This window comes from Geotrypetes seraphini, chromosome 14 (assembly GCF_902459505.1).
Source record: "Geotrypetes seraphini chromosome 14, aGeoSer1.1, whole genome shotgun sequence".
Classification (NCBI taxonomy): domain Eukaryota; kingdom Metazoa; phylum Chordata; class Amphibia; order Gymnophiona; family Dermophiidae; genus Geotrypetes; species Geotrypetes seraphini.
Genome location: NC_047097.1, coordinates 43430667 through 43571377, shown reverse-complemented (window position 1 = coordinate 43571377; position 140711 = coordinate 43430667). Strand labels below are relative to the sequence as shown.

At 43.2% G+C, this 140711-nt stretch overlaps 1 long non-coding RNA gene across 1 annotated transcript; it reads left to right on the top strand.

Moving 5' to 3' along the window:
• The first annotated feature begins 39297 nt into the window (after positions 1-39297).
• LOC117348648 lies at positions 39298-87992 on the top strand. Its single transcript, XR_004537021.1, has 3 exons — positions 39298-40790; positions 83802-83943; positions 87756-87992. It is a non-coding gene; the product is annotated as an uncharacterized LOC117348648 (long non-coding RNA).
• The last annotated feature ends 52719 nt before the right edge of the window (positions 87993-140711 follow it).

Below are 140711 nucleotides of genomic sequence, written 5' to 3'. Positions count from 1 at the left end.
TTTCAATCTGGTTTGCCCTTAAAAGAGCAGTTTAAGTAGCAAAGACATCAAGAAATAAAAATGTCTTTAACTTCACCTTAAAATTGGCAAGACTTATTTCACGTAAGTGATTTGGAATACTATTCCAAAGTGAGGGGCCACTAATGGAAAAAATTGTAGCCCCCATTGTACTTATATACTTCAATGAGGGAATAGTTAAAAGGTTATGAGCTGTGGATCTTAAAGTCTTAGATTGATTATATAGAATAAGTAAGTTGTTAATAAATCGCCGTTGGTGATTTGAATATTTTGTGTGTTGAGGTTTGGGGATGTGTATGCTGCAATATCGAGTTGATGACCTTTTTCGTGTGTGGGTTCAGGGTTGAGGATCTGGTACAATAGGGTATTGAGGTATGAATGAATATCCGCTACTTGTTTGGAGGTGTGGTCTTATAGGTGGAGGTTTAAGTCTCCAAGGATCAGATTATGTGTAGAGGAGAGAGAGTTCTGGAAGATGAATTCTTCTAGTTCTTGTTTTGTAGTGTTCCATTTTCCTGGAGTGACGTAGCATAGAAGGCAGTTCAGATTTCCTGTAAGTGTGTTGTCAGAAAGTTGGCAAGCTAGAAGGTCTAAGTGAGGAGTGGAGTGCTTGGCTAGGACTTTAATGTTGAGGTTGTTTTTTACTATGATTGCTAGCCCTCCTCCTCTTCTGTTTTCTCGGCATACTAGTTCTATTTTGTATCCGTTTGGACAGATTTCAATAATGTGAGGGTCTGAGTCAGATGTGAGCCAGGTTTTGGCTAGGAAGCGGCAACCTAAATCATCTTTAATCAGCCAGTCCTTGATTAGTTCTGACTTTGGGCTGACCGACCTTATGTTCATGTATGCGCATGCTATTGATGTGAATTATGTGAGGGAGATGGGGGTAGGAGCTATGTTTGTGAGTATTTTTGGTGATGTCTGATGAGAGAGGGGCATAGAAAGAATGCAGATACCATATGGGAGTGGGAGAGGGCAGCCAGTGGATGGAAGGGGCAGATGCTGGATTGAAGAGACAGAGGGCAGACGCTGGATGGAAGAGAGTGAAAAGACGATGAAAGCAGAAACCAGAGATGACAAAAGGTAGAAAAAAATAATTTTATTTCTATCTTGTGATTAGAATATATCAGATTTAAAATATGTATCCTGCTAGAGCTGATGTTAGACATAACTGGGGAGTGCAAAGCCCAGGCAGTGCATCTTTAGCTTCCAGCTGGCTTAGGGCTCTCTCTGACCAGGAGGCAGTTGCCCTAGTTGCATTCCCCCTAACACCATTCCTGCCATGTGTGACTGCGGTATTCTGCTTGCATGATATTTGTGTAGCATTCTGTAATAATTTGGGGTCTGAGGGTCTGAGTCAGATGTGAGCCAGGTTTCGGCTAGGAAGAGGCAACCTAAATCATCTTTAATCAGCCAGTCCTTGATTAGTTCTGACTTTGGGCTGACCGACCTTATGTTCATGTATGCACATGCTATTGATGTGAATTTTGTGAGGGAAATGGGGGTAGGAGCTATGTTTGTGAGTATTTTTGGTGATGTCTGATGTCTTTGTGAGCTTGTCTTGGCCTTTGTTGTATGTCTTTTTCCCCAGATTGTGGGTATGCTTACATGGCTGGATGATGGACAAAGGATCAAGGTTCTTGGGGTTTGGAGTTTCCTGGTTGGTTGAAATGATTTGTATGATGCTGTGAGGATTGGGATAGGGTGTGTGTGGTATCCTGCTGTTTTCCATTTATCTATGAAGAGGGAAAGCAGTAGTAGGGCAAGGATGAGTTTGGGTGTGCTTGTATCCATTTTGTGATTGTTCTGGAATTTGCTGATACTTTAGAGCAGTGATTCCCAACCCTGTCCTGGAGGAACACCAGGCCAATCGGGTTTTCAGGCTAGCCCTAATGAATATGCATGAGAGAGATTTGCATATGATGGAAGTGATAGGCATGCAAATTTGCTTCATGCATATTCATTAGGGCTAGCCTGAAAACCCAATTGGCCTGGTGTTCCTCCAGGACAGGGTTGGGAACCACTGCTTTAGAGGACCTCTGTATTTAGGTAAGCAAAGATAATATTTGTTAGTTGAGCCACCTGAGTGATTGGTTGTTTGGACTTGATATTGGAGTTCTAGAGTGATTTCCTGATAGTGTCTAGTGGCTATCCTCACTCACCTCTAAGTTAATAGGACTTAGCAAGCTTCGGTGTTCCTGCAGGCGCTGTTAGCGCTGCAAATTAAATTGCTCCCTTGCTGGTCAGGGAGAGGGGCGGAGCAGGGCTCCCACGCTGTCCTCTCCTCAGGATCGGGTCCGGGACTCTGCTAAATCCTGCTGCTGTCTGGAAGGGGGCCCGATTAAGGCTGTGCGCTGTTAGCGCTGCAAATTAAATGGCTCCCTTGCTGGTCAGGGACAGGGGCGGAGCAGGGCTCCCACGCTGTCCTCTCCTCAGGATCGGTTCCGGGACTCTGCTGAATCCTGCTGGTGTCTATTTGAGGCTTATGCGGATGGGATCAGATGATTAACGGGACTGAGCTCGCGGGGATGGGGCAGCAATGGGGTTTTTAAAAATTTTAGTCTTTTATTAGTTTGCCAGTTCACTAAATAATTATTTTATTTCCGCCGGTCCATAGGTGTAAAAAGGTTGAAGAACACTGAGGAGTGTGTGGCGCAGTGGTTGGATCTACAGCTTCAGCACCCTGGGGTTGTGGGTTCAAACCCCGCGCTGCTCCTTGTGACCCTGGGCAAGTCACTTAATCCTCCATAGCCCCAGGTACGTTAGATAGATTGTGAGCCCACCGGGACAGAGAGGGAAAATGCTTGAGTACCTGATTGTAAAAAAAACTGCTTAGATAACCTTGATAGGCGGTATATAAAATCCTAATAAACTTGCATTAGATGATAGAGAATTTTGGTGGTCAGCCCAATAAGTGAAAGTTCAGTGGAGTGGTGTTGACGAAATCCAGTCTAATTTGGATGTAATACCTTTGTTTGTTCGATAAAATCTGAGATTTGTCGAAAGACGATTTTTTCAGTGAGTTTGGCTAAAAATGGAATATTTGAGATAGGGCGATAGAGACATCGAGCGGACTGATTTTATGATCTTTGAGTATTGGATAGATGATAGATTCTTTCCACCTTTTAGGGACTATTCCTGTGGACAAACTTGTATGGATCAGATTTAGGATGTCTGGACCAAAAAAAGAGAAAAAAATGTTTTAGTATGAAAGGTGGAAGCACTTCAATGTTAGAGCCCTTTGGGTTTAGTGAACTCAGTTCTCTGAAGATCTTGAAGAGTAGATAATGTAAATCTTGAACATTTTGAGAACGGGAGACGTGACGATGAAGACAAATTTACTGAGTCTCCTGTGATAAATTGAGTTAAAGTTGCATTGATGACCTGTGCTTGTGAAAAAGAGGATCTAATACTTTGAATTTTATTGAACCAGAACGTATGCAGGTAAGGCTAGACTCAGGGCACTGATCTTTGACCTAAGGGCTGCCGCGTGAGTGGACTGCAGGGCACGATGGACCACTGGTCTGACCCAGCAGCGGTAATTCTTGGACCCGATCCTCTTCAACATATTTGTGGGAGATCTGACTCAGGGGCTTCAGGGTAAAATCACATTATTCGCCGATGACGCCAAACTATGCAACATAGTAAGTGAGAACACTTTACCAGACAGTATGATGCAGGACCTACTTCTATTGGAACACTGGTCCTCGACTTGGCAGCTAAATTTCAATGCTAGAAAATGTAAGGTCATGCACCTTGGCAGCAGGAATCCATGCAAAACTTACACACTTAATGGTGAGACCTTAGTTAGGACCAAGGCGGAACGTGATTTGGGGGTGATCATTAGTGAAGACATGAAGACTACCAATCAAGTGGAGAAGGCTTCATCAAAGGCAAGACAAATGATGGGTTGTATCCGTAGAAGTTTTATCAGCCGGAAGCCCAAAGTTATAATGCCGTTGTACAGATCCATGGTGAGGCCTCATCTGGAATATTGTGTACAATTCTGGAGGCCACATTACCAAAAAGATGTGCTGAGAGTTGAATCGGTTCAACGAATGGCCACCAGGATGGTCTCGGGACTCAAAGACCTCCCATATGAGGAAAGGCTGAATAAATTGCAGCTATACTCACTCGAGGAACGTAGAGAGAGAGGAGACATGATAGAGACGTTTAAATATATCACGGGCTGTATTGAGGTGGAGGATGATATCTTCTTTCTTAAAGGTCCCTCGGCCACAAGAGGGCATCCGCTGAAAATCAGGGGTGGGAAATTTCATGGCGACGCCAGGAAGTTCTTCTTTACCGAAAGGGTGGTCGATCGTTAGAATGAACTTCCACTTCAGGTGATTCAGGCCAGCAGCGTGCCAAATTTTAAAAGGAAATGGGATACACATGTGGGATCTCTAGGGGGGTAAAAATGGAAATGGGATACACATGTGGTATCTCTAGGGGGGTAAATTCAAGGGGGTGGGGTCGTTAGAGTGGGCAGACTTGATGGGCTATGGCCCTTTTCTGCCGTCATCTTCTATGTTTCTATGTTCTTAAATCAAAATAAAATACCAGCCTGACAATAATAGCCATACCAATCACTTTTCCTATACCAAGAATAAATCTCAAGCAACCTAATACAATTCAGATTTTCACCAACCAGCATAGGGGACAGTGTATGTACAGTAGGTATTACATTATAGAGATCCTTTTTTATTTATTTTAGGTATTTATATTGTGACAAACCCAGCACCAGCACTAGTTCGGTCCCTAATAGGATCGGGTGCAGAAGAGCTGATCAGATTGATTCTGGCGCTCAACTTGAGGCTGACCTCCCTTGCCCCTATGATCAGAGCAGTAGTGATCTGGAGCAGAGGCAGGCAGACTGGCAACAGCAGCCTCCGGGCTTTAGGGCAGTTAGAGAAGCCACAAGGAATATAGCTGCATTAGATAAGCCCAGGCAGAGAAAAGCTGCTTTAGAGCCAAAGCCCATCCCCCGCTACAGGCTGAAGGGGATTGGCTCTGAGCTGTTTAAAAGCAGGCTGAGACAAGCAGCAGGGGGAGGAGGAGGAGGAGCGAGTGACCAGGGTGAGTCACTCTCACAGCCCAAGGCAGGTGAGGAGCTGTGGAGCAGAGCAGGAGAGACAACCGTGCCAGATTGGCCCATGCAGGATTTGGAAGAAATCCTCCCCACTTCAAACTTCCAGAGTCCAGATTGTGTGGAAGGCATGGAGGTACAAGTAGCTGACCCTATGCTAGAGAGCCAGACAGAATGTATGGACACTGAATGAAGGAAGTGAGTAACTGGGAAACAATTAGTGGTTTGTGGTTTTTTTTTCTTTTGCATATGTTTTCCTTCTGTGCAAACCAAGCCTGAAGAATGTGAGATGTCTGGGCTTTATGAGTATTTTTGGGTTAAGAAATAATACTTACCTGAAGCCTAAACTGTTGGATTGATTTAAAGTCAAGTTTGGGAACAAGAAGCTCAAGATAGAACGTTTTAAGTTTGTGTTTTGAACTTTAGAAATCCTGCTGTGGCTCCCGTTCCTGAAGAGCTAATTAGCTTATCTCCCTCAGCTGTTTGTTTTGCCTGCACAGGGAGCTGAGGGAAAAGCTGATCCGTTTGCAAGAGCTATATTGCCTAAAGAGTTTTGGTTTAATTTGGATTTACAGCAAAGGTTTATTTCAAACTTTATTTGGCTGCTGAAATCTGCTGTTACATGCCTTTGATATTAATGCTGAGAGAAAGATTGAATTATGAGTGAACACCAGTGTAAAGCAATCCTGAGTCAGAGCACATGACCTCAGGAATAATCAACTACAGGAGATTGCTGTTTTGTGATATCTTTATTTTACAATTGACTTTATTTTTGAATGAAATGCAAAAGTGATTTTTGTTTTATGCTGCATCTTTTTGACCTCTGGGTCAGAATAAACATCATATTCCTATTTGAAGAACTTGGTTTCACTGGTGATATTTGGAAACTCTTTGCTTGCCTTGTCTCTCATAGGCCTAGGCGGTCGCCTAGAGCCACCTGAAAATTCCTGAAGGTACCCCTGGTTAGAGGGGACACGCCAGAATCCTTGTGTTTGTCACACGACAGCCCGACGCTGCGGAGGGTTTGTGACAATATAACCTATCAAGGTTATCTAAGCGGTTTATAATCAGGTGCTTAAGCATTTTCCCTATATGTCCTGGTGGGCTCACAATCTATCTAACATACCTGGGGCAGTAGAAGATTGAATGACTTATCCAGGGTCACAAGGAGCAGTGCAGGATTTGAACCCACAACCTCAGGTGTTGAAGCTGTAACTCTTACCACTAGAATGCACAAACAAGAGGCTAGAGAGATGTCAAACACAGCCAAACAGTTACATTTATTGAAATACAAATAAAAGCATAGGTAAAAACATGAATAAAGTTCTAGGTCTTAAAAAAGACCAGATGTAATCCAATTAAGGATCCTAGAACAGTACTCCCCCCCCCCTCTAACCACTAGGCCACTCCTTCCTCTCTGGGGTAGAACTTTGGAACCCTATCTAGGAAAGCAGGGTTACATGCCTATCATGTTTGCAGAGATTACCTGGCCTGCAAAAGGTGATGCAATACGTAGTCATATGGTAGCAAACCTTACCAACTATATAATTAAGCGCGAGCAACTTCTGGCAACTAGTGGACCATGTGAAGAAGTCTAGCAGAAAACTCAAAGGCACTGCCAAAATGCCCAGGTGTACCCTGCAAAAGCAGCTAAAATAAATGAGGCAGAATTATAAGAGTGTGGTAATTATGAGTCTGTTTAATGCATTCATCCTAAATGGCATTTAGCACATCTGGCATTTTTTTTTCTTCAGTATTTTATCTTCCTAGAACTTTTACAGATATTTGAGCAGGTAAGCATCTATCTGTAAAAGGCCAGATGGTGAAATGAAATAGAAAGCTATGAGAAAAAGCTGGCATCAATCTATTATGATTAAATGGCTGGGAATTCTTGTGAAAATCTAGGAAGCTCCTTTTTTTTTTCTCTCTCTCTCTCTCTCTCAAAAGTCTTGTGAGTGATTTGAAGAGCATACTATTAATGATTTTGATATCTGTTGGCTTGAAACAAGTATATTTTATGAAATAAATTCCTCAACAATCTGCTATTGAGATGAGGTAAGCATAAAATTGAGCTGTCCAGACGTTGAGATCGGCTTTTTATTGTAGAATTGTAGAGTGCTTATCCCTGGGCGGTCAGTAGTATGGAAAAATGCTACTTTTAGGAATCTGCCAAGTACTCATGGCTGGTTTGGCCACTGTTGGAAGCACGATACTGGACTAGACTAACCTTTGCAGTTAGGTAGATTCTCCATATTTACTCAGAAAATAGATCCATTGAGTACTTGAGATTATTTTCTGGTAACAGTGGCATATGATTCCATCCAAGCTATCACTGATTCTCAGTCTTCTGAGGTGGATCTCCCTTCCTCTGGGGCTCTTTCAGATACTCTTGTATGGAGACCTTTAACTTCAAATTATACCATGCCTTGGCAGATGTACTCTTGATTAAACTAGAATGACTATAGGAGGGGGCTGCTGGAGAGTTCTCAGCCCAACCAAGAAAATTGGGGCAGTGTCTGTCGAGGGCTATACACTTAGTAGTCCTTTTACTAAGGTGCAGTAGCTGGTTTAGCACACGGTAAATCGGCTTGCACGCCTTAGTAAAAGGACCCCTTAGTCCAATGATTTTTTTTTTTACTTTTTTTATTACATCGGAAAAATATGGGACGAAAAAAGTGGAAAATTACTGGACTAAGTGTATAGCCCTTGATGGAGCCTGGCCCACTTTTGTTGGTTGAGCTGAAAACTTTTCAGTGGCCCCTTATATAACTGAAGGAAATTTAAACAGCTTAAAATGTACAGTATATAGAAAGGGGAAGAAGATCATAGTGGCAGAATCAGTGGCAATGTGCTTGATATATTTTTTACAATGTTGGTTTCAATCCGCAGGACAGCATCTCAGTTATGCATCTTTTTTTCTGTGTTCAAGTATCTTTATTAATTTTTTTTTAAGTCAGAACAAAGCAAGAACATCTTTTTTTTAAACATTCTTCTCTACCAGAAGAAAGCCTGCCAAGAGAACAAGGGAGGTAGAAAGTAGAAAATCCTTTTTATTTATCTGACTTTAGCTCATACCTTTTTAGAAGTAACCTCAAGGCAAGTTACACTCAGATACAGTAGGCATTTCCTCTGCACCAGAGGGCTTATAGTCTCAGGCTAGACTTACTACATAAGAACATAAGAATAGCCTTACTGGGTCAGACCAATGCTCCATCAAGCCCAGTAGCCTGTTCACACGATGGCCAAGCCAGGTCCCTGGCCAAAACCTAAGGAGTAGCAATATTCCAGCATCTCAAAGAATATCAAGATTTAGAAAATCCCAAATGAGAGCAACATTCCACAGCTGAGATTGTGATGTCATAATGCCTCATTCAACAGTGCCTCAGAGCCAACTTCATCAGTGATGTTACAATGGCTTATTTGTCCTATACTTGCTTCACATAAGAATAGCCTTACTGGGTCCATCTAGCCCAGTAGCCCGTTCTCACAGTGGCCAATCCAGGTCACTAGTACCTGGCCAAAATTCAAGGTGTAGCAATATTCCATGCTACCAATACAGCGCATGTCTTTCTCAATAACAGACTATGGACTTTTCCTCCAGGAACTTGTCCAAACCTTTCTTAAAACCAACTACGCTATCCGCTCTTACCACAACCTCTGGCAATGCGTTCCAGAGTTTAACTATTCTCTGAGTAAAAAAAAATTTCCTCCTATTGGTTTTAAAAGTATTTCCCTGTAACTTCATGGAGTGTCCCCTAGTCCTTGTAATTTTCGATGGAGTGATAAATCAATCCGCTTGTACCCGTTCTACTCCACTCAGGATTTTATACACTTCAATCATATCTCTCCTCAGCTGTCTCTTTTCCAAGCTAAAGAGCCTACTTAAAGGTGCTACTGTTCACTAGGATGCACTGAAGTGTGTTATTAATAAATGGGTTACATGGCATAACCTGCACTAAATAACAGTTTAATTTGACATGGTTATGGTTTATTTTATTTACTGTACCACCATTTCTATTAATACAACAAATTGGTTTTGAATATAAAATAAAAAGAAACAGAAAGAAACTCTATTGCAGTGCTTCTCAACTTGATCCTGGAGTACCCCCTTGCCAGTCAGGTTCTCAGGATATCCACAATGAATATGCATGAAAGAAATTTGCATATAATGAAGGCAATGTATGCAAATCATGTTTATGCATATTCATTGTGGATATCCTGAAAACCTGACTGGCAAGGGGGGTACTCCTGGATCGAGTTGAGAAACACTGCTCTATTGTATCATAGAAAGGAGATGATAAAATAGGTGCATTCATTTTCTCAAGAAATATAGTCACAAAAAAGATAGTCATCACGTAAGTACAAGCAGGAATTATCCAAACTTCGGTACCATTACATCCCCCAGCCTATCACCGAATGCTATCGAGAACAGGTATGCCTTTAAGGCTCTTTTAAAAATTCAGTCAACTATTTGTTATAGGGTTTTTCTGGTGGCGGGCCCTCAGTTGTGGAACACCCTTCCAGAAAATGTTTGTCAAATCTCTTCATGTTTACTTTTCTGTAAATGTTTGAGGGCTTACTTCTTTCAGAGGGTTTTTTTTAAATCCTTTCAGAGGGTTATGATGTTATCAGAATCTGACATTCTTGTTTTATTATCTATATGTTTTGAAAAATTTGATCATTATTATTTTTTTTATTTTTTTTAATATTTTATTTCTTTATTAATTTTCAATTTAAATCAAGCTAAACACTTGTACAGAAAGCAATAGTCATAATAACAAAATAATCATGAGGTAATTTAACATCCAATAAGAAAACATTATTTAACTATTTAAGCTCAAGTCCTCCTATTTTTTTTAATAACTTGTGTGATTGTGTATTTTGAGGAAGTTTAAGAATTGCATGTTAGTATTTTAAGATCAGGGTGTGTTTGTTTACCTCGTATGTTTATGTTTTGTTTTGTATCCTACATAGGTTTTTGGTTATGAGGAATATGAATATTTTTTAAGAAAACAAATAATTAATGACCCTGGCACATTAGATAGATTGTGAACCCACCAGGACAGATAGGGTTAATGCTTGAGTGCCTGATTGCTAACCGCCTAGATAATTTTGATAGGTGGTATAAAAATACCTAAAATAAATAAATCAATCTTCCAGATGAAATGAGCAAGGCCACACATTCCAAAATGCTGGAGCAGTACAATAAAAAGCAGAATGCTGAGCTAACTGTTATTTGATATACTGCCTTTCCTCCACAAGTATCAAAGTGGTTTACAATACATTGAATAGTAAGCATTGGTACTCTAAGCATTTCACTATCTATCCCAGCAGGCTCACAATTTGACTATGATATCTGGGGATATGGAGGGTTAAGTGAACGAGGAGGAGTATTTTAAAGCGAATACAATATTCATTGGTAACTAGTGGTGATGAAGAAACAGACATGTTAAGATAGTCAAACCTAGTGGCATGTGAAAGAATGTTGAAGGCGATATTTTGCATAGATAGAATATATTTAAGGAGAAATTGAGGTAAACTGAAGTATATAAAAAAGTCATTTGTGAATTCTCATCATACGCTATGGAATTGTTTTGAGGGAAAGAAACCAGATTTAATTAATGCAGAAACCTGGGAACTAAAGGATAAGTCTTTACCAGAATAACATCTAGATATCTAAATTGGGATCTAGCTAGGTTCTTGGGACCTGGGTTGGTCACTGTTGGAAACAGGATACTGGGCTTCATGGACCTTGTGACCAAGCAGAGGTAAGCTCGACCCAAGCTTTAGCTGAAATAAAAAACCCCAGGGTTAAACTAGAAACCCGGCAGAGAAAGTCCAGGATCTGGGAAGATGAAGGTGAGGAAGATAATAGGAATCACCACCAGGGGAGCTCTAGAGGTCCCTGGTCGTCAGCTGACACTGCTAGGTCAGGACACTCCCCAAGAGTAGAAAAGCCAACAGTGGCTTTCAAACAAGGCAACAGGTTAGGGAGGAAGTTTGTGCCTTGCCTCCCTAGGGTGCTTCCCAAGCCAAACAGGGTCAATGGTCCTGGCCCTATGGAATGGAGTGAAGTTGAGCCAGCAGAGGACTTGTCCAGGCTCAGGGAAGAGCCTATGGATTTTGAAGAAACCTGTGCTGCTGTGGAAGTTGATTACCCTGAAAGAATGCAGGTGGACTTAGCTTGTTGCCACAAACTGTGAGTGGAATTTACAGTGAAATGTTTGGGTAGTGTTTTTTTTTTTTTTTGCCATATAACACACGAGTTGAGAATTACTGTGAAAAGCTTGGAGAGGCGGGGAGAGGTTTGCTTCCAGCTGGGTGGGAATTTTGTAAAGCTGTTTTTTTTGCTTTAAATTGCAAACCTAGAGCTATCTCCTTCTTCCTGGCATTTGTCTCAAACCTGCCAGAGGCTTGTTTTTTCTTTGTTTGAAGCACTGTTGTTTTGCAAAGCAGTGCACTGGACTGTGTGTTGTGCTGCTACCCAAATGACTTGAAAGTTTTGGACTGACAAAGAGAAGCTGAGTTTTCAGCCTGAGTTTGTGTTGAACTTTATTTTTCCTTGTTTTGGCCATGTTTTGGGACTGTTAGTTTGGCCATTGCCATTGATATCACTGCTGATGAACGACTTACCTGTGTATCGATCCAGAGTAAAGCTGAAAGATATTTTCAACCATTTGATTAAGTTTTTTTTTTTGTTGTTTTGTATTTGAACTCCAATCCAGCCTGCAGGGTGACTCCGGTCCGGGTCACACGCAAAAGTACTGTGTTTGTAGTCACCTGTATCTTGGCCTTGCCTGTGTTAGGCTAAAGTGGTGACCACATAATTGGTATCAGGAGTGGGATAGTTGTGCCTCCTGCAGGACATTTCTGGAACTGAGTTTTGAAAAGAAAAAAAAAAAAACAAAAACGTTTTTTTTTTGGCTTGTGCTGGGAGGAGCATGGTTGTTATCTGTTTCTTCTATGAATGATTAATGGGAGAATTGCGCAATCTTGCTAATCCAGTGGAGGAGTATATTTTTTTTGTGTGTTTGAGGGTGTGTGAGCGGGCACCTTCTTTGACTGAAGTTCCGGTTTCCTATTCGGAGGAGGAGTTCCTGACCGGCGAGCGGAAATAAAGACAAGGTCTCCAGCACATCCGGCGGAGGAGTGTAACCAGGAGACAGTTCGAGGCTGGGGGCGACGGCGGAAGGTCGGAGTTCCGGAGAGCGGTTCCAGGGGACCGGAGTGTCAGACGGGCAAGCCGTGCGGTGAGCAACTGGGGGCCAAGGAGGCCCAAAAACCCGAGGCGCAGACTCACCAGTGCTAGTGGTAAGAGTACCTAGGCTGGGGGGGTCTGAGAAAAGGGAAGGACAAGTATACCAAGCGGCCACACTTGGGTTCCTTTCTCTTTTTGTTTTCTTCCAGGGTGCGCTATGGAGCAAGCCCAGATTTTGGCAGCATTGGCCGGGGAGAGGCAAAGGCAGGCGGAGGAACTAAAAGGCCTACTGCGATCCAGTGAGGAGCGGTGGCAAGCTAGCCAGGACACTATGTTACGGCAACATGGGGAGTTGATGATGACCATGCAAGAGCAATCCAAAATGTTCGCTCAGATTCTGCAGCAGACAACGACTCCGTCAACTCGGGGCGAGTTACCAAGTACAGTACCCTCCATGCCGGTAGGATTGAATCCCTTAACTAATCTGAACTTATGCAAAATCGCACCAGGAGATGCTCCTGACGATTTCCTGTGTTCTTTTGAACGTATTGCAGTGGCTGCGGGATGGCCCCAGGAGCAATGGGTATTTAGGCTGTTGCCCTGTTTGGCTGGAGGGTCCCTAGCAGCGTTTCAGACCATAAGTCCTGAGCATGCTAATAATTACCCTACCGTAAAAGCCCATATCTTAGATTACCTGGGGTATACCCCTGAGCACTATAGGTTAAAGTTTAGGGCCACACAAATGTTCCCTGCCGAAAGGCCTAAAGCCCTGTTGCAGCGTATCACCAAGCTGGCAGAAAAGTGGTTACAACCATTTTTGAACGATGCTAGGGCCCTGTTTGCAGAGTTAATAAAAGAGCAGTTGTTGGAGGCTGTCCCTAGAAACATCAAAGCTTGGGTAAAAAGACAAAATTGCAAAACGCTGGGGCAGGTATTGGAGGTGGCAGAAGCATACCTGGATGCGCAGGAATCTACAGGGGAAGGTTCAGGCACTGTGCCAGGGCCCATACTTAAACAGACGCCCAGAGAACAAGATAAGGGATGGAACAAAAAAAGCCCTGGTAAGGATCCAGCTTTCATTACACCTAGGCCTAACGCACCGAGTAGTGAAAGAACATGTTATAGATGTGGGAAGACTGGACACACACAAAGATTCTGCAGGGAGAAGAGAGACTTTGTAATTCATCAGGATTTTAATGATGCCGATATGTCGGTATGCCAGGTCCCGGTAAGGGTGGCGGGTAAAAATGTGAGGGCATTATTGGACACAGGAGCCGCTCAATCAGTTATGTCACGACAACTGTGGAAACAGGTGGTAGCCACCCCCTTGAGGAGCGAGAGGTTAAAAGAGGTATATGTGAAATGTGTGCATGGAGATTCTAGACGTTATCCTCTTTCAGGAATAGAGCTAGAACACGATAAGACAAAATATAGTCTCCAAGTGGCAATTTTGCCTGCGTGTCCTTTTCCCTTAATCCTAGGCAGGGATTGGCCAGGGTGGGAGGTGAGTGTGAAACGTGCTGAACGAAGGGATACGGAAACCTCGGTGAAAGGTCAATCTTCACCTAAACTGGCGTTGGGAATGCAGGTAAAGGGAGGTTGGGATAAAAATAGGAAAAATTGGAGAAAGGAACGGGTTGTTGTTTCAACCGGGAGATCGGGACGGCGACCCATGCTTAGATGGGTTCCTCTCTCGGTGAATGCTAAGGCCCCCACTCAGGCTTATTCCAGGGCGGCGGGCTTTGATATCTATGCAGCTCATGGACAGAGTGTCCCCGCCAAAGGTAGAGCTCTGGTTAAGACAGATTTGCAGATTGCTCCGCCACCAGGCTCTTATGTAAGAATAGGACCGAGGTCGGGCTTAGCCGCCAAGTATTCAGTAGATGTTGCAGCAGGTATAATAGACCCCGATTACCGGGGGAATGTCTGCGTATTACTAGTGAACCATTCAGAGTCAGAGTTTCAGGTCCAGCCGGGAGACAAGATCGCGCAACTGATATGCGAGCGGATCTGGTTTCCTAAGCTGGAGCGCTGGGCGCGTTTTCAGGAAACTAGTAGGGGAAAGAAGGGATTTGGATCCTCTGACCCAGAGTGCCCGAGTGGGTGTCCGGACCTCGGACGAGGTAGCGTCCAGGGGGAGGAAACGGGTAGTCTTAGGGAAGGTTTTGACCAGTGCCCCGTGGAAATAAAGCCGAGGGGGTCTGAAGAACCCATGGCACAGATCCAACAGGAGATAAGTTCCCTTAAGGAGAGATTGGATAAAATATCGGGGTTACAGGAGACAGCGTGGAAGGAAGAAGTACAGGCCCTCCGACAGGAATGCTCAGATAGTGGGCAAAAACAGGTAGCTCGGGAGGAAGCTCTGTTTAAAGATTGCTTGCATGAGCTGGAAGCAAGGCTGGGGCAAGAAATGGGCCAACAGGGACAGAAGCAACTTGAGGCTCTTGATGAGCTATCAGGGCAAATGAAACAAAGAATGCAAGAAGTAGAAAACAAAGTAACTGATAGCCATGCTCAACAGATAAAATGGTTAGAGCAAGTTAAAAAAATGCAAATGGTGCAAGATCGTTGGGCCACGGAAGGAATAGCACCAGATAGTTTGGCTAAGCAGAGCCATAATAATAAGGCTCAGTTGGAACGGCAGGCCGCCCAGTTGGGTTCGGTGGAGGACTCAGTGAAGCGGGTGGGCGGTAGTGTGACGAATTTGCAGGATCAGATACAGGAACGAGTGGAGGAAATAGCCCAAGTCCTGACGTCCATCACAGAAAGGGTGGAAGGGTTGGAAGGTGTTACATCTAATGAACATCTGGGCACAAAGAACCTTGAACCCGCTGTGCTTCACTGGCCAGAGGACTTTGAGAATTTGTGTTCAGATTCCCGGCCTGAGGAAAAGAAATTTAAGAATAGGCGACGCAAATAATTTTTGCTGGATGAGGGAATCACCATGCTTATAGGGATAAGCAGGATTTAAGGGTGGGGGTATGTGACCAAGCAGAGGTAAGCCCGACCCAAGCTTTAGCTGAAATAAAAAACCCCAGGGTTAAACTAGAAACCCGGCAGAGAAAGTCCAGGATCTGGGAAGATGAAGGTGAGGAAGATAATAGGAATCACCACCAGGGGAGCTCTAGAGGTCCCTGGTCGTCAGCTGACACTGCTAGGTCAGGACACTCCCCAAGAGTAGAAAAGCCAACAGTGGCTTTCAAACAAGGCAACAGGTTAGGGAGGAAGTTTGTGCCTTGCCTCCCTAGGGTGCTTCCCAAGCCAAACAGGGTCAATGGTCCTGGCCCTATGGAATGGAGTGAAGTTGAGCCAGCAGAGGACTTGTCCAGGCTCAGGGAAGAGCCTATGGATTTTGAAGAAACCTGTGCTGCTGTGGAAGTTGATTACCCTGAAAGAATGCAGGTGGACTTAGCTTGTTGCCACAAACTGTGAGTGGAATTTACAGTGAAATGTTTGGGTAGTGTTTTTTTTTTTTTTTGCCATATAACACACGAGTTGAGAATTACTGTGAAAAGCTTGGAGAGGCGGGGAGAGGTTTGCTTCCAGCTGGGTGGGAATTTTGTAAAGCTGTTTTTTTTTGCTTTAAATTGCAAACCTAGAGCTATCTCCTTCTTCCTGGCATTTGTCTCAAACCTGCCAGAGGCTTGTTTTTTCTTTGTTTGAAGCACTGTTGTTTTGCAAAGCAGTGCACTGGACTGTGTGTTGTGCTGCTACCCAAATGACTTGAAAGTTTTGGACTGACAAAGAGAAGCTGAGTTTTCAGCCTGAGTTTGTGTTGAACTTTATTTTTCCTTGTTTTGGCCATGTTTTGGGACTGTTAGTTTGGCCATTGCCATTGATATCACTGCTGATGAACGACTTACCTGTGTATCGATCCAGAGTAAAGCTGAAAGATATTTTCAACCATTTGATTAAGTTTTTTTTTTTGTTGTTTTGTATTTGAACTCCAATCCAGCCTGCAGGGTGACTCCGGTCCGGGTCACACGCAAAAGTACTGTGTTTGTAGTCACCTGTATCTTGGCCTTGCCTGTGTTAGGCTAAAGTGGTGACCACAACCTTCAGCCTGTCCCAGTAAGGCAATTCTTATGTGAGCCAAGAATAGGACAATCAAGCCATTGTGACATTGCTGATGAGTTTGGCTCTGAGGCATTGAACTCTGGAATGTTGCTGCTATTTAAGTTTCTGCCAGGTACTTGGGACCTGGGTTGAACACTCCTGGAAACAGGATGCTGGGCTTGATGGACCTTCGATCTGTCCCAGTATGGCAATTCTTATGTTACAGTTACAGTTGTTCTAAGGAGTAGAGTAACCTGTGGTAATCCACATAGCTACTGTTTTGGAAGGATTTAATACTATTTTATTCTCCTTAAGTCAAGTAGAAATTTTGGGCTAGATTCACAAAGCAAACTGATCGTGTACTGATCGGTTTGCGACCCCTTTACTATCAAATTTCCATCCGACCTGATTCACTTACCTCTCCTGCAATCCGCTTCGAATTCGTGCATGCAAATGAGGTGAAATGCATGCAAAGTAGGCTGGGACACGATTCAAAACACCAAATTTCCAATCCAACTGGACTGGCCGATCACCTGAAGAAGCGACTGCTGGGGACCAGTCGAAAACATCTTTCTGAGTGGAAACCCTGCTCTCTGCCCTGCAATCTCTCCTGCCTGCTAGCCCCGAATGCTGTCCTGCTCTGTCTCGATCTTCTCCGAATCTCTCCTGCCGCATCGCCGTTCTCCTGCCCTTCCCTGAAGCTCTCCTGCTGCATCGCCGTTCTCCTGCCCTTCCCCACCCAGCAAGCCCATGGTTTTAACGCACGGGTTTAAAGCGGGTTAAAACCACAGGCTCGCAGGGCTATAGAGCGATCCGTGCAGGTAGATGGGGGCGTTCTTCCGATCGCCCCCATCTGCATATTTTACTTTCCTGAATTCATTGGACCTGCCCCAATTGGGCAGGTTAGTGAATCCTAGCCTTTGTCTATAAGACATTCTGCAGTGCGAATCAACAGAATATCATCTGCATAATAGCTTGACTACCAAGAGCCTGTATAAAAGTGGTAAGAGGGCTGATAAAGACATTAAATAAAAGTGGGGCAAAAACAGAGCCCTAGGGAACATCACAGTTACTGAGTGTTCTGATGAAAGAGATGTAAAGGTGGAAACAGTGAAAGAGGGAAAATCCGTGCAAAACAGTATCCAAGAGATCAAAAGATTGTGTGTTAACAAAAATGTATGATCATTAAATCAAAGGCAGCTGTGAGACAAATTATTTTTTCATTATCAAGTGTTTGATGAAGATTGCTTAAGTGTATTCCAATTATATAGTCTCCACATTGTGTTCTGGATGGAATCCTGATTGGCAAGGGTGAAGCATTTCGATACTATCTGTATTATCGAGCCATTGTCAAAAGATGTTTTTCAGCTACTTTAGAAATACTGTGTAATCTACAGTGGTTAAGGATTAGGGCTCATATGGAGATGAATGCCCACAATAGTGCATAGTTTTATGTAAAGTGTAGAAATTACCATATTTTTGGCTCCATAAGACACACTTTTTCCACCCCCAAAAATGGGTGGAAATAAGGGTGCGTCTTATGGAGCGAATACCCCCCCCCCCCTTTAGCAGCTCCCCCCGGTACCTTTTTTTAAAGTCCCCTTTCCATGCTCCTGCCTGTCTCCCTCGCCAGACGGCTATTCTTCAGTTTGTGCAGAGCGGCATAGAAGACAGGGGCATGCTGTTCGCGTTCCTGCCTGGTCCGGCGCTGCTCCCCCATCGGCTGCGGTTTTCCTCCTCTTCAGATGGGTGCGTCTTATAGAGTGAAAAATATGGTATATAATCTATTGTATGACCTTAGTTTATAAGAAACCTGCAGTCTTCTTGTTCCATACAGCATAACTCGTAGAAATTTACTACAAGTTTCAAGGATATGTGTTTTTGATATACCGCTTTCGAATTAACTATCTGAGAATTTTCAACCCAGTCCTTAGGACAAACCCAGCTAGGCAGGTTTTCAGGATACCCACAATGAATACGAATGAGAGAGATTTGCATGCAGTAGAGCTAATGCATTTTAATTTATCTAATTGGAAAACTAGGTTGAGAGCCCCTGATTTACTATGAAACAGCAGCTATGATAGGGAGTGGGTGTGGCAGTGTACAGGAACAAGTGTGGGACAATAGAGCTATGACTGGCAGTGCTACCACTACTACTTATTTCTATAGCACTGCAAAATATACGCTTAACATTATAGATGTATATGTTACACACTCAGGAAAGGGTCGAGCAGGCGAAAATAAAATCTGTCACAAAGATAGTAGAGTGTATAAAAAAATTTACAAATAGATGAAATATAAGATACAACCTCTGGGGAATTTGTCTTATTTTGTGCATACCCTGATGGGAAAGACAATTTCAATTTCTCAGACTTTGCTAATGTTCACTTTAGTACTTGCAATATGCCAAGGAAAGTTTCCTTCTGGATCTTGAAGGATATAATATATGCTTGCAAATTCTTTTTTTGTCAGACTAGTGCTGTCCAATATAACTGAGAATATTTCTGCATATATGAGCCCCTGGTTCTTTAACATCATCAGACCCTCCACCTGGTACTGATTTTCAGTTAGTAATGTAGCTCTTGTGTCTTTTTTTTTTTTTTTTTTTTTTTTTTTTTTTTGCATCTTGCTTTTTATCAGTTTAAACAGGAATATCCTATGTGATAACTTTCTCATTCTGCATAATTCTTTTAGAATTATTATTCTAATGGTACTCTATTGTACCTGCCTATACACAGGTTTTTTGGGTTTTTTTTGAGTTCTATAGTTTTTATTGAAATACAATAAAGGAAAACCATACATATATTAAGTCTTGAAATAGGGGAACAGATGATGAACGGGGCAGGTTTTATTTAGACCTTTAGTCTGGTGCTTGTCACCTATGAACACCTGCCCGGGGCATTTTGTGATTCGGAGGGTTGATATCCCTTTACTTGTATGGCTTAAATTTTGCTAAATTTAAACTGCATGTATCATTCCTGTCGGGATTTAAAGGGGTTCTTTACCAATTATTTCAGTTTAGTTTCCTATTGTATTGGTAATATTTTTGGTTTTTTGAAACCTTAAATGTAGGCCTTTAAAATGCTGGCCTACTTTTAAGGTGCCTATGTTTAAAAAAAAAAAAAAAAAAAAAAAGATTCTGGACACGGCACCTGCAGGTTATTGACACATAGCAGACGCCACTTCCAGAATCAGGCCCTTAATGTCAGTGGCCAGATTGGACCCAACATTGAATACCCAAGTCAGATTTAGACAACAACAATTGGTGCCTATAAATTTGCTCACCAGTGTGGGCTGATCAGGGGTACATTTCCATAAAATCTCTGGGATATATACAGTCTTGGCACACACTGATTCTTTTAGATTAGCTTATGGACTTTAAAGTTTTCTTATTCTTACATCCAATATTAAGATTTCTTATTCTTACATCCAATATTTCAAGATCTTTATCGAGACAGTCTCCATTTGCAAAACTGCATGAAAGAATAGGAATTTGCAGGCTGGTTGGTAGGCTTGTAGCTTATTCAATGCTTTTAAAGCTATTTTCAGTATTTTAAATCTCTTGTAATATTCTTTGCTGCTGATAGTCACTTTTAGTTATTCATGTTGGGTTGTTACTCCTCCCTTGACTAGATATTTAAATATAGTATGCCTTCCTGCTCAAGGTCCTATCATTACCATCATCATGAACCCTAGTGCTCAAGCTAAGAGTGGGCACCTATTTTATCCTGGATCATGTGCAGCCAGGATGGATTTTTATTTTTCCGTCCTGTTACTTTGCAATGGCAGTAGTTACCTTTTTGAAATTTGGAATAAATGTTATAACTAAATCATCATTTGTAGAGGATGTGTTGGATTAGCAATTTTATATGAGCCAAATTCCTTTGCAGTTAGCAATGATAGTTGCTTTATTTTCCGCATTATAATTTTCACATCCATCAGAGATACAAGTTAGGGAAAATAATCTTTACACAAACAGATCACTGCATTTTGCAACTTGGAAAAAGATATATCAAACTGCTGCATTTTTAGCTCTAAGAAGCAATTCAGGGACAAAATGCTTAGGTTTTATCTGTCACAGTTGTTCCCCAGTTGAGAGAACCTAGAATGTATGTCCACTTGAATAAAGTGATTGAAGACCGGTGAATGTATTACAATTCTTTTCTACCTTTGAGCCCTAACTGATATAGAACAAGATTTATGAAATTACAGAAGCGTAGCATTTTCACTGCCTGATGCATGGCAGAGAATAGGTCGGAAGTGGCACACTTTCACACTTACCAAGATAAATGAATACTTTTGGCCTGGTTCAGCAAAACCATCCTAATGTGTCTGAGTAAAATCGATGAAAAAATGACTGAACAAACCAACCATCCTTATCTGAAGAGAACTGCCTGTTTACTCGAGTGCAATGAATGAAATTAAATAATAGGTCAAAACCACGCTTAATTTGACACATTTGCTTTTGTCATGCCTCAGCATGTATAATCCACTGTGATTTTTCTTCTGATTGTTACAAAAAGAATTACAAACTCTATCACTATCGGTCTCATTAATTACAGCAGCTAAATGTGTTAATTGGCATTGTGTCCTTCCTAAGAATGACTCTGCTAATGGGGGCATAATCAAAACAGAAAAATGTCCTGAGAGACCGCCTGAGTCAATACTTGGGAAGCAATCTCATCTTTGCAAGTCTCTTTGGGGGACACATACAAACATTATTTTCCCTTTATAGTGCAGTGCTCTCTGAAACCACAATCCTGAAACTAAAGTGAGGGAATTGGAGAATAAATCCGTGGAGCATGTGACTAGATTAGAAACTTTGGAATCCCAAAGTCAAACCTGGATAAGAGACGGTGGGAATATTATCTTTCAGTTGGAGAATTTAGAAAAAGCAGTCAGACGACAGAACCTCAGATTAATCAATTTTCCTAAAGCTTATTCTGGTCCTGCTACTGAAATGTCTAAAAGGTATTTAACTGAGGTATTAAAAGTGCCTCAAAAATGCTCCCTTCAATTGCAAGCTGCCAAATGACGTTCCTACTCCCACTTTATACCGAGCCAATGGAATCAACTGCCCCCACAAATTAGATCCCTTGAAGGACTCCTCAACTTTAGGAAAGCAATAAAAACATACCTGTTCACCTAACTCCCCGCCCATGACCGATGGATTACAAAGATTCTTGATATGTGTTGCATTAGGATAAAAACTTGTGTTGAAAAATCTTGCACTGTAATTATGACTAATTTAACCTGTAAACTGTATATTATGGATATTGATATTAGATCCCCAGTATGTGTCAAGTTAGGATAAAAACTTGTACCTGAAAAGACTTGTGCTATAACTATGGCAAATTGTAGCTGGTTAACTGCATATAAGTGTATGTTGTCCTGTAACCTTCCTGAGCTCTTTGGGGAGGATGGGATAGAACAAATTAAATAAATAAATAAAATCCTTTTATCTTCTGATCTCTAAGATATATTACCTACCCCAGGAGAAAAAGAAAACAGTTCCTGTCCAACATGATTTCTCCACAGATGGTTTGGATTTAACTCCCCAGCCCTCCATGCAGAACACTGGCTACCACTTAACAAATGTTATGGCCTACAAGAGATTCCATCTCATCACCCCTGCCTACATCACATCCAGACTCCCTCAATACACTTCCATCCACCCACCCATTCCGCTCTGAAGCTGAGAAACGACTATACATCCCTGCTGGAAGATCCCTCCAAATGCTCATAAATGCTCATACGGCCACTTCATCCCCCCGTGTTTAGAACCAATTGCCTGACCAGATAAGATCACTGATGATCTTCTGGAAAACGCTGAAGACCCATCTCTTCAATTGAACAGTGCTAATGGACAACCTCCTCCTAAATCCCTTTCCTTATCTCCTTCTCTCCTCCCTCTCTCCTGTTCCCTGCTCTCCTTGATCCCCTCCCGCTCCCCCATCGCTACCTGCCTCTTCCCGCCTCCCTTCCCTTATAATTTTATTGTCCTGTAACTTTATTGTGAATGTCAATTGTAACCTGTTCTGAGCTCCCGGGAGAATGGTATAGAAATCTAAATAAATAAATAACTAATTTCCTTTAGAGATCTGATATATGGAGACTGTGGCCCTACTTCTTCAGTTGACCAAGATTGGCTGCGAAAAATATTTATTTAAGCATCAAGATGTTCTGTTTATAAATGATAAAATTCATATGTATCCGGATGTATCTAGGGTCACCCAGAAAAAGAGGCAACAATTTTTATTATTGAGACCCTGGGTCTTGCAAGTGGGTGCAGCATTTGGCTTAGATACCCTCGTAAATGTGTGATGAAGAGTTCTCTTCAAATTTGGATGCCTTGTCTACAAAGCCCTACATGGCCTATTGCCTAACTACCTAACTGCTCAATTCTTGTTCTCGTCGCCAAGCCACTCCACATGTTCCCATTCATTTTTTACCTACCCTTCAGTCAAAGGCTGTACTCAGAAAAGATTCATTAAACGACTCTTATCATACCAAGCTGGTTCCAGGGATCCTGAACTGGGCCAAATGGTTAGAATATCAACATCGTATATACATTTTAGAAAGCTATTAAAAACCCATCTGTTCTCAAAATTCTTGTAATCCTTTCAAAGCAGCATACTGATGTAAAACTATTAACTCGTTGATGCCAATATTCTATCTATTGTAGCTCACTGACAATAGTCAGCCCATCTCTTTTTTTAAACTGCATAGAACCGAAAGGCTTTTGCAGTATATAAATAAAAATTTATGTTATGTTATGTTATGTTATTACTCTGCATGGAGCTAGATACAGTTTTTCTTGAATCTTCACAGTTAACTAAATTTATTTCTGGTAAAGCAGCAGTCTCTTCAAGTACTCATCCTAGACCACTGCCACAACCTTTGCAACAGTGTTCCTCCCTATGGACTAACAGTGCATAATATAATTTCATTTCCTATTGCTTTTTAGAATTATCTATTGTAGTTGGAGAGAAATTTTTCTCCTTTTCATTTGCTCTATTTCTGTAATTATTTTTCTTATGTAAAATTAAAATTTCAATACATAATTAAGGGGTCCTTTTATTGAGGCCTGCTAAAGATTAACACATGCTAAATGCTAAGGCATCCATTATATTCTATGGGCGCCTTAGCATTTAGCGTGGTCTAATCTTTAGCATGCGCTAAATTGGTTAGCACATTTTAATATAAGGACCTCCCCACCCTCCAAAAAAAAAAAAGGGATATAAAGTTGGACATTTTGCAACCTGGACATTTTAGCTGCCAATATGTGCAAGTAGATGATTAAAAAAAATTATTTTTTTTTTTTTTGACGTCTAGCAGTTTGGGATTTGAAAATGGCCATTTTTAGGCTTCTGATTTTTGACATTTTTCAGGAAACATCAGACATCCTATTGAAAATAGCCCTCCACATGTTTTTGTTTTTTTTAAAAAATAATCATCTTTATTGCACAAGAAATAAGCAACATATACCAATAAAGAAGCAAATCCAACAAGTACTGAACACAAAAAAGTCATCAAGCAGGAAAGAACAATTTGAAAAATTTCACCCCATCCCCTCCCCCTTCAGGTTCCCACCTTCCCCCTCCACACGTTTTTAATGAGTAATGATTTGAAAAAGGGTAAAAGTAAAGATTTTTAAAGGTTCAAAGGAGTCAAATTAATAGGTACAATATTGAAGGACTGAGGGTCCATGCACAAAGCTACCGTGAGCCTTATTTGGTGCGGAATGCAAAAGGTTAACTTATGTGGGAGACAAAGCTGCCTGCTCTTCTGCTCTTCATTTCTATAGCACTACTAGATGTACACAGTGCTGTACACATTATATGCGAGTATTTTCTCTGACTCTAGTGGGCTCACAATCTAATCCCCATTTATCAAGCTACACAAGAGATTTTTAGTGTGGGCCAGTGAGATAAGTGCTCCGATGCTCATAGGAATTCTATGAGTGTTAGAGCATTTACCGTTCCAGCCTGCACTACAAACCTCTAGTGTAGCTTGATAAAAGGGGCTGTAAGTTTTTGTACTTGGGCAATGAAGGGTTAAGTGACTTGCCTGGGGTCATAAGGAGCTGCTGTAGTAATTGAACCCAGTTTCCCAGGATCACAGTCTGCTGCATTAACCATTAGGCTACTCCCTTACTCCTAACATTTTCTCAGTTCAGGGGATGTTTAGACTTGGGACATGGGAATACCTTAATATTGCACTGAATAAGGTTACCAGATGTCTGGGGAAACCCAGACAGGTCCTCTTTTTAGAGGACTGTCCAGGGTCCCAGATGGACTTTCCAAAACCCGGCAGTTTGTCTGGGGTTTTGAAAGCCCTGATGAGCTTTGGCCACATCTGGAGGGCATCTGAGCATGTGCAGATGACATCACACACATGCGCGCATGCTCCAGACCTCCAGACGCGGCCAGAGCTTGTCAAAGAAGAAGAGAGGAGGTTTGTGGGGGCAGAGCTAGAGGCTGAACTGGGTAGGGCCAGAAGCGGAATAGGGCGGGGCCATGTGTCCAGATTTTTGCAGCCCAAAAAATGGCACTGGGTCCTTTATTTGTATGCAGGTATCCTAACACAGCTGCGGGTTTTAGCATCTCTTCCCCAGCGAGACACACACTGCCTCACTATTAAAATGTTTGATAATGAGTTCATTCAAATGTCCCATGCAAGGCACTCAATAATGAGACCTTTTGATGCGCACACAATGAGAGGATTTTTCTGTCATGTCTGGGGCAGCATAGAAGGTTTAGAGGACAGGGGGTTTTGTCAATTCTTCACATTTTACTGTCAGTTTTGTCGTCTTTTTACAAGTGGAAGGCAGCTCCAGTAAGTTTTAAAGGCAAACAGCAAATAACAAACATGCAAATTTCCAAACAAAACTGAAAGTAAAAGGACACAGACACAGGAGGGGACGACCACAAAGCATTTAAGAGAGACAATACAGGAGCAAGGAAGGATACCGTGAAGGAACCAGGGGAGACTGCTAAGCTTAAGGAGTCTAAGAAGGCAACACAAAGGGAACTCAAATGTATGTATATGAATGCTAGAAGTTTGAGAAACAAAATGGGAGAATTAGAAGCAATAGCAAAGAACGAAGAACTGGAAATCATAGGCATAACAGAAACCTGGTGGAATGATGAAAACAAATGGGATACAGTACTTCAGGGATACAAACTGTACAGAAGAGATAGAGTGGGGCAGAAAGGTGGAGGTGTTGCACTATATGTTCGTGAAGAAATAGAATCTGTGAGAGAGACTATGACAGAAGAGAAAGAGAAGCTGGAATCCCTCTGGATAAAGATTCCCAGACACAACGGAGCTGGCACAAAGATTGGCCTTTACTATCGACCGCCAGGACAAATGGAAGAAACAGACGTGGAAATGATAGAGGAAATTAAACACGAATGTAAGACAGGTAATGTCATAATCTTGGGGGATTTCAATTTTCCTGGAATAGAATCGAACCTGGGAATTTCAAATTGTGGCAAGGAGGCAATGTTCCTGGAAGTGCTAGGGGACTGCTTTCTGGAACAATTGGTGGGAGAGCCGACAAGAGGAAACGTCACCTTGGACTTGGTCCTAAACGGCATTACGGTGCCAGCAAAGGAAGTAGAAGTCACGGTCCCGCTGGGGACAAGCGATCACAACATGATCAACTTCAGACTCGATGTCGGGAAGGGGAAAAGTACCAAAACCTCAACCACAACTTTAAACTTCAAAAGGGGAAGATATGATAGCATGAGAGCCATGGTGAAACAACGGATCAAGAAAAAAATGGACAAAGTCAAAACGGTAGAACAGGCATGGTCCCTTCTGAAAAATACTATCACGGAAGCACAAAGCCTCTACATTCCGAGGATATCCAAAGCAAAGAAAACCAAAGGCAAAAGAGAGCCGGCGTGGCTTACTAAAGAGGTGAAGGAAGCCATAAAAGAAAAGAAGGACTCATTCAAAGCATGAAAACGCACGAAAACAATCGAAACTTGGAACAAACACAAGGGTGATCAGAAGAAGTGTCACAGGGCAGTGAGGGATGCCAAAAAGGACTATGAGGAGAAAATAGTGCAGGAGGCCAAAAACTTCAAGCCCTTCTTCAAGTACGTGAAAGGGAGAAAACCCGCAAATGAGGCGGTGGGACCGCTGGACGACCAGGGAAGGAAAGGGTACATCAAGGAAGACAAACAAATCGCAGACAGACTAAATTCATTTTTTGCGTCTGTCTTTACAAAGGAAGACACTGCAACAATTCCAGAAGCAGTGAAAGTGTTTAAAGGAGTAACAGAGGACAGCCTTACCACAGTAGACGTGGACTTGCCAGATTGACAAACTCAAAAGTGACAAATCCCCTGGACCGGATGGAATTCATCCGAGAGTCTTGAAAGAGCTAAAAGTGGAAATCGGAGAACTATTCCAAAAACTTGCCAATCTGTCAATCAAAACAGGGCAGATACCAGACGACTGGAAGATAGCAAACGTCACGCCGATATTCAAAAAAGGATCAAGAGGAGTACCGGGCAACTATAGACCTGTGAGTCTCACGTCGGTCCCTGGGAAGATGGTTGAGGCGCTGATCAAGGATAGCATAACCCGGCACCTAGACACACACGACCTGATGAAAGCCAGCCAACATGGATTCAGAAAAGGGAAGCCATGCTTGACGAACCTACTTCAATTTTTTGAGACAGTGAACAGACAAATTGATAATGGAGAACCGGTGGATATTATATACTTGGATTTTCAGAAAGCGTTCGACAAAGTTCCACATGTAAGACTCCTCAGGAAACTGCAGGGCCATGGAATAGAAGGAGATATACTAAGATGGATAGGCAAATGGCTGGAGAACAGAAGGCAGAGAGTGGGCATAAATGGGAAGTTCTCGGACTGGGAAAATGTGACTAGCGGTGTGCCCCAGGGCTCGGTACTTGGGCCCATCTTATTTAATATCTTCATCAGTGACCTAGAGGATGGAACATCCAGTGAGATCATCAAGTTTGCAGATGACACAAAGCTATGCCGGGCCATCAAATCGCAGAAGGACAGTGAAGAACTCCAGAGTGACTTGAGCCGATTGGAGAATTGGGCAGATAAATGGCAGATGAAGTTTAATGTAGAAAAATGCAAAGTGATGCACTTAGGCAGAAAAAATAAGGAACACAAGTATAGTATGTCAGGTGCAACTCTGGGAAAATCTGAACAGGAAAAGGACCTGGGAGTATTAATCGATAGGACACTGAAGCCGTCGGTGCAATGTGCGGCGGCAGCGAAGAACGCGAATAGAATGCTAGGCATGATAAATAAGGGAATCACGAGTAGATCGGAGAAAGTCATAATGCCGCTTTATAGAGCGATGGTCAGACCATACTTGGAATACTGCGTCCAGCATTGGTCTCCATACCTAAAGAAGGATATCATACTGCTAGAGAGGGTGCAGAGACGAGCAACAAAGCTGGTGAAAGGTATGGAGATTATGAGGAAAGACTTAAGAGACTGGGGTTGTTCTCCCTTGAGAAAAGGAGACTACTATTTTGATCGAGACATTCAAAATACTGAAAGGAATCAACAAAATAGAGCAGAAAAAAACGTTATTTACAATGTCCAATGTGGCACGGACAAGAAGACATGGGCTGAAGCTAAGGGGGGACAAGTTCAAGACAAATATCAGGAAGTTCTGCTTCACACAACGAGTGGTGGACACCTGGAATGCTCTCCCAGAAGAGGTAATTGCGGAATCCACCATTCTAGGATTTAAGGGTAAGTTAGATGTACATCTCCTTATGAGTGGCATGAAGTGACATGGGTAGGGGTAGGCTAGATGCACTTCTCTTTACGAGAAGCTTGGAGCAATATGGGGACCAAAACTATGCCAGGGTACACCTGGCGGGGCCTCCGCATGTGCGGATCGCCGGACTTGATGGACCTAGGGTCTGTTCCGGAGATGGCGCTTCTTATGTTCTTATGACACATCTGTGCCTGTTCTACATCAAAATATAAGCCTTGCATAAATTAATGTGCAAGCAATTTTTCTGAGTCTCATATCTAGGTTCAGAGGAACAAGCGTCGGTGTGGACACCTCAGTTTTGTCTGGGCATGCACACAAGATCTGTACTTACTGCAAACCCTAGTGTGTGCATGTGCCAGGCATGTTTCTCCCCCATTAGCTGCAAATCTTCTGTGGATAAAATCTGGATGCACTTACCTTTGTGACTTGAACGACATTACGCTCACACAATAAGAAGCCAAGAGCTCAGATATCTGCATGCAGCTCTACCACAAGCGTTTGAACATAGGCCCCTGAACACGTCTACGTTCTCTTTCATCCAAGTAAAGCTATCTCGGAGAACAAAAAAAAAAAAAAAAGCAAATCACTCTTCTCTTACCTTGGAACTCAAGAAAGTTCAAATAGCATCATCCTTGGTGGCAGTGTTGGGGAACTGGCACACCCCTGGCTGCTCGTTAACATGGAACTGGTAACACACTAGTTGTAACTACTCTTTACTATTTGAGGCTAATTAACAAGTAGAGAATGACACGGTGACAAAATTCATCACCGTTCCCGTCCCCGTCCCCGCGGATAACTGCGGGAAATAATCCCATGTCATTTTTTAGTGTCTATTTCAGCCTCAGTCCTTCTACACCAGCATTCTTCAAAGCAAAGCTTGCGGGTCAGTGGTTGTGGCCATTCCTACTCTGATTCTTCCCTCTCTGCTTAAAGAATGACATGAAGATGGTTTACCATGGTTATCCGCGGGGACGGGAACGGTGATGAATTTTGTCACCGTGTCATTCTCTATTAACAAGCAACAGCATGTGCAAACAATGGGTTCTACAGGGCTTGCATATTAAGCTTGTGCTATTTTATGTTTTTGTCATTTCCTCTTTTTTTTTTAATTTCCCTTTTTTGCATGAGAAACCATTCATGGAAAATCAGCAAAATCGCAAATGAGCTGAAAAATCATGCAGATAAGCTTTTTTGCAAATTTGCATGAGCTAATTTACAAGTACAAATTAATTTGCATACTATTCAAATGAGCTGGCACCATAAGAAACATTTTGCAGTGCCAGCTCATTTTCTGAGTTGCCTGGCAACTTATTACATGAACCTTTTTGTGAAAGGACTGGGGATGCTGGCACAATTTTGCCCTTTGTCATCATGACATCCAGTGCCCTCAGGAAACTCTTAATGTCAGGGTAACACAGTAACAGGCATCAGATAAAGACCAGTATGGTTTCTCTAATCTAATCAGTCTAGCAAGATGGCTACTGTTTATATCTTCTTTACCTTTCTGTAGGACTGTACCTGCCTTTCCACACATGTTAACACCCCTCTGTGCCATTTGTTTTCCTTTGATCCCCTCTTGTTAGATAAGGATCCTTTGCATTTTCCATATACTTTTTTGAATTCTGTCATGGTTTTTGTTCCAACCACCTCTACCTCCTGGGCATCCACCAGCTTTTGTAATGAAAATGTATTTCCTGATGTTGCTTTTAAGTTTAATTTCATGCAGTTTCATTTCATGACCTCTAGTTCTATACTTTTCTCCTTCTTTCAGAAACAAAAATCTATAACATCTGAACAACTCTTTCTTTTTTTTTAGCTATTGCATTATGTGATGGGTCTCTATTCAGCAATCCCTGTTGGGTACAGGATGATTTAATAAAGTAAGTAGAAAGCTCTTCTTATGAAACATTATCTTCATTTCTGCTCTGGTTATCAGGTGGGATCTCCCTTCCTTTTGTATTTCCCCTATATGGCTCTCTTTCCTATTTTATAATGTACTTCTTTACCTTAATCCTATTGTTCCAGTACGTCCTGTATGTTTTAATGTATGTTACCCTATGTTACTATTTTTATTAGAAGACAAGCCAAAACAAATTGATAATTCCTTCTTTTTTATTTATTTATTTATATATTTATTAACTTTTCATTATGAATCAAGCAAGCATAACTTGTACAGAAAGGAAATTAAGCAGAGAGTAATAAAATAGAATTTACATAATAGAAGAAATCAAATATAAGCTTAAATTTCAAGTCAAGTCCTCAAAAAAGATCCAAAAGGGGTAGTAAGCGAGTATTAAAGAAAATTACATTTAGTAACGCAGGTAATAAACTAGTTGGATGAGACTAGGGAACCTTTTCCTTCAACATAGCACTCAGGTCTTATCTTTCTTCAAGCGTGACGTTTTGAGAAACGTTAACAGGTGGGATGGCTCAAAGAAAGCAAAATTGATAATGTATTACACATTTGCATGGATGACATAGGTAAAAAGTCACCCCCATTGATAATTCCTTCTTATCGTGTTATTTTCCATGAACACATCAAAGAGTTAATTTTCTCAGTATATGGTCCCAAACTTTGGAAGACTCTCAGTCCACAGTGCCTCCTGTCACAACGGCTAACATCATTACACACGTTCAACAGCGAATTGAAGATTTTTCTTTTTAAAGATGCTGATTCATAAACTCTTCCCTTACCCCTTTGGGTTTGGATTTGGATTTGGGTTATTACACACCTGTCTTTATGTTCTTCGCCCTCCTACTTTACTATCAGGAATTGTATCTCTCCCCATGCCCTCACTTTCATGTCCAAAAATTGAACGACACTTCACCACCTGATTTTAGATTGTAAGCTGCTAAGAAGGTTTTACCAAAATGCAGGAAAGAAATAAACTTGAAACTTGAATTGTTTCCACTGTTTGCATGGTCCCATGATTATGTTATGACTATCAGGCTCATTTTCAAAAAAGATAGACATCCAAAAGAAAGCATAAACTGCCACTTGGGACGTCTTACTAGTCAAAACGTCCAAGTGGGCATTCTCAAAACTGACTTTCTGGATGTCTTTTTGGTTGTTTTGTCTCCAGTACGTCTAAATCTTAAAGGGGGGGGTGTGTGTTAGAGATGTGTTTTGGGCAGGATTAGGGTGAGCTTAACACGTGGACATTCGGCAGGGATAATCAAACCTATAACAAAACATCCAGGGCCTTTTTTTTAATATGTTTGTAGCTAGACCTGTTTTAAAAGCGTCTAAATACTAAAAAGGTGCTCAAACTGACAAAATGACCACTGGAGGGTTTAAGGCTTGACCACCTTTACTCCCCAAGTGGTCATAACCCCCTCCCACCACTCAAAGATGGAAACCCCCCTCCCCAGTACTTTTCAATTGTCCTACCCTGTATTGGATCATTTGCTATGTGGGACTTGACTTTGTGGCTTTGTAAAAGGAGGGGGGGGGGGGTGGCTTAATCTTTTCTTGGCAATCAGATGATTTTAATTTGATATAACTGAAGAGAAAGCCCAGAAAGGCCTTGATGACAAGGGAAGCACAGCGCAACTGAGGAGTCATGAGGATGAGATGTCAATAATTCAGCCACGGGTGTTATGTTCAAAGTTCACTTTATTAGTAGTAGCACTGCGAAGACTCGACATTGACAGTGTTTCGGCATCTATGCCTTTGCCAAGAGTGTCGAAGGCTGATTTCTCTATCACATGAATAGAGCATTAAGTGCAGGTCAACGTTTGGAGCGAGCAGAGAAAAAAGCTCCAAACGTTGACCTGTGCTTAATGCTCTATTATCCCATGACAAGCAGGCAGCTATTCTCACATATGGGTGACGCCATCAACGGAGCCTGGATGCGGAAGCCTCGCAAGCAGACTTGCTTGTAGAAACTAGAAGTTTCGAGTCGACCGCACCGTGCATGCGCGAGTGCCTTCCCGCCCAACGTAGGGTGCGTCTCCTCAGTTATCAGTTTTCCGCGGAGCCGAGAAGTCCGTCTTTGACTCTCTGCATTTAACTTTATCTCTTTGTGTCTTCTCTCACCGCGGTTTGTGTTATTTTTCTTCACAAATCGCTGTACTTACTTTATTTCTTTTATTTCTAGTTAAAAAAAAACAACAAATTTATTTCTTCCGTTCTGCTGACCGGGGCAGGCTGCTCGGCCGCAGCCCAGGAGCTTCGACCTTGCAGCGGCTGTTTTTCCTTCTATGTCCCGGCCAGCAACAGGCTTCAAGAAGTGTAGCCAGTGTCAACATGCGATTTCTCTTACGGACCCACACACCAGATGCCTCAAGTGCCTTGGGCCACAACATCATCCAAAGTCGTGTGAACGCTGTGCTACTCTTCAACATTGAGCCCTTAAACGTCATGTACTTTCAGTGGAGAAGCTCTTCCAGATGGATTCGACCACTTCTTCGACTCCGAAGCCAACCTCGGTCTCGCCTTCGACCGAGGGCCCTCCTGCCTCCACTGCTTCAACCTCGAGCCTCATCAGACCTTCTTCGTTTGCAGCGGCTCTTTCCTTGACGACATCTGCTGTATCTCCTTCTGTTTCCTCAGGTCAGATAGCTCAGCAGACAGTTCCACCGGTGGTGCTTAAGGTGCCTAAGACTTCTAAGTCGAAGCACATTTCCACTGCCTCAGTGGAACCTCCAGCCAAGGCAGGTGGTCCAGTTACAGATGCAGATCCATCCTTGCTGGCTTCTTTCCAGACCATGTTAGAGCAGCAATTTGTTCAGTTCCTCACCAAAATGGGACCAAAGCTAGCTACTCTAATCCAGCCTGGGCATTCTGCAGACTCCTGCAAGGTCGAGCTTCTTCCTATGCCTCAGTCTGAGTCTTCACACTCTATGCAGGGAGCAGAGTCTCTGTGAGTGTCTGGTCTGGCATCTAAGCACGAGAAGCAAGGAGCAGATTCTTTGCAAGTGCCTCAGCAGGAATCCTCACACTCTATACAAAGAGTAGAGTCTTTGGGAGTGCATCAAGGTTCCTCCATCAAGCCTCTGGAGCTTCGATCCACAGCCTCCAGTCCTATCCATTCTTTGTTGGCATCGGCTGTTTCACTCTCCAGGGCGAAATCTCCTTGATCTTCGAGATCTGCTTCCAGGCATCCTTCCAGGCATAGTTCTTCTTCTAAGGAGCGTCCTTCTTCAACTAAGCCTCGATCTACACCTACCGCAGACTCCTGGTTCGAGGTCTCCACTTCCACACCTCGAAGACGCAGCGGTTTCGCTTGCCTCGTCCAAGTCTCCCTATTCTTTTGATGCCTTTTTTCCAGCCGAAGTTTCATCTTCGACCCAGGCTGCCTCAATGACCTCAAGTCCTTCTCGAGGCAAGGCATTACCGGATCAGCTATCTTTCTCTTCTTTTCTTTGTCATATGGCTGTGGACTTGGACCTTCAATTGGATGCTGGTTCCAAATACTCTAAGAAGTATCTCTAAGTCATGCATCTTTCTCAACCTCCAGCAGAGTCACTTAAGCTTCCTATTCATAAGCTTTTGTTTCAAACTTTTACCAGATGCCTGGAGACTCCTTATGCAATTCCAGCTGTTCCAGGCAAATTAGACTCCAGATATTAAACTCTCTATTGTAAAGGATTTGAGAATTCACAGTTATCTCACCAATCCCTACTTGTGGAGTTTTCCTTGAAAAGATCCCATCCTTCCAAGGTTTATGCTACCATTCCTCCTGGAAGAGAAGGGAAAACTATGGACAAATTTGGACATCGCATCTATCAAAATGCCATGATGTCCTCTAAAGTCCTTAATTATAATTTCCATTTTGTCACTTATTTTGAGTTCCTTATTGCTCTTTTGCCTAAATTTCTTACTTATTTAGACACTCAAAAGCACTTTGAATTTCAGGAAGTCATTGCTTCTCTATCACAACTCAGATTACATCTACTTCAGTCTTCTTATGATGCCTTTAAGTTGTCTGCCTGGGCGGCTGCTTGTTCTGTAGTAATGCGTTGCCTTGCCTGGCTTCGTACCATTGACATGGATCCTAATCTTCAGGATCGCATGGCTAATTTTCCTTGTGCAGGCAATGACCTCTTCAATGAATCTATCGAGGCAGCCACCAAGAAATTGTCTGAACATGAAAAATCCTTTGCTTATATTGTCAGACATAAGCCAAAGCCAGCTTCTGCCAAGCCTACACGCTCTCCTCCCATTTACCAGAGGCGTTTTGATCCGAGGACGGCTCCTTACACTCGCCCTCCTAAGAAACAGCAGTCTCAGAAGCAACAAAAATCTCAACCTTCTGCTGCACCTAAGGCTACCCAGCCTTTTTGACTGTTTAAAACAGAGCATAACCTCCACCATTCTCTCTGACTTCTCTTCCCCCTATAGGAGGTCATCTCCATCATTGTTACCACTGATGGACGACAATTACATCCGACCTCTGGGTGTTGTCCATCATCAGGGAAGGATATTCTCTTCATTTCACTCTGATTCCACCAGAGCTTCCTCCAAGAGAGTATCCTTCCAGTCCAATTTACAGCAACTATCGGTTATCAGGAAATTGCTTTTTTGGATATTAGAATCATGAAGGATCATGGGAGATTACTGACAACTATATATCAAAAAAAGACTGACAGGAATAGCCTGCTCCGTTACCATAGTTTTCATCCGATTGGTCTTAGACGAAGCCTTCCCATCAGCCAATTTCTGCGTTTGCAGAGGATTTGCCATTCTCTAGATGAATTTCGAATTCAAGCAAAAATGATGAAGATACGGTTTTATCAACGTGGGTATCCTCAAGAGGTGGTGAAAAGAGCATATATTCGGGCAAAATATGCCCACCGCGAATGGCTGTTTCAAAAGAAGAAAAAGAACTCTAATTCCAGTGAGAGGATTGCTTTCATCCAATATTATTCAACTTTAGCTCATAACATCACTCAAATTATTGCAAAACATTAGCATATAGTAAGGTTAGCCAATCCCACCCTGGAAGACCAACTAATTTTTTCTTATAAAAGAAAGAAAAACATAGGCGAATATGTTAATCATAGTATTCTCAGGGACTCCACATCTAGGGTTGAAGGCTGTCACTTGCCTTGTGGGCACTGTGGTGCCCATTCACCATGTCTAGTGAAATATGGATCCATCCTATAACAGGAACTATTTACCACTCCAGAGCGGTGACTAATTGTAATTCTAGTCAGGTAATATATCTTATTCAATGTCCATGCCCGAAATTATATATTGGACGTACCCTGAGATCAATAAAAACACATCTAACTGAACACAAATCTCGTATTCATACTCAAAACAAAGCTTCCCCGTTGGTACGTCACTGGAAGCTTTGTGGCCATACATTATGTGATCTTAAATGGAGAGTACTAGATGTAATTACAGTAGGGTGGGAGGGAGGTAATGTTGAGAGAACTTTGAATTTAAAAGAGCTACATTGGATGTTCATGCTACATTGGATGTTCATGCTGGAGGGGCTAAACGAAATGTCAGACTGGCTAGCCCAGGTTGACCTAATCAATATTTGTAAAAAATCTTTATCCCCGTATTTTATTTCTAACCCTGAGCGGAACTGCTCAGCTAACGCTGTGTTCTCTGGATATGACGTCAGGGGTGGAGGATATTTCAGTGAGGTGTAAGGACGCCGCGACCATCTTTTGGATGCCGACGGCATAGTAGATAGTGATGTAAATTCATTCAGGTATGACATTTCTTAACATTTAAGTTTAGAATATTTGTAAATTTGAATTCTAATTTGGTGTCTTCTTCTGTGTTTATCTCTAGTATCCCCAGCCTTGATAAAGAGTGGCGAAACGCGTTGGCAAAGGGGAGCATTATTCAAATGCTGGAGAAACATAATCGAAGCATGAAATAACACTATTTAAAAGCTAAGTTATTTAAAGCACTTAAATTATTTATACCCAAGTATGCAATGAAAAAATAAGATAACAGGGATGAATGAGGAATTGACAGACCCGATGAGTTAGATAACTCATAAGGTCAATCTGATATCCCATATATGTCACATTAGAACTGTCCTGTTTTTGCTACACCACTGAGACATTGTATTTATCTATTTTAATGCTAGAAGTGGCATTAGGTGACCTAAAATGCCTATAGAGGTGTGATTCACATCAAAGGTAGACACCAGAAATGTAGGCCTTGAAAACCTTGGCCTACATTTCTGGTGCCTATCTTTGCCGGAGGCATGATTCTGTACCCTTCGCCGTCGCGTGATTGACATGTGATCCGCAACCGCTTTTAAGCCAGTGGCGCTGGTTACAGAATCTGGGCTTAAGTGCATAGATGATAAAATATGCTACTTTTATGCACTTTCTTAAATAATCTTGGAGCTGTCATTTATCTCCATGCCTGCAAAGCAGGAGTGATTCAGCCTAAGAACATAAGAATAGCCTTACTGGGTCAAACCAATGGTCCATCAAGCCCAGTAGCCCATTCTCACAGTGGCCAATCCAGGTCACTAGTACCTGGCCAAAACCCAAGGAGTTCAAATAACAAAAGACGGATCACTTTCTAAGTTATCCAACCCACAAAGTATCAATCAGAGAAAAGGGGGTATAAAGGATAATTTATACAATGCCTCCTTCAATGATTTTTCTACACATCAGTGTCTAACTTCTTTGTTATAATTAATATATTGCTTCTATTAGCCCACTACTTTTTATCATTCAGATGAAACCCCATTATGACAACAAACTCACCCCCAGCGCATAAATTAAGAGGTTGAAGTATCATAATGTATGCATTGTTCTCAGTAAAGAGACCTCTTATAACCTGGATGTTATTTCAAGTCTTCATCCTGAATGCATATAGTATAATCATTTACTTCAAAACCTCCTTCCTAACCATCCCTATTAATGTTTATAAAAAAACATGAACTAACTAAGGGTTCAAAACTATCATTTATTTAATTAAAAATATTGTTTCTTTAATTTAATTATGGTATCCAAACCTAAGATTAATTCATCAGTATATATATATTGAAGAAGAACAGCAATATTTACCGTATCTTAATGGCTTCCCATCCAAAACCAACGTTGGTGGGTCATGAACTACCCGACGCTCAAACTGTTTTAGAGCGTTTCAGCTATTAATCAGCCTTCATTGGGGGACAATACTGCTGCTGTACCACTTCTGAGTTTTTCAAAAAAATATGTCTAGGGAGAGGTCAAGATGGTGGCAGTATGAGAATCTGCGAACAACACGCCGACAGTTACCTGTGCTCTTTTTGGAACTATATTTCCTGATCTGCGGCAATGTTTATTACTTTGGGTCAAAGCTGGAGTATCCAGCGTATACCTGAAAAAAGATAATGCCGCACACCAAGAGGAAAGAGGTGGTTAGAGCTGTTCCCTCGCCAACACTTACTTCCACCCCCATTCAGCTAACTGTTGATCAGTTCTTGATGGCTTTACCGACAGTTGAGCAAGGTATCGGAAGAGTGGACCAGGTGTTGGGAAAGGTAATGAAGAACCTTTTACCCTTTTGGGATATGAGACATCTTTATCCCCTCTGACTACCTTTGACCCACCGTGTCCAGCCTCTGCCGGGATTCTGAGGGAGGAGACATGCAACCCCGGATGTGGTCCTACGGGGTCTCCTAGCGAGGGAGCAGACTCAACAGCAGAAGAGCTGAGGGAGACAACTAAGGAAGCAGGAAATTTACCAGCTCCCACGGAGGCTTCCTTACAAGATATCTGGCAGCTACTTCAAAGACTGGAGACTACATGTACTAAATTAACTGAAGAGGTATCAAAAATTGTTTCTAAGCTTGATTCCTTAACAAAGTCAGTAGATTCAATGAAAATTGATTTTTCAGAACAAACTAGGCAGAATAAGGAGGATATTCAACAATTACAGCAAATCAAGCTAGCAACAATTAAGGACAATACATTGATTCATAGGAAATTGGAACAATTTGAGAACTTTAATCGTCAATTAAATCTTCGTCTCCTTAATTTTCCTGTTGCCCCAGGGGTTATGCCTATTGATTTCTTCAAGAAATATTTGATTGAGATCTTAAAAATTTCCCCCAATAATATTTCTCCTATCAATAGGATTTACTATTTACCTAAAAACTATTTGGGGACCATAAATATCCGGATGTGTCTAAAACTATTCAGGAGCGGAGAAAAGATTTTCTTTCCTTGGGTCAGGAAACTATTACATTGGGTGCATCATTCCTGCTTGCATATCCTTGTAAATGCCTGGTTAGATATCTGGAAGTCGAATATACCTTTTTTTCACAAGTTCATTTGAAGGAGTTTATAGATGTTAAAAAGATCATTAAGGAATGAAAAAGTAGATAGAAAGATTTAACTGTTTGCATACTAAGCCTTCTTTTTTAATGAGAATATTTTTTTTAATTATCTTCAATAATCTTGTTTGGCCTCCCCCTTTTATTGTGGTCTAAGAAGGGGGTGAAAATGTATTTAGGAAAGCTTTTGATTTCCTATTGCTCTTATTTGAAAAATTTATTTTGCTTTCCCCGTATTTCATGTAACAAGAGGTATTCTTGTGAATATATTTGAAAACTTATAAATAAATGTCTAGAATTTTTTTTCCCCGAAAATCATCTATCTGAACATCCAGGCTATTGTTGGTCCAGACTGCCAGGATGTCTATCTCTATGCCACATTTTCAACCAAAATTTCATCCAAGTCCCAAATGCCCAGAAGAAGACCATTTGGACATGGGAGGGGCCAATTTTGTAATGGACTGGCCACCCAGACATGGCAACAGAGCAGTGGGGCACCTTACAGGCCACTGCTGTGAACTTCACAAAAAGGGTGCCAGATAAACATCTCACCAGAACTCCCCCCAAAACCCCCTAAAACCACTATACCTACCTGTCTACAACCCTAATAGCCCTTATGGTTGCAGGTGGCATCTATATGGCAGTAGAGTAGGGTTTGGGGGGAGGATTGGTGGGCACACATGTTCCACCATAAATGTAGTGGTCAGAGTGGCTTATGGGCCTGGGTTTTCCTCTCTATGGTTCACTGGCCCACCCCTCAGGCTATTTAAGACACCTATGCAAAGCTCTACTAGGCTTTCCTATAGCAGGTGCTGATGTTCTGGAGACAGGCATGTACTTTTTTATTCTGATCTTTGTGGGGGTGTGAGGGGGTCATTGAACACTGGGGAATTGTGTGTGGGTATTTACTTTGTCTCTGCAGTGGTTATCTGGTCATTTGGATACCTTTTTGGCAGTTATACCTGTTTTTACATCCTCTAACTCACATTTAAGTTTCATTCAGGTTGCCTAGTAAAACATTTGATTATCCCTGCAGGATGACTAAGTCTGCCCACATACTAACCCTAACCACTCCAGATACACCCCTTTCACCTCTGGGCACACAGCGACATTCAGAGGCATAAAAAGTCCTGTGGCATGTCCAGAAAGTTGGCTTGATTATTGGCACTTGGACGACCTGTCTTTTAGGTTGTCCAAGTGCCAACTTGGGTGGGTTTTTAGACATGTTTAAGTTTTGATTATGAGCCCCATAGAATTTAGCTCCAAGGGGATACCTGGGTCACAAATGGATTTTAGGATTGGCTCATACCTTAGCTCAAACCAAGCTGGAATTTCACCCTATGCAACATACCTGTTGGTGCCTCTGCCTTAACTACTGTGCATTGGGAAAGAATGGATAGAGAGTAAGTTTAGTGTCCCACCTCCCTTGTGCCCTGTGTGGTTGCACCACTCACATAGCCCTCATGCCTTTTCAGTTGTAACTCAAGGTGAGTTATATTCAGGTACAGTGTGTGTTTTTCCTGTCCTTGGAGGGCTCACAGTTTAATTTTGTACTTCAGGCAATGGAAGGTTAAATGATTTACCCAAGATCATAAGAAAGAACAGTGGGATCTAAACTGGGCTTTCCTGGTTCTAAGCCTGCTGCTTTAACCAGTAGGTTACTCCTCCTCAAACAATAAGCAACCACAAATGAAAAACACCTTATTTCTCGTAGAAATGTTCTTCTTTGCTCTGGAATCTTCTGTAACTTCACCCCTTGTCCTCTTCGTTTTTTGTTTTGCAGAACGGTGGGGTTTGAGGGAAGAGATGAAGAGGAGGGAATGCAGTTGGATTAGGCAGCAGATGGCCCTGCTTTGATCAACTCTACCTTATAAACCCAAAGCACCCTGGCTTGTTGTCTCTCAACAATTACCTCAACAAAACAGCCCACTGGTTAGAAGAGAACAGGTAACATTTGTTCCAGATCCTTGATTTAGTCAGATTCAGAGCCTGGCTTCTTCCACCAAGGGAAGTCCAATCTTGTCAGTATATCCTCTTCAGATCTTCAGCTGCCCTGTTGACACTTGACTTAGTTTTGATTCATAGATCACACCAATAATGAGATCATACCTGAACAATGATGCCCTACATGTTTTTTCTACTTTCTGGTCCTTTCATGAGTGGATTATGGAAATGTTCTCCTCAGTGACATTAAGCAAAATCATTGAAGAGATTGAAAAAATTGCAACTTCCCCCGATGCAGCCAGTATTGCACAACAAAATTGGGAGATTACAAAATACATATGCTTATAATTTGAACTGCAAGAGTGAAGTTTGTTTTGAAAAGGACACTGAGGAGCATGTCAGCATTGATCTTCAGGGAATGTTTGAAGAAGTCAACCAACAGCTACCGTAAGTTTTGCTTTTGCTTTTTTTTAATTTTTGTAGTGTGCACACTAGTGGGATGTTCTCTTGTGAGATATGAAATGCATTTTATGAGTGGAGTTTTTTTATGCCTAAGATAGTATTAAAGCCCAAATATATATGGCTCTAATATAGTGTCCTTAATCTCAGCCCAAATGTTAGAGTGTCACATTAGAAATATGGACCTCAATGTCGTATTTTCTTCTAGGTTAGTGAGTAAATAAATGAGGAAGCCTCAGCCCTACCACTCCACCGCTGTTGCTTTTCTAGCCGCGGGAAGAATTATGTGGTGCCATTCATCATTGGCTGTTTCGCATTCATATTTTCTTCTATATAAATATTTTGTATTAATTTTTCCACTAGTTTTTATATATAAATACTCTTAAATATTTTATATTAGCTCATTTAAAATTTATATACACTTATCTTTGCATTCGCCAAAACCTGAGAGTCAGACCCGACATGTTTCGCGTTGATACGCTTTATCAAGGGTCTCCCGAGGTTGCACTTAGAGTTCCTATGAGCATATGCAGCAGTGCAGAGCATTCAGCATGCCAGCCTGTTTTAAACGCTTCTGTGGTTTTGTAAAAGTGGGGGTTAGAGAAGTGTGCTGCATGGTGATTTTGAGGCTTTTTCTCCACTGTTGTTGAAAATACCACATATTCCTCAGTATTCTCCCACTTTTGGCAAAGTAACTTTCAGACTAATTTTGTAATATAATATTAATCAGATTATTGTCATGAAGCTTGCATATCACCCCAAAAATGTTCAGATTTGACAATGAGGTTACACAGTGCTTTGCTGCCTTGCTCTGGAACTTACTTTCCTCTTGCCTGGGCTGAATCTTTATATTAAAAAATTAAGCAGGGTCTTAAAACTTTTTTTTTATATTAGAGCTCTTGGTGATATTAAGGACCCGCAGACATGATATACTCATCTGGTTGGGGATTTTCTTTTGCTTTTCTTTCTCTTTTGGATTTAAAATATAATTTCTTTTCTGGTTCTGGTTTTTAAGTTTTATAAAATATTTGTGTAACAATGTGAGCAGGATTTTGAATCAGGCTTGTACCCATACAACCAGAGTCAAATGCAGCAAAAAAAAAAAATTAAGCAAAAGAAAACCTTGCACCTTGTTATTTCATAGGCACAGGTATATAAGGAACAGTCTCTGTACAAGAAGCAAAAAGTTCTGAGGTGGCTTATGGCTTGTAACTGCCACACTCCAAACACAGTCTATAGAAGTCTTTCTTGAGACAGGTAACAAGGTCTAGCCCCAGCCAGACCTCAGATGAGACTCACAGGTGTTCAGCAAAAGGAAAGGTTGGCTTACCTCAGCCAAGAAGCGTGTCTAATTGTTATCAAGGTGCATATAGAAATCACCTCTTCCTTCATCTCCCCTAGTCCTCCTTAACCTAGCTCTGGCCCTGCCTCTTATACTTCCTAGTCCCTGCCTCTTCCTTCCCATGCCACTTCCCCCTAAGGAGGAGCTAGAGTCGACTCCACCTAAGTGTATGTCAGTTAAGCGCAGCCTATCACCATAGTCCCATTTTTTTTTTACATTAAAGTCAACGGACGTAAACTCAGGATAATTGCAATTCTGATAAGCACACAATCCGCTTATGTGCACTTGTGTTATAGGTCCTACCTCTATTCGTTCACGTTACATTCACTCCGGTTAAAAGCAATTATGTTCTCACTTTGATCAGCAGTCTAGGTGTTCGAACTTTTGAAACTGCACCATAGTGTCTCATGGAGAAAAATCTTTGTCTTTGGCTGAATGTGTCCAACATGCTGGTCAAAAGTCATTGTTTTTTGAGTGAACGTGTCAATGTCTTAAAGAGATGACCAATGGGAGAGTCAGGTCTCTATTGCAAAACATTACAGCGTTCAACCTAAAGCATGCCATATTGAAAGACCGGCAAAATAACAGCAATCCTACCAGGAAACGGAAAAAAATTGGGAAGGCTGGAGACGTTGAACAGGCGTTGCTGCGATGGTTTGCTGAAGCTAAAAGTCATCAACTGCCAATCAGTGGGCCTCTGCTGATGGAGAAAGCAGCACAGCTATCCGAAGAACTTGGCGTAGAAGACTTCAAAGCAACAAACAGATGGCTGGAGAGGTGGAAGGTTCATAACGGCATAAAATTTAAGAAGCAGCATGGCAAAAAATAAGATGCGGATGAGTTTGGTGCCATCGGTCATTGGTGGATATGAACCATGCAACATTTTTAATGCCGATGAGACGGGCCTGTGCTGGCGTGCCATCCCTGATGGAACATTGGCTTTCAAACGCAGTGAAACTGTTGGCTTCAAGGTGCTAAATGAATGATTGACATTGCTGCTCAGTTGCAATAGGGACTGCAGTGAAAAGCTCGAGCCACTGGGGATTGGGAAGAATCAAAATCCTCGGTGCTTCAAAAACATTAAACGCCTGCCTGTTGAATATGAAAGCAACAAAAATGCATGGATGACAGCGACACTGTGGATTGAATGGTTGCAGAAGCTTGAGAATCTGATGAGAAGGTGTAGGAGGCACATTATAATGCTGTGTGATAACTGTGCAGCACACAGCAATGACATAAGACTAACCAACATCAAACTTGTGTTTCTGCCACCAAACACAACCTCTTTGATCCAACTGATGTACTAGGGGATAATCGCCAACTTCAAACGTCATTACAGGTCACCCGTCTTAAGATATGTGATGGCTGTGATTGATGCAATCACGGAATCCAGCCCCCGAACTGCTGAGTTTGCGAGAAAAATGATGGTGCTTGACTCTCTTCACATGGTACGGGAGGCATGGAGTAGAGTCTCATCATCCACGATTTCAAATTGCTATCAACAGGCGAGCTTCGTTCACACATCTGATGAGACAACTGAAGCTTTGTCCATTGAACTCCCAGTTGGACTCTCGCCACAAGAGTTTGAGCTGTATGTCGCCATTGACAACGAAGCGCCCACATCATCTGACAGCACTAATTCCAATATCTGCAGAGTCGACACTGCAGACAACCAAGAGTCTGATGTGATGGACACGACTATGGACAGTTTTACAGCATCAGTAGTCAGATACACAACCTGAATCGTTCAATCTGCTTGCAGAAAACAATGACTGATTAGTAGAATATAGGTTTAAAAAGAGTTTACAGTATATTTTGCATTAGATGGAACAGTGCTGTTTCTAAAACTGAACCATATTAAATTATGTGTTTTTTGCTGAATAAAAGTTTTATTGTATTTGACTACAGCGTACTGTGATTTTTCATGACTAAAAAGTGGTATTCCGATTAAGAGCACACTCCGTTTAAGCGCACGTTGGGTCCGGTCCAGAGGCCTTACACTTAAGCGGAGTCGACTGTATCTAAATTAAGGTAGCTCTGACATTGTAAGGGAGTATCCAGCAGGGGGAGTGGTAGCATCCTGTAGACTTTCTCACAATTTATAAAACACTCTGAAGTAGTGCTGCCCGATTCACGATTCAAAAATCAGGTGAATCGATTCGAATCGGTTCATTTTGGTAAAAAACCGGACTCACCGATTCAGCCCCTATTCAAGTTATTTTTTATTCACCACCGGCCGCCGGACTCGTTACCATCTAATGCGAAACCGGAAGTTACATCAAAAGAAGCGAAAGGACGTGGGAGCGTCGAGGGGGGAGCGAGCAGACCTCAGGAGCTGAGAAAGGGGCTGAGAATCGGCGGCGGGGACTAAGAATCGGCGGGGGAGGGGGCTGAGAATCGGCGGGGGAGCTAAGGGCTGAGAATTGGCAGGGGGCTGAGAATCGGCAGGGGGGACTGGTGAGTCTTGGGGGCTGGGCAGGGGGGCTGGTGAATCTTGGGGGCTGGGGATGGAAGCTGGGAATCGGCAGGGGGGCTGGTGAGTCTTGTGGGCTGGGGATGGAAGCTGGGAATCGGCAGGGGGGCTGGTGAGTCTTGGGGGCTGGGGATGGAAGCTGGGAATCGGCAGGGGTGCTGGTGAGTCTTGGGGGCTGGGGATGGAAGCTGGAAATTGGCAGGAGTGCTGGTGAGTCTTGGGGGCTGGGGATGGAAGCTGGGAATCAGCAGGGGGGCTGGTGAGTCTTGGGGCTGGGGATGGAAGCTGGGAATCGGCAGGGGGCTGGTGAGTCTTGGGGGCTGGGGATGGAAGCTGGGAATCGGCAGGGGTGGCTGGTGAGTCTTGGGGGCTGGAGATGGAAGCTGAGAATTGGGCAGGGGGGCTGGGGAAGCTAAAAATCGAGCAGGGAGACTGGGAAAGCTGAAAATCGGGCAGGGGGGCTGGAGAAAATTAGAACCGGGCTGGAGAAGCTGAGAATCGGGCTGCCCAATTCACAATTCGAATCGATTTACCACGACAAAAAATCGGCCTCCCGATTCGTTGACTGACCCTCCCCCCTCGCCCCTAAAGCAGGAGTGGCAGCGCTGCCTCTTGCTGGCCTGCCGCTCCTGCTTTAGAGGGCGAGTGGGGAGGGTCAGTCGGGAAGAGGCTTCCCCATCGGTGTCTGGCTTCCTGGCATCAATTGACCTAATTTCAGCAGCCTGCCCTGCAGAAGATCGCTGGCTCTAGCGATCTTTGTAAGCTGCCATACGTCGTGCGAGTTGTCTTCTCTCTGCTGCAATCTAAAAACAGAGGAGAGGGAGAGAGATGGTGGATAATGGGATTTAGGGATGGAAGTTACAGAAAGGGAGAGATGCTGGATGAAAGGGTAGCTGAGAAAAGTGGATCTGTAGATGGAGGTGAAAAAAAGGAAAGATGCCAGACCTTCAGTGGAGGGAAGGGAAACAGAAGGGGAGGACAGAGATGGCAGGTGGATGGTTAGCATGGAGAAAGAAGGAGACCCTGGCAAGCAAGCTATCAGAAGACAACCAGAGCCTGGGACCAACAAGATTTGAACAATGACCAGACAACAAAAGGTAATTTTATTTTCTGTTTTGTGATTACAATATGTCAGATTTGAAACGTATATCCTGCAAGAGCTTTTGTTAGACCACAAACGTGAGCTAGGATTTAATAGAGAGAGGAAAAGTCGTTTTTGTTTGTTTATTTTGTTTACACCACAGCAAAGGGGGTGAAGAGGCTATAAAATAAACCCACCAGGATGTTTGAAAAAAAAAAAAAAAAAAACCCAATTGAGCAGGAAAATCGAATCGAATCGAATCGAAAAATCGAGTCAGTAGGCTGAATCGAATCGAATCAAAATTTTTTTTCCTGAATCGGGCAGCACTACTCTGAAGTATTTGAACAGCAACTATACTAAAATTTGCAAGGCTATGTCCACTGTCACTTTACCCCCTCCCATACTGTTCCCTGCAGCTACCTGAGAGGGAAAGAGCTGGAACAGGAAGCAAAGGTCTGTTTTCTGCTGTCTGAGATTGAGAATCTGCAAATGGAGTAAGATTCAGATGGAGGCATGGGAGGAAGATGGATGGGGGTCCAGGGCAGGGGGAGGGGCTTGCATTTATGAGCTTTGGCACTTTTTGGGGGGGCAATGGCAGTGATAAAAGGAGAAACCTAGGACTGGTTGGTGCAACTCTTGTAATTTGAATATGAAACAAAACAAAAATGAGCAAAATTTTGTTTCTTGTATCAACTATAAAAAGATGAAAATGAGACATTTTGTTAAAAATTTCTGGTTATATTCTGCAAACTGTTGACACAAAGCACTTTTCCCTGGATGACTTTTTATGGAATGTTGGACTTGCTATAGTGAAAGACTAGATTTAAATGTCCAACTGTTATTTGAATTACAAGGATAATGGTTATCTGTTGTGCAACACATGTGTCTGAGGCACTTGCCAGTGTTGATTACATAGTGTTGAAGGTTTTGTCATGAAGCTGCAGAATCTTTGCCATATTGACAACGGTAGCAAAAAAAGATTTGTATTCATTTATAGCAATAACTCTGATTACTAACTACATATTGTTTAGGAATTCTGGTTGATTGCAATTTCTTTAGAAGAACCCAATGAAAGCAGTTTACTTGTATATTCTTGGCACAGTAGAACTGCAAAACCTGTCTGTGCTAAAGACAGAATGAAAGTAATTTTCTAACACAGCAACCATGTATGAGCCACCTGCCAATGAGTCTCAAGACATTTCATTCAATTTTAAAATGCCTCACTAAGCATGAGTCATGAATTAAAATAAGGCATTAAAGTCAGTCAGCAGGTGAGCAGTAGCTTATCTGCTACTTGACTCACTTAAAAAATTAAACTGCTCCCCCAAAAAAGAATATTTGGCATGCACATTCTTTAAGATGATCTGTAAAGGACTTGCACAATTTGGCAATGGTTCTCAAAAATATATCTGTTCCAGAATGGGACACATGAACACATTAGTGATGGATAAAGGGAAATATTCTTGCTTATATGACTGACTCTTATTCAGCACTTATCCCCCCTTTTACAAAACCGCACTAGCATTTTTTTTTTTTTAATTGCTGGTCAAGTGTTGGAGTTGTTACTGCCATGGCCGGCACTAAAAAATGCTAGTGCGGTTTTGTAAAATGGGGGGATATTTCCTAAATTCACATTCTATATAAATATACCCTTAGTACAAATCAGAAGCTCATTCTTATAGGTAAATGACCTTTTATGATATAGCCTTTAAGATTTAATAGCAAAAATGCTGTCTCTTATATAATGCGTCAAGGTATGTATTGGATCCTCCCTGAGCTCATGCAGCATCTTCCAGATTGGCTATATCTAGAATGGAAAATTATGTCCCCTATGCGACTATCTCATGTATTAAGTATCAGACTACCTAGATATGCTAAGGACAACGTCATTTTATTGGATACATGGAAAACAATTAAATTTATTGATAAATTAACAGATGTTCCTATAATGAAATCTACTTTGCAGTCCTTATGGTTGAACTCCAAGATTCAAGTAGGCGGTGCTGGGATCGCCTGGAAGAATTGGATGCAGGCAGGTATTCGGACATTGGATGATGTTATATCTAATGGGAAATTGTTTGATTTTTCACGGCTGCAACAATCATTTGGTATTTTAAAGTCTCAACATTATAGGTGGTTGTAGTTGAAGCAGGCTATTCAGAGTGGGTTCCCTGAATGGAAGAACTTAAAAACTTATTATAGCTTACAGATCCTTTGCTACCAGACAGATTTAGTAGGACATCAGGCTGCCCAATGGTACAAATTAATTTCTGAATTTTTGAATAAGAAGCCAAAAACTAGTCTTAAGAGATATTTGGAGCATCGAAATAAAACAGTATATTTCTGTATTTCGTTGGCCACGAATTTGGACTTGGAGGTTGAAATGTACAGTGTTAGCATCTATGAGACAAACTTGGTTATTTTTATTACATAGGATATTTTGGACCCCAGTTCGTTTACAAAAACTAGACAGTTCTAAGTCTAATAGATGCTGGCATTGTCATATTAATATAAGGACTTTGGATCATCTGTTATATTTTTGTCCATTGATACTTGGTTTCTGGAAGTCAATTTGGGGACAAATTAATCTCATTCTTGAAGCAGATATTCCCTTATCTTATGAAGCTGTAATTTGTGGTACATTACTACATATTAAGCCTACTTTAGATAAGTATAAAAGTCACCTTTTCCTGATTATGACGTGAATAGCTGTTCAATTACACAGAATTGGAAAAATCATGATAGGATCAATTTCACTTTTTGGTGGGTAAATGTGTGTACCACATATAAGTATGAAAGGATGATGGCGGAACGTTTGGGGACTAGTAAATCCTTTAATGATGTATGGATCCATTGATTAATTTTATTGCATTATAATAAGGGTCATGTTTCTTTCTTTGTCATTAGATTTCCTTACACATCCAGGGAGGGTGGGGGGAGGGAAATGTATTTTGAATAGTTAAATTATTTATTTATAATTTGTAATCACATCATATGTATTATATTAAGAATGAAGATGAAGAAAGGAGACAATGATTGTTTAATGTAATAATTGTATAGTGAATAGTGTGTTTTGTGCAGTTTTTCGGATTTACCATTTGTATTGCACTATCAAAGTTTGAAAATCAATAAAGATTTAAAAAAAAAAAAATGATGTCTCTTAAAGGGATTTATCAACTTCTTCATTAGGTTGATAATTTTTTAATTTTCTGTTATAAAAAAGTTTTAGATTAAATACACTAATCTTTTCTTTTAAATCAAATCAGATCAAATAGGCGTTAGCAAATGGAGACATTTTCACCCTGACATGAATTCCTGTTTCGCTGAAACAGCTGAATCATGAGGGTTTCCTACAAAAAGCAAAAAATCTTTGTCAGAAAGATTTTCAACTGTATCTCTCAAATATCAATAACTTTACAGATACAAATTTTTATAATTAAGCTATCTTAATAAGAACATAAGAACATAAGCAGTGCCTCTGCCGGGTCAGACCACAGGTCAATCCTGCCCAGCAGTCCGCTCCCGCGTCGGCCCAAACAGGTCACGACCTGTCTGTATCACCAGAAGGGGCTCCCTTGCCACCTTGGTTTCTCATTTAAGTCCTGTCTTCCTATCGAAGTCCTAACCCTCCGGTCTTGCACATGCACGACCTGGTTTGGTTTCTATACTCATTACCTGGTTAGCTTTCTATACTTGTGTTACATCCCAGCTCCTCCCTCAGTATCCCATGATCCCTTTATCCTTCAGGAATCCGTCCAATCCCTGTTTGAATCCCTGTACCGTAATCTGCCTGATCACTTCCTCCGGTAGCGCATTCCAAGTGTCCACGACCCTTTGGGTGAAAAAAAACTTCCTTGCGTTTGTTTTGAACCTATCTCCCTTCAGTTTCTCCGAATGCCCCCTCGTACCTGTTGTCCCCTTCAGTCTGAAGAATCTGTCCCTATCCACCCTCTCTATGCCCCTCATGAAGGTCTCTATCATATCTCCCCTGAGCCTCCTCTTTTCCAGAGAGAAGAGCCCCAGCCTATCCAACCTCTCGGCGTATGGGCAGTGTTCCAGCCCTTTTACCATTTTCGTTGCTCTCCTTTGGACTCTCTCAAGTACCGCCATGTCCTTCTTGAGGTGCGGCGACCAATACTGAACGCAGTATTCCAGATGTGGACGCACCATCGCTCGATACAATGGCAAGATGACTTCCCGTGTTCTGGTTGTTATGCCCTTCTTTATGATTCCAAGCATCCTGTTGGCTTTTTTCGAGGCTGCTGCGCACTGTGCAGATGGCTTCAGTGATGCATCCACCAGCACACCCAAGTCTCTCTCAAGTCTGCTGTCTCCCAACAATACCCCCCCCAATTTGTAGTTGAACAATGGGTTCTTTTTCCCTATATGCATGACCTTGCATTTGTCCACGTTAAAGCGCATTTGCCATTTGTTTGCCCAGTCTTCTAGCTTATCCAGGTCTCTTTGTAGGTCCTCACACTCCTCCCTGGTCCTAACTCTGCCGCACAGTTTGGTATCGTCTGCAAATTTTATAACCTCGCACTTTGCCTCCTTTTCCAGGTCATTGATAAATATGTTAAAGAGTAACGGCCCCAGCACCGACCCCTGTGGTACACCGCTTGTGACTTCCCGCCAGTCAGAATATTGACCCTTAACTCCGACCCTCTGCAGTCTGCCCGACAACCAGTGCTTGATCCATCTGTGCACATCCCCACCCACCCCGTGGTTCCACAGCTTCTTAAGCAGCCTTTCATGTGGCACCTTGTCGAAAGCCTTTTGAAAATCGAGGTAAATGATGTCTATGGGTTCCCCATTGTCCACCCGACTGCTTATTCCCTCAAAGAAGTACAGAAGGTTCGTTAGGCACGACCTTCCCTTACAGAATCCGTGCTGGCTTGTTCTCAATAGGTCATTCTTCTCGATGTGCTCGCAAATGCCGTCCTTGATCATAGCTTCCACCATCTTCCCTATAATTGAAGTCAGGCTCACCGGCCTGTAGTTCCTGGGGTCACCCCTCGATCCCTTCTTGAAGATAGGTGTGACATTCGCCAATTTCCAGTCCTCTGGTACCTCACCAGTTTTCAAGGATAGGTTGCAAACATGCTGGATTGTGCCCGCTATTTCTTGTCTTAGTTCCTTCAGAACCCTTGGGTGGATCCCGTCCGGGCCCGGTGATTTGCCGCATTTTAGCCTGTCTATCTGTTTGAGGACATCCTCCTTACTTACCTCTATGTGATCCAATTTTTCAGCCTGTTCCCCACTCATGAGCTCCTCTGAGTCCGGTATATTAGATGTGTCTTCGCTCGTGAAAACCGACGAGAAGAACGTGTTCAACCTCTCAGCTACCTCTTTATCCTCCTTAATCACTCCCTTCCTATCCCCATCGTCCAACGGCCCCACCTCCTCTCTCGCTGGTCGCTTTCCCTTAACGTAACTGAAGAATGCCTTGAAGTTTTTCGCCTCTCTGGCCAGCCCCTCTTCGTATTCCCCCTTCGCTTTTCTAACCTCTCGGTGGCATTCCTTTTGGCATTTCCTGTGCGTCTGGTGATTTTCCTCCATTGGGTCCTTTTTCCATCTCCGGAAGGATACCTTTTTGTCCTTTGTCGCCCTCTTTACTTCTTTTGACATCCATACCGGGTCCTTTGATCGATTGTTCTTGCAGCCTTTCCTGAAACTGGGGACATACATTCTCTGTGCTTCCTGCAGGGTGTCCCTGAATAGGGTCCAGGCGCTTCCCACAGTCTCCATCCTAAAGATTTTTCTGAGATTCCTCCCCACCATTTCCCTCATAGCAACATAGTTCCCTTTCTTGAAATTCAGCGCAGTTGTTGCGGTCCTCCTTACTATGGGTGTCTCTCTTTCTAATGTGAATCTGATCGTGTTGTGATCACTATTGTCTAGTGGTCCTCCCACTTCTATCCCTCTAGCAGGCCCCCCTAATCCGTTTAGGATGAGGTCAAGAGTAGTACCCCCTCGCGTCGGTTCTTTGACTAGTTGCTCCATGAAGCAGTCCTTCACAGTTTCTACAAATCCTGTCTCCCTAGTGCAGTTGGAGTGACCTGTACTCCAGTCTATTCCCGGGTAGTTGAAGTCCCCCATCACTGTTACACTTCCAGTCCTGCATTCCTGTCTCAGTTCTGCTTCCAAGTCGTGTCCGACTCCTTCTGGCGCACCAGGTGGTCGATAGTACAGCCCCAGTTTTATGCCCGCACCCTTGTTTCCGGGTAATTTGATCCATAGTGATTCCAGCCCCTCTGCCTTTGTTGCCATGTCCATCCCGACCGAGTGGATAGAGTCCTTTATATATAGTGCTATGCCTCCTCCCTTCTTGTGGGTCCTGTCCCTCCTGTAAAGCTTGTACCCCGGCAGCACCACATCCTATTGATTTTCCTCTGTCCACCAGGTTTCTACAATTCCAATTATATCCAGGTCCTCCCCCTTGGCCACGACTTCTAGTTCACCCATCTTGGCCATGAGGCTTCTTGCGTTTGCGTATAAGCACCTCAGGTTCCGTCGTTTTTCTTCCACCTTTGCATTTACCTGGGCCACTTGCTCTTGGATTTCGGGCATTTTTTCCGTTCCCTGTGTTTCTGCTTTGCCCTCAGCCTTTACCCTCTTAGCTTTCAGCTTCTCCACATCCCCGCCACCCCACTTCCCCGCTTTTCCTCTGGGTTTTCTAGCCCTACCGGCCCCCTCCTGGGCTATCATCCCTTGAGCCTCTGTTTGATCCCCCTCGCCTTGTGGCACCTCTATATTGCCCTCAGCTTTTGCCCTCGTGCCACCCAGTCCCCTTGTGTCTCCATGCCCCTTAGTCTCCTCCCAGCAAGCTCCCCTTACCTGGTGTTTCCCTCGCTGTCTGATCGTAAGATCCACCGGTCTCTCTACTTCCTCCTTGCAGTCAGCCCGTTCAGCATCTGTTCTGGATACTGTTGTCCGAAGCGTCAACATCAGATCGGCTGTCGGCTTTCCCCCTCTCCTCAGTTTAAAGCCCTCTCGATCTTCTTCCTCACATTGGCTGCCAGTAGTCTAGTTCCCGCTGTGCTCAGGTGCAGTTTTCCAATAATAAGAGGTACTGACCTCTTTAGCAAAGATAGAGATGTTACTTCTATGGGTCACTCGAAAAATGGCCGCAGCGTCTTTTCAAAATTTCTTTGACTATTCACATTTGAATCAGTAACCTGACACAGAGCTTGGATTATAGTCCAGTGGTTCTCAACCCTGTCCTGGGGAACCCCCAGCCAGTTGGGTTTTCAAGATATCCCTAATGAATATGCATGAGAGAGATTTGCATAAAATGGAAGTGACAGGTATGCAAATCTCTCTCATACATATTCATTAAGGATATCTTGAAAACCTGACAGGGACAGGGTTGGGAACCACTGGTTTATACTAACATCATTCATTCTATCTCCTTGTTCAGTTCTGTTGGAATTAACTGAATTCAGAACATAAGAATTGCCGCTGCTGGGTCAGACCAGTGGTCAATCGTGCCCAGCAGTCCGCTCACCTGGCAGCCCCCAGGTCAAAGACCAGTGCTCTAAATGAGGGTGTCAGGTCAAAAGCGCGCTGGGACAAAGGCGCGCGCAGACAATTGAGTGCAGCGCGGAGGTGTGCGCCGAAGAAAATTACTGTTTATAGGTGCTCCGACGGGGGGCGTGGGGGGGACCCCCCCACTTTACTTAATACAGATCACGCCGCATTGTGGGGGTGTTTGGGGAGTTGTAACCCCCCACATTTTATTGAAAACTTCACTTTGTCCCTGTTTTTAGGGAAAAAGTTAAGTTTCCAGTAAAATGTGGGGGGTTACCCCCCACAACGCCACCGCGATCTGTATTAAGTAAAGTGGGGGGGCTCCCCAACAAAACCCCCCGTTGGAGCCCCTAAAAACAGTAATTTTCTTCAGCGCGTGCCTCCGTCTTGCGCTCAGTTGTTGGCGCGCGCCTTTGTCTTCTGTGATTATGTCTATGAACCCTAAATGAGTCTAGCCTCACCTGCGTACGTTTAGTAGGAACTTGTCCAACTTTGTCTTGAATCCCTGGAGGGTGTTTTCCCCTATAACAGACTCCAGAAGAGTGTTCCATTTTTCTACCACTCTCTGGTTGAAGAAGAGCTTCCTTACGTTTGTACGGAATCTATCCCCTTTCAACTTTAGAGAGTGCCCTCTTGTTCTCCCTACCTTGGAGAGGGTGAACAATCTGTCTTTATCTGCTAAATCTATTCCCTTTAGTATTTTGACTGTTTCGATCATGTCCCCTCTGTCTCCTCTTTTCAAGGGAGAAGAGGCCCAGTTTCTCTAATCTCTCACTGTACGGCAACTCCTCCAGCCCCTTAACCATTTTAGTCACTCGTCTCTGGACCCTTTCGAGTAGTACCGTGTCCTTCATGTACGGTGACCAGTGCTGGACGCAGTACTCCAGGTGAGGGTGCACCATGGCCCGGTACAGCAGCATGATAACCTTCTCTGATCTGTTCATGATCCCTATACTTTATCAGTAAAAAGATCCAGTGTTATTCTTTATAATTTAACATTTCCTCGAAATGTCCACCCGCCCATCCTATTTGTTTATATGGCTGGCATAAGTAGATAATGAATGGAAAAGCTGGAGAGCTTAAGCAATGTATACAGGCTAATATTCCACAAGATTCACTTAACAGAAAAGCTGTACAATATTTAGCAATTCTAGGAAAATGTATGCATTGCAACACATTGTGTAATTTTTAAGTTTGTTAGAGCTTAAGATTTGTTTTATTGATAATTGACAAGTCAGAAGGAGGAGAACAAAATCCTCATGTATAAGTAAAAGTCCTACATTCTCAGAAGAAAGACAATTTTAAGTATGATACACTTGCAATTGTTGGTTTATTTTCCCCCTAAAATTAACTAAGTTTCTGCATGAATTGTGTTGTATGGGCAAGTATTGGGGGTACATATTTGAAAGATCAAATTACAAAAACTATTAGCTACATAGGGAAGAGCTCTTGGCTTTATGAGACAGTGGGAGAGACCCACGCTTTCCAAATTTTCCAGTGTCGGATTTGTTTACCTACACGCATTTCTTATAACATTTCATCTCGATATTAAGGACTGCCCTTCTCCTGACAAAACACGGCCATGTCGAGAGGTTTATATGATTGAGTTTGCACTCGTGAACTTTGTTATTTTTAACTGTGGATTAAAGTTGACATTTAGGGCTCTCTTTACTAAGGTGCGCTAGCATTTTTAGCGCACGCAAGAAATTACCGTGTGCTATGCTTCTAGAACTAAAGCCAGCTCAATGCTGGCATTAAGGTCTAATGCGTGCCATTCTGCGCATTAAAGCCCTAGCGCACCTTAGCAAAAGGAGCCCATAATTCTGAACATTCACATGACCCACTTGGTTTGTTTTTTGCTGTGTACTAAATAGGACACCGTTTCTCCTTTTTCATTTTCTGAGATATATCTAAGTGCTATTATAGTATTGGCCCTTGGTGCTCCATTGTAGCGGTAGTGCAACAGATATCGTAACATTATCTGGTTAGCTATTCAGACAGTGAGCTTAATAGTGCCACTGTCTGGATCAGTAGTTCTCATAGCAAGTCAAGGAATATTCATGAGTTAGATTTACACGTACTAGGCAGCCATCTTTATCTATTCAGTATCAGTCAGCAAAACTGTGGAATTTATTGCCGCTTAGTTTGTGTTCATGTGGGTATTTTTTTTAAATTTAGAAAGATTTTAAAATCTACAGGCTCTAATTGATCTGATCCTAATTCAGTTAATACTTTCTTTTTCTGAGGAATATAATAATGATTAAGTACACACTATAAGGGTCTTGAGCGGAAGTAATTCCTTGCTTCTCTACAATACTTTCACATATAAAAGATAAGTGCTTATTTAAGGCTTCAAGACTGCTATATCATAAGTTATTTTGCCTTTTTGCACAGCTCTTTTGCACACTTTCATTGCAATTTGCACAAGGATAATACTACTTGCACTGTTTGCACTGTTTAGATAATTTTAGAAATATAAAAAACTAAAAAGAAAAAAAGTTTTACGAATTTAAAACTATTTAAATTATTGAGTAGTTGAATTTTGACAAATCAGGTCACCATAAGGAATTTTATATTTTGAAGTAATGACGAATTATGTCATATGAATAATAATATGAAGGTTTTTTGATTAATGAAAGATACCCACGCCACAATTCCTTATAGGGATGATAACATTATGATCCTTGGAGTGGCAATTCTGAGATCTTTTCCTTCATTTGATATTATTCAATAAGAAGCTTTTTCTCTCAATTTAAATTAACCTTTTTGTGGATCTGTATATTTTGTGGTTAATTTTTTTCATCTGTCATAATTCTTGAGAAAATTGACCAAACACAACTTATTTTCCATCATTTCAATCCTTGAGTACATAATATGGGAATCCTTTACCGCTGATACTGAAACCGCATGCATAGTAGAAACCTGAGATTCAGTTGTTGAAAGACGTTTATCCAATGTTTTAAAATTGGAATCAATGCCTTCCAACTTTTGAACGACACTTTGAGAAAATACTACATTCTGAGTGGCTACAGATTTTAACAATCCCTCAACTCTTAAATTTATATTCCAAAGATCTTTTAAGGATATATCGTCTGGGGTCTCTTGTGAATCTTGGGAAGATAAGGCAGTCTCCTGAAAGGATAGTGCCTTAGGCATCTCCTTATAGACCATCAGGGAAGATGTCTGTACTCCCAAAGATTCAACAGGAGACCTATTGGGATTCGATTCTGGTCTCAAATCCCTTGAAATTACTGGAGGGAGAGGAGTTCTAGTCAAGGGAGTGAGTTCTAGTCAAGGGGCTGATAATGAATCAGCATTACTTAATTCAGTCATAGGTATTAAATGGCGATCCATGGGACCGGCTAATACCGGAGTCGATGTAGTACTTTTAGATTTCACCTTTCTTTTCCCCATTTAAATAAAGAAAGTTGGTAAACTATTAGTCAATATTTAAGAAGGAGAAAAGAAAAGAGAAAAAAAAAATCTACTAACTTAGTGACTCCAAGGGGCGTGCCCCTTTGGCCACACTCCTTTGGCCACACCCTGCGGCCGCGTTGCAGTTGCGGCGTCTCTTTCACTGAAAAGTGAAGGACCCCGATGACGTGGGCCAACTGCCTCCTCAGGTGCCTGATGGTAATTGGCTCCCTGAAATCGCCACCTTCCAGAGTAGAGATGGAAACGCTGAGCCAAGCAACGGCAAGAAGTCAATCCCTCTTTCCACAGTTGTAGGTAAACTTCTTGAAATATAAAGAGAAGGACTATATTTTCTGGGACCCTTTACAACTTGAACAATTTTTGAAATTACACAAAACCACCATTAAGAAGTGACTTCAGATTTTTAGTTTGGAGTTTAAATAATTGTATACTACTAGAAGAATTAGTCTATGAGTTGGTCTAATTTGACTATTGTTTGATTTATTTATTTCCTTATAATTTTTCCTTTATGTATGAATTTACAGATTTTTGTTTACTTGAAATATATCTTTAGGAAAAAGGTGAATTTCTCCCTTAATGTGAGCTTGTTGGAGTTTCTGTAGATTTAGGGCTCCTTTTACAAAGGCGCACTAGCGATTTAACGCATGTAATAGCGGACGCTAAACCGCTAGCCGCTACCGCGTCCTCTTGAGCAGGCGGTAGTTTTTTGGACAGCGTGGAAGTTAGCGCGTGATTAAAAGTCACGTGTTAAACCTGCTAGCATGGCTTTGTAAAAGGAGCCCTTAATTTTTTAGACATTAACTTTTGTGGAATATTTCTATTACTATCTTCATTTTCTTTATTCTGTAAAGAATTCTAAACTTGAAAATCAATAAAAATAAAAGAAAGAAAGATTTTAAAATCCTTTCTGTTTCAAAATGATGATCTACTCATGAGCTAATACATGAGATCTATGCGGGTTTAAAATTGTTTTTTTATAATAATTCCTGAACAAGTTAGTTAGGTCTCTTGTTTTGTAATCTGTCCTTGAATTGTATTGGTAAAGGCAGAATAGAAGAACATAACATATAACATATCATACACAGTATAACATATAAAACATATATAACATAACATAGAATGTTGTTGCTATTTCGGCTATTATCAGGTGGTAGTGACCTGGATTGGCCACTGTAGAGACAGACTACTGGGCCATTGGTCTGGCCCTGTAAGTTTATTCAGATATTCTTAACATCTGATCACCCTATCCAGATATTTAGCACTGGTTCCTATTCACTGCACTCAGTGCACTCAGGCCTGGATTCTCTAACCGGTGCTATTGTCGGCAACTACTTTTATAAGTTTGGGCAGCAGCAACATAGTGGACCACATACTGCACAGGAGAAGGCAATGGCAAACCATCCCTGTACATCACAGGGAGGATTTCTCACTGTGCATACAGCCATGGGTCAGTGGTCAACTGAAAGGCACACACACACTTTACAATCTCCCCCTTTTATCAAGCTATGCTAGAGGTTTATAGCGCCGGCCAGCAAGGTAAGTGCTCCAATAATCATAGGAATTCTATGAGTGTAGGAGCATTAACCACACAGGCTCATGCGAGAAACCTCTAGCGTAGCTTGAGAAAAGGGGCTCTATATTATTCACTCAAACATGAACATGGATGCTTACTTTCTATCTTCAGATTGCTTCTGGTTTGCTTAAAGCAGTACATTGATTTGTTTCTCATTACAGAGATAGGCAGACATGGGCTACGAGCCAGCCATCATTCCTAAAAATGACTTCTAGTTTTGTCCTTAATGGGTGACTGAACAATAAAAAAAAAGCCTTTCAGCTTCTTTAGTAGCAGCATTCTAATGAGAAAAAGGAGATTTTGTTTACAATTATCAGTGCTCAGAGCTACTAGCAGTGCAAGTTTTATTTCTGGTATAGGAAAAGAGGGTGACTTGGGGCATGAGTCCCTCTTAAAAGTCATGGAGATGCTGAATTGGACCTATGACCAAGAGGAATTAGGGGTAGAGAAAAGAAATCATTTCACACACTGGGTTGGTGGTCCTATAGACTTGTTTTTATTGAAGTAGTTATCAGTACATAAGAACATAAGAACATAAGCAGTGCCTCCGCCGGGTCAGACCATAGGTCCATCCTGCCCAGCAGTCCGCTCCCGCGGCGGCCCAAACAGGTCACGACCTGTCTGAATCACCAGAAGGGGCCCCCTTGCCACCTTGGTTTCCCATTGAGTCCTATCTTCCCATCGAAGTCCTAACCCTCTGGTCTTGCACATGCACGACCTGGTTGGGTTTCTATACTTATTACCTGGTTTGCTTTCTATACCTGTGTTACATCCCAGCACCTCTCTCAGTATCCCACGATCCCTTTATCCCTCAGGAATCCGTCCAATCCCTGTTTGAATCCCTGTACCGTACTCTGCCTGATCACTTCCTCCAGTAGCGCATTCCAGGTGTCCACGACCCTTTGGGTGAAAAAAAACTTCCTTGCATTTGTTTTGAACCAATCTCCCTTCAGTTTCTCCGAATGCCCCCTCGTACCTGTTGTCCCCTTCAGCCTGAAGAATCTGTCCCTATCCACCCTCTCTATGCCCCTCATGATCTTGAAGGTCTCTATCATATCTCCCCTGAGCCTCCTTTTTTCCAGAGAGAAGAGCCCCAGCCTATCCAACCTCTCGGCGTATGGGCAGTGTTCCAGCCCTCTTACCAGTTTCGTTGCTCTCCTTTGGACTCTCTCAAGTACTGCCATGTCCTTCTTGAGGTACGGCGACCAATATTGAACGCAGTATTCCAGATGTGGACGCACCATCGCTCGATACAATGGCATGATGACTTCCCGCGTCCTGGTTGTTATGCCCCTCTTTATGATGCCCAGCATCCTGTTGGCTTCAGTGATGCATCTACCAGCACACCCAAGTCTCTCTCTAGACTGCTGTCTCCCAGCAGTGCCCCCCCCAATTTGTAGTTAAACAACGGGTTCCTTTTCCCTATATGCATGACCTTGCATTTTTCCACGTTAAAGCGCATTTGCCATTTGTTTGCCCAGTCTTCCAGCTTGTCCAGGTCCCTTTGCAGGTCCTCACACTCCTCCCTGGATCTAACTCTGCCGCACAGTTTGGTATCGTCTGCAAATTTTATAACCTCGCACTTTGCCTCCTTTTCCAGGTCATTGAAGAGTAACGGCCCCAGCACCGATCCCTGTGTCACACCGCTCGTGACTCCCCGCCAGTCAGAATATTGTCCCTTTACTCCGACCCTCTGCAGTCTACCCGACAACCAGTGCTTGATCCATCTGTGCACATCCCCTCCCACCCCGTGGTTCCACAGCTTCCTAAGCAGCCTTTCATGTGGCACCTTGTCGAAAGCCTTTTGAAAATCGAGGTAAATGATGTCTATGGGTTCCCCATTGTCCACCCGACTGCTTATTCCCTCAAAGAAGTACAAAAGGTTCGTTAAGCACGACCTTCCCTTACAGAATCCGTGCTGGCTTGTTCTCAGTAGGCCATTTCTCTCGATGTGCTCGCAAATACCATCCTTGATCATAGCTTCCACCATCTTCCCTATAATTGAAGTCAGGCTCACCGGCCTGTAGTTCCCGGGGTCACCCCTCGATCCCTTCTTGAAGATAGGTGTGACATTCGCCAGTTTCCAGTCCTCTGGTACCTCTCCAGTTTTCAAGGATAGGTTGCAAACATGCTGGATTGTGCCCGCTATTTCTTGTCTTAGTTCCTTCAGAACCCTTGGGTGGATCCCGTCTGGGCCCGGCGATTTGCCGCATTTTAACCTGTCTATCTGTTTGAGGACATCCTCCTTACTTACCTCTATGTGTTCCAATTTTTCAGCCTGTTCCCCACTTATGAGCTCCTCTGAATCCAGTATGTTAGATGTGTCTTCTCTCATGAAAACTGACGAGAAGAACGTGTTCAACCTCTCAGCTACCTCTTTATCCTCCTTAATCACTCCCTTCCTATCCCCATCGTCCAACGGCCCCACCTCCTCTCTCGCTGGTCGCTTCCCCTTTACGTAACTGAAGAATGCCTTGAAGTTCTTCGCCTCCCTGGCCAGCCCCTCTTCGTAGTTCCCTTTTGCTTTTCTAACCTCCCGGTGGCATTCCTTTTGGCATTTCCTGTGCGCCTGGTGATTTTCCTCCGTTGGGTCATTCTTCCATCTCCGGAAGGATACTTTTTTGTCATTTATTGCCCTCTTTGCTTCAGTTGAGATCCAAACCGGGTCCTTTGATCGCTTGTTCTTGCTCCATCAGATCCAATGCTTACTGAAGCAAAATATTTTATAATATGGAGGCTGATTGCACCTCTTAGACTAACAGATTTATTGAGCTATAACTTTTCGAGGACAAAAGTCCATTTCATCAAATGTATCTGACAAAGTAGATTCTTGTCCTCAAAAACTTATGTCTCAATAAATTTGCTAGTCTGTAAGGTGTCGTCAGTCTCTGTGGGGCTTCAACTGGTACACATTATTATCCCAGGACAAGCAGGCATGATATTCTCACATGTGGGTGACGTCATCTACGGAGCCCCAGCACGGACAGCTTTTCAAGCAAACTTGATTGAAGTTTCAAGTTTGCTACACTGCACCACGCATGTGCATGCCTTCTTGCCCACTAGAGGGCGCATCCCCACCTCGTGATCCTCAGTTCAGTTTTTTCCGCGGTGCCAGAAGCCCTGTGGAAATCGTGCTCTTAGCAATTTGCCTTCTGACACCGCGGCGGAGTGTATTCGTTCGGTCGCTGTGCTTGTTTTGTTGTTTTTATTAGTTGTCGGTTGTTTTTCGTAAAAAAAAAAAAATAAATAAATTTTCTTTCGTTCGGCTCCGGGGGCTCCCGGTAGCCGCGGCCGTGGGACCTCTTTCTTTCCCGGCCTTTTTTTGATTTCATGTCCCGTCCCTTGACGGGTTTTAAAAAGTGTTCCCGGTGTGATCGGTTGCTCTCGATTACCGATCCACACTGGTGGTGCTTGATTTGCCTTGGTCCTGAGCACCCTACGGACACTTGTGATAGGTGCTTGACTTTTCAGTCTAGAGCGCTCCGCCGTCGCCGTGCCCAAATGGCGGAGCTCTTCACTGTGGACCCCGCGGCGGGGAAGGCATCGACGTCGGCCTCGGCCTCGGATCCCTTCGACTTCGGCCAAGCCTGCAACCTCGACGAAGCCTGCCCAGGGTAAGTCTTCGCTTCCCTCCTCGACTCCAGGATCTGCGAAGAAGCCATCCTCGGGCTCCTCGACGGCAGGTGGGTCGTCCTCGGCCCTGCCCCGAGTGCCGAAGTCGGGTACCCCGAGGGAATACTCGAGACCGAGGTCGCCCTCCAGGGAGCAACCGACGGCCCCGGACCTACCCGCCATGATGGGGGTTCCGGTCTTCCAGGACCTGCTCCGAGCGCTGATTGCCTCGGAGCTGTCTGGGGCCCTCTCGCACCTGCAGCAGGCTTCGGCCTCGGCTACGTCGACCTCGGCTGCCCCGGCGTCGGCGGCCTCAGTCTCGGTGCCCTCGGCTTCGGCCCCCGGGGTCCTCCCGGCCTCGACCCCGACCTTACCCTCGACCTCGGCCTCGGTCGACCAACCTGACGTGCGGCCTCGGGACAAGGTGCGTCGGGTTAGGAGGATCTCTTCCTCTTCATCTTCATCGAGGTCCTCCCGGGGCTCCTCGCCCTCGGGTTGGCCTCGGGCGAGGCGCCGGCCGAGGAAGCTCAAGCGTTCTCGGGGTTCTCCTCGGAGACGCGGTCGCTCCTTGCCGACCGGGGGTGAGACATTGCGTGTCTCGGAGCTCCGCCTCAACAATCCGAGGCTTTTCGGTCCTCCGAGGGAAGGGGTTCGAGAGACTCCTCGCCGAGACGGAGGGGGCGTGCCTCGTACCCCGGGGACTTCCCCCAAGGGCTCCTCGGGGCATAGGCGATCCCCGACCCCCTCCAGGTCGCTGGGTGTGGCCTCCTGGGGATCGGGGTCTGGTAGGGAGCCTCGTTATTCCCGCGAGGCCTCCCCCTCTTTCTTGGCGGCACGGGTTTCGCGAACTCCTTCCCCGCCTTCCAAGCCCTCTTCCTTTTCAAAATTCGTGCAGGATATGGGATGTGCTTTGGACCTGGACTTACTCGCAGGGTCTCAGTATACGAAGGAGTTTTTGGAGGAGCAGGACTTGCCCTCTCCCCCGAGAGAAACTCCTCGTCTGCCTCTCAATAAGGTCCTACACCAGACCTTCCTGAGAAATTTGGACTCCCCTCTTACAGTCACAGCGGTGCTGTCTAAGATGGAGTCCAAGTACCGGACAACTGTCTCACCAGTCGCTGCTCGTCGAGTCGGCGCTGAAGAAATCACAGCCCTCCAAGGTCTCGGCAGCCGTCCCTCCCGGACGGGAAGGGCGGACCCTGGACATGTTTGGTCGCCGCCTCTATTCCAATTCATTGATGGCTTCTAGAGTCCTCAATTATGCCTTTACTTTTTCCTCCTATCTTCGACACATGGTGAAAGACTTGCCCCGCTATTATGGGGTCATGCCAGATTCCCATAAGGAGGGTTTTGCTACTTTCATGGCCACCTTGTCCCAATTGCTTCTGTACTTGTTCCACGCAGTTTACGACGCATTTGAACTGGCCTCTAGGGTCTCCGCCTTTGCAGTGGCGATGCGCCAGCTGGCATGGCTCTGTACGGTTGATATGGACCCGAACTTGCAGGAGCGTCTGGCCAATCTACCGTGTGTTGGATCGGAATTATTCGACGAGTCCCTGGAGGCGGCGACCAAACGACTGTCGGAACATGAGCGCTCCATCGCCTCCTTGGTCCGTCCTAAACCTCGGGCCCCGCCGCAGAAGCCATTCAGACCTCCCCCGCGGCGATACCCGCAGAAGTCCACGCCGGCATTCTCTAGGCCTCCGCCCCGGCGCCCCCCGCAACAGGGTAGAGCGGGCCAACCAAAACCTCAGGCGCAGGGGGCGTCCAAGCCGGCGCCGTCTTTTTGACGTGATGTGCGGATGGGGGCGGGCCCCCTCCGCACTCTCGCCGGACCCCCTTCCCATCGGGGGTCGGCTGCGGGCTTTTCATGCGGCCTGGACCGGGATCACCTCAGATGCTTGGGTGCTCCGGATCGTCTCCGAGGGCTACTCGCTCAATTTCTTAGCCACACCGCCGGAACATCCGCCGGGGGCTTCTCCGTGCAATCAAGCCCAGCTTCCTTTACTCCTCGCGGAAGCCAGGGCCTTGTTGAGCCTTCGGGCGGTGGAGCCGGTACCCCCCGACCAGCGGGGGCGGGGGTTTTACTCCCGTTACTTTTTGGTCCCAAAGAAGACCGGGGACTTATGGCCCATTTTGGACCTCCGGAAGCTCAACAAGTTCCTGGTCCGGGAGAAGTTCCGTATGTTGTCGCTTCCGGTTTTGTACCCTCTTTTGGAGGAAGGGGACTGGATGTGCTCCCTGGACTTGAAGGAAGCATATACTCATGTTCCGGTGCATCCCGCCTTCCGCAAGTTCTTACGGTTTCAGGTGGGGGAGTCCCACCTTCAATATCGGGTCCTCCCCTTCGGACTGGCTTCGTCCCCTCGAGTCTTCACGAAGTGTATGGTGGTAGTCGCTGCAGCCCTGAGATCTCGGGGGCTACAGGTCTTTCCCTACCTGGACGATTGGCTGATCAAGGCATCGACCAGGGAGGGGGTTATCTCAGCGACCCAACAGACTATCATCTTCCTTCAACGTCTGGGGTTCGAAGTGAACTTTCCCAAGTCTCAATTGTGCCCGACTCAATCCCTTCAGTTTATCGGAGCCGTGCTGGACACGGTTCGCCTTCGTTCGTTCCTCCCACCCCCTCGGTTGGAGGCCCTGCTTCGATTGAGTCGCCAGGTTTCGCTGATGCCCGTAGTATCGGCTCAGCGCATGATGGTTCTTCTGGGCCACATGGCATCGACGGTCCACGTTACTCCGTTCGCCCGCTTGCATCTGAGGCTTCCTCAGTGGACCTTGGCCTCGCAGTGGCGTCAGTATCGCGACCCAGTCTCTTATCCGATAACGGTGACTCCTTCTTTGAGACGCTTGCTCCGTTGGTGGACCAACTCTTCCAATCTTTCCGGGGATTTGCTCTTTCTCGTTCCTCCGCATCGCAAGGTCCTGACCACGGACGCGTGGGGGGCTCATCTCGACGGTCTGCGGACTCAGGGTCTATGGTCGGCAGAGGACCGTCTTTGTCACATCAATGTGTTGGAGCTTCGGGCCATTTTTCTGGCGGCTCGAGCGTTCTGCCACTTGCTACACGATCAGGTAGTCCTCGTGCGGACGGACAACCAGGTGGCAATGTATTATGTGAACAAACAGGGCGGAACGGGCTCTTGGTCCCTGTGCCGGGAAGCCCTGCGCCTTTGGGAATGGGCGGTCTCCCAGAACATCTTCCTACGTGCGGTTTACATTCAGGGAGAGAGGAACTGTCTGGCAGACAAACTCAGTCGTCTTCTCCAGCCGCACGAGTGGTCGCTGAACTCCCGGGTTCTGCGCGAGGTCTTCGACCGCTGAGGGACTCCTCAGGTGGACCTGTTTGCCTCCCCGGAGACTCACAAACTGCCCCTCTATTGTTCTCGGATGTACTCCCGGGACCGTCTCGAGGCCGATGCCTTCCTTCTCGACTGGGGGGGGGGGAGGTTCCTTTATGCGTTCCCTCCTTTTCCTCTAATCTTGAGAACGTTGGTACATCTCAAATCGACCAAAGCCACTATGAATCTCATTGCGCCTCGTTGGCCCAGACAGCCCTGGTTCTCCCTGCTCCTTCAACTCAGTGTCAGGGAACCTCTGCTTCTGCCTGTTTTTCCCTCTCTGCTGTCTCAGAGTCGGGGTTCGCTGTTACATCCCAATCTTCAGTCTTTACATCTGACCGCTTGGTTCCTTTCCCCTTGACTTCGGTTCCTGTTTCTCAGTCGGTGAGGGAGATTTTGGAAGCCTCGCACAAGGTCTCGACTAGGCTTTGTTATTCCCAGAAGTGGACCAGATTTTCATCCTGGTGTTCCTCGAACCATCTGGACCCGAGTTCAGTTCCATTGTCTTCGGTGCTGGAATATTTGTTGCATCTGTCTAAGTCTGGGCTGAAGACGACTTCCATTCGGGCCATTGCGGCGTTCCATCGGCATCTCGAGGGTCGGTCTCTTTCTCTTCATCCTCTGGTAACTCGTTTCATGAGGGGTCTCGTGAATGTTCACCCTCCTCTGAAACCTCCTCCTGTAGTTTGGGATCTTAATGTGGTCTTAGCTCAACTGATGAGGCCTCCTTTTGAGCCTATCGACAAATCTCATCTTAAGTTTCTCACTTGGAAGGTGGTCTTTTTGCTTGCGCTCACGTCCGCTCGTCGGATTAGTGAGCTGCAGGCTTTGGTTGCTGTGTTTCATTTTACTGTGTTTCATCATGACAAGGTGGTTCTTCGCACCCATCCTAAATTTTTGCCTAAGGTTGTGTCTGATTTCCACCTCAATCAGTCCATTGTTCTTCCGGTGATCTTCCCACTCTCATCCTGGTGAGGCGGCGCTTCACACGCTTGACTGTAAGAGGGCGTTGGCCTTTTATCTCCAACGTACCAAGTCTCATCGGAAGGTTCCTCAATTGTTTTTGTCCTTTGATCCTAATCGGTTGGGACATCCTGTTTCCAAGCGCACCTTGTCCAACTGGTTGGCTGCTTGTATTTCTTTTTGCTACGCTCAGGCTGGTCTCACGCTCCATGGTCGAGTCACGGGGCATAAGGTCAGGGCTATGGCAGCTTCTGTTGCTTTCCTCCGGTCTACTCCTGTGGAGGACATATGTAAAGCTGCCACTTGGTCTTCGGTTCATACGTTCACCTCCCACTACTGTCTGGACACTTTGTCCAGAAGCGACGGCCGGTTTGGCCAGTCGGTGTTACGTAACCTGTTTTCCTAAATTGTCATCCTCCCACCTGCCCTTTTTTGGTTGGCTTGGAGGTCACCCACATGTGAGAATATCATGCCTGCATGTCCTGGGATAAAGCACAGTTACTTACCGTAACAGGTGTTATCCAGGGACAGCAGGCATATATTCTCACAACCCGCCCTCCTCCCTGGGGATGGCTTCTTTGCTGGTTATGGAACTGAGGACCACGAGGTGGGGATGCGCCCTCTAGTGGGCAAGAAGGCATGCACATGCGTGGTGCAGTGTAGCAAACTTTAAACTTCAATCAAGTTTGCTTGAAAAGCTGTCCGCGCTGGGGCTCCATAAATGACGTCACCCACATGTGAGAATATATGCCTGCTGTCCCTGGATAACACCTGTTACGGTAAGTAACTGTGCTATATGGCTCTAGAAATAAATCATGTTGAGTTGCTTTTCCCAAGAGCAAGCAGTTATTTATAGCATACCCCTCCTATTTATACTGGGTTGGACACAGTTCCAAAATCATCTTAATGTTTGTTTAATTTTTAGTCATATCTCTGCCCCATTGATTAAGGGTAATATTTGATAGGGTGACCCCTTTGTTGCAGAAACTTCATTGCTTACCAGTCAAAGCAAGGGCAATATTCAAACTCTGGGCTAGATTCACTAACCTGAGATTTTCAATATACCATCAGACATTATGTATTTGATTACATAATTTTACATACATAATTCTGTAAAACAAGTAAGATCAGACAAACATAAACAAATAATCCTCAGAGAATCAACTATAAAAAATGAGAGCCAAAAAGGCTTATACAAAGAATCATAGGAAAATTCTTCAACAAGCAGCAACCATAAAGGATCAGTATCTAGAAAAAGGCATTTACAAATAACTGCGTTTTAAGTAATTTTCTAAAACTGCCCTTTTCACAACATTTTCATAATTGGCTGACAAGTGAGTTCAACAGTTTAACCCCTGCACAACAGAAGGTCATTTTACTGGTCTCAACATATTTTTGATTAATATTTGTTTTTAGTAGAGCTAAGTTTTCAGAACGTGGCGTAAGTAAGCATGAGTCGATTCTCTTTTGTTTGAAAAGAAGCTCTTGAGTGAGAGGGCATAGGATGAAGTTAAGAGGTCATAGGCTTCGGAATAATCTAAGGAAATACTTTTTACAGAAAGGGTGGTAGATGAATGGAACAGTCTTCCAGAAGAGGTGGTGGAGACAAAGACTGTGTCTGAATTCAAGGGCAGTCATATTCTTGCCACTTCTAAAAGATTAATATATAACAGGATTTTTAACTTACCCTCCCCTTGACTTTTACTAAACCATGATAGCTGTTATTAGTGGTTTAGTAAAAGGGGGGCTAGTTTTTTTTCTTATCAAGCAGCAAAGGAGTAGAATAACATATATGCACCTACAGATATTAGGTTCTAACTGATTATATATTATTTAGAGGTCCTTATACCAAGCTATAGCAAAAGGTGGTCTGCACACTCCAGCAGTGTGAACAATGCAGACCTGGAGCCTTGAATAACCAGAATTGTCAGCAGCACATACTGTAATCTTCAACGGTTGTGTTTTTCTCAGTTTTATGAAATCTCCTAACTCAATGAGCAATGTGAAAATGTGAATCTGCACATAATTTCATTCTCAAATAAATCACAAGACTCCTGAGGCAGGCCCATTTGGGCTGAAACACGATCGTGTAGAGTCTTATTGCAAAATAAAGGAAATTGAGCACCAATTGGTCACCTTAGTTGTATCTTGCTTTCCACATGTTGTGAAGGCGGGTTCTCCTTTTTTTTCAAAATATTCATGGGTGAACACCGAGAGAACAGAAGTTTTCAGTGTACTTGGGGGGTTCCTCCTCCCAAAAAATCTCAGGAAGGACATACAAAACTCCTTGAACTAACAAATTATGTCTTATTGGAAACTATCGGAGGGACCTACCTAGACACTAAAAGATCTACCCACTGCACTCATACACAGACCCACTCACTCAAACAATAACTCAAAACACACAAAAAAGAAAAAAAGTGGAGAAAAAGCCTCAGTTCGTCTTCATCTGGCAAAAAACTCCACTTGTAAATCAGAAACAGGTAAGTTCCAAAATGTATCAGTCCAATCAGCAGTGAGACCTTACCTGTTTCTGATTTACAAGTGGAGTTTTTTGCATTATGAAGACAAACTGAGGCTTTTTCTCCACTTTTTTTCTTGTTTTTTGTGTATTGAGTTATTGTTTGAGTGGGTCTGTGTTTGAGTGCAGTTGGGTAGACCGTGTAGTGTCTAGGTAAGTCCCTCCGATAGTTTCCAATAGGACATAATTTGTTAGTTCAAGGGGTTCCCCCTCCCCCACTGGGAGCGCGAGCAGTTATAAGTGTAGTGGGGAGTTCCCCCTACACCCCTCAGAACAATAACGGTAATGCGTAAAAGCGGCAGAACCAGTGGCGCTCATTCATCCTGTGCACAGGTGTCAGTGCGTGATTGTCGGCGTGCCAATGTCCAGCGCGCTTTCATCGGTGTACTGGAGAAGGCAGTGGTAAACCACTCCTGTGCTCTGCCTTGAAACATCACAGGGAGGATTCCTTACTGTGCATGCAGCTATTGGTCAGTGGTCAATTCAAAGGCACACACTAAGGTGGGGAATTCTGTAATGGTACACCAAAAAAATTCAGCGCTAAGCACTATTTTATAAAGGGCACTGATTGCAAAGCTGAAATAAGGATTAATACCATATACCACAGGAGGTGCTGAGGCATCCCTCGATAATTTTGCCATGTCTGCACAATGCCCTCATGCTAACAAATAAAATGCATTTTTTGGCAGAGAGGGTCTGCCTGGGGGGGGGAGGGAGGGAGGGTGGCAAGTGGGTGTGTCCAATGCTAATTGGTTAGCACAGCTACATTGCCATGTACTAAATGATTACCATGAGTGTAGTGTGTGAGCCCTTGCTGCCTGCATAACGGGTGGTGGTAGGGGCTCAGGCGCTATTCTGTTTTAATGGCCATACGCTAATGGTGAAATTAACACATGCACCACTAGAAGCAGCAGGAAATCCCCATGAAAGCAATCAAATAAATCTTCTCTCTGGCATTCTGTGGACCTGTTTGGACCGGTTACAGTTTTTTAAAAAAATGTTAAAAACTCAACTGTATGTAGAAGCTTTTCTTTAAAGTTTTGTCTTAGAGAGATACCTAATTATTGAAGATAGATAATACGTAATTCCCTCCAGTTTTTGAAATGCTATTTTTAGTGGGCTAATGTATAACATGATTGTGTTTTATTGAAAGTATTTGCCATTGTGAATGTTTTATTTGTTAACCACTTAGTTATAGGCGGTCAAGAAATTTTAGAAATAAATAAAGTGGGAAGATCATGATGTTCCAGGAGAGGTCTTTATTGTCCATAACATAAAAAAACATTCAGCGACTCAATGCATCTTTAGTGCTTTCCATCCAATTTCTCTTTTGGAAAATTGTCTCTTGGGATAAAAGGATACTGAACTGATCGCCTGTGTGTTGTTGCATTAGGAGCAGTAAAGCATAAAATTAATTGCTTTAAAGTTATGCATATCAAATGTATGCAAAAGAGGTCTCTAAAGCAAGCAGCATCAAAACAAACTTTAATTACCACACTGAAGTGTAATCTATTAAAGTCTCTAGCTGTTCTGTCAATACTTCTACTACTTCCTTGCAGAAAAAATTATACATTGTAAAATGAATCCCCAAAGGGGTTGACACACCAAGAGGTAATCAAGAAATGTAGGGGACACTGTTTCTATAACATACAAAATCTTGCTCTCTCTTAAAAACAAAATATGATTTTCATAATGATCATGGTACTTAAATCCAATGCTGATATATCATATTTATTTATTTTAGTATTTATATACCACTTATAGCCTAAGTGGTTTACATACAAGTAATTCAAGCATTTTCCCTATCTGCCCTGGCAGGCTCACAATCTATCTAATGTGGAGGATTAAGTGACTTGCCCAGGGTCACAGGGAGCAGTATGGGGTTTGAACCCACAACCTCAGGGTGCCAAGGCTGTAGCTCTAACCACTGGGCCACACTCTTCTACATATATGGGCTGGGGAGGGTTCCGATGGCTAGAAGGGTGTAAATGGGCTGGAGTGGGCTTTGACAGAGACTTCAGCAGTTGGAACCCAAGCACAGTACCGGGTAGAACTTTGGATTGTTGTCCAGAAATAGCAAAGAAGAAAACATTAAAAACAATTGAATCAGGTTGGGCAGACTGGATGGACCATTTGGGTCTCTCTTTCTTTCTCTCTCTCTCTCTTTCTCTTTTTTTCTCTCTCTCTCTCTCTCTCTCTTTCAAGATTTAATATGATCTCTAGGCATGGCCTATGTTTTGCTATGCATTTGTAAAATGTGGTAGGGGATATGAGGAATGGGTGAGGAACAATTCCTAATACTTCTAAAACCCTGCAGTACAGAATTTAACCGCTACTTATTGGATGAAGTCCTTGCAGAGCTTTTGAGGAGGGTGGATCCAGTTCTGAAGATAAAGTTGGATGCCTAGTTAACTCTTTTCCCTGTTTATCAAGCTGATCAAGCCAACTTTCCCTTGGTCCAGTACCATTTCATGGACATGTAGTCAGGATAAGTGGCAGTGGAGCCTTCCTTCTGACATATTCTACCATAATGTCCTGCTTCCATGTAGATGGGACGCATAAGAAGGCAGTCTCTGGGGCCAGTTGAAGGCAACCTATGTGCATTGTTGCAGCTACTGGTGAAAAAAAAGTTTAAGGTAGACTGGGAAGGAGGGGATTAAGAAAGTGGGAAAAATGCTTTGGAGTGTCCTGGCTCAGGTGATCGGAGAATGCCCCTGATTCTTCCCTCCCACTAACCCCCCCCCCTCCAAAGCCCCCCTCATGCCAAGCCCAACACCCCCCTCCCCGATACCTTCTGACATTACCTGACATCCCCCCCATAATTTTGGTTGAAATATCGGCAGGAGGGATGCCCACTTTCTCCTGCTTCATAGGCCCGCCTCTTCAAAATTACGGCCCTGTTCCTTATATGGTATTTAGGCCTCTCCCAGTGCATCCCAAAATGCACCGGGTAGGGACAGGGCCACCATTTTGAAGAGGCAGTCTAAAACATTGGGCATCCCTCCTGCTGATCTTTCAACCAAAGGTTTGGAGGTATTGGGCTTGGCAGGAATGGAGATTCTCTTTGGAGGGCTCAGAGGAGAAATCAGTGGGAGAAAGGAAAAAAATGAGAGGTCACTCCCTGCTGGTTCAGCAGATTGCGACAGGAGAATCCCTGATCAGCTGAGCCAGTAGGACTCCCATGACTCCAGCCACGGAAGCCTAAGAGAACAAACAAAGCTGTAACTTTGTTAACTAAACTTGAGTGATTTATACTCATCCGATGACTTATCTGAAGGAGGGTGAGCATGAGAGGAGTAGTGAACAGTCCTAGTCACCCATATTGTTATTCAATTAATATCTGTGTGGTTCAGTTACACAAAAGTAAACATGTGAGTTATATATTTCTCATTTTTAGTTAAAGTGGATTGCAGTTGCAAGAATTTGATTGAAATGATGTACAGACAGTTCTACAGAAAATGTTTAAATGACGATAATGATATAAGTCAAAAGTAGATTCTTATCGTGAAAGTACATCCGTCTGTTTGCTCTGAGCTATTTGTGCAGTTAGGACATGGAAGGAAGCCAGTCTTCAATCAGTGTTATGTGTATTTGCTATAATAGAATGGAGAACTTGCTCTGAGATCTAAACAAAGCAAATCTCTTGAAGCAGAGCGCACTTAAAAAGAACAGCTGCTATTTAACTGCTGGAGGTGAAACACAGCCATACTGTGATGAACAGTAATATTAAGGACTGAGTACAGCACTAAAAAAACCTGCAACTGCTGGTGAATGTTTGTGTGTTTTTCAAATAGTTTGAAAGAGATACAGTGGTACCTTGGATTACGAGCATAATCCATTCCAGGAGCATGCTTATAATCCAAAATGCTCGTTTATCAAAACAAAGATCCCCATAGAAAATAGTGGCAACAGCAACGATTCGTTCTAGAACCCGGGGTCTATACCTGTCGGGTGCTGGGTGCTGCAGTGCCATCTCCTCTGTCTGCCTCCTCCGTCGGTCATCTGAAGAAGAACTCCACAGTGCCGCTTCAGGGGGGGGAAGGGGGATGCCAGTCGCCGGAGAACCCCACATTGCCGCTTTGGGGGGATGCCAGATGCCGGAGAACCCCACAGTGCTGCTTCAGGGGGGATGCCAGCTGCCGGAGAACCCCGCAGTGCTGCTTCGGGGGGGATGCCAGCCGCCGGAGAACCCCACAGTGCCGCTTCGGGGGGGATGCCAGCCGCCGGAGAACCCCACAGTGCCGCTTTGGGGGGATGCCAGACACCGGAGAACCCCACAGTGCCGCTTCAGGGGGGATGCCAGCCGCTGGATATCCCCGCAGTGCCGCTTCGGGGGGGATGCCAGCCGCCGGAGAACCCCACAGTACCGCTTCTGGGGAGGGATGCTGAAATGTACAGGATCCGTTTCTTGGTCCCGAAATCGTTCTGCAAAACATTCTATCATCTATTACAGACGTCCGGAGGCAATTTCCTTAGGTAAGAAGGATTCACAGAAGGCCCAAAGAAATTACCTGTTTTATTTCCAGAATACATTCTGTTATATATCCTTTCACATGGGTCAGTGGTAACCATCACAGGAAAAGGGGGATGGACAAGAGAGGGGAGGGGGGTGCGTGAGCAGGATATGTACTTCATTGTTTAAATCTTAAAGGTGTTAAGAGCTGTGGGGGGTTGAGCCTTCATGTCTCAGACAACTAACCTAGTTAACATAAATTAAATGACCTCTTCCCAAACCATTAAGAGAGTAAACAGAACATTTTGCATTTGATTACTTCCAGCATAGACAGAGACAAAAAAACTTATCCTTTCCTTTCAATCCCCTCTTACGTCATGAAAATGACATCATAAATGCACAGCATGAGCGTGGAGGGAGAGATATTCTAGATATGTCTCTTGAGGAGGGGTTTTAGGGGCTGCAATATGAGTCAAACAGCGCAGGAACAGTCTAAAATTACATAAGCAACAAGAGTGCAGATAATAATAAAGATTATAACAATAAGAAGGTCTTTCACCCACCCCTGCATCCAAATAAAATACAGATCCCAAGGATTAGATAAACCAGAATTACGTTTAAGTTCAGCAGAGAGGTCTTCTAATTTTTTTTTAATGGCCATAGTAACCTTACCCGTGGGACCTGTATTGTCAGGAATAAAGTATTGTCAGGATAAAGTATTGGGGAGAATTTTACAGACACCCAACAAAGCGTTGCTGATTATAATAAATGTAATTAATCCAATCAACATTCTTATTGATAGTAATAAGTGATTCAAACCTAGCATTAACCTGGTCTCGGGCCTTGAATTCATCTGGGACCCCTCTTGGGACCCCTATCTCATCTATGTATAGCTAAAGCGCACTGGCCTATCTACGGGCTGGGTAGTTTAACACGGAGTCGAAGGTCTCCACAGAGCCAGTAAATATCACCTAAAGAAAAATCTAATGCTGCAACAGTGAAGCATACCTATAATTTCCAAAAAAAAAAATACTAGGCTGTAGTTAAATTTCCAGTATGTCTCGGACAATAGTTTCTGATTAATACATTAACACATTTTAGCTAATCATGATTTAATCAGGACTACTTGAAACCGTCTTCCTGCCCTCAGGGTCTATCTGCATCCCCATGCCAGAGTCAGATTGATACAATTTCCCATAGGCCTTTGGTGACACCAGCTATGCCAACCGAAAATGCTGAACGCCTGCAACAGCTATGCTGACATCTTCCATATTCTTTGAAATGAAAGCAAACTTGTGGTACCCTTAGCCAGCTTGCCTCGCTTATGCCTTGTCAATCTCTAACAGTATATCATAGCTGTCCTCCAAGCTATGAAGATGAACAGTTCCCATTATGAGTTCAAACCTCTGTCTTAGGTTGCATAGGTCGTATCTATATCTTACCCGTCGTTGAGCGAATGAACGGTGCATAAGGGATGTAGGAAACTTTCTCAGGAGGCCCGGGCAAAAAGATACAAAGATGTCATAAGAGAGTATGTAAGTATGGGATATGGGATAATATTATCTCTGACCCTGGTAATGGTAATGCAATAGGCCATGCCAAATTAAAACCAAATTAGAACCAAATTAGCAAGTTGTCAGAGAAGATACTGGAAATTCATGTATAACTGCCTTAAAAGCTAGAGGGAACTTTGTGAGAAAAGAAATGTACACGTGTTTCACTCTACAGCAAAGGAGAATCATAACAATACATAGCAAAATTTGTAGAATAGTTAAGATAGGATGAATTAAAACATTAAATACATGGTTTGCAGTGGGCGAATACCCAAAGAAAAGTTCCCAAACTGAGACATGAGCGTCTCGTAGCAAATTTTCTATAGTTTGTGCAATCTGTCCATTTTCAAAAGTGATAGTATGATTCACTTCTTTGGAGGTTTTCTTAAGTTGTTCAATGTAAGTATGGAGTTCAGTAAAGTTCAGCAGCTTTTGGAATGTCTCATTCCCCATTCCAAGAGGTAGTGGATGTACAGCATATGAAATAAAGTCTGAAATGTTCATAGAATAGGTTAAATAGGAGGAATTGTACAGCAAAGCGTTCTTAGGAAGGTGGCTATCTCCGATGAACAGGAAATATTGTGTACAGCATGTGTGGAAAAGTCTTTGCAGTCAGGGTGCAGGAAGATGAATTAGTCCAGCAGGAACCGGCAGTCTCTTTAAACTGGTGAGATGGGATGAAATGATGTTTGCACAGGATCTGATGTTTGCACAGGATCTTTCAGTCACTGCAAATTAGTGGTATTCACCCTTGAGAGAATGATGTTTGTGCATACTGTGGCCCACTGTAGCCCAGGTCAGGGCTTCAATAGTACTCTCAGTGGTAAGCCACCCAAAATAACACCCAGTCGTGTGGCCCGGACTGGAGCCACCCTGCAGGACCGAACTCCACACAGGAATAAAAAGGAAAAGAAAATCAATCAACAAAAGTCACTACAATTTTCCTTTCGTAGAAAAATAATATTAAATTTATTTCCTTATTGTCTCAAGGTGAGTAGTCTTTCAAAATAATCGCCAAACTTGTCAGAATGTTCTTAATGAAAGCAACATAAAAAGTAGCAAACAAGGAAAGCAAATAACAGCACAAAATAAAGTCTTTAACTTGCTCTCAGCAGTGCTTCAACTTCAGCTGTGGCAGAGAGTTTAATTCCCCTCAGTCGCAGCCCTGTCTGCTCCCACGCAGGCAGTTTCAAAATACAAACATAATACAGTTCATGGCACTCACTCCACACTGGTGCCCAAAGTTCCACTCACTGCCAGGTCAGGAGAGTGATAGGTTTTGCAAAATGAAGTCTTTAACTTGACTTGCCAATTCCCTCCCAGGATGTACACAAAACCTCTCCCCAAGAAAAATCACTCTCTAGCTTGCAATCAAAAATAGTTCCTAAAACAGTCCAAAAACAAACCAAGTTCACTCACTGTTTGTGGGTGGAAGCCAAATCCACCTGCATAGTTTCCACACATTCAGGATCATATTCTGCCAGGCTTTCCTCAACTTCCATGGACTGATCTTCTGGCAACTGTGGCTCCTCTGCCTGACCAGCCTCAACCAGCTCCATTGGAATAGGCTTGTTGCACCTGTTTGGCTCCTGAGACTCTCTAGGGAGAAAGGACTTAAATCTCCTCCCTAGTTGGCTTCCCTTCCTGTTCTCGGTTACAGGTTTAAGTACCTTGGGGCAACGCCCTGCTGTGTCAGCCCTGGCAGTGTTCCAAGGACCTCTTGGGCTCCCCCGGTGGACAGAATTATTATCATTCTCAGGAAGTCCCTGTCCCTTCCAGATTCCTTCCCGGGATTTCTTTCTTTCTGCTTTTTCCTTTGTCCTACCTGGGACCTGAGCAGGGAGAATACCTGGCTGGTCACAATACAGGGAGGGATTTGAAAAGAGTCCCGATATCATTCAGCAGCTGTACTCCAGTGTGATCCAAATAAGAGATAGAAAATGGAGGAGAAACCATGTTGCCTGTACTGAATGGAAAGAGAGAGAGAGAGAGAGAGAGAGAGAGAGAGAGAGACCAGGTTGCCTGTACTGAATGTGGCAACATGTGACAATATTAATACATTTACTTGTTATAGTTATGGCAAAAGAGAGACAATATTCAAGTACTTAAGGTTCTTAATCAGACATTCCAAAAAGATATGTTTTTGTGTGCTGCATATAACTATTATGGCAATTCAGAGAGACCATAATTCTGTACTGAATGTATTTAAAAAAAATTATGTCAGTCAGAAATGTGTACTGAATGGTTCATATCAAGTGAGCACCATAGAATAAACACTGTATAGATATAGAATAAAACCTTTTCTTAAAAATATAACCCCTAACTAAACTACATTTAGCATATGCAAATTATAAGGAAAAAAGAACATTGCGCATTTGGGCTAGTAAAAAGTGGGAAAAGAGCTAGCTCTAGAAATGGCCAATATTATATATCCTGGGGTACCCCTCAAACCAAAACAAGTAGACAAAACACAGACCACATGGCACAGACAAGACACAAAACACATAGCTCTAGGCTTCAAACTATTCTTCCATCGGTCAAGTGTTCAGAGCTGAACTTATCTCTGGAAATAAACACATTGTTATAGAAAAACAAAACAGAGATGAACACATGAGTAAAGTATATGGACAAATAATGCATATCATAACCATCTCATATTTAGAAAAGCTAATGTCTCTTTGGATCGTCTTTATCTCTGCAGTGACAAAGAGGATCCCTGGAAAACACCAGAAATATCCTAGTGCTAAAACTGGGATGGGCATGCATATATCCGAACCGCTGCTAAGAAAAAGAAAAGAAAAACACATTTTAATTTTGCAACATCCTAATTTCAGCTAAAACAATAGGAAGGAATTTTTTTTCCATTCACAAATGTGCCAGCTGTGGCTTTCCAGATTTTATCTTTAATAGTCCTGTTCATGCGTTCGACAATACCGGAACTCTGTGGGTGATATGGGAGATGAAATTTCCACTCAGTGTGGAGTGCGATAGCTAAATCTTTGCATACTCTGGCAGTGAAAGCAGGACCATTATCTGAGTTGATGTGTGTGGGACATCCCCACCTAGGGATGATTTCGCGAAGTAAAATGTTCACCATAGTCTGAGCAGTTTCATTTGTAGTGGGAAAAAACTTCAGGTTATCGGGAGAACATGTCAGCAATAATAAGGGCAGCTGGTATACAGGGTTTCCCCTCTTTGCACCAAAGTCCGTCCGAAGGGCGGCTTTGGGCACCGGCCAGATGGGCATTGATTAAGCCAGTGACCAGGGTCTCCGCAATTAAAACATCCAGTACTTCTAGATGGATTATTACCATCTCAATCGGAGACAGGGGCCCGCCCGCTACGAAACCCGTGACCCCCTCTTCCGCGAGGAGCGGACAAGCACGGTCCCCAGGTAGGTAGCTGGCCCTGATAATGCAGGATTTCCCGAGGCTTAGAGATCTCAAAGCGTAGGAGAGTATTGCGTAGTAGTTAGTGCTACAGCCTACTTTTAGTTTTTTTTAAAACACTGTCTTTGAACGAACCCCAATTCATTAATAACTATTTACTCCCCATAGTATATCACTTTCTTTAAGATCCATTAATCAAAAACTCTTAACAATTCCATTACTGAAAGTTATCGGAACTCATCATCATGATATCTTCTCTGTAATGGCCCCACAATTATGGAACACCTTACCTCAGCATTTAAGAGAAGAAAATGACCTAAACCATTTTAAAAGCAATCTGAAGAGCTTCCTTTTTAAAGACGCCTTTAATTTATTTATTCCCTATTCCTATTGTTTTCACCATTCACGTCTTCCCTTGTGCTCTATTAATACAATTGTAGTTCTGCCCTTTCTTCCTTATGCATCTGTTAGTTTGTATGTCAATATGTCAGGCTCATGTAATTTACTATAAATAAGCATATGTGTACACCTTTTGTTTTTTATTTGTAAATCGCTTAGCAAATTAAATTAAGCTATTCAATAAGTTAAAAATAAACTTGAAACTTGAATCTCACAAATTTCCATATTTTTCTTGCTCTATCTGTAAAACTAATTCTGGCCCCTGTATTAATTGAAGTTAATTTATCCTGACCCTCTTTGAGGCGGTCGCAAGTGCCCAAAATCAAAGGTGCCACATACCTCAAGCTGAATTCAGAGTCTGACTTCTTTCCCTTATCCTGCGTCTCAAAAATTGAGTCCACAGGAAAGTGATAGGAGTCCGGCAGGGCTGTGAAGGTTTGAGTGACCTTGGTATTTAGATACAGAAAGTCAGGACATCCCTATGCACTAACACTGGGTTTTGTTTTTTTTTCTGGCTGTCAAATCACTTTTTACTCTTTCCAATTCTATCTGCATTGTATCTTGATCCTGTTGCAATGCATTATATAAAGGCATCAGTAAGAAAGAAAGATAATGCCTCCAAATTATTCAAAATACTGCCATTAAAATCATTTCACCTTAAAAGCTCAAAAATTTGATCATGTCACACCACTTTTGATTAACTCCCATTGGCTTCCCATAGATCATTGATTTACTTATAAAATAATGTTACTGATATATAAAACCATAGCTTCCGGTCTACCTGATTTCATCAACAGGTTATTAATCTCCCACAACCTGCATCGCACATTACATTCTTCTTATCAAAACCTGTTATCCATTCCCTCTTTAAGACACCTTGGCACCATGCATACTAATAAAGTTCATCACTTGATAAATTTAAAACTAGCTTGAAGGCCTTTCTTTTTAAAGACGCATTTGGAGTATAATAGTCCTTTTAAGGACTGTAATGGGACTTTGCTCCTTGCTTTTCTTATTCATTTTAATCTTTTCTACAAAGTGCTAGATTATTTATTTTTTGTTTCCTCCCTTTTGTTTTCATCCTTCTCTCTTTCTTTTTCATTATAATTTGTTTTGCTTTGTTTTTAAATATATGCCTTTCTGACTGTCTGTTTTAATAATTACACAAATGTATTTCTACCCTTTTTCATTTTGTTTCGGTAAGTTCCCCAAACAAACCTGAAACCTAAAACGGAATTTATTTTTTATTTTTTTATTTTCTTTCCGGCGACACAGCACAAGAAACGGCAGAAATTTAAACCTATAAGCAGTGCAAACACATACGGGAAAGACAAGCTGCTGAAAAGTTCTCAGCCGGCCTACAAACAGTGCTGAGAACTAGTCAGCCTGCTTGTCACTACAACAAAGAGAAAAGGAGGATGAAAAGGAGGGGCTGCCCTCTTCCCGCCAAAGACTGCCACAGAATCAGCTCTAGGACACCCACTGCAAAAACCAAACCTGATCTAATACATATATGCAGACGACATCTCCATCCTAACAGCATAACAAATGAAATCTCAAAATACATTACTCATATAATGACTGAAATAGAACATTGGACAAGCAACTTCAAACTGAAACTTAACACAGAAAAAACAAAAATCTTCCTTGCAAGCCCAACGGATAAAATTGCCAATTCAACGCTACATATAAAAGACCATGATTACCCAATTACCAACACAATAAAAATATTGGGAGTCACATTGGACACACAAACCTCACTATGATTGAACACACGAATATTGTGGCAACAAAATGTTTCACGATGCTATGGAGATTAAAGACCATCAAAAAATACTTTGACCCACTTTCGTTTAGATTACTAGTGCAATCACTAGTGTTTTCTACCCTGGACTATTGTAATATTGTTTATTTGGGTATCATTCAGAACTCAGCTGTCCACTTGATATATGGATTAAAAAAAGAATGACCATGTCACCCCCACCACAAACCACTGCACTGGCTGTCAGTCGAGGCAAGAATATTATTCAAGTTCTCCTGCATATGTTTCAAGCTAGTTTGGGGACTAGCACCTACGTACCTGCAAACACACTTGTATTCTACAACCCAATAAGACAAACCAGAAACAGCTATCTTTTTGCATACCCAAGCATAACCAATTGTAAATACAAAACCTTTCTGGACAGAACCTTCATACTCCAAGCAGATAAACAACAACATTGGCTAGACAGTCACATTAATAAAGCCGAACTGACCTACAATGCTGAAACTCATAAAAACTACCCTATTTGACAGATACATCACCTAAACAGAACCTCACCTCTTTCTTTTCACAATGCTCTCTGAAATCCTAATTCGTGCTGTTTCTGAATCTCTAAACAAACTGTACATTGTAATTTTTTCCCTTTTTTTTTCCAGGAAAGCTGTGATTTTTCTTTACAGGTCAGCTCCAAAATTCTTAGCAAACATTATATTTTGTAATTTTGATTACAAAATAGGTGGAGAATCCTAAGTGCCTTTATGACCCATTAGAAAAACAATATCACAATGCAGGAATTTTTTCAATAAAAAAAACAATATAACAATGCAGAAATTTTCGCTTACCTTACCTTATAAGCGAGGTACATTAATAATATACAATATAATCTTATACTCTATAAAATCTTATCTAAGCGATAGAAGAGAAAAGCGCATGCAAAGAATGGCACAGATGACAGAATGCGCAGACGTTTCTCCACAATAGAGACTTTCCAAAAGTCTTCACTTAATTTCATTCTTCCCGAAAGAATGGCAGCTGCTTATTTTCGCGGCGGGAGCTTACTGAAAACTCCACATTAATATTTGTCCTTGCCAAAAGGACAGTAACCACGGCGGGTTTACCGAAAACCCTACAATTTAAATAAAGGGTTGGAATATGATGCCAATACCTGTGAGTATTAAAGAACAGAATTCAAAATTCAGAAATACTCACAAAATATTGGTAATGTCAAGTCCATCACGGACGTAGCCCCCAAATTGAAACGTACAGGATCCGTTTATTGGTCCCGAAATCGTTCTGCAAAACATTCTATCATCTATTACAGACGTCCGGAGGCAATTTCCTTAGGTAAGAAGGATTCACAGAAGGCCCAAAGAAATTACCTGTTTTATTTCCAGAATACATTCAGTTATATATCCTTTCACATGGGTCAGTGGTAACCATCACAGGAAAAGGGGGATTGACAAGAGAGGGGAGGGGGGTGCGTGAGCAGGATATGTACTTCATTGTTTAAATCTTAAAGGTGTTAAGAGCTGTGGGGGGTTGAGCCTTCATGTCTCAGACAACTAACCTAGTTAACATAAATTAAATGACCTCTTCCCAAACCATTAAGAGAGTAAACAGAACATTTTGCATTTGATTACTTCCAGCATAGACAGAGACAAAAAACTTATCCTTTCCTTTCAGATGCAAGCCGCCGGAGAACCTCGCAGTGCCTTCAGAGGGATGCCTCCTCCATCCGCCGGCCAGCCCTCCACGTCGGATGCCCCTCGCATGCTGGAGAGCCCCCACCCGAGCCCACGCAGCCGAGCGCCGCCCCACCCACACGCCGCGCACGACACGCACAATGCCAATGATTGACACTGTGCGCGTCACACGCAACACGCAGGCGGGACAGCACCCGGCTGCGCAGGCCCAGACAGAGGTCTTCCAACCTACGGAAAGCACCCGATGTAGAAGGCTGGCCGGAAGACGGAAGAGGAATCCCCCGAAGCGGCGCTTCCTGGACTGTAAGTGCTCATTGATCGGGGCAGTGCTCGGTTTGCGAGTCAAAAGTTTGCTGAGTGTTTTGCTCGTCTTGCAAAACACTCACAAATCGGGCTACTCGCAAACCGAGGTACCACTGTATTTGGGAAAAAATTTCTACTGCATATAATATCCTCTGTAGCATATAATGGGCTCATGCTCAATGGTGAAAATAATATAGGCTAATTTTCAAAGAGTTTAGATGCCTAATTTTGAGAATGAAACTCCTGAATTGGTTCCCTAGAAAACTGACTAGGAATCAGTTCCTAAATGTAGATCCTAAAAACTGAGCAGCTGTGGTTAGTGGACTGAATATTTTCACTGAGTAAATCTTGGCAAACCCCAGCCCCATCTCAAGACCATCCCAGCACTAACCCAAATAGTACTATGGACATTACATTGGATTTTCAGGTGTACTGTGTGGTTAAATGCCACTGAAAATCTAGGGATAGCATACTCATTGGTATTTAAATGGGCAACAGCCTGTCCTGCCCAGTTAGATTGTTATAAATACTCTATATACCCAGTACTTAGTAGTTGAGAAGTAAGGCCAGTATTCGGCAAACTTCTACTATCTGTGTCCCAAGTATGACAAAAGAGATAAGGATGAGCTGGATTGGGCTTCTATGGCAAATTGCATACTGTTTATAGAATAGTGTTTAGCGTTCATTGGGGTGCCCAATTTTGGGCACCATTTACAGAACTGAGTTCTTTGTATACTAATTCCAACCTTAAGACATCTTCCCCTCCCCCACTGAGATGCAGATCATATGCACTCATAACATATTGTTTATTATTTATTGAAAGCTTCTATACCGCTACTAATGACTGGGGAGTTTCAAGTTGATTAAAAATTTAATATACCACCTAATCAGACTTCTAGGCAATGTACAATATTAATAAAAATATATTGACTATAATACAAATTTAAAATTGGTAGACATCTTTAAGGGAAGTTAATACATCCGAGGACGCTTTAACCAAGGACAAACAGGAACATAAGGAAAATGGTTGGAACTACAATATTATAGAGAAAGAGAGAACTATTAAGGAAAATTCACTGGGAAGAGTTGCTGTGGGAGGCAGCATGATTTAGCCCTTACAAGGACAGTTAGGTTTCAAAGGCATCGACAAATAAGAATGTTTTTAACTTTGTTTTAAATTGATTTAAAGATGATTCTACATGTAAATAATTAGGAATGGAATTCCAAAGGGAGGGAGCAATTATTGTAAAAATACTCAATCTCATTGTGTTTATAAGCTTGAGGGCTTGAGGGATGGAACTGAGAGCAGATTTTGAGTCAAAGAGTGAAGAGTTCTAGAGGAGTTATGAGGAATAAGGAGTCTGTCTATAAATTCGGGTTGATTATTTTGACGATTTTTAAATGTTAATAGCAGGATTTTGTAACTAATTCTATGCTCCACTGGAAGCCAATGCGCTTTATACAGTAAGGGAGCAACATAGTCAAATTTTTTTGCGTTAAATATGATTTTTACAGCGGTATTCTGAACGATCTGAAGGCATCATTTCTTTTATTGTTAATCAGGATGTTCGAAGAGGATGGCTCGAGTATTTTGGAGAGAGATCTGATCATTCTTGACGATGGAAGAAGCGTTTGACCACTGTGCTGATGTGAAGGTGATAGGTGAATTTGCTGTCCAAGGTGACTCCAAACTGTTTTAATGAAGGTACAATTTTGAGGGGTAGAGATTTGAATTTGAGGGGGGGCCTGAATAGATAGTCCCTCTTTGAAGGCAAATATCATTAATTTGGATTTTTCGATATTGAGGGACAACATGTTGGAATCTAGCCAGAATTTAATTTTTTACAATTTTTGATTTATGATGGTTATCTCATCTGGATTATTTAAGTCTATGGGATGCGAAGCCAATCGATTGACCTAGAGTCAGAAGGGGAGCCATGAAGATATTGAAGAGTAAGGGTGATAAAATTGAACCCTGTGGGATGCCGCATTCATTTATTTTTTTTTTTAAGTTCAATAGTGTTTATTCAATTTTTAAGAAACAAAAATACAGGTAATACAGGTATAATATAAAAGAAGTGAACATAAACACTGTATTAATGCATTTTCACATTCCTACAGAATGGTCATTTTTAAAGGAATCTGAGGATGTTGCATTGAAAATTACCTTAGAGGACCGCTCTGTAAAAAATGATGTGAGCCAGTCCAAAACCTGATCTGTGATACCAATTTCCTGAAGACGCGATAGAAGAAGTCAATTCAGAGCGGTTGCATGAGCTTCTGTAGTGATGCTACAATACATGTGGCAGGGATGCTCAGCAGGTCCCGTGACATTCAGCCAAGATGCCCTGCCGTGAGGTTAAGCTGTGTAGCCTAGGCATATCAAAGTCACAAAAAAGCCCCCCGCAGTGTCTCCCATGCACACTGGTATACAAACCCTGAGGCATTTATTGTTAGCAGTTTCACAGTCAGTACAAAACATCAGGCACAATATTTACAAATCTCAGAATAATACTTTCTCACAGTTCAATCTTCAATTAAGTCAGCTGGCGAAAACAAAAAGGGGAAAAAATAATCCACAACAAAGTGAGTTACACTTTGCAGTCAACAGATAGATAGAACTGTCCAATCAGTCCCAGCCCCCAACCAAAAGGGCTCAATTAGCACAAAAAAAAAAAATGCAAAACAAACTTTTCTTCCTTCTTTTCACATTACTCATTCTGCTTTAGATTGTGTTGTATTGATAACAAGCCTTAATCACCAGGCAGCCTGGGATAGAGAGAGGTATTCCCACTGATAGTCACCTCCCTCCCAACTGTATTGCTATGTTTGTGCAAAACAATAAAACTGCTCCCTTATAATCCTCCAGACTTGATTGGAACAGTTTACCCAGTATCTTTATGTTTCAAGACAAAATTTAGCAAACATAAGAAAAAACACCACTGGTTTACTGACCAAGCAGCCACTCTGTTACTTCTTAGTTCAATTCTTAGTCCTCTGTGCCACATCCAGGTGGCTTCAGAAAAAAAAACCCAAAAAGCCCACACAGCACCCATGGCAAAAACACACAAAGCAAAAAACAAAAATAAGGCTTCTAACCTGCATGTTGGCTGTAGCACAAGCCAATGTCCTCTCCAGCATTAAAGTCTTGGGCAGAGGAATTCACCCAGTTCATTGCAGAGTCTTCCAGATTGCTTCCTTCCTCAGGAATTAACTCCTCTGCCATTTCCCAGTGATTGTTATAGTGCTGGTCCTTCTCCCAACTCGGTTGGCTGAACTCTCGGGCTCTCTTTTCCCCAGTTTTTCCCTTCTCCTTTCTCCTTTCACCTGAGAAGCTTCCTCGGGAAATGGGCTTTGCCTCCTCCTGCCCCCTCCCTCTGGGAGTTGCAGGCAGGTTCTTAAAGGGACCTTTACTCTCCAGCCTGGGTTCTAAGCTGCTGTTTCTTAAAGGGGAAGGATGAAAATTCCAGGTTCTGGGGTGCCCTCAACTTCCAACTGCACTCAGGGGTAGGACTAGGGACTTGATTGGTACTTGACTCAGGGTCATGGCTGCGCAGGGTCCCTGTCACAATGTGCTACTGTAGTTGGAAAAATTTCTGGCCAAGGAAATGTTTCATATGGGCTCCAAACACCCAGAGAAATGAGAAGGGGTGAAGCCCGAAGCTTCCACCCCCTTCATCTGCTGCACCACACGTGGAACAGTGACCCCCCCCCCCCCTTGGACTGGCATCTACTTCAAATATGGCATGAGTCTAAAAGATCTCCACCTGAGTCCATCTATGCCTCTTTTAATCAAAAAATGAGGGGTTTTGAGGCAGATAGAGACTTTTAAAATCAAATTGGGAAATCCAACATGGCCACCACAATAGCGATTTTACGGCCTAAAATGGCCCGCGGAGGCAAAAATGAAACACCATAAATACATGGAAAAAGTTTTTGAAGGTGTGGGATCCCATGCCTATGTTCAGAAACCTTCATTATGGTCAACAGAAATTTTTTTCTTGATTTGGATGTTTTAATTTTATCATAATGTTTTCTGGAGCAGGTCTCTTGTTTTAATATGAATGTTAATTTTGTCAACCATTTAGCACTATGGATAGTGCAGTATAGAAACTGAGTAAATAAATAATCATAGAAAAATTAAGGCAGATAAAGACCATATGGGCCTATCTAGGCTGCATATTCATGCCATCTACTATTCCTTCCTCTCCCTTAGAGATCAAATGTACTTTTCCCAAGTTTTCTTGAATTCAGATATGTTTTTCATTTCCACCACCTCCACTGGGAGGCTGTTCCATACATTCACCATCCTTTCCATAACAAAGTATTTTCTGAGATTACTTCTGAGTCTATCCCCTTTTACCTTCATCCTATGCACCCTTGCTCCAGAGCTTCCTTTCAGTTGAAAAAGACTTGCCTCATGCTCATTTATGTCACATAGGTATTTAAACATCTCTATCATATCTCCTGTCTCCTGCCTTTCAAAGAATACATATTGAGTTTTTGAAGTCTGTCCCCATATGCTTTATGACAAAGAACACTATCCTCTGAACCAACTCCATCCTGTTTATATCTTTTTGAAGGTGCGATTTCCAGAATTGTACACACTATTCTAAATGAGGTCTCACCAGAATCTTATACAGAGGCATCAATACCTCCTTTTTCCTACTGCCCATTCCTCTCCCTATGCACCCAAGCATCTGTCACCGTCACCTTTTCCACCCTTTTGGCCACCTTAAGATCATTACAAGTCCCGCTTCCCATTTGTTCACAAATAAATAAATGCAGTGTCTTGCTACATATGTATGAGGGCATGGAAGAGTTCTTGTATTTATCAGCCAGTACACTCCTTTGAGAAATGTACGTGTGTATAAAATGAATGGCATGAAGCCAGAAGCTTCAGAATGAAAGTTGTAATTTCAGAACTTACATGGGTAGCTTCACCATTTTATAAACTTTCATGTGCAAGTGTTGACAATTAAGTAGTGAGGCCACAATTTTTAATTTGGTTTCATTTTAGAGTTGGAAATACAGTATAAAATGAGGAAGAAAGGAGAGTGACTCCCATAATCTCATGTAAAGCCTTGGCTGAAACAAGCACTTTAAAAAAAAAAGTCTGTGTGGCTCTGAACTAGTAAAAAAAAAACCAACAGGGATATTTTTCCCTAAAGACTTGTGAAATGGGGTTGATATTCAAAGCAACTTAACTGAGTAGAAATGACTCTAGGCCAGTTAAATTGCTTTTCAGGGCTAGCCAGTCAATTTCAGTGGTACATAATTGGTTAGGCTCAAACTGATGGATTCTGTATCTGGCACACCTGTCGGTGGCTGCCCTAAAAGCGGCCACCGTGAGCAATTGAAAATAGCACTTTTCCATATAGTTCCCATGCAAGATGACACATTTGTTGTATCATTCATCTAGCTTCTTTATTCCTGCAAAGAAGTTTTTTGGCTGCTTCCGAAGCCAAGTGAGCACCACTTCCTTTACTTCATCATGCTTTGTCGTTTTCTCTCCAGGTCATAGTGATGCACCCATGTCTTATTGCCGGTGACAATTCTCTTCAGAATACTCGGATCTTCTTCATATCATCTCAGGAACTGGATTGCAATCTCCACACACTGTTTGTGCAGATAGTAAGCTCTTTGGGAACCCATCGTGCACAGATTTTCCTGTATCCCATGTCATCATGCATTATGGCAAATGCAGATCCATATCTGATATCCAAATTTGCAGCCAATTAAGACACCATTATCTGTCGGTCTTCTCTAATCAAGGCATCTGCCCTGTCAATGTGCCCTTGTGTGCACAATGTTGATGGGCGACCAGATCAACTTTCGTTGGTTACACCTGTTCTTCCCACTTTAAAGCTTTTTACCAACTCATAAACCTTTCATTGATTCATAATGCTATGTACATGACCCGTACAATTCTTTCTCCACAATAACTGATCCCTAGAGCTGTTAATCACTAGCTTTTAACTCTGCTAAGCTCACTCAATTTGTATCATCTTTTAATCATTGTAAACCTTCACGGTCCTGCGGTATATAAACTGTTATTATTATTATTACATACTGAGTCAATATCCAGTGGTGAATTTCCACAGGTTTCATTTCCTCTGTCCTACTATATGTTGGCCTTTGATGATGCAATCTTGCAATGGATCCATGTTTCAGACCTCATGGCTTCCACATGATTAAAGGCCAAGCGCTGCACTGTGCATGGACAAACTATCCAGGAGGCAATGTATGAGTACATGTGATGCATTTCGCTAGCTCTGTTCCGGTTATCATGTAATTTAACAATTGCCTTTTTGGATTTGCCCTCATATAAATGCCACTATTTACATGAGACATTGTTTCTAAAATGAAGACCTTATTTAAGTCCTGCCACTGGATATGAGTGGTTAAAACTTTTTGGATAGTCTTATCTTGATAACTTTAGGACATTTTGTGTAGTACAATTCACAGGTTTAATCACCTAGTGTCAATATTCAGTGTTATTCAAGTACAGCTTCAGGCCATAAAGTCCCAAGCACCATGTAAAGATAACTGAATAAATTCTGTTGGGCTAAAATCTACAGTATTTATGTGGTCAGCTTGGGGGGAGCAGAGGACAGAAAAGAAAGGAATTCAAGCGCCACCATTTATCAGTAACTCCATAAGTAAAGGCCTTTATACAAGAATCAGGAAACATTTTCATTTTGAAGTTCGGCTGACATTTTATGAACCTCTTTAAATCTCACCCACGTGATTTATAATATTGCAGTAACCTTTTGGATGAAAATCTTTCTATTGTTCAGCTGAACTTGAAGCTCCTTTTTAAAATTTTCTACATAGTGGTGCATAATTCAGTACAGTGTCCTCTTTAGAGCAGGAAATATAAATCTTTTTAATGAGTTGAAACTGAAAGCATAGACTGCTTCCTTAAAACAAACTGTGAACTGAGTAGAAATCTGTAGCTTGAAGTTCAACAATTTACCATGATAAAGATCTATAAACAGATGGAAAATAAATCCAGGGAGAGCTGGAGTCTCTTGTTCAAGCTGCTAGCTTCTTGGCTTTGTTTTATGCTTCTAATTCATTGTGTCTACAGGAAATATGTTTGGTACATCTCCCCCCAAATGTCTGATCTTACACATGAGAACAAAATACTGCTTGACTAGTCAAGTTCCCTCTGCCACTTAAATTGTGTTTGTTTCCTATACCATTAAATAAGGTTCCTCATTTCATACTATCAAGGCTTAAAGCTTTTTTTTTTCTGTGATCCTTGATCCATTATTATTATAATTAGAATCTGGCTCACGCCTTTTACAGCCATAGCTCAAGGCAAGTTACGTTCAACTACAGTAGATTTTGTTCAGACCGGCACTGCACACAAAGCTTAAAAAGTATATTCCTACTTAATGTGTATTGCTAACTTTGTATAAAACTTTGGCCTTTTCAAGGTAAAGCTCTGGTATTTATTTTCTTTACAAAGATAATGCTGATAATATTTTCACAACTGGTCAAGATATACTTTGATGTTGAAAGCTCATGCTCATTGTATTTGCTAATTAAGTACAATTTCAGATAGTAACTGACATCATTTAGATACTTTTACATTTTAATTATAGCCAATTTAGAAAGAACCCTATTTTACAAAAAAATATAGCAAAATGATGGCAAATAAAGATGATATAGTCTATCCATTCTGCCCTGCTGTAACATCTACTATCCCTTCCTCTCCTTTAGGGATCCTATGTGCTTGTCTCAAGCTTTCTTGAAGTCATTCATCTCCACTGGGAGGCCATTTTTTAGATTATTCCTGAATCTATGCCCTTTCACCTTCAGCTTGCGCCCTCTTATTACTGAGATGCCTTTCAATTGAAAGAGACATGCCTCCTGTGCATTTATGCCACAGTGATATTTAAATGTTTATATATCTGCTCTTTAGCCATTTCAAAGTGTACATATTGAGATCTTTAATCTGTCCCCATATGACAAGAATACTAACTATTTTAGAAGCCACCCTCTGGACTGATCCATCCTGTTTATATTTTTGTAAAGATGTGGTTTCCATTACCCTAAGTCAGGGATCTCAAAGTCCCTCCTTGAGGGCCGCAATCCAGTTGGGTTTTCAGGATTTCCCCAATGAATATGCATTGAAAGCAGTGCATGCACATAGATCTCATGCATATTCATTGGGGAAATCCTGAAAATCCGAATGGATTGCGGCCCTCAAGGAGGGACTTTGAGATCTCTGCCCTAAGTGGAGCCTCACCAGCGACTTATACAGAGATACTATCTCCTCTTTCTTCCTGCTGGACATTTTTCTCCCTATGAACCCAAGCATCCTTCTGGCTTTTGCTGTTACCTTGTCTACCTGTTTGGTCACCTTAAGATCACCAATCCAATCCAATCCAATCACATACAATCGCTCCCAAGTCCTGCTCTTTCATGTACAAAAATACTTCACTCTCAATGTTGTACAATTCCCTTTGGTTTTTCAAAGCTGAAATGCATGATCCTGCATTTTTGGGGTTTTTTTTACCATTGATTCTTAGCTGCCAAATTCTAGGCCATTCTTCAAACTTTATTAAATCACTCCTCGTGTTATTCCCACCATCAGGAGTGTTTACCTATTGCACAGGTAACACAGTGTCCCATTGATTGTCCTTCTTCCACTAGGTCTCCGAGATGCCTTTTATATCTACCTCATCATTTAGTGCTATATACTCTAACTCTCCTATGTTATTTTTTTTAGGCTTCTAGCATTTGTATACAAACACTTCAAACTGTGCTTTTTCCTTGTAACTACAGGCTGCTGAGAAGACAGGGAAAATTTGAGTCTTTCACTCTGTCTTCTTAAACCCTCCTGACTTTCTTTCACCATTATTGAAACCTCTCTACTGGGACTCCCTAAATATCCTGTTTCAATAGTATCATTCCCCCACATCTCAGTTTAAAACTGAACTAAAAACCAATCCTTGTGGCAGTGGCGTACCTAGGGGGGGGGCGGGGGGGGGCGGGCCGCCCCGGGTACCAGCCCTAAGGGGGTGTTCCCGGCCTTGCCGTTCAGTCCCCCGCCACCCCCGAAGGACCGCTCGCCCCACTGACCTTCCTGCACCATCTGTGAAGCAGCCCGCAGCAGGATCGCGAAGTCAGCGTCAGCATCCCTGCGCTGCTTCCTGCGCCACGATCCCGCCCCACCCTGAAGGCCTGATGCCCCGACCCACCCCGAAGGACCGCTCGCCCCCCTGGCCTCCCCGCACCACCTATGAACAGCCGCAGCAGGATCGCGAAGTCAGCGTCAGCATCCCTGCGCCGCGATCCCGCCCCTCCTCTGACGTCAGAGGAGGGGCGGGACCGTGGCGCAGGGATGCTGACGCTGACTTCGCGATCCTGCTGCGGCTGTTCATAGGTGGTGCGGGGAGGCCAGGGGGGCGAGCGGTCCTTCGGGGTGGGTCGGGGCATCAGGCCTTCAGGGTGGGGCGGGCGGGCAGGCAAGCAGGCTTTCAAGGGGGAGGGGGGTGACAGGCAGGCAGGCAGGCCTTCAAGGGGGGACAGGCCTTCGGGGGGGGGGGGTGCAGGCCTTCAAGGGGGGCAGGCAGGCCTTCAGGGGGGTGCAGGCCTTCGGGGGGGGGGTGTAGGCCTTTGGGGGGGTGCAGACCTTCAAGGGGATGCAGGCCTTCAAGGGGGGAAAGGCAGGCAGGCCTTCAAGGGGGGGGACAGGGCCTACAAGGGGGGGACAGGCCTACAAGGGGGGGGGACAGGCCTACAAGGGGGGGGGGACAGGCCTTCAAGGGGGGGTGCAGGCCTTCAAGGGGGGTGCAGGCCTTCAAGGGGGAGACAGGCCTTCAAGGGGGGGGAAAGGCAGGCAGGCAGGCCTTAAAGGGGGGACAGGCCTACAAGGGGGGGACAGGCCTACAAGGGGGTGGGACAGGCCTTCAAGGGGGGGGACAGGCCTTCGGGGGGGTGCAGACCTTCAAGGGAGTGCAGGCCTTCGGGGGGGGGGTGCAGTCCTTCAAGGGGGTGCAGGCCTTCAAGGGGGGGAAAGGCAGGCAGGCAGGCCTTCAAAGGGGGGGGACAGGCCTACAAGGGGGGGGAGAAGCTACAAGGGGGTGGTACAAGCCTTCAAGTGGGGGACAGGCCTGCGGGGGGGGGTGCAAACCTTCAAGGGAGTGCAGGCCTTCGAGGGGGGTGGTGCAGGCCTTCAAGGGGGTGCAGGCCTTCAAAGGGGGGACAGGCCTTCAAGGGGGGAAAGGCAGGCAGGCAGGCCTTCAAGGGGGGACAGGCCTACAAGGGGGGGAGAAGCTACAAGGGGGTGGGACAGGCCTTCAAGTGGGGGACAGGCCTTCGGGGGTGCAGGCCTTCGGGGGGTGCAGACCTTCAAGGGGGGGGGCAGGCAGGCAGGCCTTCAAGGGGGGGACAGGCCTACAAGGGGAAGGGACAGGCCTTCAAGGGGGGTGCAGGCCTTCAAGGTGGGACAGGCAGACCTTTAAAGGGGGGGACAAGGCCTTTGGGGGGGGACCATGATTTAGGAAGTACACAGAGGGAAGGGGGTGTTCAAAGAGACATGCATATGCCAAACTTTGGGGGGGGAAGAAAATAATGGGTCTGAAAAATAGAGGAGAGGGAGAGAGATGATGGACCATGGGATTTAGGGAGGGAAGGAACAGAAAGGGAGAGAAATTGGACACAAGGGATGGTGTGGAGGAGGGATAGAGATACTGGATAGGAGGGTAATTAGGAAAAGAAACGGAGAGAGATGGTGGACCTCTGGGATGGTGGGGAAGGAGGGAGAGATGCCGGATGAAAGGGTATTTAAGAAAAGGTGGATCTGTAGAGGGAGATGAAAAAAAAGGAAAGATACCAGACTTCCTGGGAAGGGAAGGGAAATGGAAAGGGAGGACAGAGTTGGCAGATGGATGGTTAGCATGCAGAAAGAAGGAGACCCTGGCAAGCAAGTTATCAGAAGAAAACCAGAGCCTTGGACCAACAAAATTTGAAATATAACCAGACAACAAAAGGTAGAAAAATTAATTTTATTTTCTGTTTGTGATTATAACATGTCAGATTTGAAATGTGTATCCTGCCAGAGCTGGTGTTGGACTGCAAACGTGAGCTAGGATTTAACAGAAAGAGGAAAAGTCCTTTTTGTTTCTTTATTTTATTTACACCACAGCGCCAGTGTGGTTAGGAGAAGCCAAAGGGGGGTGAAAAAAGCTATAAAACCCACCAGGAGTTTGAAAAAAATCACCCACACTGGGCAGGAAAATTGAATTGAAAAAACCAATTCAATAGGGCATGAATCGAATCAAAAATTTTTTTTTCCTGTATCTGGCAGCATTAGTTTGCGCTACTGTCTTAGACTTTAGGACCTGGGATTGGGGAGAGATGGCATCCTCAGTACTTTATAATGCAAGTGAAACGAGGATTTGGTCAGACTTTTGAAGGGTCTGCAGAAAAAAAAATATTGTATAGGCCGGGGACATGAGACAGCAGGAAATGGGAACTTTTCTTCCTTCTATTTTTGTGAATGGAAAGGCTGAGGATGTCAGAGAGGTCAGTTAAATATGTGCTTTATAAGAAAATATAATAATGTGTTTTATAAAGTTTATAGCATAGCTGGCCTACCCAGTGAGGTGTTCCTAGTGGTGATGGTGGCAGCGTGTCAATGTGTTGAGAGGAAGAGGTGGTCTGGGAAATTCTGCTGAGCAAACTACGGGCCCATTTCCACCCCCCAGTTAGTCCACTCCACTCAACTGATTCACACACTGAGTGGGTCTTTGGGTGTTGTTTTGGGATCTCTTCCAGTGGTTTTTCTCCTTCTGGTCCAAGGAAGGAAACTTTGTTATCCTTAGCATTGACCTACAGAATATGTTTGTAACAGCGCTGCTTGTGTGGCATTAGGCTATGTAGTGATCGAAAGAAAAAAACAGACCTTTGCACATTTTTGCACTATATGGTGGGTGTATGAGGAGATTCACATTTCCTGCACAGCTAAGTCCATGTGAAGTTACCTTGTGCTGTATTTGACATCTAGCAAGGTCTCTGTTTGAAAGGAAAGATCTAAACTTAAAAATGAAGTGGCCAGAAGTTATGGTAAAAGCAGATAGTGTAGCTGGTTTTAAGAAAGATTTGGACAAATTCCTGGAGGAAAAGTCCATAATCTGTTATTAAGACATGGGGGAAGTGTCTGCTTGCCCTGGATCGGTAGCATGGAATGTTGCTACTCTTTGGGTTTTGACCAGGTATTAGTGTCCTGGATTGGCTACCATGAGAATGGCTACTGGGCATGATGGACCATTGGTCTGACCCAGTTAGGCTATTCTTATGTTATGTTCTCATCTGTAGGGGCCTTTGTTTTCACTTCTTATTTTAATGTATTTTTTTTTCTGGGAACTTATCAGTGGTTTTTATAATGGGAACAAAAATGGAAGAGAATTAATGTGTGTGGAATGGGGGGTAACTAATTTCTTCAGCTAAATAATTCAATCCACTTCAAACAGACATAGGAGAACTTGTGCACCATTCACACACCCTCCAACCAAAAACGTCAAAAGAAAAAAACTGTTCGACAACCTCCTAGCCATTCGAGCTGCAACACTCGACCCCCAACTCTACAACCAATTGATATCAACCACAGACTGCAAAACCTTCAAAAAGAAATAAAAACCCTTCTATTAAAAAAAACACATAAAACCGAACTAACACAATCAGAACTGTCCCAAGCATCACCTGCAACTACTCCATATGTACTTCTAATGTCATGACAATTTAGACATAATTTATGTTATGTTATGTTTGGAATAATGGTTACATATATGAGGTTCAATAAAAGAAAATTTTCACTGCCTGTTTCTATTCTGACCATTTATTCCATTTCATGGTTATTGCAAAAAAAAAAAAAAAAAATTTTTTTTACATGGGGGGGGGGGGGGTCAAAAAATGATGGGCCCCGGGTGCCACATACCCTAGGTACGCCACTGCCTTGTGGCACATCATTGGTAATGTCTCTTTCCTCAATGTGAACTCCATTTACCAACTACTCTTTGTTGCTTTCCACGGAAACAGAATATAGAAAACACATTCAGACATCCAGGTCAGAATGTTCTTAGTTCAAGTGGTATTTGGATATATGGCAGTATCAGATGTCCAATCCTGTCTTTCCAAAATCAGAATTTGGATGTTTCAAGCACATGGAGATCTGCTTCTGCATTTTGGGATATCCATATGCATCAAAATAATCTAATCAGGATAGTCCTAATGAATATGCATGGAGCAGATTTGCATGCCTGTCACCTCCAATATTTGCAAATCTCTCTCATGCATATTCATTAACCCGACTGGCAGGTAATCCTCCAGGAGAGGGTTGGAAACCACTGCAATAGACAGATTGTAGGGCCACTAGGACAGACAGGAAAAAATGCTTGAGTACCTGAATAAATTCATGTAAACTGTTCTGAGCTCCCCAGGGAAAATGGTATAGAAAATTGAATGAATAAATAAATAAATAAATAAAACAGCAAGCATTCCATTGACTGCTGAATACACATTCTCATGCACTGGAATTAGTGGTTAGAAAAAAGGTAAAAGTTTCTAATGTCAGCATACCCATTTTACATCATTTCTTTCTAATAAAAATAATAATGCACTTTGAGAAAACACATGCAAATTAAAGAAATTAATGGCACAAAAACAAGGGCACCAAATCCCTTAAAAGAAAGAAGCATATTTGATTAATGAGCCTGGGATTGCATGGCAACTTCAAAGAGCATGTTTATGGTTTCAAGACCTGCAGTTGGGTACAGGAAAATATTGTGAGGGCAGAGCCAGTAGATAACAGCAGATAAATTTATCAGTAGAAAAGATTAAATCATGTCCAAGACAGCCATGTTTCACCCTAAATGGGCTGCATCAGGGGCAAACATTACAAGGGGCCACTGAAAAGTTCTCAGCACAACCAACATTGTTGGGGCAGTCTCCATCAACAGCTATACACTTAAGGCTCCTTTTATCAAGCCGTGCTAGTGGGGTTAGCGCGCACGACGTTTCATCACGTGCTAACCCCCGTGCTGGCCTAAAAACTATGGCCTACTCAAGGGAGGCGGGCATGGCTGGCGGTGTAACGTGCATTAAACCGCTAGTGCGGCTTGATAAAAGGAGCCCTTAGTCCAGTGATTTTCCACTTTTTTTTCTGTATTTTTCCGATGGAATGAAAAAAGTGAAAAATCACTGGACTAAAGGGCAGATTCTATAAACAGGCATCCTGAATGTAGGCAGTGATAGGCATCCTACCACTGTATAGCACACTTTTCCAGTGCAGGTTACTCACACTTTTCCAGTTTAGGTTAAATTACACTTTCCAGTGCAGGTTGAAGGTGATTTACGGGATGAGAGGCCCAAGCAGTATCATGGGGAAATATCTACAGCTCACTGTAGAGCAGCAATCTCAAACTCGCGTCCCATGGGCCACATGCGGCCAGGTATGCGATCTCAGAAGCGTCTTCTGATCAACGGTGCCAATGTCAGCTAACTTGCTGCCGATCACTGGCACCGACTGATTTCCTGCCTTCTGCTGCCGATCGCCGGCACTGGCGTCAGCTGACTTCATGCCTTCTGCCCCGATCACCGGTGTCAGCTGACTTCCTGCCTTCTGTTGGCGATAGTATGCCAGGACTCCTCTTGTTCTCACCTCCGAACCAGCAGTGGCAGCTCAGTGTGATTTCAACTTAATCACACGGTTGCCGCTAGCTTTAGTTTAGCTGCGGTTTCATCAGGCAGCCGTGGTGCCTTTGCTAGGCTGACCCACTTCAATGATGTGAGGCAGGCCGGCCTAGCAAAAGCCCCGAGGCTGCCTGATGAAACTGCGGCTAAAGCTAACTAATGCTAGTGGCAGCTGTGTGACTAAGTTAAAAGCGCACAGTGATCTGCTGCTAGGCTACAGAAAGGAGAGGTATTACTGGACAGGAGAGGAGGGAAGGGAGAAGGGGTACTGCTGGACAAGGGGAGCAAGGAAAAGAGAAGGAGTACTGTTGGACAGGGGAGCAGAGAAGGGAGAAGGGGTATTGCTGGACATGGGGGAGGTAAAAGGAAGGGAGAAGAGGTGCTACTAGACAGGGGAGAAGGGAAGGGAGGAGTACTTCTGGACATAAGAATTGCCACTGCTGGGTCAGACCAGTGGTCCATCATGCCCAGAAGTCCGCTCACGCCGCAGCCCTCTGGTCAAATGACTAGTGCCCTAACTGAGACTAGCACTACCTGCGTACATTCTGGTTCAGCAGGAACATTGTCTAACTTTGTTTTGAATCCCTGGAGAGTGTTTTCCCCTATGAAAGACTCCGGAAGAGCGTTCCAGTTTTCTACAACTCTCTGGTGTGAAGAAGAACTTCCTTACGTTCATACGGAATCTATCCCCTTTCAACTTTAGAGAGTGCCCTCTCGTTCTCCCTACCTTGGAGAGGGTGAACAACTGCCATTATCTACTAAGTCTATTCCCTTCAGTACCTTGAATGTTTCAATCATGTCCCCTCTCAATCTCCTCTGTTCGAGGGAGAAGAGGCCCAGTTTCTCTAATCTTTCGCTCCTCCAACCCCCTAATCATCTTAGTCGCTCTTTTCTGGACCCTTTCGAGTAGTACCATGTCCTTCTTCATGTATGGTGACCAGTACTCCAGGTGAGGGCACACCATGGCCCGGTACAGCGGCATGATAACCTTCTCTGATCTGTTCGTGATCCCCTTCTTTATCATTCCTAGCATTCTGTTCACCCTTTTTGCCACTGCCGCATATTGCGCGGACGGCTTCATCGAGAAGAGGTGCTGCTGGACCTGGCAGAAAGGGAGGGAAAGGAAAGATGCTTCAAACTGGAGGTGAGGGTGAGATGATGGATGAGGAGAGAGCATGTTGGGTTGGGTGGTGGGAAAAAGGGATGCCAGTGAGTAATTGCTCGACCACCTCTTGAGACGTTTTGGTGAGGTGGGAGGGCCCGTTCTGAGGCTTTTTCCTTCATTTTTTGATTGAGCTGGCCTATGCTGCACTAGTTTTATATCACTGGACAGTACCATACTTAATATTGAAAGTGTTTATCTTAACAAATGCTAGGTACGCCACTGGGAAAGAGACATAGTTGTAGAGGGGATGTAGCCATACTACGCTGTAGAGGACAACTGCATTGTCAGGAAGAGAGAGCTGGGACATTATGTTGAAAGAAATTTGTCGAATAGATAGGTTTTCAATTGCTTCCTGAAGGTGAGGTGGTATAGTTCAGTTCTCATGGATGTTGGAAAGGCATTCCGGGTTCTTGTAGCGATGTCTGTGAAGAGGGTGCTGAATATTTGCTTGTACTTTACTCCCTTGGAAGATGGATTGATCAGATGGTGAATGTTGTTAATCCTAGAAGAGGTTGAAGAGTTAGGAAAAGAATAGGTGGGTTATGTCTTCCAGTACACCATGCGTGTCAAGTGCATGGTGTACAATGGGGAGGGTCATTGGGGTGGGTAGACTAGATGGCCATGGCCCTTATCTGCCGTCTATTTCTATGTTTCTATGTTTCTATGACAGTTTAAACAGGATGCGGGCATTTATAGGCAGCCAGTGAAATATGTGCAGTGATATGGCCATACTTTTTTAGGCTGACGATCAGCCGGATTGCAGTGCTATGGATCGAGTTTGTGCATTTGGGAGGAGGATAAGTCTGCATAGTCGGAGTTGAAATAGTTGAATAGAATTGAAGATGTGTTAGGACTAACATTTGAACCAGAATTGCAAAGTGGTTACATTGGAAGTGAGGTTTGATCAATGTCAGTTGTCTTAAACTGTAGAAAGTTGTTTTTTTTTTTCCCCTGAGGTTGGAGAGTTGGGGTTTGTAGGAAAGTGTAGAGTCACAGCAGGATTTCAAGCACATTGGAGGTCTTCTCAACATTCAGTGTCTCACCAATGGGTAGGGTTAGGACCATGGGTGTTGTCTATGTGGTAGTATGGAACCAAAGAAGCTTGGTTTTGGTGGTGTTTAGTTTTAGTTTGTTGGAGATTGCCCAGGAGTAGATTTTCTCAATGCTGTTGGAAACTTTATTGGAGGACTCCCTAGCGTCAGTATAAAGTGGGATTAATAGAAATATATTATCTGCATCGGTGAAGAGAGAATACCCAGAGTGCTCATAAAGAGATTGAAGAGTACTGTTGAGTGTGGAGACCCCTGAGGTACCCCACAGACTGCTTTCCAGCTTTGGGAGAAGGTTCCAGCTCTCCATAAGCAGTATTCTCTGTTTGTCAGGAACTCCTTGAACCAGCTGAAGACAGTTCCAGTCAAATCTAGTTCACTGAGTTTATTCAATAGGAGCTTATGATCTACAGATTCGAACACTGCAGATATGTCAAACTGAAGGAGGATTGACTGTTGCCCCTATTGAGCATCTGTTTGATTTTGGTGGTTAGTGTGAGTAGCAACAATTCTGTGCTGTGATTGGGCCTGAAGTTGTACTGAGAAGGATGTAGGCAGGAAAATTTGTCAAGGTAAGCTGTGAGTTGCGTACAGACCAGTGATTCAAGAAGCTTGGTGAGTAGAGGTATTCCAGCTATGGATCTGAGTCAACTCCTTGATTTTTTGGGGATTGGTGTGAGGCAATGAGACCCATTAAGGTGGAGAGTTGACCTTTTTACAAGAGGTTGTTCATCAATGAAGTCAGCCAATGAGTGAGTTTGTTAGGGGTGTGGGAGTGAAGGAGTCTGGGACTGGTTTTCCTAAGTTTTCTCTTTAATAAAATGCTGAATTAAGTTTAGCTGCAGACCTAACTTATCTCATGTTCTAGCCTGCCTGCCTTGGGTGTTAGCTTGGACATTCTAACTTCTTATGGCTATCTCAGCATAAATGACATGTAACAGAAAGACTGCAGGGCCTAGATAAGTGACTTGCTAGTGACCTGCTAGTGTGAGCTGAGGACCAATGATTGTTAAGAAAAGTAACACGTGAACAATTTTTTCTAGAATTCAGTTGTATAGCCAGAAGAATCAGGAGTACAGGTGTGCTGGGCATTTGTCTAGTATGCTACCTTTGGTAGATATTTTAATTAGTGGGGGAGCACTTCATCTGGGGTGAAAGGTGCTCTGATTCGGTCTACTGTGCATGGATCAGCGGTTACAGAGTCAGATTCGGTCTTTGGGCGTATAGTTATAATCTCTCAAAACCTCAGCATGTCTCAGCCCTAATGGGATATTTATTTGCATGTCATCAATTTATAAAATATTTGGTATTCAAAGATTTATATTATCCAACAAGGGTAAATACAGATTAAACAGTTGGTGAGATTACTCTTCTCTTCGACAATTAATTCTATATGCTCCTTCTATCCCCCCTCTTCTCTCAAGCCTTTCCTTCAGTCCTCCCCTCTCTCTCCTTTCACTGTAAATTGCCTAGAGCCTGCACAGGTTTGTGCGACACACAAATAGAAGATTAGATTATTGAGCCTTCTGAAGCCCCTGATGCGATAGGCTCAGTAATCTCACCAGCTGTCTAATATGTATTTACCCTTGTTGGTCTGTACACAACCTTGACAAATTGCTCTATTAAAGAAATTTGAGTTCTTCCTTTCATGAAGGAAATAATTCTCAATTCTTATACAAGAAAGCACCATATCAGGAGTAATGTTAGGAAATTCTTTTTCATGGAGAAGGTGGTAGATGCCTGGAAAGCCCTCCCAAAGGAAGTGGTGGAGAAGAAAATGGTGACGGAATTCAAAAAAGCATAGAGGATCTCTAATTAGAAAACAAAGAATATAAATTTAAAGAGCTAAGGCCGGTATTAGACAGACTTGCATGGTCTGTGTCCCATATGTGATGATTTGGTGTAGGCTTGGGCTGGGGAGGGCATCAATGGGAACTCCACTAACTTGGAACATGAGGATGTTACTGGCCAGACTTTATGATGGATATCCTGCAAACAGGATGGTTAGAAAGGCTGGAGTGAGCTTGGACGGCAACTTCAGTAGGTGAAACCTAGGACAATACCAGGTGGACTTTACAGTCTATGACCCAGAAATATCAAAGAAGAGACAAGTTAATTTAATCATGCATTTTTAATGGGTATAACTAATGGGCAGACTGGATGGACCGTTAAGGTCTTTATCTGCCTTCATTTATTATGTTACTATAGCATGATCTATAGAATCAAATGCTGGGGATAACTCAAGCTGTACTGTTCAAATATTATTTTGCCTTTCTAGCTGGTTCACAAATCTTTAATCAATGTAATTAAGGTTCCCTTCCATAACCTTTTCTAAATCCAGAAGGTTATGGATCAAGAAAATTCAATTCCTCCAGTATTCCTTTAATTGAATATGAAAATTTTTGTCTGCATTTTTTACTGAGAAAATGCATATCGTATAGCAAAGGATAATTACTATATTTCTGAAGGTCAGTATTTGATTCTTTAAATATATGGTCAAGTTATGACTGATTTCAACTGTTAATGAAGATACTGTATCTTTTTACTGTTACAGCTTTCTTAAATCTGAACTTGGTACTTTCAATAGTGCTGAAAGATAGGAAACAGGAACGATAGTCGAGCTATTTATTGGGGCAATCGGCTTTTCTTTCTTTCTTTTTTATTTATTTATCATTTTCAAATTACAAATCAAGTATTCACTTGTACAGAAAGATAAAGATAAGCCAATAAAGTATTCATTCTAACATCTCAAACATCAAAATAAGGAAGAAAATCAATACAGCTTAACTTCAGCTCAAGTCCACAATTAGGATCCAAGGTATACATAGCGAAGAATTAAAAAAAAATTAACAAACTAAGTTGCTATGTAGAGGAAAAACAGGCCCTTTAGACTGAGACAGGATAACAAATAATCAATATAACCCTCATACTTTCCCTTAAACCTGAGGTGCTGTAAACAAGAATGTTGTCAGCTGGCTTCGGTCAAAGAAAACATATTTTTTCATACGATATTGTATCACACATTTACAAGGATGTCGGATAAAAAAGGTCACCCCCCAAAGCTATAACTCCTGGTTATAAAAGAAGAAATTCACGTCTCCTTTTTTGTATATCTCGAGCCAGATCTGGAAAAATCAATATCTTAAGTCCCATAAATATTTTGTTGTCTATTTTTAAAGAAAAGCCTGAGCAACCAGTTTTTATCTGGTGTGAAGGCTACTGTAATCAGAAGCGTCCCTGGCTTAGCCATTTCTATGTCAGAAAGTTCCAATATTGCTGTTACATCAAGTGGTTGTTGGTCCCCTTCTTGTGGTTATAGTTGTTCATCTCTTTTTAATAGGTAGATAATAAGCCTGAGTAAGTGGTGGCAGCATATCTTCAGAAATTTCCATCATAAAGCGTTTCACTATATCTCTTGGAGATATTGTTGCAAACCCTCGGAAAATTAATCAATCTGAGATTATTATTTTGGGAGGTATTTTCTAATGATTCCAGCTTTCTTCTCAAATTGATATTGTCCTTAATTAATGTTTTTCTAATTTGTTTAGATACTTTCAATTCTTGGTGAATATTTTCTATAGAACTTTTTGTATAATCTATTTCAACTTTCATGTTTTCCAATAAAGTTTCTTGGACTTTAATCTTTCTTCCAACTGTTTCAGTTGGGTTTAACTGACTTTGCCAAGTCTGCCCACGAGATCCCAGAGGGAATCCAGTTACCTCTCTGGGCTTTACAATTGTATAGGAAACACTTGTAAAATGAGAAATCTCACCAGTTGAACTCTACAGCTGTTGAACTCTAAGTCTCCTCTAAACTCTCCTGCAAACGTAGGGAGTTCGTCTCCATTCTCCCCTCTCTACTCTCCGTGGCCTCCGAGGGAGAATACTGCCCATGCTCCGGAAGTACCTCCTCTTGTGGGGAGCTGGTAATCTGAGGAGGAGGGGGAGGTGCTCTGGCGTCGGGGCTTAGCGTTGTTTCCAAGCCCAAGAAGATTGCATCCATTTTGCCTCTCCAGTGGGTCTGCCAACGCCTGGGGTGTCTCCTGCATGCGCCAAAGAAGCTCCTCAATGTTGCCAAACGCTGTCGCTCCAGACTGCCGCGAGGCTCCAGTGGTACTACGATCTCTTCGTTTCGAAATTGAAGAGGATTAACCAAGGGCATTGGGTTAAAAGCTGTTGAGGGTAAGGCTCCGCGGCGTGTTGTTCAGCCGAGAGGTTCTGCGGCCATCTTGGATCCACGCAATTAGCTTTTCTATTTCTCTCTCACCCAACAAAATACATCTAACCCCTCCTCCCAGTTCACACTATGGGTTTCTGAGCTAGCATTTTAAATAGACCTTTTTGAGGTCTCAATTTCATTTAATCTCTTGATTTTATTTCTAATGGTATCGATTTTCTAAATGAAAACCTGGCTAAAATGTAACTGTGTTTGGCAGAGGTAGCTCAGGTGATAAACTGATTAGCTGGTTAGAGAAGAGATCAAATTATGTGAAATACCTGCTTTGGTTTATTTAGAAACATGTTTAATTGATGTTGAAAATAACACTTTTTAGCATTTTTTTTTTTTTTCCTCATGTTTTATAAAACACCAGATTTTTTCCCCCCTCTATTCTCATCATCATTTGGATTCCTGTTGCTGCAGCGTCTTTCTAAGCTCTATGTTCAATTCTTCTGAAGAGTACGGTAACTGATTAGAGTACTGAGGAAACTGTTTTATTGAGGTATCATTATGCATCATGAGTTAAATATAGCATGTGAGAGTCTGAAACTGAAGTAGCTGAATGACTGCAGCCCCGGTAACACAGCTTTAAGAAATATTATTTTTATATTCTCATTTATACTCATGTCAGTCTCTGCCATTCCCCTCTTTGCAAGTAGCATGCCTAGAACATCTCAAAGAACCCGCAGGGCTGCGAAGGCAACTTTGAAACACAACCTTAGCATCATTCAAAAATTGTGAGGACTGCAATAGTCGTGGCAATCCTTGGAATGAAAAATGCAAACCTGCATCCTCAAAGCCATCATGCTCAGTGCCTTGGCCTCAAATCCTTTAAAGATAAAATTAAAAATAAGGCTGTGGGTTCAAACATGTTGCTCCTTGTGACCCTGAGCAAGTCACTTAATCCCCCCATTGCCCCAGATACATTAGATCAGTGGTTCCCAACCCTGTCCTGAAGAATTACCAGCCAGTCAGGTTTTCAGGATAGCCCTAATGAATATGCATGCCTGTCACGCCCGACTGGCTGGTGGTCCTCCAGGATAGGATTGCAAACCACTGCATTAGACAGATTGTAGGGCCCACTGGACAGATAGGAAAAAATGCTTGAGTACCTGAATAAATTCATGTAAACTGTTCTGAGCTCCCCAGGGAAAATGGTATAGACAGCTGAATACACATTCTCAGGCACTGGAATTAGTGGTTAGAAAAAAGGTAATAGTTTCTAATATCAGCATACCCATTTTTTCATCATATTTTGTCTAATAAAAATTAGGAAGCACAGAATTAATGGCACAAAAACAAGGGCACCAAATCCCTTAAAAGAAAGAAGCATATTTGAATAATGAGCCTGGAATTGCATGGCAACTTCAAAGAGCATGTTTTATGGTTTCAAGACCTGCATTTGGATATAGGAAAAAATTGTGAGGACAGAACCAGTAGATAACAGCAGAGAAATTTATCAGTAGAAAAGATAAAATATAGCTGTGTTTCACCCTAAATGGGCTGCATCAGGGGCAAACAATACAAGGGACCACTGAAAAGTTCTCAGCACAACGGCTATACACTTAGTCCAGCGATTTTGTACTTTATTTGTTCTGTATTTTTCCGATGGAATGAAAAAGTGGAAAAATCACTGGACTAAGAGGCAGATTCTATAAACAGGTGTCCCAATTGCAGACAGCGGTAGGCATCCTACCATTGTATAGGTGCCAATCGGGACATACATTTAAAAAAAAAAATAAGAGGCAGGCCACTTACACTGTAGGCATTTGTCACGGTTGAGGGAGACATGTTGGGATACTTAAGCTCGTCCAAGGATGGGTATGGGCGTGGTTTTGCCCGGAAGTAGCTTTGGGCAAATTTAAGCGAACCTAGGCATTATCCTAGGTCCACGACAAATGCCTGAAATGTAGGCCAGCAAAATGCTAGCCTATATTTTAAATAGACACAGCTGCTGAGCTGATCATGAAAAGGGAATTCCCCTGCCACAATCAGCTGAGCAGCTATGGCAGGAAATCCCCTTCGAAGTTAGCTGGCAGGAGGGATTCCGACTCCCTCATGCTGCCGAACCACAAAACCCCTCCTGAAGCAGCCGAGCAGGAGGGATGCCCACTCCTTCCTACCCATGAACCCCTCCCGAAGCAGCTGAGCAGGAGGGATGTCCACTCCCTCCTGAAGCATCCAGCAGGAGGGATGCCCATACCCTTCTACCACCCCCGCAGAACTTCCCAACCCCCCCCACCAACCTGTGACACCCCCTCCAGAACTCCCACATCCCTGGCACCCTCCAAACCTGTAGACCACCCCCGACACCCCTAAGCCCTCCCATACCCCATACATTTCCAGAAGAAAGTCTGGCCAGAGGGATGCTTACATCCTCCAGCTGGCAGGCCCTCCACTCCAAAATGGCATGCCATCCCTTTCCCAGTGTATTCTGGGATGCATTGGGGAAGGGCCTAAGGTTCTGATTGGCTCAGATGCCTAAGGTCCCTCTCAAAGTAGGGGCCTTAGGTACCAGGGCCAATTGGAGCTTTAGGCCTCCTTCCCAGTGCATCCTGATATGCAGTAGGAGTGGCCTAAGACTATGATTGGCCAGATACCTAACCTTGGCCAAATACCTAACCTTGGCCAGATATCTTAACCTTGAGACAAATAATCTTTATTTCTATAAATTTAAAACAAAATGCATGTAGAAACACATGAATAAAAAATCCTATAAAAGTGATGTCCTTATTGTGAAAAGATCTAGTAAATCACCCAACACAGTCCGTGTTTCGGCATCCAGGTGGAGGCCTGCCTCAGGTGTGTGTTTAGGTCCACTAGATGTCAATCAAACTTTCAAAATAGAACTTGTAAATGCATATAGGACACGTAAAGTAGCTTGAAATGCAAAAAACAGGGTAAACACACGCCTTTGTGTGTAGCTTCTAATTACAGTGTAGTACCAATTGTTGCCATAAAAGTAATCTACATTTTAATATCGTGTTTCCCAGAAAATAAGACACTGTCTTATATTCATTTTAGGTCCAAAAAAGCACTAGGGCTTATTTTCGGGGGATGTCTTTTTTTTTTGTGTGTGTGTGTGTAGAATGATCATCTCTCCCCTTGTGCAGTATCTTTCTATCCCTCCCATCCCCCCTGTGCAGTTGAACCCCGAAAGCAATTTAATTGTTGCGTTAGATCTAATCTAAGCATTGTTCTTCTATGCCACATCTTCCCTATAAAATAGAGCTTTAAATGGTTAACAAATAAACAAATTACAGATCATCCTTAATCAAACTGAATTTAGATATCATAACATTTCTTAAATAAAAAAGTCTTGAGATCTTTGTGGAACAAATAATACGAAGTCATTCCCCCATGCAGCAGAACCCCGACGACCCTACCAACTCATCCCCCTGTACATTATCTTTCCATCTCTCCCATCCGTGAGACCCCCGATGATGCTCCCACCGTGAGACCGACATACCTCCGTTCCAAATAGCTGCGGTGGCAGCATTGAACATGCTGCTTTGCAGCCTTTCCCACTGGGGCCTTCCTTGTGCCGCATCATTGATGACATGAGCAGTATATATTGATCTAACCTGTGCATGGCATAGTAAGGGGGGGGGTTGTCTGCCCCAGACACCATGTTGGTGGGGAGGGTGCCAACACCCTTCCTCCTCTCCGCCCCTGCCTCTCTCCATTCCTTCCCTCCACACGCGTGCCCCCCTTCCCCTGTACTTCTAGTTGAAGTTGGTTTTCACAGCAGTCAACAATGTGCTCTTCAGCGCTCCCACTGATGTCACTTCCTGGTGCCTTGCATAGGAAGTGGCGTCAGAGGGAGAGCCGATGAGAGCATATTGTTGATCGCCGCTAGTAACAACTTCAACTAGAGGTGTGGGGAAGGGAATGGGAGGCAGGACTGGGGAAGGAGCGGGGGGGGGGAGATGAGGGCAGGGGAGGGGTGCCACCACCCTGGTTGCCCCACACCCTCTGACCCACTTACCCTGTGTCCTGTGTGCCTGTCATAATTAGATTGTAAGCTCTTTCAAGCAGGGACTGTCTCTTGCATGTTTAAAGTACAGTGCTGGGTGCATCTGGTAGTGCTATAGAAATAATGGTTGACTTCAATAAACATGATTAAAAAAAAAAAAAAAAGAACTAATAAATAGTAGAAGTAGTAGTAGTATGGGATCAGAAATAGAGGCAGTACATTCTGTCTCCTTTTCTATGGAGGTGGGAAAATATTTTCCATAGTCTGAATTTGGAACAAATTATACAATTGTTTCTCTATGATATATTATTAGCTTCCACTAAGCAAGTTATCTATTTTATTGCTGCACCATCCCAAGACACCAGCTTCTGCAGTGCTTCAGATATGTAAAGCAATAATTGAAAAATAGAACCCTTATGTTAAATGAATTCTTGAGTAGCAGCACCACCTACAGGTTTTCATTCTCACAGGTCTTATCTACTATTAATTCTAAAGAAATAGAAATTAATAAATAAAGTCAAAACAAAAAACATACGAGTATATACAAGTGGATTCTTTTTATATTGGCCTTACAATGCATGTAGAGCTAGATTCAGTAAAGAGCACTTAAAAATGAGCGGCGCTAAGCATGATTTTCATGAAGAGATTCACCCAAAGCCGTTTACAATATATTGAATAGTAATCAGGTATTTTCCCTATCTATCCCAGCAGGCTCACAATCTAACTATGGTACCTGGAGCAATGGCGAGTTAAAAGTGACCTGCTCGGAGTCACAAAGAGCAGGCTGGGATCAAACTCAGAACCTCAGGCTGCTGAGGCAGCCGCTCTAACCACTAGGCCACAATCTCATGCTAATTGCAACTCACGTGGAGGGGTATAATTTTAAAAAAAAGTCTAAGTTCCCTTTTGGCCTAAGTCAGTAGACGCTGAAGATGACAGCAGGGAAAATGTCCATTCTAAAAAAAAAAAAAAACGTTCAGCAATCTACTGGCCCAGACTGCCACTACGTCTATCCCTACACCACATTCCCGACCAAAAAATCACCCAAGTCCCAAACGCCCAAACCCAGACCTTTTAGGTGAAGGAGGGGCCAGTCTTAAGCCTAAAAGTAGGATTCTGTAACCGGCGTTACACCGGTTACAGAATCCTGTAACTGCCCTCCTCCAGACTGCAATGATCGCAGCAGGAGAGATGCCTAATCTCTCCTGCCACAATCGTGATCCCCCTGACAAAACTGCAGTCGCCGGCAGGAGAGATTCCAAGCCCTCCTGCTGGCACCCTTCTCCCCAACAAAACCATGATTCCAAGCCCTCCTTTCGGCACCACCCACCCCCAGAACCCCGAATCGGCAGGAGGGATCCTAAGCCCTCCTGCCGGAAGACAATAGCCCCGTTCCCCGTGAATACCGGCAGGAGGGATCCCAAACTGCTGAAGATGCACCCCTGCCGGAAGAAAATCACCCCATCCCCCCTTAAATACGGGCAGGAGGGATCCCAGGCCCTCCTTCTACAGCGCACCCCCATGACCCCCCCAAACGGCCCCCCAAACCCTTGAATGCCCCCACTACCCGGGCACCCCTAACCCCATACACCCCCCTAACTTACCTGAATGTTGGCCAGCTTGGGATCCCTTCTGCCATTGATCGTGGTTTTGTCGGGGGAGATTAGGCATCTCTTCTGCCGCGATCATTGTGGTGGGGGGTAAGCAGGTTGCCAGAGCTGCTGAGCTGATTGCAGCAGCCGCGATCAACTCAGTGGCCCCTATTTGGAACTTATACCTGTTTTGATTTGGTCTAAGTCAAAATGTATAAGTTCCGACTGGGCAACATCGTTAAACTTTTGGTTAGACTTGCTGTATGACTAAGTCTAGGTCAGCCTACCTCCCGCCCTTTCCCCGCCTCCAAAAACGCCTCTTTTCGCTCTAGGTGTTCAGAGGCAGGGGAAAGACCTAAGCTGGTTTTAGATACGTCTTTTTTTTTTTTTTTGGGGGGGGGGGGATTATGAGCCCCATACCCTTTACAGAATCAGGCTTAAGCACCGATCTCATTCCTAACTTTGGATACCAGACTTAATGCCTTATTTAGGTTTCAGCCATGTTCTCGATTGGCCACAGTTGGAAACAGGATACTGGACTAGATGGACCATTGGTTTGACCCAGTATAGCTATTCTTATGTTCTTATGAAACCATGTGTTAATGCTGGCATGTAAGTTAGGCACACTCAAACAGAATTCTGTAATTGCCTTTGACATGCCCTTGGCCACGCTCCCTTTTAAGATATGCCCATGGGATTTCGGTGCTGTGTCTTATAGTACCCAATTATTGCTAGTAAACGGCTTGCTTACCAATTAACTTGGGTGCATGCTTAAATTTAGCTGTACAAATTAAGAGGCCAGAAATCTGAGAATTGACTGGTTTCCTGGTACTACATGCTCCTTTCTCAGACCCAAAAGTGTCATCCTCACTTGCCACTACGTCCACTCTCTAGTCAGCCAGTCGGGTTTTCAAGATATCCCTATTGAATAAGCATGAGCAAGATTTGTCTATAAAGTAGGTATTAGGCATGCAAATTTCTCTCATGCCTATTCATTAGGGATATCTTGAAAACTCAACTGGATGGGGGTCCCCTAGGATAGAGTAAGAACCACTGCTCTAGGACTTTGTAAATGTATAGAGAGTATACCATATAGCTGCCCTACATATCTCCTTCAGAATAAGAAAAAGTTAGTTTAAAAATGGATTGCTAGTGACAGTGGCGTAGTGAGGGTGAGAGGAGTCCAGGATGGTGGTTCCCCTCCCCTGCCCTCTTCTCCGCCCCCCTCCACCTCCACATGCTGCTTCCCCACCCCCTCTTGTCGTGCGCTACTTCCCTTCCCCCGTACCTCTGTAACTTTCCTGGCGCAAGCAGCAACCCTCAAGCTGCTGTCGTGCCAGTGTCAGCTTTTTCTCTGATGTCATTTCCTAGACGTGGGTCCAGGAAGTGATAAGACCAAATTCTTTGTTGCGTCTCCACCTAGAATTTTACGTGAACCATCAATTACTATAGACTCAACACTCTATAAGATCAATCCAATGATTAAAATATTGGAAGTTGTTGTAGATCATGAAAAAGCAAGTAGATGCTTTAGTGAAAAAGGGTTATTACACATTGTGGAAGCTGCGTATCATAAAATCATATTTTGATTTTCCAGCCATTAAACTTTTAGTTCAATCGTTACTTCTAAGTCTTCTCGACTGATGTAACAGTATCTATTTGACATGTACCAAGAAAGAGATGGCTAGGCTTAGACGGATTCAAAAAATGGGGGGGGGGGTCAAATTAATTTATGGTCTAAAGAAATATGATCATGTGACTTCTTTCTACCGTGAGTTGCATTGGCTTCCAGTGGAGGCGTGTGTTTTGTTTAAGCTGGGTTGTCTTTGTTATAAAGTTGCGTATGGTATTGCTTCAAACTATATGACCGATAGATTTCTCATAGCATTCAATAAACATAGGAGAGAATCACATGCATTGTTTAATTTTCCATCTGCTGAAGATTGTAAGATCAAGAAATCCTTGGAACATATACTAGCATTTCAGGCTGCTTTCTATGATAGGGAATTTAGGCCATTAGGAAATTAGGCGCTTACAAGCACAAATCATCTTTAGATTATGTTATTTTTAATCTTTTGTTCACCGCATTGAATTTACGGTTATGCAGGATTCACTAACCTGCCTGATCGGGCCCGATACGGGCAGGTCTGACGAATTCATGAAACTCCAACATGTAGATGAGGGTGATCAGAGGAACGCCCCCATTTGCAAGCATGGATCGCGCTATAGTGATCCCCGCGCATGCGCAGACCATCTATAGATGGTCTGAGCATGCGCGGGACCTCTGGGCCGTCGGAGTTCTTTTGTTTTTTGTTTTCTTCTTCTATTTTTTTACCCAAGCGCTGGACAGGTGATCGGGAACTTTTGGGAGCCCATGGTTTTAACCCGCTTAAGCCCGTGGATTAAAACCATAGGCTTGCTGTGTGGGGAAGGGTGGGAGAGTTGGGGCAGGTAGGCAGGGTGTTCGGGTTGGGGGCTGGAAGGCAGGCATGTTGAAGGATATAGGTGATCAGGGGCTGCAGCCCGTACAGTTACAGGGGATCATGTAGCCTGGATTTCCTGGAGACGGGTGTGAATGGCTATGCCCGTGGCTCCCGGCGGCCGTGTTTGAGGCAGGCAGGCATATTTGGGGCTGCAGGAGATCGGGGCTAACAGGGCAGAGAGCAGGGCTGTAGAAGGCAGGGCAGTTGCAAAGGGCTTTAGCGACTGGTCCTCAGCAGTCTCTTTTTTTTTTGATCTGCTAGCCTACTTTGCATATCGTTGCCCTCATTTGCATGTGCAGATCGAAGGATGGTTGAAACACAGGTAAGTGAATTGGGCCGGGGTTGCAAACCGATCGGTACACAATCGGTTTGCTTTGTGAATCTTGGCCAATGTTATGTTATGTTATGTTATGTTATAGTTACTGCCTCTTAAATAGGTGGCAAATAATAAAGGCATTTTTACTGCTGCAGGTGCACAGGAAAGACCTGTGTCAGGACACGCTAAGGCTATTTCATACTGCAGCTTAGTAAAAGGACCCCAGAGCTTGCTAGACTCTCTATAAACTGGCAAAACTTGGCAGGCTGGACAAAACTAATTGATAGTTTTGTGAGTTGCAAATAGATGCTCTCTGTCACATGATTTATGCTTGTTCTTCGTGAAGGCATTATATGAGGGGGCGCTGAAAACTTCTCAATCAATGATCTGAAACAATTCAGATCTGAAACATAGAATTCTTTTTCTGCAAATTGGCACTTAACAAAATAAAATAACACTCTTTTCAGCTACAGTGGCAAAATAATGCTCAGAATTTAGGGAATTGGTTGCTGGGCTGAGAACTTTTCAGCAGCCCCTTGTAAGATGAGCGTGTGGAATAAAACCATGGTTACTGTATAGATTCAACAGCCTTTTACATATAAATATTTGATACTGGAATTGATGTCATTGGAGTCCAGGTGGCTCAAGTGTCTGTTTGCTATACTGATTACACTGGCTCTAAAGCTAATTTTTAACAATTGGAAAGATTTCTCAGAGATAGTGGTGGAACTTATTATGTCTGATAGCAAAATGTGAGCTTAATGCTGTAGAAAGGATCATACATTTAGTGGTACAGAGTGAAACAATAGCAGCAAAATAAAAAATAATAACCCCTTAAGCTTTTTACTTTTTTTTCAGCAACTGCTTGGAATTTCATCATGAAATTTTGCACCTTTATTTGTCGATACTATGTACATTTATGTAACATAGTAAATGACGGCAGATAAAGACCTAAACGGTCCATCCAGTCTGCCCATAAGTTCTACCCATTAAAAAATACATGATTAGATTAACTTGTCTCTTCTTTGATATTTCTGTGCTGCAGACTCTAAAGCCTGGTATTGTCCTACGTTCCAAATGCTGAAGTTGCCATCTAAGCTCACTCCAGCCTGTCCAACCATCCCATTGTTTGCAGGACATCTACCATAAAGTCTGGCCAGTAACATCCTCTTCCATGTACCAAGTGGAATGAGATTTATCTTTAAACAAAGCAAAGTTACAGACATTTTACCTTGACCACCCAGCAATTTTCATGCTTTCAAAGATGTTTGTACTGTAAAACTACCATTGTTTAAAAAAAAACCCAAACCAACAAAAAACAAGGTACCAGCTTATTGTTAATGACATCATATTGATGTAGGTTTTGGTCTGGGGAACAATGTTAAAGGCCTCTCACAAGTTCCTCTCAAAGCCTCAATTGCCAAACTCAAGGAAGCACTGTGGATGATCTGGGATAGCTTGCCACGGGGATGGACTGACAAGGCGGTTAAGAACTTCCCAAAGTGACTGAAGGACTGCATTAAAACTGGAGGTGATGCAGTGATTGTGAAATTCTTAACATATTATTTGAACAACGTTATTTTGCTGTGTTTAGGCTCAAACATTTTTAATGCACAGAAATTGTTAGGCAGTAGAGGTTTCTACCTTGGCCCAGGGCACTAAATGTTCTGACACTGCTCCGATGTTCATAGGGATTCTATGAGTGTCAGAGCATTTAACGCTCTGGGTCACGGTAGAAACCTCTATTGTGGCTTATTAAAAGTGTGGGGGGGAGGGGCAGGTAAATGTATTTTTAATAGTAATACATAAGTAAGATGACTAAAAACATAAAACTTTGCATTGAAATTCAAAGCGGTTACTGAGAAAACAGCAAAAACCTCTAGGGGATTACTTTTTTTTTTTTGCCTTACCCTGTGGTGCCTCGCATAACGGACGCCTCGCACAGCGAACGCTGCGCACAACGAACTTCTTGTCTTGATTCGTACAACGGACTTCGTTTCACACAACGAAGTCGCCCGAGCTGCATCCTTCCGCGCAGTGTGCGTGACGCTACCGGCTACCATCCTCCTCCTCCATCAACCAAATGGGAAGTTACATCATGAGGGGAGAGGAAGGAGGAAGGAAGCCGTTGGCAGCATACGCACTGTTAGAGCCCCGTGGCTTGTGTTAAAGTTGTTTACAGACTTCAACAGCAGCGGGAGAAAGCAGTCGCCGGCCCTGTTTCGCCGATCGAGGGGGGGCCCTGTTTCGCCGATCGAGGGGGGGCCCTGTTTCACCGATCGAGGGGGGGCCCTGTTTCACCGATTGAGGGGGAGCCCTGTTTCACCGATCGAGGGGGGGCCCTGTTTCACCGATCGAGGGGGGGCCCTGTTTCACCGATTGAGGGGGGGTGCCTGGTGTTGCCGATCACTGCGGGGGGGGGGCGGGCTTTGGCAGAGGTGGGAGAAAGCAGTAAATGAGTGGAAGTTGGCAGGCCTGGGGATGGAAGGGCAGTCGAAATACGGTATGTTGGAGCAGGGGATGAGAGGGAGGGAGAGAAGGGGAAATATTGGACAAGGGCAGAAGGGATGCTAAATCATAGGGTGACAGGCAGAGAGAACAACAGGAAAAAGAGTGGAAGCAATCTTGAACCCTGAGGGTGAGGGAAGAGAGAGGTGGTGAGATGATTGATCATGGGGAGAGGGACAAAAGGGAATAGAGATGGGATAGGAAGATAGTGGAAGTAAAAGGACAGGGAGATGTATGTTTTTAGATGTATCTAAATAAAAATAATAACAAAAAATTTATCTTTTTTTATGTCATCTTAGCATATTTTATGCTACAGAACGAATTATTTTTTTTAACATGTATTGTTATGGGAAAACGCGTTTCACATAACGAACTTTTTGCATAACAAACTTGCTCCTGGAACCAATTAAGTTCGTTGTGTGAGGCACCACTGTACTAAAGTATAGATCAGTCCCTGAATGGGGATAGCTGACGTGATTTCATTTAGATGGATTATTAATAATTGCTAAGTAAGTTTTTGTATTAGCCACACAGTGGTCATTGCGTTATCCAAGATATTTTGGTTTTATAATGAAGAATATTAATGTTCAATAAGACTCCCTTTTTTCGCTGGCCATTGTGGTAAAAGTTCCCATACTCAAAGGAATTCTACGAGCATCAAAGCTTTTACCACAGCGGTCAGTGCTAAAAAAAACCCCCTTAACTTTGCCTTTAGTTCTCCGATCTTTGGAAATCCTCGGAATGTAGAGATCTTGTGCTTCTGCAATAGTATTTTTCAATAGGCACCATGCCTGATCTACTGTTTCAAGTTTGTCCACCATCTTCTCGAGTTGTTTTGTTACCATGGCTCTCATGCAATCGTATTTACCCTTTTTAAAGTTTAAGGTGGTGGTTAAGGTTTTGGCATGTTTCCCTTTCCCGATGTCAAGTTTAAAGTTGATTACATTGTGATCACTCGTTCCCAGTGGAACCATGACTTCGACTTCTGTTATCGGTCCGGTGAGACCATTTAGGACCAAGTCCAAGGTGGCATCGCCTCTTGTCGGCTCTTTTACCATTTGCTCCAGGAAGCAATCCCCTAGCACCTCCAGGAATTTGGCCTCCTTGCCGCAGTTGGAGGCTCCTAGTTTCCAGTCTATTCCTGGGAAATTGAAGTCTCCCAATATAACTACATTGCCTGTCTTGCATACTTGTTTGATTTCCTCCATCATTTCTGAGTCAGTGACCTCCGCCTGTCCTGGGGGACGATAGTAAAGGCCAATTTTTGTATCTGCGCCATTGTGACCAGGAATTTTGATCCAGAGGGACTCCAGCTTCTCTTTCCTGTCTGTTGTAATCATTCCAACAGAATCTATTTCTTCCTTAACATATAGGGCAATACCTCCACCTTTCTGCCATTCTCGATCCCTGTAGTACTGTGTCCCATTTGTTTTCTTCATTCCACCATGTTTCTGTTATGCCAATGATATCCATGTTCTCATGTCTTGCTATCGTCTCTAGTTCTCCCATTTTGTTTCCTAGACTTCTAGCATTTGTATACATACATCTAAGTTCCCTTCGTGTTACCTTTTTGGACCTTCTACTCTTGGCTGTCCTTACAGTTTCATTTACGGTATCCTTTACTGCTCCTGTGTTATCTCCCATGTTTGCTGTGTGGTCATCCCCTCCTGTGTCTGAGTTGTCCCTTCCTGCTTGTTCTCCTTTGTTGGCTGTGAGGTCGACCTCTCTTGTGTATGAGTAGAAGTCCTTTGTTCCTACGTCGGGGCATCCTGTTGTCCGTGCCATCGACCGGCGGTCGACTGTCGGCTTTCCCCTGTCCTTCAGTTTAAAGCCTTCTCTATTGCTTTCTTCATGTTGCCTGCCAAAACTCTTGCTCCTTCCTTGTTGAGGTGTAGTCCATCCCTTCTGTAGTACTTGCTTTTTCCCCAGAACGCCGTCCAGTTGCGCACGAAGTCGAAGCCTTCGTCTTCGCACCATCGTCTCATCCAGGCGTTGATCATTTGCAATTCCCCTTGTCTCTTTCCATCTGCTCTTGGTACAGGGAGGATTTCAGAGAAGGCCACCTTCACCCCCCTGATCTTCAGTTGTCTTCCGAGTGAGCGGAGCTGGCCCTTCATCTCTTCCCTGTCATACTTCCGCCCGCTCACATCATTTGTTCCCACGTGGATAAGCACAGCGGTGTCCACTCCCCGTGCGCCATCTATGATCCTGGAGATCCTGTTGGTCACATCCTTTACTCTTGCTCCAGGCAGACAGGTGACGACTCTGTCCTCTCTTCCTCCTGCGGTGTGGCTGTCCACGTGTCGTATAATGGAGTCGCCTACGATGATCCCCATCTTCTTTATTCGGGAGTTCCTTGGGGGGCGTAGGTCCATGTCCTTGGAGTAGGGCCAGTCATCTTCCTCCAATGATACTCTTGAAATTGTTTCCTGTTCTTTGGGTGGGGGGACATCTTCCTGTGCTCTCACTATTCTTCCTGGTGTGCGGTTGTCTCCTACCTCGTCTTCGTTTTCTTCTGTGTTTGCATGGGTGTCTTCTCTCTTCACATGGGTTTCCTGAGTACAGTTTTCCAGCCCTGGGATCTCTACGTGGTGCTGATGGGCTTCCTCTATGAACATTTCTAGATCCTTGACCTCGTCGTTTGGGCTGTACTCCACTAGAATCTTCTCCTGTGCTCGGATTCTGTCTTCGAGTTCCATCACTGTTCCCTCCAATAGTCTTACCTGACATTTCAAGCTATCCATCTCCATGCATCGATCGCAAATGTATGCCTGGATCCCCGAAGGGAGGTAGTCATACATATTGCAGTTGATACAGAAGACAGGAAAGCTCATCTTCTGACTTCCTTGGGCTTCCATTTCGTGCTTCACTCGTGGGTTGTCTGACTGATTTGTTGTGACCTACTGCTGCTCTTTTTCCTACTGATCCTACCTCCCCCTTACCTTCTGACTTCTTGACTGCAGGCTTCCTATTTGAGTGAGTCTGTTTGTGTTACAGTGCCTGTGTCTTTGTGTGCTTGTGTCCCTTGCCTGCTGCTTCCTTGTGTTGCTTGCCTTGTTGTCTCTCTCATGTGTGCTGTCTCTGCTCTTCCTCACCTTGATTGTATGTGCGGGTTGGTTTCTTTTGTGTCTGTCTCTTCCTTATCTTCTGGGCTTGTCAGTTCCTTCTGTGCTTGTCTGTTCTCCTCTGGTGTTCTTGAGAGTAGTGCTCGTCCCTTGCAAGGCCCTTCGCAAAGGCGCTCTCCGCCGCGCGCCGAACGGCTGGGCGCCGTTGGCTTCTCCCCTTTTCAAGTGGGAGTCCGGCGCTGCCTCTGACGTGCAGGGGGTGGGCGGAGCGTACTCTCGCCGCTTCCCCGAGTCTTCGGCTCTCCTGCCTCTTGTCAAAGCTTCCCCGACTTCTCTTCTAGCTCTGACCGCCTGTGCACGCTGCTCCTTCCTTCCTGAACTCGGCACCAGCGTCCGATGTAATGTAATGTAATGTAAGCAATATATAAAACAAATATTCCTCTTTTTCCCAGAAAAGTTCTTCAGATTACAATTTTAAACATGGTTAATTTAGAGGCAAAATAAGGATACATTTTTCACTACTGAAATATATTGCTAATGGGAGTTGTTCTTATTTGCTGCTTAACTCCTATTGGTAGTACTGGGAGACTACCACGAGGAGTCACAACTGCCATTTGGGACCCAGGCAGCAATGAGGTAGGATCATGGGGATAGGGAGTTCTGCTTTATGATTAGGGAAAAGGCAGGTGGGGTTATGCTAATGCCAATTAGGTATTTTTTCCCTGCAATAGTTGCATGCCTGTATACCATCTCCTCAAGATGAAGCAGTAAGTGTTCCCATGCTATCTACAGTAGTAATTGCAATCATTGTCCATGTCCTTAACCCATTCTCCACCCTCTTCCTGCCTATGCAAGCAGTTACTGCAGAAATTAGCATGTGTCAAGACTGTGAGCTTGCACTAATTCACACTAAATGGCTAAATGAAGTTTTCAAGTCTTATTAAAAATTTGATATTCTGCTTATCAGATTTCTAAGCGGTGTACAGGTAAATATATATTAAAAAGTATAATCAGGGGACACAAATGATAAGACAAACTGACATACTGGTACACTAGGGAAGAAGGGTAGAACTACATGGTAAATAAGATAAGAAAACAAGCTAGCACTCAATGTGTCAAACAAAAAACAATGCTCTTCCCATGCAAAGAAGGCCATTCTCTAACAACATCCTTCTGTCTCCGATCCACCCCACTTCAAATTGTCACATCCATGAGTCTCCTAGGCATCATATTTGATAACAGATTAACATACTATCTGCAAACCAGCTCAGTAGTGCAAAAATGTTTCCATAGATTACGTATGATCCGCTCCCTCACAAATCTCCTAGAACCATCATCACTAAACGCCCTAATTCATTCATTAGTTATCTCAAGGTTCGACTATTGTAATGCGCTATACAAAGGAACTCAGATGCTTACAAATAATACAAAACACAGCAACTAAACTCATAACAAAAGCAAAAAAGTTTGACCACGTGACACCTCTTTTGATTAATGCACATTGGCTATCAATCTCTCACAGAATAACATATAAAATATTACTCCTAGCATTCAAAACATGATCTCTTCATACCACCGAATTTATAGACAAACTTCTGATTCCATATGCCCCCTCAAGATCTCTCTGATCAAACACTCAACATCTACTAATAATATCTTCACTGCATTAAATAATATACAATACCAACCGTTCATCCATTTTCTCGGTTAATGCTCCGCAATTATGGAATTCCATGCCAATGTATTTACGGAAACAATCATTGTTAGACCGTTTCAACTCTAACTTAAAAACTTTCTTATTTAAAGACTCGTTCAACCTACAGGTGTATAATCTCTCCAACTCTGTAACCCTGATCATCACACAAACAGAATTCCCTCTCCTAATGTACTTACCCTCATCATCTTGCTCTCCTATCCAATATTGTATTTCTCCCCCCCTTAACCTACTGTCTGACAATTTATGTTTGTCTTTGGAATTTAAATGTAAACCCCAGATTTTATATTAATTTACCTATGTCTGCCGCTTAGAAATATGAAAAGCAGGTTAACAGATTTTAATAAGCTTGAAACTTGAAACTTCAACATGAACGAATACTTCGGAAAATTGCGATCCATGGAATCAAAGGTGAAATACTCATGTGGATTAAAAACTGGCTAGAGCATAGGAAACAGAGAGTGGAGGTAAATGGACAATACTCGGACTGGAAGAGTGTCACCAGTGGGGTGCCACAGGGCTCGGTGCTTGGACCTGCGCTCTTCAACATCTTTATAAATGATCTGGACATTGATACGACCAGTGAGGTGATTAAATTTGCAGACGATATGAAGTTATTCAGAGTAGTGAAGACACAGGGGGATTGTGAAGATCTGCAATGTGACATAATCAAGCTCGAGAAATGGGCATCGATATGGCAAATGAGGTTCAACGTGGATAAGTGTAAAGTGATGCATGTCGGTAACAAAAATCTCATGCACGAATACAGGATGTCCGGGGTGGTACTTCGAGAGACCTCCCAGGAAAGAGACTTGGGAGTTCTGATCAACAAGTCGATGAAGTCCATGCAATGTGAAGCGGCAGCGAAAAGGGCGAACAGAATGCTAGGAATGATTAAGAAGGGGGTCACGAACAGATCAGAGAAGGTTATCATGCCGCTGTACTGGGCCTTGGTGCACTCTCACATGGAGTACTGCGTCCAGCACTGGTCACCATACATGAAGAAGGACATGGTACTACTCGAAAGTATCCAGAGAAGAGCGACTAAAATGGTTAAGGGGCTGGAGGAGTTGCCATACAGTGAGAGATTGGAGAAACTGGGCCTCTTCTCCCTTGAAAAGAGGAGACTGAGAGGGAACATGATCAAAACATTCAAAATACTGAAGGGAATAGACTTAGTAGAGAAAGACAGACTGTTCACCCTCTCCAAGTTAGAGAGAACGAGAGGACACTCTCTAAAGTTGAAAGGGGATAGATTCCGTGCAAACGTAAGGAAGTTCTTCTTCACCCAGAGAGTGGTAGAAAACTGGAACACTCTTCCGGAGTCTGTTATAGGGGAAAATACCCTCCAGGAATTCAAGACAAAGTTGAACAAGTTCCCGCTAAAATGGAAAGTACGCAGGTGAGGCTGGACTCATTTAGAGCACTGGTCTTTGACCTGGAGGCCACCGCGTGAGTAGACTGCTGGGCACGATGGACCACTAGTCTGACCCAGCAGCGGCAATTCTTATGTTCTTATGTTCATTAAACAACCTCCTAGTTTTCAGAAAGTGTGCAGTTTAAGAACATAAGAATATCCTTACTGGGTCAGACCAGTGGTCTATCAAGCCCAGTAGCCCGTCATCACAGTGGACAATCCAGGTCACTAGTACCTGGCAAAAACCGAAAGAGTAGCAACATTCTCTGCTACAGATCCAGAGCAAGCAGTGGCTTCCCCCATGTTTTTCTCAATAACAGTATATTGTAGCATATTCACCAATTCACATTTATAGATTGCACACTTATCAAAATATAAGCACAGGAAGGAGCAAGATAATTGCTCTGCTCAGGTATTTGTTCTAAGTGCCCATTTTTATCCCTTTTGCAAAAAACAGTCCATGGTGTTCCATTTATTAATAAACTTCTATTACATATTTTTTAACCTGCTGGTTCCCTAATTAGGTTGACATTCTATTTTTTTCAGGTAGACATATGAAATTGCCTAATTAGTATAGAAAATTCCTATGTTAATGACTCAGTGGTATCATTGAAGCTCATTAAGGCAAATAATGTAGATAAAAGAGATACTGATATGAGTTTAAAAATATTCTTAAGCATACAATCCAGATTTATATGATTCCCATGACTCCCTCAAATGGTGAAATTATATGCAAATTCTATTCATTGCCAATTTGATTTCTGTCTGTAGAAAATGAAGAAGGAACAGACTTTGAGATAAACCAATGCCACCAAGGGGTGGAGATGACCAGAGAGGTAGTATTAGATTACTATTGCTGCCATCTGTCCTTTTATCTCACAGATTATAAAAGTTTATTTGAACAATCAATGACCTAACACAGCTGTGTCTAAGTGACAGATTACCCCCTCTCCTCAAGTCACTTTATTGGCACCCCATCGGTTTCCAAATACAGTTTAAACTCCTCTTACTGGCTTACAAGTGCATTCACTCTGTAGCACCTGAATCTCGCTCCTCACTTATCTCCCCCTATGCTCCCCCTATGCTCCCCCCCGTGAACTCCCTCTTATCTGTACCCTTCTCCTTCACCGCCAACACCATACTTAGTCTCTTCTTTCTTGCCATGCCTTGTGCCTGGAACAGGCTGCCAGAGTAAAAACGTTATTACTTTGTCTCTAGCAGTATTCATATTCAATCTAAAAGCCCACTTCTTTGAAGATGCTTTCAACTCTTAACTCCCACTCACCATCACACTCACCTATACCCATCATATCATTCCTTCTGCTAGAAACTCCCTCAACCCTGAGATGTCCTGTCTTTCTGCCCAAATTAGATTGTAAGCTCTTTTGAGCACGGACCATCTATTGAATGTTAAATGTACACCACTGCGTACACCTTTCAATGCTATAGAAATTATAAATAGTAGTATCAATAGATGGGTGCATCAAGTTCCACAATGTAAAATAATAAAAACTCTTCAATCACAAATACAGTAGATAAATAGTATATGATGCAAAATCATAACAGAATAAAAACCATGAGTACAAAATTTTTTAAAAAATCTTTTAACTAAACTACACAAATCAAATATAAACTTCAACAGTGTTTAAAAAATTATGAAATTATTGGGGTTTTCTCTGTTAGTATTTGTTTGCTAATGACATGAAATTAATTCAAACAAATGGATGTTCTAGTGTATTGGAAATAGGGTTATCTAATCCTCATAGTAATATTGCTAGTGCAAAACTATACACAACCCTGGCAATTATCTCACTCTGAATCTCTCATGCAGCCTAAGTTCATAGGCATGGAGGGCTATTTTCAATAGGACATCTGTGTTTGCCTTTGGTGTTTCCCGAAAGACATCCAAAGTTGGAGGCAGAGAATGACCATTTTCAAAACCAGCAACACTGCAAGGCATCTACATTTTTTTTGAAAATCACCTACTTAGACTTCTTGGCCACCAGGCCATTCAACCCTTAGGATGTCCAACTTTATTTGCCTATTTTGATCACAAAACCATCCAAGTTCAAAACATCCAAATCCAGACCATTTGGACATGGGAGGGGCCAGTATTGTAATGGACTGGCCACAAACATACCAATAGTGCAGCGGGAACCTTAGAGGGCACTGTTGTGAACTTCACCTAAAGGGTGTCAGAAGTATATCTCATCATAATCCCCTTCCAATATATGGTGAGCCTTCCAAAACTCCCCCTAAACCTACTCTACCCACCTATCTACCAACCCAATAGCTCATATGGTTGTAGGTTGTAGGTAGTGTTCATCGACCCCTCCCCACCCCCCCCAAAATTTAAATGAAACAGTACATAGCTGTGTCTAGAACAGCAGCACCTGGTATGGGAAAGGCTAGTAGAGCATCACACAGGTGTCTTAAGTAGCTTGATGAGTTGGCTGGTGAGCCATAGAGGACCCAGGCCCAAAAACCACTCTATCCACATATATGTAGTGGTTAGAGTGGTTTATGGGCCTGGGTCCTCTATGGCTCACTAGCCCACTCATCAAGCTACTTAAGACACCTGTTTGATGCTCTACTAGGCTTTCCCATACCAAGTGCTGCTGTTCTAGATACAGCTATGTACTGTTTCATTCAGATTTTGGGGGGTGGGGAGGGGTCGATGAACACTTGGGGGGGGGAGGGTCATAACTTAATCCCTTCAGTGTTTATCTGGTCAATTTAGGTACCTTTTTTGGCACTTTTAAATCAGGTCTAGCTCACAACGTCTAAGTTCCATCTAGGACATCTTGGGAAAGGTTTGATTATTACCACAAAACGTCCAAGCCTAAGTTTACCCAAAACCAGCCCAACATGCCTCCAACATACCCCCTTTAGTTTTGGATGCACAGTGGCTAGGATGATTCTGAAGCGTCCAGAAAGGTGGTTTTGAAACTCGGCACACCATTAAAAAATGATTATTTTAATTAGCAATGTATGTTGTGCACTGATATCCATGCGGTGCCTACTTGAAAAGTAGGCATGGTCAGGAATGGAGAATAGGCGTGGTTGACTTAATCATTGCTAGGCATCTGAGGGAAATTAGGCTAGGTAAAACGTTACATTAGTGATTTCTATTCCGCCATTACCTTGCGGATTACATAAGGAGTTATTTGGACATTTAGGAATTCATAAGGAGTTATCTGGACATTTCCCGTGGTATTATGGAGTGGAGCAGGTTGCTATTGGGGGATTGAGATGATTCTTGCTGTGTTAGTTTGTTTTTAAGGATTTCTTGAATCAAGGTTTTTATTTCTTTTCTGAAGGTTTTGTAGTCTGGGGTCGTGATCAGTAAATTGGAGAATTGGTAGTCTAGTTTTGCTGCGTGAGTGGCCAGGAGACCATCATACATGTTTTTTCATTTGATGTTTCTGATTGGAGGGTGCGTGAATGGAGTGTGGGTTCTCTTATGTCTGGATTAGTCGGTTGTTCAAGTAGGCTGGGCAGTCTCTGTTTATGGTCTTAAATAGTAGACAGTAGAATTTGAATAGTATTCTTGCTTGTATTGGGAGCCACTGTGAATCAAGGTAAGCCGCTGTGATGTGGTCATGTTTCCTCAGTGAGTAGATAAGCCTCAGAGCTGTGCTTTGTGCTGTTTGTAGTTGTTTTATCATGGTTGCGGGGCAGGGGAGATAGAGGATGTTGCAGTAGTCTAGAAGACCCAGGACTAGGGACTGGACTACGAGCTGGAATTGTTTTTTGTTGAAGAATTTTCGAACTTGCCTTAGGTTTCTCATGACTGCAAAAACCTGACCTAATATACTGGGGCCTACCTCTAGGATGCCTAGTGACCCCTAAGTCCATTTAGGCGCCACTAGGCGTCATTTTATAAAGGATGCATAGTGATTGATTTATAATTGTTCAGAACTACAAGTTATTCGCCATTTATAGAATCAGGCCCAGCAAAAGGGCAGAGCTAATAGGTATCTGGGAAAGTATTGATATTCAAACACTCTCAACAAAGTTAGGACAGCAGTTTTTCTGAACTAACCTTATCAAGTTAGCTATACTGCAAACAGCTTGAATATCACTGCTATCCAGAAAGTGCTAGAACTGAGTGCACCACTTGAATGCTCAGTACCAGCAGTACCAGTTGCAGTCCAGATGTTGATGCTGAATATCGGTTTTCTGTAGGCACTGCAGCCAGCACTTAAAAACAATGTTGACCACGGCAGCTGAATACTAGTCTTTTTAATGTCTACCCACACATTCAGTATTAAAGCTGCTGCTGACTACTCTTTTAGGCTTTTTTCCCCCATATAATTAACACACTAAAATGCCCATTATCCTGTGTGTGTAATAATTCTGAGTTCTTTTTCTTTAAACAGAAAACGAGAGCACTTGACCTTATTTTTTTCACTGACAGTTCTTCGGATCAGATCAGAGAGTTCCTTTTTAGAGCCACAACTTCGCTAAAAGCTGCCAGGAGAACTGCAGCCATTTCTGCCATTTCATGAAAGCACACGGTATTTTGTCACAGATTCCAAAAAAACCAAGCTAAGACTTTTGGCAGATTGCTAGATGCAGCATATAACTCTAAAAGCCTCCACCACATGGTGAAAAGTAGAGCACTCTTTTATTTTTCCAGTGCTCTTGGGGATTTTTTTTTATACTTTAGGCAGCCAGCTTTTCACTACTTCTAGTATTTTCCAGTATTGTATTTTTTTATAGCAGGGATCTCAAAGTTCCTCCTTGAGGGCCGCAATCCAGTCAGGTTTTCGGGATTTCCCTAATGAATATGCATTGAAAGCAGTGCATGCACATAGATCTCATGCATATTCATTGGGGAAATCCTGAAAACCCGACTGGATTGCGGCCCTCAAGGAGGGACTTTGAGACCCCCTATTTTATAGTGAGTACAAAGGACAGAAAACTACTGTTTGATAGAGCGCTGTAGATGAAAGGTGAGAGGTGTATAAGTATTATTATTTGAGCACTGGATTTTTATATATCCATTTTAAGTAGGGATGGTAGTGATGTGATAAGAAATACAGAGCTTCAACATCGTAGAATCTCATTATGATTGGGGGGGGGGTCTTAATGAACAAGTCAAATAGAAAACCTTGCTGCTCTCTGTCCTTATCTCACAGAGAAATCTATCTGATCAATACTATCTCTTGGGAGAGACAAAGGTTGATGATACTTTGATGCTTTTCTTCTTATCTTCAGCAGCCTCAAAGCAGGAAAGTCAGAGATGTGGTCTTTGACACACTACACATTTTCTTACCTTGGGGTCTGGTGTGCTTGTTGTACTTGGATGATGGAAGGTGGCTGTGACCTATACTAGTGTGTGGGAAGAGGAACCTTAAGACAGCAAGACTGGCCCTGTGACTGAAATTGCCTCATTGTTTAACGTAGGTAAAGCACCCGGAAATGAACCTGTGTGAATAAGGGGCATGAGGTGGTATACCTGCTATGGTGGTAAAATGCCTGTTGGTGAATGAGGCTATGACCTTCTACTACTACTTATCACTTATCCACAGTGGCATAGCGAGGGTGAGCGGTGCCCGGTGCAGTGGCGTCCCTCCCCTGCACACACCCTCCCCCTACCCCGTACCTTTTTAACTTCAGCATGAGCAGCCACCAACTTGCTGCCCACGTCAGCTTCGGTGTTCTCTCTGAAGTCACTTCCTAGGTGCGGGTCCCGGAAGTGATGTCAGAGAGATTGCCAGAGCAGCAAATTGGTGTCTGTGCGCGCCAAAGTTAAAAAGGTACAGGGGAAGGGAAGGGGTGCACACGTGACAGGGGGAGGAGTAGGAAGGGACGTCCAGAGAGGAGGAGGGGTGCCGGTGCCCTAAGCAAAGACGGCGCCTGGGGCGGACTGCCTCACCCACCCCAATTCACTGCACATCCAATTCATTTCAAAATTTGTGCCAACACCATTAAAAAAAAAACACACACACACAAAAAAAACCTTACCAGGTCCTCTTAATTTTTTCCAGTCTTCCCAGACCCTCTAATCCTATCTATAATGATAATATCTTTATCGGGCAGGAGCTTTCTCTTATTCACTTCTGCCCCATCCATGCAATGATGTCAAATGGTGCTAGTGAATTAAGTTACCACCACGAGAAATGACAGTGGCCTACTCTAAAGTCTAATGATTGACAGAGCAAATATCAAGAAACCTTAAGTATGGTTTTCATTTGAGGACAAAATGTGAATTTAGAATGAATAAATGCTTCACAACCCTTAACAGCAGAATGTCAGGGATGTGGGAAGAATCAAAAGATAAATAATGGATGAGGTTGAAAAATATCCAAAAATTTTCATCTTTTATCTGCTGAGGTCTAAGAAATGTGTGTGGTGCAGTGGTTAGAGCTACAGCCTCAACACCCTGAGGTTGTGGGTTTAAATCCCACACTGTTCCCTGTGAGCCTGGGCAAGTCACTTAATCCCTCATTGCCCCACCGGGGCATTATGAAATAGTTAAATGACTTGTTTATAACTATGTGAAATAAGCTGTATAAAAAGAAGAAGAAAGAAGTATACTTGTAAAAGGAAAAAAGAGCAAGAACTTCTGGTACACCAACAGTGAAAGATTTACATGAAGAAATCTACGTATCGCCCAAAACAGAGAAAGTACGATTAAACAGCTGTGACAGTAAAAAGCAAGGCTGTCAAAGAAACCTAAGTAACAGAGTTGAAAGCAAACACTTCTGGTTTTTAATATCAAAAGCAGGAGACAGATCAAGTAGGATTAAAACTGAAGACAAACCCCTTGAGACTAAAACTGAAGACAAATCTTATGAGATGACAAAGTAATAAGCAGAAACAATATAAAGAGAAGCAGATTCAAAAGAATACTATATTAAGGGCAAAATCCCAATTGAAACTCATCAAGGAGAGTATTAAAAGTCAAGTAAGAAATAACCACAGAATGAGTATATCTCTCAAGAGCTGTAAATTGCTGTGAAGAAAATGGATAGAACAATAAGGGAGGCCTTTTCAAACTATCCCCATTGCTGCAAAGTACTCAAGTATTCTATACCCTGGAACTTTGCATCAAGTTCCAAAGGCAACGTGCTTAGGTACTCATACTGGGTAGACGGCACCTTGAGACTCTCCTTTCATCCCACACATCCCACTCCGCAATATCAACTTGTGATATAGGAGGTGTCATGCCTTAATTCCTCCAGTGGACAGCTGTCTAATTAGGGCACCTTTTTGTACCCTGGATGTGCCTGAAACAGGTCTAAAACATCCAAATTCTCCACTGCCACATGCTTCATGAGAACATAAGAAAAGCCTTACTGGGTCAGACCAATGGTCCATTAAGCCCAGTATCCTGGCCTCACGGTGGCCAATCCAGGTCACTAGTACCTGGCAAAAACCTAAAAAGTAGCAACATTCCATTATCTCAGAGTAAACAAGATTCTGGAACCCCAAAGAGTAGCAACATTCCATTATCTCAGAGTAAGCAAGATTTTGGAAACCCAAAGAACATAAAAACATAAGCATTGCCTTTGCTGGGTCAGACCAGAGGTCCATCATGCCCAGCAGTCCACTCACGCATTGACCTATCAGGTCCAGGACCTGTATCTTCTATCTATACCCTTCCATCCCTTTTTCCTTCAGGAATTTATCTAATCCTTTCTTGAACCCCGATATCATGCTCTGTCCTATCACACCCTCTGGAAGCTCATTCCAGGTGTCCACCACCCTTTGGGTGAAGAAGAACTTCCTAGCATTGGTTCTGAATCTGTCCCCTTTTAATTTTTCCGAGTGCCCTCTCGTTCTTGTAGTTTTCAAAAGTTTGATGAATCTGTCCCTCTCCACTTTCTCTGTGCCCTTCATGATCTTGTAAGTCTCTATCATGTCCCCTCTAAGTCTTCGTTTTTCCAGTGAAGAGTAGCAATATTCCATTAGCTCAGAGTAAGCAAGATTCTGGAACCCCAAAGAGTAGCAACATTCCATGGTATCAGGCCAGGGCAAGCAGTGGCTTCCCTCATGTCTTTCTCAATAACAGACTATGGACTTTTCCTCCAGGAAATTGTCCAAACTTTTCTTAAAACCAGCTATGCTATCCACTCTATTTTCTCCTTCTCTTCCCTGCAAGGAAAACCATATAAAGCATATGTGACTAAACTGCTGTCCTATCAGACTGTCCATTTTATCTGAGAGCTACTCCCCATTATACTAATCCCCCCTCCTCCCATACATGCCCTTCAGACACTGCCTCTGAAAACTCTCTATACAACAAATTCCTAACAGAGCAATGATCCTCTCTCCCCTTTGTCCGTCATCTATGCTCAGTTCCTGGCCCCCTGTTCTTCTTGATGTCCCCAACTTGTAACATACGCTGGTCAGGTCCAGCCTTTGGATATACTGTAAACCACATCAAACTTAAGTGTATCGCGGTATATAAATAAGTTCCTGTAAACTGTGCCAAGCTCCATCTCTATGGAGAGGATGGGGTATATAAACTTAGAGGGGCATAATAAAAAAAAACCATCTAAGTCCCCTTTTGGCTAACTGAGGCCTTAAACGTTGAAAGTAGAAGCAGGGAAAATGTCCATTATCAAAAAAACGTCCAAAAGGAGGTTTTTAAAAAAAATAATGGCCTGTCTCTACATTCAGCTGTTTAAATGCCCAGACCACCACCACATCTAAACTTATACCCTATAATCAACCTAAAAAAAAGCCTAAGCATCAAACGTCCAAAACAAGGGCTTTTAGGCGAAGGAGGAGCCAGTCCTTCGCCTAAAAGCTGGATTCTGTAACCGGTGTCTGTCAAAAACAACACCGGTTACAGAATCCACCCCCCCTACAACGATCGGGCCAGGAGAGAGCCCAAGCCCTCTTGCCCCGCGGCACCTCGAACCTTCCTGACTCGATCGGGGCAAGAGGAAGCCCAAGCCCTCTTGCCCCAGTGGCACCCCGATTACGTTTGGGGCAGGAGGGAGCCCAAGCCCTCCTGCCCCACGATCCCCAATCCCCGCCCCGAGTCCGATGGGGCCAGGAGGGAGCCCAAGCCCTCCTGGCCCTGCGCTTTCCAACCCCCCTCCCCCACGATCTGGCCAGGAGAGAGCCCAAGCCCTCCTGGCCACGCGACCCCCACCCCCTATAAAATCGGGTGGGAGGGAGCCCAACCCCTCCTGCCCAGGTGGACCCCCTACCCCCCACCCCCATTAAAATATGGGCAGGAGGGATCCGAGGCCCTTCTGCCCTCGAATCACCCTCCCACCCATGATCGCCCTCCCGCCAACCCGGCCCATGTGCTTAAGGCCCCGCCCACAGGAGGAGCCTAAGGCTCCCGAACCTATTCTGGTTGGCCCAGATGCCTCAGGCCCCACCTGTGGGCGGGGTTTAAGCCGCCTGGACCAATCCGGCCCCATTCTGGAGCCGGCTGACCTGCCAACGTTTTCAAGGTATGGGGGGTGGGATTGGGTGTGGGGGGGGTCATGTTGTCAGCCGGGGGGCACAGGTCGGTTGGGGGGGTGATCAAGGGTTCGGGGGGAGCAGTCGTGGGGGGGAGGTTGATTCGAGGGCAGGAGGGCCTGGGATCCCTCCTGCCCGTATTTTAGTGGGGGTGGGGGGTAGGGGGGTCCACCTGGGCAGGAGGGGTTGGGCTCCCTCCTTCCCGATCATGTAGGAGGTGGGGGGTTGCGTGGCCAGGAGGGCTTGGACTCCCTCCTGGCCGGATCATGGGGGGGAGGGGAGTTGGAAAGCGCAGGGCCAGGAGAGCTTGAACTCCCTCCTGCCCCGAACGTAATCGGGGTGCCGCTAGGGCAAGAGGACTTGGGATCCCTGTTGCCCCGAACGTAGTTGGGGTGCCGCTGAGGCAAGAGGGCTTGGGCTCCCTCTTGCCCCGAACGTAGTCAGGGTGCCGCGGGCCAGGAGGGCTTGGGTTCCCTCCTGCCCTGATCATTGGGGGAGGGGCTGGAAGGGTGGATCGCGGCAGGGGAGATGAGCCATCTCTCATGCCATGATCATTGCTGTAGGGGGTAGGCAGGTTGCTGGGGCCACTGAGCTGATTGCAGCAGCCACGATCAGCTCAGTGGCCCCTTTTCGGCACTTATACTTGTTTTGACTTGGTCTAAGTCAAAACGTATAAGTGCCGACTAGGTAACCTGTCAAACGTTTTGGTTATACATGTTGTACGCCTAGGTGTAGGTTGGCCCGCCCACCGCCCGCCCTTTCCCCTCTTCTAAAAATGCCTCTTTTCTCTCTGCGTTTAGAGGCAGGGGAAAGGCCTAAGCTGGTTTTAGATACATCTAAAACCAGCTTTGATTATGGGTACTTGGAATATCAGGCTTTGTGATCGTCCAAGTAGCCATTTAGGCCACTTTTTAGACTTTTAAAAATTTTTTATTATGAGCCCCTTAAGGTTTAGTTTAGTTTAGTTATGTTAAATAAGGATGTTTCTTCCCCTTCGGTAATCAATGTTGGACATCCAGATTTTAACTCTCCCCTTCAGTCCCTCCGAAAACACACCCATAATATGACTCCTTGCTATTTGGATGTACTTCAGTGCTGGAAGTCCTTTTGAGATGTCCATATGTACCTTAGTGTCTGATGTCTGCACATATATCTCATGCACCACCATTGAAGATACCCTGAAAACCAGCCACGATAAGTGTGTCTTCAGGAAACGGTGGACAATAGAAGATCTCAGGAAATAAATATTAGTAAGGTTATAGGGGAGGAAGATGAATTAGATTTATGGAAAGATAAACGAAAGAAAGGATCACCAGAACCATATGCTGAGAAATGAGAAGCTTCTCACGTGATATCAGAATCAAAAGGAATAGAAAGATTTAAGATATGATTTATGCACTTACTTTTACATTCTTAACACATTTAAGAGCAGTAATTAAAACCAATAATAAAGTCAGCCTTGGTAATGTTTCAGGAGTCAAAATAGGATGAAAAGAAAAATGATCATGAATGTGAAATGAAGAATTCATAATCAAATACAAATTTGGAAAGCTTTTTTTTCCATTATGAAGTATTAAATTGAAATATTTTAACTGCTTAGCATCATGAAGAAAAAGATTAGGCTTCAGTAGCTTATTAATATTCTATCTGTAACAAAGGATTAGATGATTTAGCTTTATATACTTCTTTTTCCAATTTGTGCAGATTGAACCCTGAGTCTGAAAGAAAAAACAAACAAACTAAGGATTGGAATTAGGTGAATTAGAGGAGGAAGGGTATTGAGAAGACAAGTAAATGGGAATCAGTGTGCAACTGTGCACATTGATCAGAATCTTTGGAAAGAAAAGAGAGGGAATCAAAGAGTATTTGCAGATATTTCAAGCAAAAGGGAAAGGAAACAATGTTACAGTGAAATGAAACAAAACAATTACATGATCTAAAAGGAAAATGAATGAACTTGTACTGAACAGTCTCTAATAAAAACAAAATCTAATGTGTAGCCAGCATAACATTAGCATTCACACTCCGTCACCTTCACACTCGCCCATCTATATATATATAAAATCGGAGGTATGTGTGTATCTATGTGTGTGTGTATGTGCCGCGATCAAGCAAAAATGGCTTGACCGATTTGAACGAAACTTGGTATGCAGATCCCTCACTACCTGGGATGATATGTTCTGGGGATCTCGCGGCCCACCTGCACACATGGGCGGAGCTACAAACAGAAAATCAGATTTCACCCATTCATGTCAATGGAAAAAATGTAAAAAGCTGTGGGACCGATTTGAACGAAACTTGGTATGCAAATCCCTCACTACCTGGGGTGATATGTTCTGGGGGTCTCGCAGCCCACCTGCACACGTGGGCGGAGCTACAAACAGAAAATCAGATTTCACCCATTCATGTCAATGGAAAAAATGTAAAAAGCTGCCATTCTCACAGTAATTCCAACTACCTGGGGTGATATGTTCTGGGGGTCTCGCGGCCCACCTGCACACGTGGGCGGAGCTACAAACAGAACATCAGATTTCACCCATTCATGTCAATGGAAAAAATGTAAACAGCTGCCATTCTCACAGTAAATCTAAAACGGCTTGACTGATTTGAACGAAACTTGGTATGCAGGTCCCTCACTAACTGGGGTGATATGTTCTGGGGGTCTCTTCACCCAAGAATTTATATGTTCTTGCTCCTGGAGGTGAAACTAAAAATGTTGTTTATAATCAAGTTTTGTGTTAGTTGTATTGTATTCATTTTGTCAAATATTTCACATTATAATTTGAAATATTGTACTTTTTATAAAGCTGTAAAAAAATAATTTCATTCACCACTATAAAGTATCTTTATTTGAATCCATTTACAGTGTTATTGTTATAATTAAATACCCGTGCAACGCCGGGGCATCAGCTAGTACAAAATAAAGGCACCAACAATATTTGTGGAACAATCAGTTTGGCCGCAGTTTTATCCCAACAACATCTCAAACCTCCGTACAAATCCATATCAAATCCCATCAAACACCCAATAACATTTCACACCCCCAAGGAGCTATTGGGTGATGAAACTAGCTTCCCATTAAATTCATAACCTCAAAACAGCCCCTAAACGTGACCCAAGGCTTGAGCCATATCTCAGTCTGAGGCACAATCTTCTGCTTTTTATTTTTATTTTTTGTATAACTGTTTATTCAAGAGACAAAATACACGCAATAAGCAGAGATCACAATTTTCAATACATAACCAATACCAAACAGCCAACAAGGAAAACCATGAAGACATATAGAGTTCGGGCCTGTGTTCTTATAGCCCGGACCCAGCCATTCCGCACCCCAAAAAGATCCACACCCACCCTCCCCCAACCCTGACACCCCCCTACCACCACCAAATCTTCTGCTTTTAATCCTCCCATGACGGGCATGAGAAAACCTCTCAAAACATTCCCTGAGCATCCATGGTGTAGTAAGGGGAGGAAAGGGGGGGGGGAGGCGTCCACCCCAGGCACCATCTTGGTGAGGGCGCCGGCACCCGTCCTCCTCTCTGCCCCCACTCCTTCTCCACTCCCCACTGCCATGCATGTGCGCTGCTTCCTTTCCTTATTTGTCAAGGAGGGAGTGGAAAACATGAAAAAGGATCTACAGAAGTTAGAGGAATGGACTAATATCTGGCAACTAAAATTCAATGCAGAGTAATGCATTTGGGGATTAATAATCGGACGGAGCCATATATGCTGGGAGGGGAGAGGCTGATATGCACAGATGGGGAGAGGGACCTTGGGGTGATAGTGTCCGAAGATCTAAAAGTGAAAAACAGTGCGACAAGGCAGCGGTTGCTGTCAGAAGGATGCTGGGCTGTATAAAGAGAGGCGTAACTAGTAGAAGAATGAAGGTGTTGATGCCCCTGTACAGGTTGTTGGTGAGACCCCACTTGGAGTATTGTGTTCAGTTTTGGAGACCGTATCTGGCGAAAGACACAAAAAGGCTTGAAGTGGTCCAGAAGTGGGCGACGAAAATGATAGGAGGTTTGTGACAAAAGACGTATGAGGAGAGACTGGAAGCCCTGAATATGTATACCTTAGAGGAAAGGAGGGACAATGGAAGATATTATTCAGGCGTTAAAATACTTGAAAGGTATTAATGTAGAGAAAAATATTTTCCAGAGAAAGGAAAATGGTAAAACCAGAGGACATAATTTGAGGTTGAGGGATGGTAGACTCAAGAGCAATGTAAGGAAATTCTTCTTTACGGAGAAGATGGTGGATGCCTGGAATGCACTCCCAAGTGAGGTGGGGGAGATGAAAATGGTGACGAAGTTCAAAAAAACGTGGGCTGAACACAGAGGATCTAGAATCAGAAAATAATAGTAAATATTGAAGAACTAAATCCAGTACTGGGCAGACTTGCACGGTCTGTGTCTGTATATGGCCATTTTGTGGAGGATGGGCTGGGGAGGGCTTCAATGGCTGGGAGGGTGTAGATGGGCTGGAGTGAGCTTTGACGGAGACTTCAGTAGTCAGAACCTAAGAACAGTACCGGGCAGAGCTTTGGATTCTAGCCCAGAAGTAGCTAAGAGGAAGAAGAAAAAAAACAACAACAAATTTTTAGATTGAATCAGGTTGGGCAGACTAGATGGACCATTCGGGTCTTTATCTGCTGTCATCTATTATGTTACTATGTCAGCATTTGCTTATATCTGATCTGCGTTTGTTAGTCCAGCAAAAAAGGCATTACCTTATTTCCTTTGTTTTTTTTATATTTTATTTTATTTCTATATAGTATCTTGAAATTTTCAGAAAGCCAGACATTTTACCCCAGTGGTAAAAAATAGCCGTGGTGTGTGGGAATGACCCACATAAGGGTATATTAAGGCCACTTTTTACTATTGTTTGGTGAAAGGCCCCCTTATTTTGCTTTAGTCCCATCCTCTATGCCTCTATTGAATTCTGAAATTGTTTTTGTCCCAACCACCTCCACCCGGAGGGTATTCAAAGCAGGATGGATTTTAAAAAAAAATAATTTACAGGACTGAGGAATGAAATAATTAGATTTTTTTTTTATTTTATTTGCTAAAATATTTAGGATGAGGTGTATATCTCAACAGGTGGTAAAGATAATACAGTTACTGTGATTGGATCACCATCCAGCCTCAGATAAGATAACTATCACCAGCAGTTGAAATACTATATTAATGAATTACATTATACCAACATATTGCATTCCATGTCATATTATATACAGCGGATACTGCCAGGATACCTGTCATAATAAATCTGTGAGAAAATGGAAAAAAGATATAGAACACTTTCTATAAGAAATACATTTTCTGACTTCATTTCCTAATGCGTTCTGGAATGGAGACCTAACACTGTTCTGGTTTGCATTACTTTCTGCGCTTAGCACCTCATTTAGAGAAATAGCTATAATTCTGATGGATCGGAAAGGCTTCGTGCAGTGAGGTCTTTTTCTGCTGCTCCTTTCTGCCCTTTACTTTCTTGATTTATGTTTATAGAGACTTATAAAGATTTTTTTAAATGAGAAAATAAGAGATTCCACTCAAACTGATGAGCACAAAAGTTCCTATTATCTCCCATGGTTCAATACAATAGACGCTTTTACTGCAAGCTGCTTAAAAGCTTTATCTATAGAGAACTAAATGACTCACAAAACAGAAAGGGCTGAATTCACCCAAGTACAAGACAGAAAATTTTTCGGCAGACTTCACTGAATAAAAATACTGTATCCTAAGTTTAACTATGTAATGCAGAGTCTCTACATATCTGGATAAAGAGACATACATTCATCCCCCCAGACTACTTAAGCCACCTCTGTGCAGCTCTAGTAGGCTTTTCTATGCCAGGTGCTGATGTTCCGGAGGCAGGTATATAAGTTTTTATTCTGAACTTTTTGGGGGTGCGACAGGGTCAGTGAACACTGGGGGAGTGTGTGTGGGTCTTTACTTTGTCCCTGTAGTGGTTATCTGGTCGCTTTGATTACCTTTTTAGCACTTATACCTGCTTTTACATTGGCTAACTTACAACGTATAAGTTTCGTCTAGGCAGTCTCGTCAAACATTTGATTATCGCTGCAGGATGACCTAGTCATCCTTCTGTCTTTGGGGCAGGTAAATGACAACTTTTTAGAATCCTGAAAAAATCTGGATAGTTAGTAATCCTAGACTCCTGAATCCTGAACACATCTGCCTTAGTCTGTCTCTTTAGATGGTCTGTCTTTGGAAATACCCAGACTCTAGAGAATGACACAGTGACAAAATTCATCACCGTTCCCATCCCCGAGGATAACCGCGGAAAACCATCTTCATGTCATTCTTTAAGGAAAGAAGGAAGAATCAGAGTATGAATGGCCACAAACACTGACACACAAGCTTTGCTTTGAAGAATGCTGGTATAGAAGGACTGAGGTTGAAACAGACACTACAGAATGACAGTCTCTGGTATCCAGAGCAGATATTGTGATGTCATAATGCCTCATTCCACCAGTGCCTAAGAGCCAATCACATCAGTGATGTCACAATGGCTTCATTATCCTTGGCTCACATAAGAATCAGAGTATGAATGGCCACAACCACTGACCCACAAGCTTTGCTTTGATTAATGCTGGTGTAGAAGGACAGAGGATGAAATAGACACTAGAAAATGACATGGGTTTATTTCCCGCGGTTATCCGCGGGGACAGGAACGGTGATGAATTTTGTCACCGTGTCATTCTCTCTGCTGTCACTATGCATAGAGCTGAGGACTGGGGAATGGCAGCAATAGACTTTCCCCTGCCTCTCACACTGGTTGAGCTGCTGCCTCCACAGTCAGAGGTTGTGAGATCAAATCCCGGTGCTGCTCCTTGTGACCCTGGGCAAATCACTTAATCCTGCAGTGCCCATCATTTTCAATGTCAGCTTTGAAATGCCAAAGCAACAAAAAGGCAGTATACAAGTCCCCATTCCCTTTCTTTTGTCCAAGCAGGCAGTGCTCTGAAAGGGGAAGAGGAGGCTAGATCTGCTTCTCAGAGATTTATTGACCTGGACAGTTCCATCCAGCAACAATTTTTATAATAATTCCTAGATCCAGCAAAATTAATAATCCAGTAAATTTATCACATTCAGCATCGTATCTACGGTAGCCGGTGGAAGCTTTTGCGGAAGCTGTCTTAGAGAACAGCAGTTCAGACTTGCTACATTTGATGCTAGAATTAATCACAAAGTCCTATTTCCCTTTGATGCTCACCATCACTTCACATCTTCAAATGCAGACTTTAATAAACAAATTAAGTTCATCCAGAGAAATACTGATTTTTCCTTGCATCATTTAAAGTGTGAAAAAGCTACGCTGCCATCTTGTCTACTGCACAAGTGCCCCCTCCCTCACACAATCTTTATCTTGCTGGATCTGAACCCATCAATGGGTGTCAGAATGGGGGAAGCCAAAATATTTTCAATCGCCAGTTGTTTTCTGCCCTCCCTCCCATCTCCCGGTGTTATGATTTTAAATCTTTAGGCAGCTGCTGCACCATTCTGCTTCTGGGGGCAGGCCTGCAACCCTGACAAAGATTTAAAACTATAGCACTGGGAAGAGGTGGGGGGGGGGGGCCTCGGGAGCTGCTGAGAGGTCATACGCTAGGGCGGAGCTCCTGGGCACCCCTAAACAAAGCAACATTCTGCTGCCTATGAGCCGTTCCACATTTTACAGAAGGGAGAATACTTTATAAATTATATCGTATTCTATTTAAAATACAATTTGGAGAAACTCCTGATTATATGCCACATCTTGTTAAATTTTCTAATTACCCATCTTTGAACCTAAGAAACAATGATACTTTTCGGTATCCAGTCATTAGGAACATTAGATGCCATAGAACTTATAACTCCACATGGGCAGATCAAGCAGCAAAACTGTACAAAGCATTACCAGCTAATATTAACCAGCAATCTACGGTAATTTAAAATGTTTCAAAAAAGACCTAAAAACCCATCTATTTCAAGAATTTGTTACAAATGATTCCTAAATATTGTAATACTTGTTTTTAATTTGTATCACCATAATTACTCATGTAAGCCGCTGTGGCCTTCATGGAGGTATTGGCAGTCTACAAATAAAGATTGTATTATATTAGCCATCCAGTTTTCCGACATCAGCTTAGTTTTGAAAATCTACAATCAGATTACAATGTATTTTTTGTTTGTCTCTTGTAGGAAAAGCTATTAACAAAAAAAACCAAACCAAAACAATGAAAGTCCTGGGATTTTTTTTTTTTTTTTGTATATCTTTATTGAATTTTCAAACTACAATTGTGCAACAAGTAATTCATATACATATAATATTATGATAAAAAAGCACAATAAACTTTCAGACATTAATGTACAGTTATATTTTCCCTCACCTTAACAAAACAGCTACAGTTTCCAAGTCACATGAACACAAATCAACATTGAAAGCCCAGGACACTTTGCTACTTTCAGTTAGTAGCAGCAGAAATGACCATTACCCTACTGAGGTGGTCCGTGTGATCACTGGAGACTGCCGAATGAGCCACTAAATGAGTTCAGAAATGGGAAGCTTGCAGCAGATTAATTTTCTGGAAAGAAATGAAAATGCAAGGGTTATAAATTTGTGAACCACAAAACAAACTGCCATAAAATACTTAATCTTCAAACAGCTTTTTGATGTTGGAAATATTAAAGCTCAAGAACTAATTTGTTTTTCTCAGACTTTTTTTTTTTTTTTTACTTTTTACAGTTTTTTTTTTTTACTTTTTACAGGTTTATACATTTACAGATTTCTGAGCAAGAACTATGTATGACACAGTGAAGAGTGGAAGCAAATTTTAAAGTACATTAGTCCTTCTATTAAATGATTCTTGGTGATGTGATCTGTGGGCTAAGAGGGATGCTAGTAGTTAACAGAGGGTCAACATTCATAGTGTGAAAAGGGCAGAGAGGCTATGGGGCTCATCTAAAAACCCGCCCAAGTCAGCACTTGGACGAGCTAAAAGACAGGTCGTCCAAGTGCCAATGATCAAACTGATTTTCTGGACATGTCACGGGACTTTTTAGGCATCTGAATCCCGCTGTGGGCCCAAAGCTAAAATGGGCATATCTGGAGGAGTGGTTAGGGCTGTATGTGGGTGGGGTGGGATGGGGCCAACCTAGATGTAATCGTCCTGCAGAGATAATCAAAGGTTTTACTAGACATCCTGGATGAAACTTAAACATTGTGAGTTAGACAATGTAAAAACAGATAATTACTGCAGAGACAAAGTAAAGATCCCCACATACTTCCCCTAGAAAGATCAGAATAAAAACATACATATCTGTCTTCAGAACATCAGCACCTGGTATAGGAAAGCCTAGTAGAGCTGCACAGAGGTGTTTTAAATAGTCTGGGGTGTGAGCTAGTGAACCATAGAAAGGAGGATCCAGGCCCATAAGCCACTCTAACCACTACATTTATGGTGGAACATGTGCACCCACCAATCCCCCTCCCCTCCCAAACACTACTGCCATAAAAGTGCCAACTGCAGGCATAAGGGCTATTGAGGGGCTCACACTGCCATCTTGTTTGCTGCACAAGTGCCCCTCCCCTCTTATAAGGGAGTTCTGGTGAGATATTTATGTGGCACCCTTTTTGTGAAGTTCACAGCAGTACCACTGCTCTGTTGCCATGTCTGGGTTGCTAGTCCATTACAAAATTGGCCCCTCCCATACCCAAATGGTCTTGTCTTGAGCATTTGGGACTTGGACGAAATTTTGGTTGAAAATGTGTATAAAGGTAGACGTACTGGCAATCTGGATGAACAGCCTGGATGTCCAAATAGACGATTTTCCACCCCCCAAAATTTTAGATGTATTTTTTGAGAATGGGCATTTCCCGCTGCCGACTTTGGGTGTCTAGCGCCATATGACCAAATTGAACTTAGACATATGTTTTGATTATGCCCTTCTAATTGTCTAACCAAGCAGCCTTTAGGTGGAAGGGAAGAGGATACTAAGTATAGACAAAAAAATTAAGGTGTGCAGAGTAGTGCATTGAAAGGAAATGGTAAAACATAGCATAGTAGTCAGTTTGAGTCTGTTGCGGGCCATGAACCCATTGTCTCTCATTATCACAAACACTTTTGTAAATCTGAAAAGGCTGATATTCAGTTTGCGGGGAATGTTTTTTTTTTGGGGGGGGGGGTTTTAATGGTGACTGTCGCCTGCTAAATTAGCCTCAGACACTCAGTCCCAAACCATGTCTGGGCAACAGCACTAAATATCTGGAGCTAATTGCAGATGTCCTGGCTACTAAATTGTATCTGGACCCTGGCTGAATATCAGCTGGGATCCACATAAATAATAATAAAAATAATGATTAAAAATACAGGTCAAGCAGCCCCCCTGTCCTTTTTTTTCCCAACTCCCAAGACATAGAGGGCTGCCCCAGCCCCCTACCTGCATAAGAACCCCCCCCCCCCAAGCCTACCTTTAGAAGTCCCTGGTGGTCCAGGGGTAAATTAGGGAGGAGCAGAACCCACTCACTGCAGTCCAGAATGGCTGCTGCAAACTCTAGCAGCAGCCTTTGTAGTACTTCAAGTATCATGACTAAAGGTAACGCATTACTTGAGGTACCATAAGATTGCCACTAGAGGTCACAGAAGCCATTTTGGACTTCAAGCTGGCACCAGGAAAGAGTGAGTGGATATTGCTGCTGCCCAATTTGCCCTCATAACACAAGGGACTTCTGCAGATAGTCCTGGGCAGCCTAATGTTTTTTTGCATGGTTGGGAGAGGGGATCATATGGGGGTGAGACTACAGGAAGATATCTGAGTTTAATTAG